Source organism: Argiope bruennichi, chromosome 7 (assembly GCF_947563725.1).
Source record: "Argiope bruennichi chromosome 7, qqArgBrue1.1, whole genome shotgun sequence".
Taxonomy (NCBI): domain Eukaryota; kingdom Metazoa; phylum Arthropoda; class Arachnida; order Araneae; family Araneidae; genus Argiope; species Argiope bruennichi.
The window spans coordinates 101,813,826-101,958,004 of record NC_079157.1 but is presented as its reverse complement, the minus strand read 5'-3'; the positions used below and the strand labels follow the sequence as shown (position 1 = coordinate 101,958,004).

Below are 144,179 nucleotides of genomic sequence, written 5' to 3'. Positions count from 1 at the left end.
TGTTCCATATAATTGAAGTAAGGTCTAGGCGGAACAATAAGCTAAGAAAACTATCATCTGTGCCGTCGATGGAATACTGTATCGAAATAAACAACTTGTGGGCAGAAAGATATCACCAGAAGAATAAAACATAAACTAGATACCAGATAGCGGGCGTAAGATTCGTTGTTTTGATGAATACGAACAGGTGTTTCATATTCGGATGGGAGTTTAACAGAGCTGCAAATGAAAACACAATTTTGCAGATGTCTGACCGAAAAGAAGAAACTTTTGAAATGTTAACTTCGATTTTTTTTTCACCATGGGGGCCATAATTTGTAGAGGAGAGAAGAAATAACAAAATAAAGTCTGCTCACATCACGATTAGGGATTGCAATACCGGTAAATAGTTCAGCAACGGATTGTAAAACCCTCCGCGCTTTTGCGCATGCGTTAGGATGGGTTTAATTCGCCAAAATAGGGGTGAAAGGAAAGATGAAAGGAGGAGATGTTTACATTTAACAATGAAGACTCGCTGTTTTCTGAAACGTAAACATTACTGATAATTATACCGGAAACGCGCTTATCGTTCCGCGTCTCACCCCTTAATGAGATGGGGTCGTCGAAAAGTGCTCGTCTCAGAATCCGTTGACGAACTATACCGGGATACCGAATACCAGTATTTTGAGCCATTTGTACAATTTTGTAATACTGGTATTCACAAGTTTAAATACCGTTTTTTCGGTATTTACTAGAAATTATTTTTACTCTTAACTGTTTACTCTTATTGCTGGAACGTTTTTTGAAACTGAGAAAACCAATCCAAAAAGCAATAATCGACTTAAACCCGAAAATTAATTTTTCAGATAGTGAATTCGACTTAATATCCAAAACTGTATCAGCTCTACTTCCAATAACTAATTATTGGAAATCGAAAATCGAGATTGTCGAGGCAAATGAAGAAAAATGTAATAGTTTTGATTTTATTTTTATTAAAATCTAGTTCTTCCAAAGAATGTTGAGCGACCTCCTACATGTCTGGGACATCACTTAGTTTTGCCACCGACTTGACTCTGGACGGATTTTGTCTCATGAGTTATTATTAATTCTTATATTTTAAGTAAATCCTCATTTTTTTTTGCGCACCCACTTACTAAGGAATCTCAGTGCCATGGCATTACTCTATTCACCTGTTATGTCCAGAGGTTAAGAACCTTGAGTTCAAGCTCTCCGTGACACTTCTCTCAAATCGGCAACTTTTGACAAGTTGCATAGCTTGATATTCATTATTCAAGGAAATATTTTTTAAACATCAAGTTATTATAAACATCAAAGTTGTGTTATTTTTATGAATATTAATAACTGCTCTGTTCATTATGTATATGTACAATTCTAATTAAGTCGCGACATCCAGTGTACGTTATAAAGACATTAAAACACTATTAAAAACGTAATTGTATGGTTCATTTATCTTCTAACTTTCCTACTGTACTTTCTTATTGATAATGTAAGTAACAGTTATTAAGCAGAATCCTTCATCCTTAACTGATTAATAAATATCAGAAAATCGTACGGATACATATTTTATTGAACAATGAAAAAGCTCCAAATTACAAAGCAAAAATCAAATTTATTGTTGGAAATCATGTAAAAAAATATTTTTTAAAAAATACCAAAATTGTGTGGTATTTAAATTGGTATAGTTAAAAAGATCATTTTTAAAATTTTGGTGTTTTAATACTTTCAGGAATTATCGCGGATAAACGCTGAAATATCGCTTTATTTTTAATTAATCAATTTTTTTAAAATCTCACCGAGGTGCATATTCCCATCCTCCAAAATATTTCAACCAAATTTGGTAACTCTAAGTCTAATGGTTTCTTCCACAGAACACACACACATACATACACATACACACACGTTTATACATACACATACACACGCATTTATACATATACATACACATGCACACACATACACATTTATACAAACACATACATATATATATATACACACACACATGTACACACATACATATATATATACACACACACATTTATACATACACATTTATACAAACACATACATATATATATACACACACACACATGTACACACATACATATATATATACACACACACATTTATACATACACATTTATACAAACACATACATATATATATACACACGCATGTACACACATACATATATATATGCACACACACATTTATACATACACATGCACACACATACATATATATATACACACACATTTATGCATACACATGCACATACATACATATATATATATACACACACATTTATACATACACATGCACATACATACATACATATATATATACACACACACATTTATACATACACATACACACACATACATTTATACATACACAAACACACACATTTATACAAACACATACATACATACACACACACATTTATACATACACATACACACACATACATTTATACATACACAAACACACACATACACATTTATACAAACACATACATACATACACACACACATTTATACATACACACACATTTATACACACATACATACACACACTTGCACATTTATACATACACATACACACACATTCATACACACATACATACATACACACATACATACATACACACACTTGCACATTTATACATACACATACACACACACTTATACACACATACATACACACACTTGCACATTTATACATACACATACACACACACATACATACATATACACACGTTTATACACACACATACACATTTATACATACACATACATACATATATACATACATACATATATATATATATATATATATATATATATATATATATATACATACACATACAGGCACGCACATATTTATACATACACATACATTACATGCATACACACACATACATACACACACATTTATACAGACACACACATACATACACACACATTTATGCATATACAGACACACACACATACACACACACACATTTATATATACACATATACACACACACATACATACATACACACAGACACACACACACATTATCATTTAGATGAAGAAATTTTTTAAAAATAAAATATGCTAAATATTTTTAATACAATCTGGGTTTTTTTCAAGTAAAATCTTGAGCAAACAGGGAAAAACATTGAAATACCAAATTGTCCCGGCTTGTTCGTCATTTCTGATAACCTCAACCGAGGTTCACAGTTCAATAAGCTTGACTACACGTCGGTGTCAAGAAGTCTATCTCAAAGAACCCTCAGGTAGAGTGATCTTACAAGAAATGGGGCGATAATCTAACTAACAAACCAATTAACTAGTATTTATAAATACGCCACGCACGGACTAAGAAGTTGTTGATTGACCCTCTTCTTTCTAACCCTTTTATTTTTCTCCGTGTGGAAAATCGTGTTGAATGGCTTTACCAACAACAGCTGAATCCATCGCATGCCATGTTAACCTGAGCGCTCGGTGACCGAAAACACCACGTACACAAATCGTTCATCTAAACTGGCTTGACAAGAACTGACTATAAATAACTGCGCAAATTGATTTTCCAGAAGGATCTACTCTTACTTGATACCAGCTTCAAGTGCCAACGCTGTCTTGTGTAAGAAATAATTCAAAGCTTCTTTGTCAAGTGAGCAATTAGTTGCTGTTGCCAAAAAAAATTATGATTCTCGAAATGTAATATAAGCCGAAACCACTTTAATATTCTGTAAAATTTTTCAGATTGAACTAGATTGCTTCCTGACTCTGTGGCGCCAGTGAGGGAGGGGGGGGGGATGGTGTAACCACCTCTGATTTTGTTTCCATAAATACTGTTTGTTCGGCGACAGTCGGGCGCTCTGCATTGTTCTTGCAGTAACTTCTAGTTCGAATTGGACTAAAATAAACAATGAGCATGTCAATGAACTAGTATGTCAAACGTAAAGGTATCCTTTAAGTACGAATGAGACCACCCTTAAAGCAAATAAACACTTATGGTCAGAATTAAAACAGCCGCTAAACCATCCTTGCTCAAAAAAAGATATCTAAAGAAAAAAATTCGAATCTGTAATCCAAAACAATGTTATTTGATAATATTTTAGGCTTAATTCTTTCAAATTTTTATAAAAATATTTTCAGCCCTTTAATGCATGAATTTTTATTTTTAATAAAACAAAAAAAAAATCAACCGGAAAATGGGTGTGCTAATGTAAAAAATGCAAAAAAAAAAAAAAAAAAAAAAAAAAAACTTTGATGTATTTCTAAAGCATCGTGATATAAAAACACTTTGAGCTCTGTTGAGCCTATTGCATACAATGACATAATATTTCAAACATAAATAATACCTCTCATTACATTGCAAAACATGAAAATTCATGCAACAACTATTTTTAGTATTTAAACATAAAGGATTGCTAAAGGATTGTGTAGTATGTGCATAGTGGACCACAGTACACCCTTACATAGTGGAATTTTGCACCTCAATCTTTTTGAAAATATTGGTCAGTGACCAACGCCGTCTTTTCGTACATCCATCGACAGCAAAGATTGAGATGACTCTCTAGGTATAATGAACTTAAGGGGAACCGATTTTGCATATTGATGTATTTTTACAACACAAAAAAAAGCTATATTTTTCTTCAATAAATTTATAAGTATATGCAAAAAATATGAAAATTCGTTACTCTTACCTTGTTTCAATTTTTCCTGTCTGTTTTTATTACTTTTTATATAAATAATCGTAATTCGTAACACCCGCCGAAATGAAATTGTGCTCAGATAGCGCGCCAGCAATGAAAATTGTCGCAGATCTGTCAGAGATGTTGGTTGCGATCTGAAAAGATAAAATAGTTACGAAAAAATTATAATTAAAAAACACTGTGCAAAAGCTGCTACGTAAAGAGATGTGAGATTTTAACCCTTTCTAGGGCCGTGGGAAGTATGCTTCCCACCCAATTTATCAATCTTTGTATGAAATTATGTAGGTTGGCATAAGTTCTGACAAATTATTTTAGAAAGACACAAACTTAAATGCTTCAGTTCTTTATCTCACACAAAATGATGTGTCTTGATTTGTTACTTCATTATTAATTAACCAAATTAATTAATGAATCAAATAAAATTTATGTAATAAGTTAAATGAATCCCTTTTCTTATTCTAATTTCAAGCCTCAAAATATTTTAACATAATATGACTAGAAAAAAATGGCCCTTTAAAGGGTTAAACATACGAGGCAGATCTACATCGCTATGCATTTAAGGGTTAAAAATTTACTTTTAATTATACAGCAATAATAGTGTGTGTATACACACAAAAAAAAATGTATATAATATAATAGTGCATCCCTCGTAGAAATTTTCCATTTTTTTTTAATTACGGTGTTTACATGGATATGAATTTTTTTTATAAATGGTTTTCAGCTAAAAGTTGTTAAAATATGTATATATGCACATAGTAAATTTCAAGAAAAAAGATTATCATATTTTTCAATTGTCGCATGTATAGATAGATAGACAGACAGACATAATTCCAAAAATAAGTTTTGTCAGATTTATGGAGATATGAAATGTGAAGATTCATCAAAAACTCCGGGCCAAAGTTTTAGAAAATGATTCTTTTTTATATGAAAATGGAAAATTCAACGACCTTATGGATTCTTGGCACATATTTTTCTAGAAATTGCTAGAAGCACGATATGTTTTTTTGCTCTGAGATAATCATGTCAAAATTATCGACCTAAATAATTTAATCAGATACCACATATCTTTAAAGTCGAAACTTCAACTCTTCTTACAACACATGATTGTGTCTCTCAACCAATCAAAACTCACCATTTGGACAACAACCTCTTTCATGGATCTCAAGTTTCAAAGATTAAACTTTTAAAAGAAAACAAGGATTTCGGCAAAACGCGTTCTTTGAACTGCTTTAAAACCGAGTTAAAATAATAGAATTTATGCAAACAAAAATTCTAGAATTGATAGTAAATGAATTGGCTAATTGGCTTTAAACATTGCCATATTTCTAGGAAAACGACATGTAAGATTAACCAACAGAAATGGTCTCTCCAAATCTTTCTAATAAATGTGTTATATCTTTCACCTTGCATAAAATTTAAGGTCGCGAATTCCTTGCATGGCTTTGGCGAACAATAATTGTGAATATTAATCTCTTTGGCTCGAATTTAACATTATTATTGAATTTATCATATGTCCTTGGCGATAAATCTCTGGCGTGCATGAAATTAATAGTACCAGAATACAAAATTTGTGGTTTAGACATGTTTTTTCCAATCGATTGAAGCCAAAATTTTTCACAAAGCTAAAATTGTGATGACAAAATCACACACTAAATTTGATACATGTAGGTTATTGCGATTCTGAGTTATGGCGTTTTTTGACTTATGCTTGTGAAAGTATAGATTCGACACAAAGTCATCCCCTAAAGGGTTCAAGACAAAAATCATAACAACGTTAAGCACTCACTTAGTTAATGCTTTAACCCTTTAAAGAGCCATTTTTTTCTAGTCATATTATGTTAAAATATTTTTAGGCTTGAAGTTAGAATAAGAAAAGGGATTCATTTAGCTTATTAGATAAATTTCATTTGATTAATTAATAATTAAGTAACAAATCAAGACACATCATTTTGTCTGAGATAAAGAGCTGAAGCATCTAAGTTTCTGACTTACTAAAAAAAATTGTCAGATCTTATGCCAACCTACATAATTTCATACAAAGATTGATAAATTTGGTGGGAAGCATACTTCCCACGGCCCTAGAAAGGGTTAAATAAATTGCATCTTGAATCAGATTCATAATATAAATATTAATTTCTAAGAATTTTCTTCCTTTTTCTTTTTTTTCTTTGTTATGGTATTGTTTTTAACACATCATGTTTTTATTTTCTTTTTTGATTTGATTAAAATTTTGATTATTTTACATTATGTACTCTTATAAAATTATGTCTCTTTAAAAGATTTTTCTTTCTGGTCCGCATTTTTGTCTGTTACATATTTTATAATTCATTATTATAAACGTAATTCTAAATTGTAATAAATATTTTTCTCAACTTCGCCAGGAAGTGGAATCTCTCATTTAGAATCAAAATTCAATTCAATTTAATCAAGAATTGATAATTAAATTACAAAATATTGTACTGCCATGCGGAACACAGTATTACACAAAATTCCACAGCACTAGTACAGCAGTAAGTTGGTGAAAAATAGATTACAAAATTCAATCTTTACCTTTTATCTTTTATTCTGTTGACTTTTATCTTTATCATAAATCAAGATAAATAAAAACATTTAAAATTAAAGAACATTCTATTAAACAGAAATCGTTTGTCGGATTATCACTTATCGTATGTGGTCAAAGATGACTGGGCATGTACTTTATGCAGTCAAAAGCCATACGTTATTCTGCTGTATAGGCAAATATGACTCTTGCATCGTTAAACAGCATAAAGAAACAGAAAAGCAGCCAAATGCAGCCAAAAATACTCTAAAAATTCCTAAATTTGATTCTTTCCCTGAAAATTTGCTGGTGTTGTTTAAACTAATTTCATAGTTTTGGCGTTTTCTGGCGCTAAACGGGAAATTTTTACCAGGTAAAGCTATTTCTAGATCTTAAATGGGAATGAAAAACCTAATGATTTACAGCTAAAAAAGTTGTGATAAAACTGAAAAAAAAAACAACAACAAAATCATTAGATTGGTGATGCGCAACAGCGCCACCTACCAATTTCATTATAACTCACAACACTTCAATTTTTGTACAGTAAATAACTTAATTTTATGTAACTTTCCAGTTTTGCAAATTTCATTTTTAAAGTTTTTTTTAAATATGTTCTTTTTTCTGTTTATTAATTTCATTGTTTTCTTAATTCTATCAAATGAGATTATAAACAGACTAATGCAAAAAAATTTGGTGAAATAGGTGGCACAAAATGTCCACCAATATTGTCACGATATTGAATGGCACTCAAAATATAGTGAAGATATCAAATAAAATCCTGTGCTAATGAAGGACGATGAAAACCTGAAAAAACATACTGTGTATGCCCAATCATATACAAGTGAACCAATCTGCATCATATGAAGCCCAGTGGTCATAAGTAGTGCATATTAAAAGACATTCTTTTAGTAAATTGCCCATTTAATTTCTCATTTCAACACATTTTTAACCAGTTGATGAATTATTTTCGGTTAATTTTCATTGTTTTTTCTTTGTGAATATTCATTAATTTTTATTTATCTATTATCACTCTAGACCATTTCGACATCTACTGTTCTACATAATATCATTAAAGCAGACATTCGTTGTTGCTTGTTCGTTAATTTTTATCATTAAATGAACATAATGAAACATTTAGACACTTGATCCATTGTATTAATATTAATTATCCTATTTGTTTCGAAATCATAGAATTTGTAAGTTCTGTAAACTTATTTATTTGATAATTAATAATGTTTTTAATTGAACTGCTAGTAGTCCTCTCTCCGCTGTTGGTGTGGTGTGGAAGTTTGAAGGGGTACCAGCTCAGGTGTCGTCCTCGTCATCTGACCGCGGTGCAAAATGACGAGGTCCGTCCCGAAATTGCTCTAGTGTTGCTTTTAAAACGGGACGTTAATAGAACTAAACTAAACTCATCTTAGCAGCTAGGCAGTTGTCTAGTTGTAAATCAGATAATATTCAGGTCCTATTAATAAATGACCGTTATTTTACTTGACTTTTAACCCCTTAATCGTCATACCGGAACAGCGAATTATCATTTTTCAAACCTATAATCTGATATTAAAAATAATAATTCGATGCAAAAAGTTGCACATATTCTACAAATGTTTTACAGATTCTTAGTTGAGTCAATAGCGCAAACCGAACGGCAGATGGCTTCTAATTTGATAATAATAAATCAAAAAACAGTTAAGGGGTTAAATACAGGAAGGACTATCGAGCGAAAACAAAGAATTGTTCCAGAGAGAGTCACCAAACACTTCCGCAATACAAGAAATATATCAGATAAATCAAGTTTCATTTCAGCCCAGCTGGTCATAAGATTCCAGCTATATCCCCAAGGGCATCTACAATATAAAACTACATGGAATGAAAAGGATAAATATCCTGCACAACGGGCGAATTGAGAGAAGAAAAAAAAACAACAAAAAGGAGAAAAAAGGAAGTACTGGAGATAAGAGAACGCAACAGCAGCAGGCAAAGCATTAGAAGCTGGGAAAGGAGAAAAAAAAAGCTGCCTTTTGTCCTTGACTCGCCACGTGCCGAGGTTGTTTGGTGGTGTCCTTCAAAATATATCTATGCGCGACAGAGGAGTTTCTTTTACAGTAGAGCGGCGGAATATTATATCCTATGATGATGATAAACATTCTCATTTGCTGTTTATGAGGCGGGGGGAGGGGCGGTAAAGAAAAAAATACGAATAAAGAAAGCAATAAAAAAAACTGGGAAGATTATCAATCCCGTTTATCTTGTATTTTTGCGTTGTATTTTTTCCACAAGCCGTCCGCTTTAAGCATTTTTGGACATGTTTGACAATGCTGGAAGTGCTGTTTCAAGTGCTGTTAAGAAATATTTTATTGGGATCTTTAATGGAGATTGAAGGTATCCGTTATCAGCTGGCTTTGATAGTGATGACTTTTTCTTTTTTTTATTGCTTCCAAGCACACGTGGAGATGCGCGTTCCCAATTTATAAATAGATAAGCGATTGTTGCTCGTCATCGTCAGGAAATTGGAATAGTTTTCGTGCTGTCAACAACATACAGTTCCTCAAAAAAAGTATTGGGACACCTGACTTGAATAACTACAAAGCTATTTATAAAACTATTTATCACATTGAAATAGAAAAACAAAATGAATCAAGACATATTTTAACGTTTGGTGTAAAGTTTCTAAGGAAAATTTTATTGATATTTAAGAATTATAATTTGATCTAGCTTTTGAAAGATAATTCAAAGACAAATAGAAGTAAAAAAAGTATTGGGATACTTTTGTAACAATTATTACATAACATACATTTTGTCAAAATATTAAAATATTAATTTAATAAAAATACAATTGTTTAGAACGGAGCCAAAAATGGCTCACATAAGTGATGGGACACCATTAGATATGCAACAAAAATTGTCTGAAATAAGCAATAAAAATATTTTTGGTGGTTTTATTTTTACTCAAAAGCAACTGGCGATAATTTATAAAATCGTCTGCAGTATTTCTCTCCAGTTTGTTTTGGAATTTTTGTGTTTTTTAGCTCCATGAATGCTAAACGAAAAGAAACTTCGCCTGAAATTCGAAAATTAGTTACTAATTTGCATATTGAACGTGGAAAATCTATTAGAAAAACTGCTGAAACAGTTAACTTGAGTCATTCAATAGTTTTCAATATCATTAAACGATATAAAAAGAATCATATTATTCAGGATAAAAGAAGACCTGGCCGACCATCAAAGTTATCCAATGGAATAAAACGAATGATCGTTCGAAATATTAAAAAAAATCCAAGAAAGAATGCTCCTAAAGCTATTTATAAAACTATTTATAGCATTAAAATAAAAAACAAAATGAATTAAGACATATTTTAACGTTTGGTGTAAAGTTTCTAAGGGAAAATTTATTGGTATTTAAGAATTATAATTTGATCTAGCTTTTTAAAGATAATTCAAACACAAATAGGAGTCAAAAAAATATTGGGACACTTTTGAAATGAGAAATTAAACAAATATATAGCGCTTCAGTAGAATTGTACTACAACAATTTTAGTTTATAATTTTAAATAAAATTTTCAATAGATAAGATTAGTTATAGAAAAAATGGCGAGAAACAAAGATATATCGGTTGATGTGCGAAATCTTACAATAAATTATTGGAAAAAGGGAAAATCAGTTCGCTGTATAGGACATACCTTGAAATTCAGTATGTCTACTCTACTGTTTTTAACATTATTCACAGATTCAAGAAAACAAATAGTGTTCAAAACAAGCAAAGATCATCCAAGGACATTTACTGAACATGAAATGAGGTAGATTGTGAAATGCCCACTTTAATCCAAAAACTAGAGCTGTAAAATTGATTTTGCAATGTAAAAGTAAGTCTGGAAAATCTATAAATCCTGAAATTGTCAGAAGTGATTTAAGAAAACATAAATATCAGGGCAGAGTACCTCAAAGAAAGCTTTATATGAGCAAAGCCAATCGACAAGCTAGGCTAGCATTTGATAAATGTTTGTAAAGCAGCCAAAAAAATTTTGGGAAAATGTAATTTTTGTTGATGAAAGCAAATATAACATTTTCGAATCGGATGCCAAGCAAAACGTTTGGCGAAAACCAAATACAGTTATGCATATCAAAAATTTATGACATACTGTGTATGGAGGTGGCAAACAAATAGTCTGGGGTTGTATAGCAAGCATTGGTGGCGGAAACTTAAATTTTATTTGTTGTACAATGAATAAACATGTCTGTCTTTGCATTCTCAAGCAAAATTTAAAGCAAAGTGTGAGCAAGATAGGAATCTCAAGACATTTTAAATTGTACCAAGTTAAGGATCCGAATCATAGAGGACATCTCACTGATATTTGCAAGTAATGGGTCCTCTACCACTGCTCTAGTAGACTCCTGCACAAAGTCCAGACTTTAATCCCATTGAACATGTGTAGGATTATTTGCAGCAAAAACTATAGGAACATCAAATTTCTAACAAGCAGGAGTTAAGAAAACATTTGGTCGATATGAGGGCCAACATCAATGGTTCATTTTGCAAAAAACTGGTCCAGCCCATGCCAAATAGCCTACGAGAGGCCATAAAAAGCAAAGGTGGTCCATCAAGATCTTAACTTTTAAGTTTGCATTGTTTTTCTTAATTTATTGGGAAGAGTCCCAATACTTTTTTGAGCACGTTTTTTCAATTGATATCTTTTATTTTCAATTATAACAAAGATTACATAAATATGATAGTTTTGTTTGAATTATTCTGATTTGCATATATCAAAAAAATTTATTTATTTCTTTGATTTGTTTTCATTTGTATATTTAAGTGAAATATTATGATAAAAATCTGTGAACTTGTGGGGTGACCCAATACTTTTTTGACAGACTGTATAGTTAAAAGACGTGACTAATCATGCAGTAGAATATTCGGAATCAGAGGTTCACAGCGAATATTTCTTACACGGATGAAGCAAATAACCACGACTGCCCAGAATTTTGACTTTTTATCCAGGGTTGAAAGAATATACTGGAATTTGTACAGATTTAGAATTGAAAGTTCCAAATTTTAGGTCTACTCCCGAATTGAAAAATACTTCCGAATTTGCGCTGAATGTATTTGAATTATTCAGAGTAAATTTAAAACTGAATAATTATTCAGTTATTATTAATTTGTTTTATATAACGGTAATTTTTTTGCTGCGATTCCTAGTTCATAAATATTCGCCATCGTCAGAAAACTGAGTTAATTTGCTTGCCATTAATTTATAGTTAAGCAGAAATACTTTTATCTTTGTTATAAAATAACCAATCCTGAGGATTGTAGCAATTTTTTTACGGGTCAAATAATAGCAATGGATATCATTAAATACATGCATTATTATTATTGAGAATCAAAGTGATCTGAAGTCCAGATTGATCGAAATTAGTGAGAAGTTTAACTCTTTATCCTGGGTTAAAAAATGTTCTGCATTTATCCAAATTTAGAATTAAAATGTCTCGGTTTAATCTGAACTATCCCGAATTTTGTCACTGTTCCAGCATTAAAAAAGCTTTTCGGATTTGCTCAGAATTTAAATAAAATGTCCCGGATTATCTAGTTATTTTGTATCTGTTTACTCAGAAGGGCCAATTTTATCATTGATCTTCTTGAATATGAAGGTCTTTTTTTACATCAATGCCAGTGCACAAGGCGCGCTTCCAGTGTATTAAGATAAATGGTTATTATTTATCATCATCGGAAAACTGGAACAATTTTCGCTCCTATTCCACTTCTATAATTTTCGACGTCTCTATTTCAGTTCCATTCAGTAGTTTTCTATATTTAACATTCGAGTAAGTTCCACAGCGATGCTTCCAGTTTCAAAATAAATTATTTATCATCATCGTAAAATTGGAATACTTTTCGCTCCTATTCCACTTCTATAATTGTCGACGTCTCTATTTCAGTTCTATTCTGTAGTTTTCAACTTTTAACATTCTAGTAAATTTCGTAGCGATACTTCCAGTTTCATTTTAAATTATTTATCATCATCGTAAAATTGGAATAGTTTACGCTACTATTCCAGTTCTATAATTTTCGACGTCTCTATTTCAGTTCTATTCTGTAGTTTTCTATATTTAACATTCGAGTAAGTTCCACAGCGATGCTTCCAGTTTCATAATAAATTATTTATCATCATCGGAAAACTGGAATAATTTTCGCTACTATTCCAGTTCTACAATTGTCGACGTCTCTATTTCAGTTCTATTCTGTAGTTTTCGACTTTTAACAATCTAGTAAATTTTGCAGCGATATTCCCAGTTTCATTTTAAATTATTTATCATCATCGGAAAATTGGAATAATTTTAGTTACTATTCCACTTCTATAATTTTCGACGTCTCTATATCAGTTCTATTCTGTAGCTTTCGATGTTTAACATTCGAGTAAGTTCCACAGCGATGCTTCCAGTTTCAAAATAAATTATTTATCATCATCGGAAAACTGGAACAATTTTCGTTCCTATTAGAGTTTATAATTTTAGACGTTTCTGTTTCATTTCCGCAGCTTTCGACGACTTTTTTTCTGTAGTATTCTATGTTTGACATTCGAGTAAGTTTCACAGCGATGCTTCCAGTTTCATAGTAAAGTACTCAGGACATGAGACCCATAGCAAATATTACAAAGCCTCTACTTTACCGAGATTATCTTAAATTTTAACCATCTACCATATTCACAAAACATTCCAATTTGTTCCAAATCTGAATCAAATTTCCCAGATTATCCCAATTTTACTGAACTCTCATCGTTTGCTTTATGAAAGAAAGTGACTCATGGATATCAGTTTGATTTACGAAAAAATGGATTCCAATTCATGGATATCAGAAATTTAGAGATTCATTTAAATTTAGAGATCCAATTTTCATTGACTATAATTATCTTATTCTTATCTCGCAAAAATAACTCCTCTAAAAAATAAATTTCAAAGTTATTCTTCAGATGATGGAATAGTTCAGAAGTGAAACACGCATTCTCCCTCTTGTACAAATATTCTTCTGAAAATTCTTGGAGTCCATAGTCCTTGTCATAAATTCTTGGGACGACTAAATTCCTCCGTGTTTTCTTTACTTTCGCAAAACATCTTCAAGACTAATGTGTTTACTTGTGGAATTAGATCCGACATAGCAAAGGCGGACTTGGGTGAATTATTATCCAATGCAGTAACACATTATGGAGCTATCTTTTAATGATTAATGAAATTAGTTTCACATTTCGAAACATTCTTAATTTACCCAACATATTATTGATTAATTTTATTTAGATGTTTTTTTATTTAAGTACTTATGAAAATATGTGTTTTTGATTCTTTTAATATGTGGCTATTTAAAAAATGACTAAAAGAATAATATTACAGAGAAACTAAACACAATTATTAATTTTTTTTCAAATAAAAGCATTTAATTTTTATAATTGGTTTTATGGAAGGAATTGGTCATTGGTTATATTATCATATCAAAAAATATTAAAAATTATTATTAACATTAAAAATGATCATGTTTTATGACCTGCCAAGCGAAATATAACATATATATGTAAATGAATTCAAAATATACCAAACTATTTAAATAAAACGCTTACGTAATATCTCTTATTATTTATTTTGAATGGCAACAGTGAAATGTAAATAATTCTCTTTAAGAACGTTTCAGACTTTTGCATTGAATGTTTTTACAGCTGCGCGTAATTGAATGTTTCGCTAATTAACAGAGCTGCAAAATGTAATTAGAAATGTTATGGGACCATTAACTCAGAGGAAATAAAATATATATATATATATAAAAAACAGGCGTCAAATTGAAAATCTAAAAAGCACTAAAATAGGCGTAACTGTCATCAGATGAAAAATTGCTATGATTTAATTATTCTATATTATTCGTTTAAAAAGTCAATATTCTGGGCAAATAAACTGGTCGCTAAAGGCGACTAATTTATTATGAACAATTACTTAATTGCATTTTTATTTCATTAGTAGCCATTTAACAAGGTAAATGTAAGCACCTATTGCAGTCTTAATTTTTTAGAATTCATAGAATCTGTATTTTTAATAAATGTATTTATTTGGCAGCTAGGCTAACATCTCTTAATCGAGTGCCTGCGACCGTAGGTAGTTTCCTAGCTTGCTGACTCGGAAATCCACCACAGTAACTTCTGAAATAAAATAAAATCCATAATAGTGTTCATTTCTGGTTCCTGGGTTCTTATGCAAAACTTCCGTTTTTGCAAGGCTTATTTTTTTTAATTATTTTTATTTCTATAAGCCTATCTTATTTTCTCCTGTATGGAATATTGTATAATCGTCAGAAACATTTTGATGGATCTCCATGTTTCGTACTTCTCAGAATACGAACAATACATCATTTTATGAATTGGGCATTTAGAGGTATGGGATGTGCTAGGATAGAACCTGCGACCTTTTGGTTAGCAGTCCAGTAACTAACCGATTTTACCAAAACAGCTGTTCGGGTAGAAGCGCTGTTATTGGCTTATATGCAATTCACCACGGTACTCTCCCTCCAGTGAGTCGAAGGGGAGACGAACGATACGGATGTTGAGTGGTGATGTATTGAGTAATTAGTAGCTGTTGTCTTAATGGGCCGTACCCACTTTGAATAGCGCCAAGCGTTATGGCGAGCATATGTGGGTGCAGATGCGCCAAGTGTGTCTGGCGACTTTGGTTTAGCTGCAAGTGAGTCTGACGACTTTGGTTGAGGGTAGATGGCACCACAACAGCTGTATGAAGGTTGAAGGTTCAGCGTCCGAGGTCACCAATTTAGAGGTATGGGATATGCTAGGATAGAACCTGCGACCTTTTGGTTAGCAGTCCAGTAACTAACCGATTTTACCAAAACAGCTGTTCGGGTAGAAGCGCTGTTACTGGCTTATATGCAATTCACCACAGGCATTATGACTGTCTGCCTGTTTCTGAACACGATAATGCAAAAACGCATAGAGCTAGATGGATGATTGATATGCGATCCTTATACCAAATTTGTATATGTCTATTAAAATCTGGAGAATATTTGTAGAAAAGAAATCTGTCTATCTGTATGCATTTGAACATGATGGTTCAAAAACACAAAGAATTATAATGGATGAGAATTTAGCAAACAGATTTAACATCTAAATTTAAATATATGATAATATATTTAGTACAAATCTGCCGCAGGGGGACCATTTGTGGGTCTGTATATTTGAGCGTATCTAAAAGCAATAGCTAAAAAACACAACGATTGAGATGAATGAAATTATGTATGCAATTCTTGTTGCCAAAATTCTAAACCTTTTACAAAATTTGGAATCAGTCAGTGGAAAGGAAGGCGCCCAAAATATATATTAAACTTTCTTCATAATATTACGAAGCACAAAATGCGTTAGACTGCGTCACTGCGAAGTCGAGAACTTTCTTCATAATATTACGAAGCACAAAATGCGTCATACTGCGCCACTGCGAAGTCGAGAACTTTCTTTATAATATTACGAAGCACAAAATGCGTCATACTGCGTCACTGCGAAGTCGAGAAAGAATACATCCACTAATGGACTGTCGTGACTTTTGAGAGTTTATCTCTTCGCCACATTGTCCTATCTCCGCTATACGTTCAAAAGATACAGAACTGGTGGAGAACAAAAAAGAAGGCGCTTCACTGTCTAAGTATATGCACAAGAAATTCGAAGTGAAAACTCCCCCATTGTTTTCTAACATTAATGCAGAAAAGAATAAATAATTCTTACTGCGTTTTGTTTACAACGAAATTCCGTTTTCTATCTAGTGGTACATATTGAAATTGTTTTAACTTCCCATGCATGAAGTATTGGTGGTAGATTTTGAGAAGGCAGCTGCCTAGAATCGCAAGTCTGAAAGGAAAGAAATAATTCTTTTGAATTATAAATTAAATATTAAAACTACAGTTACTACACACATTGCATTATGGAAATTATTAATTAAAGCATATTTACATTATAATTTTATTACATATTTATAAAGTATATTTACATATTATTTATATTACATTGGAATATTAATTGTTCATTAAATGGTCATGTTATATTCCACTAGGCATATACTTTAAAATAATAACTTTGTACTTGTTTGCAGGCTATTTTGTTGTTATAATTTATTGTAACAAAATTATAAACAGTAAATGTTTTCAACTGCCTATAAGGAAATCATTAATAATAATAATGGTTAATCTTTCTAGAATCTTATTATTTTAATTATTTTTTCCATAATATTTCACGATAAATTCTTTTTTCCATGATATACTGACAAGATATTAAAAGAAGGTCTCATGTATATCTCTAAATCCAACGCCGCGAAGTACATAAAAGTGAAAGTAATATAATCTTTAAAAAATACGAAGTCGAAATTTTGTTAAATCCAACTTTAGATCTCCGAATAAAATTTACAGAATTCTGTCTGTGATAACAATAACTCAATGATGGAATGAACTAGACCAATGGAATTTGGCATATAGTCTTTACACGAAAACTATAGGTTTGCTTTAAATTTAGAATGAAATCGATTAATGTGAAATCTATGGTTCATAAACATGCGTATGATTACAGTAAGTCAAAAGCACATTAGGCTTGCTAAATGAAATTTTGCATATGATATTATTTGCAATATTGTAGATTTAAATCAAATTTTGGATATTACAAGTCAATAGAAAGAAGTCCAGAATATATATTTGATTTCTTTAAGAGAAATTCAAAAATGCAGAGATTCCATATAGTTAATTGAAATTCGCAATTCAAGAGTCCATTGTTTATATATGAAACCCAGTATACATTTGTCTATATGTTATACACCACAAATGACCGCAACAATTTAATTTAAGGAATCCGTAGCGTATATTGCAATAGGAAAAAGAAATGATGCCATTACACTACATAACACTAAGTGCATTTCAATATTTGATAACATTTTCAGTAAATTCATGAAGTGACATAACCTTAAATCAAAAGTTTAAAAATTTTATAATTAATTACATGAAATTTAATTTTATTGATATTAAATTTATATTTCATTTGGATATATTTTGTTTTCCTTTGTATGTAAATGGTTCGGATGAAAAAAAAAAAAAAAGATGAAAGTAGAGAAATGATAAAGTATCTGAAACGCCCAACAGCAAAAAATACTATAAGATATATAATAATAATACTATAAGAATCATTAATATGTCAATGGGTTTTTAAATTCTATTAAAAGTTCGATATTTTAAAAATTCCATAAAAATCTAAGTATAAGACCGAAACCATTTAATTCCGCTTTTTGTTGTAATCTGTTTCAATTACAGCAACAATAAAATATGTCCTAACATTAAAGAAATTTTACTAAAAATATCTCTTTTATTAAAATGGTGGTAGCAAAATAAGATGAATTTTCAAAAACAAATCTTGCGACACATAAAAATTTTGAATTTAATAATTAAAATTAAATTATATACATAATTTTAATTTTAGATTTTGATTCTTTTCGCTTTCAGAAACTTCAGGTAGACTTAAGTTTTTACATTTTTTTTTATAAAGACACAAATTAAAATGGTCTGAATAAAAAGAATTTTGTTTTTGTATTTAAGATTGTATGAAACATAACATTGAAAAAATAAATAAAACAAATGAAATACAAACAAAATTATTGATTATTTATTAATTTTCTTATGATATAAAAATGAATAAATTCCATTAATATATTGCTTAAAAAAAACAGTAAAAATTTAATTGAATTTTGTCATTCCAGTTTCTCATCATTTTAGCAAACTTTAAAAAGAACAGTGAATTCGGATGCGCATTGATTCACCATGAATGCAGCAAAATAACTCGACGATAAATTCCTGCTGCCAAAAAACTTTCGAGAAATATCCAGAACGCGTCGAAACAAAGACATTACTCGGCTCTTGAAGGAGTTAAAAATATGCTTTGACAAACTAATCACGCCGAAAATCTCTTGAAACAAGGAACATTCTGACTTTTATACAAATGGCATGGAACCCTTCGGCATTGTAGGTTTTCTCTCAATTCTTTTACCTTGAATAAAAAAGAGCTTCTGTTTGGCGTTCGTATACGTCACGAACTATTTTGAATACGAAGCCGCTTGCTGATTGGCTATTGCTAAGCGACGGCCTCGAATCAGAGAGGATAACGAAAGGAGGGAAAAAAAAGCGTAGGATCACTGCAAGGTTTCTTCTCCCGTAGAGACCAACTGAGTCATATGAATGACAGGCGGTGATGTCATAATCCCTCGGTGACCTGTTTTACGAGCACGTAGGCCATTGCAGATTGTTGATTACACAGAAAAGAATTGGGAAATGGAAAGTGTGTTTGTGCTTCGGTTTGCTGGTAAAATAATAATAACGCCGTTCGTATTCAGTCTCGTCTGTAAGTTCATAATGGTTTTCCTGGCAATGAGAGATTTAACACCGTCAAAAGTTGGTGAAATAGTGATTCAGACATTGTTTGTAGATATGATGCGATATAAACAGATTAGCAAAAATAATTTTTTTTTTAAAAAAAGCCTTTGACATACTGTGGTTTTTGTAACCTTATCATTTTGTATCAAGTTTTTTTTTAGATATACCCATTTTGCAGATTGAAAATGGTAGTCCCGATTTTTGTTTATTTGTCCTGGATCGAAAAAAAACTTTACACTTTTTCAAATTTCACCATACATAGAATTATGGTTAAATATTATCAATGTGGATTTAAAATTTCGATGAAAAAATAATAATAAAGTATCTTACATCTTCATTTTTTCCTGCACTTTAGCACTTTTTTTTTTTTTTCATTATTTTGGCGGTGCAATGTTTTTAACATATTACTTTTAAGCAGGTGTTCTATCCGTTAATTGTATGAAGTATTATACGCAAAATACAACAAACTGATGCAATCCAATAAGATAGGCGATTCAATAGCTATTGTGTTCGAGATTCAAATCTTTTTTACACATATCCTTCCGTGAATTGTAATCAAATATTTATTATTTTTCTAATAAACTCCATCTATATAATAGTAATCAGATTTTTATGCAATATGAATTATTTAGGAATAATTTACTTCAGATTTAAATGATGGAATAAATTTCTTAAAAGAAAATGTTTTGTTTTCATGTTTAATATTCATTGTCATTTCATTTTGCTTTATGTGAATGGATATTTTATATAAATACAACAAAAAGTATGTCTTAGGTGCAACATTCACCTAAAAATATTAGGATTTTTCAATGTTGCTACGAAATATATTGTTTAGAACAATTATTTTGGAATAGAAATTTTGCAAACAGTGTGCATTTTTATGAAAGCAGTTTATAGCATTTTCTTTTCATGTTTTCATATAATTTTGGATCAAAATGTAAAATTGCTGGACTGGTATAATAATAATAAAGTTTGAGAAGTATAGTTAATAATTACTAAAGTTCGAAACTGCGAAATTGCTAACCTGACTGTAATGCGTTATAGAATTGCAAATAATCGGAATGGTGTCAAGGATATGAAAATGAAGGTTACGGGTGGGGTGCGTTAATCTGAATATTTAAAATAATTAGAAGAAATCAAAGAACCAGTCCCCAAGTCACAACTACTAGTCCAACTTTCTTCTTGTTTTTTATGCTGTGTACCTTCTTCTACAGTATTCTAGAAAAATTTCAAAAATACTATATCACTATATATTCAATTTGGGGGGGGGGAATACACGATAGAGTTCTCCAGCCACAACCATTGTACTGATTTCATCAATTTTTATTTCATTTCAGAATTCAAGATGTTTGGATGTGGCATCAATGGTCTCCTCTCGCCCTTTCATCCTCCAGTTTCGAGAAATACCGCAAAATAAAACTTTGGCAGTGTCTCCAGTCCCAACAACTAGATCGATTTCGCCAATATGCAAACATTTGAAATCAACCAGAATGCTCAACGTTTACTGATCAAATTTAATTTAAAACAATTTTTTTTTTGTGATACGATATAGTTAATCACAGTTGGTCATCATGTTGAAATTAATACTACTAATATTAACTGCTGATTTCTGAAGGCAACTAATTATAATATCATTTTATAACATTTTTCCTAAAGGTTTACAAATGTTAAGGATGCACTGAATATAAAAATTTCGAATCTTAAGTTATTCATATTTTCATAATGTAGTGTTTTCAAATCAAGTCTTGTTTAGGCATCTTAACGTCCCATTTTAAAGCAACACAAGCAGTATTTTGTAAAGCACATCGTCATTTTGGATATAGTCAGACGACGAGTGAGTCATCTAGGCCGGCTCTCACGTCCTTACTAAAGGGAAAACGCTTTGATTTTTGATGGTAGATTTATCAAAGAACCAGGTTTCGAATCTTCATTCTCGGCTTACGTAACCGATATCTCAATACTAGAGCATACCGACCCTATTTCAGTTTAAACTGCAATTTATTCTACATATTTCAGGGACCTGTTGCGAAAATGAAATGCTATCAAATTATATATATTCTTTCCTCTTTCAAATAGTGATAAGTAACTGTAAAAGACATAAAAGAAAAACATTCAGAACTATTTTTTAATAATTGTCAACGTGAGCTACATTATTGCTCTTTATGTTTCATTTTTCTCAAACACTTATCATCAAAATCAATGAAATATCCTTCAAGAAGTGAATAAAATAAGCTTTTCAAATTTGCTCGCAGGGAGAATTTCAATGGCTTTTTTTCACAAATTGACGATAACCTCAGATTTGAGGTTCGGCCGTAGAAAAGGTTATTTGATTAAACTTAACCCGATGATAAAAAGCGCTCACCTCGAGACACTTGGATCATATGTTCAAGGCAAACTCAACTTCAAACAACGATTTCTCGTTACTCTGTAACATAAACCTTGTTAATTTTTTTAATGCTTTCAAAAGTAATATCTTTCTAGATCATGGCTTCGTAAATTTCGATTTTTGTACTTCCGAATACCTTCTGTTCAAGGAAAAATATTCATCTTTTGAAAGTCGGAAGAACAATTTTCAGTGACGTATCGAAGGCGAAAGGCAAATGGATTGAGTGCTTTTTATTCTCTCGTATATGAAGTGTACAAACAGAAAGTATTGCAATCGTTGAAAAAAAGAATTCAAGCTCGAGATGTTTCAGACTTCCGAATAATTCAGACGATAATTCAAAAATGCGTTAAGCCAGATCGATGAAATTTGGCATAAGGTCTGAACGCCAAATTTGAAAAGTTCTGTCAAATTTTGAACAACATCCATACTCCGGAAGCTTATTGGGTTGTCTGTCCGATTTCGAATGAACAAGATAGCTATAAAATAGGAAAACTAGATGGATAAAGCAGTACAGATCTAATATACAATTTATGACTTAAAGTATAAAACTTTGAGCCGAATTTATCGATGTCTCATTTTGCTGAGCGTTTCTGTTCGGTTCTGTTATATTAACATAAAGTTTTTAAAGCAGCACTAGAGCTATTTTAGGACGGACCTCGCAATTCTGATTCTCCAAATTGTGAGATGATGAGGACGACACCTGAGCTGGCATCCCCTTTATAAAATTCCGCATCACATCAGCTGAGGGTGGGAAGTTTGAAGGGAGGGGAGGGGGTTGTGATATTTTCTTTTCGTTATAACTTTCTAAATATTGAATATAGAAAAATAAACCCAATTAGTCAAAATTAGCACCCCATTAAGACGAACAACTTTTGTATTTACAGTTTGTGATTTTCAAACCCTAAAAAAGTGATATTTTGACTGTTTCTAACATCAACATTGCCAGATAATAACTAGGATATAAAGGAATCTATGAAAATAAATTATCGTTGCATTTCTTGATTACACAATAATTTATTTGATAGTAAAGATTGTGGTCTGGGTGAAATGACTTGAAGACAGATATTGTCCTTTATGTGGTTTAATGGTAACATCATCAACAAAAGGCACATGATTACGCTATAGTGTAGTAGGCCTAGAGAACTACACATAAAATTTCTTGGGAGAGAGAGAGAGCTGAGATCACACTCCCCCTAGTACAGGAGTCAAGTTCGCTTCTACTGGAAAAAAAAATATACTGAAAAACAACAGGGAGACCGACCACGTGATACATGATTGGCAGCTAGCTCCGTCCAGGAAGATCACGTGGTTAACTGAATTCTTAACAATCTGCCTTTGCCTTCCAGCTTACCAAGAGGAATTTTTGGTTTTGCAATGGAATGCTCGCTGCTCTGCAATATTAAATTCACTTTTTTACTACTATAATAAGCAAAACTACTTTTCCAGAGACCACGTCATTTTTTTCAGAAACAAGTAACAGCTCTGCTTTTTCTGGGATCATCTAAAGGATAAAATAAAACTTTGAACTTTCTTCTATTCAGTGATGTATTGTTTTTATCTCTATTTATTTTTCTTTAGAATTAAATATTTTGAATCTGCTCCTTCGTTTTGAATAACCCTGTACAGGACTTCATAGCTACAAACGAAAAAGAACCATACCGAAAACGAAGCGAAATCTTCTCTAAAATTAGTGTCCTTTAAATTATTTTAAACAAAGGATTGAAAAAAAAATATCAGGGTCTTAACAACGGTAATATACGTGTGCCCTCTCTTGACCCGCCTGGAAATTGCTGACAAATCCTCCTCCTTTAATTCACATTCGCCTCTGTTTTCCGAGAAGTGTGTCAAGGGAAACGGAGCCCGAAAGTTTGCATAATATTCATTACGACAACCTGACAATTCGAAAGCCTATTTTAAAACACGTTGTCCTTCTTCATTAACCCTAAATAAACGGTTTATTCCGAGATGTGGGTTATTTGCATAATTTTCGGAGGTGTCGCGACAATTCAGTTATAGGCTGAACCGTTCATTTTGTTGTTCTCTGTAATAATTCAGCACATTTAGAACAAAGAGAACCTATATTCCGGGGAAAAAAATAGTGAACATAAAGATGTCAGACGATTTTTTTTTTACTGGTTCATAGAAAGGAGGAGTTGTCAACGCGTAATTAGCAAAATTTAAAAATTATCGGTTTTGATTATCTTTCAGGTCGGAAAAAAGAGGAATTTTTTTAGAGAATCTTTGTTCCAAGCTAATTATTGTCTCTTCATGCATTGTTTGAAACATATATTTGATAAAAAAGAAAGCTCAAATTCTACTTGGCTAAAAAAATTGATTTTATTATTCCTAAATGCTAAATGTTTAAAACCAGCACAGCGGACAGTTTTTTTTTTTTTTTTTTTTTTTTTTTTACGAAGTGCACAAATACATGCGAATTATATACAAAAAGAATGTCGTGTAATTGCAGAAAAAATTTTACATTGGGGTTTTAATTAATCATTACGTTTTAAACCGTCTCATTTATACAAAAAACATTGTTGGAATTATGTCTATTTGTACACATGATAAATCATAAATCTAGACGTATGAAACTTGGTACGTGGCCTGAAGACCATAAGTAAAGATTGTTTATTATAAAAATTGATGCAAAAGTCTCAAGACCGAACTTCTAGGAATGTAACAAATTTAGGAGGAAATCCACTAAAATGTGTGTTCTTTTTTTCAGCGTATGTCTTTCTGATAGAATTCGATATTTCCACCAGTAGCAATGCTTTCCAAAATCTTTTGTTTACTCTTTGATAAACTTTTAATAACTTTTCTTAACTAAGCTTTTAACTCTCCTATTCCTTAATATCCTCCTCATACCTACATAAAATTGTGGATCTTGTGGAAGGACATGAAGTCCAAGAGTCTTCGGATTTTTATTTTCAGAGCTTCACATATCAGAATTTTATATTTCACAGTATAGGAAAGAAAACCAAGACTACATTTTGGAAGTCTTTTTTATCAAAAGACTGAAAATAAAATTTGACACTTTCGTTTATTTAAGTCATTGCTTTTTTTTTTTTTTTGAGTTATTTCATTTTTTATGCATTTAGAAGTATAGATTGATAGGCAACACCCGCCCCTCCCTGACAGATTTGATTCTAAATTTGATAAAAAATCTATACTTTAGACACGAAAGATGCTTTTCCAGATTTTATGATCTAGACTTTTGCTTTTTGAAATTATGTTAACTTGCACTCGACGAAGAAACAAACTCTCGCTTAACCTTTCAGCGGGCACGTATATGTAAAAGATACACTAGAGAATATATTGTTACGAAATTTCCGGGGTTCGTTTGGATAGTGGGGGTTATATGGTGTGGAGAACACTCAATCAGCAGGCGGCAGTAGAAAATGAAACAACGACGTTTATTTACACGAAGACACACAGGACAGCCCAAAGACGACAACTATATACAGCACAGAAGACGATTATCTTCAGCCGAGACGTGCAGCACATATACAGCAGCATACAACAGTATACACAGCAGCTCTACTCCGTCGCTGCTCCGCTAGTCCCTGGAAGACGAGTTCTTCACCGTCGCTTCCGACTACTCTTCGACTCCACTGGTCCACGACTCAATTCACGACGACCCGGCACGACTCAATCACGGCTCCTTTTATAGGTTTCAGGAGGCGGGGCTAGAAGCCTCTCAATCAATCAGGAACGTTCGAGGCGTAACTCGGTTCCTACTGGACGGAACGGGAAAATTCTCGATGTTTCGGGTATAATCTATTTTGGCGCCAAAGTCGCCAAATTAGTCGCCAAATGGTCGCCAAGCTCTGGGACCTCCTATGGAACTCACTATGCTGGAAAGCCGCATCACAGATTCGTAACAATATCATTTTACAAATGGATGCTATGAAGGCATGACTTTGGCCATACGAATTGGACGTATAACCAAAGTCTCTGAATGACAGTATATAATTCGTTTGTAGATAGTATTTAGTTCGTTAGTAGTAAATTTTATATGAAACATAGTTGACTCCTTTTGACGAACGGTTTGTCAGCTGTTGGAATTTTAGGTGTTTATATTTCTCTGAGAATTTACCATTTGTATTTTAAAGATACGTGCGAGATTGGAGTTAATTTTTGCTGTATCTTTGTTGTTTTAAAGAATCCTTTTAAATGCAATACGAATATTGCTGCAGTTAACAACTACATTATTCACTGTACAATAACAATTAAAAATAAGCGACATATAAGGAAATATCTTCAACACTTTCACTTTTATGAAAGAATACACTGCGCAAACAGTACCCTCTTCTTTAGAAAGCGAGCTAAAACAAAATGTATTGGGAAACAAAGTAAAAGATGTTGAAGTGAACGAAGAATCATCAAATAAAGATGTAAAATGGAAAACACTAGAACCACAAGGTTTAGCTGTGCCAGAAATTTTTATGTTTGGAGCATTCTGAGGATGTTTTCGTGGATTGCAGGGTTACAATGAAATGAATATAAAACTGAATTCTTGCTTTTTATGTTTAATTTTGATTGTTATTACTTTCTAGTGTACGTAGTATAGAGAAAGTATAGAAATCGTCAAAAAATTCGAACTCGAGTTCTGACGAATCTGCACGTTTTAGAGCACCCTGAGTTCGAAAAACACATTTTCGAAGAATGTCCGTGTGTCTGTGACAAAGATAACTATAAAAACAAAGAACACTAACAAAGATAACTTTAAGCAAGATGGGTGAAATTTGGTATATGCTCTTGACATCAAATTTTCAGATTTCTGTCAAATTTAGGATAAAATATGTTCAGAGTAAGTGCAATTTTCTGGCTTTTCACATATCAGAACAAGATAATTACAAAACGAAAGGAGCTAGATAGATAAAATTCGGTATACATATTTAACAACTATAATACAAACACTAGAGAAATTTTGGGCCAAATCCATTAGTGGAGAGACTGTCTGTCGGTTTGTACTTTCTGAAACATGTAAACGGTTAATTCAAATTTGATAAAATATATCAAATTTGTATGGCAATCTGTGACTACAAGTGCAGTTTGGGGTCAAATTTTTGTTTCAATCGATCGTGAAAAACTTACCTAAATCACAAATTTGAATTTTGGATACTATTGATGCGTGTCAAGAATTAATCGCCAAATAACTCGCCAAGGATGACACTATAGATTTAACAAAAGTGCTATATTCACGCCAAAATTAAATAGTTCGTAACTATTGCACGTCAATGCCATGCAAGGCATTCTTTAGAATAACATCTTTATTAGACAGCGTGCGAGAAAGTTTTGCGGAAACCACACCCCCAATTTTTTTTCTTATTTCCATATTGCTTCCACGATTTTGTACTACAAATGTGAACTATTTCAGACGCAATATTATCATCTTCATCTATTTTATTTTTAGTTAATTCTTTAACTATTTTATATTGCTCTTGTGTTTTATGATTACATTGTTTCCCCTCCTATTAAATAAAATTACTTAAAATAACTGTACTGACAACTTTATTCCAATTACAACCTATTTTTAATAATTACCCCTCTTAAAATGTCTATTTTATGTTAAGTATCTAGGACGAACCTGTTAGAAGATTAAGGAATTTCATCCAAATTTGAAAGAAGTCTACAAATTTGGTATGGAAATCGCACATAGCCCGAGTTAGAATTTTTTGACTACAACACTTTCTTTTTGTATACCTTATATACGAAAAAAAAAATTAAAAAAGATTTATAAGAATAAAATTTTGCATACAGTACTGAAAAAAAAAATTAATCTTACTTTTCGCATAGCTCTCCCAGTTATCTTTTTCTTTCTGATGATGTAAATATTACGTAACCTCCTTTTCACCTTCTTCGTATTTCATTTTGAAAAAAAATAAATAAATAACATCATTCCGTCAGGGAAAAGGCGAAAGATACGGAGAGTCAATCTAAATTTATCAGGAGTAATAAATAATAAGAATTATCACCTTTATGTTCAAAGAATATTCGCGAAGCTTCACTTCAATGAATATATTGTCTGTTTCTCGCGAGAATCACGAAGAAGTCCTTCCCATGTCTCAGATGCAAATTATTATTTCCTTTCCTTGTCGATTCTTTAGTATGCATGAAAAATATTTACATTACTTTGCTATTTTTATATCGGCAGCAGAACTTGCTTTCAGCAATGTTCGTAAGTGAAGAAACAAAAATATAAATCAAAATTCTTGTTCGAAATAATATAAATGGAAATTCTACTAGAAATTATTGTAAGCGCCAAACGATTCTTCTTTATTTTTATTTATTTATTCTATATTTTTTTTTCAAACTGATTTTTTTTGCAAATGTTACTAAGTTATTAAAAAACAAAGCAGATTAAAAATATTTATTTCTAATAAATGATAGAGAGATATACTACATTACTGAATAAAAGAAAATTCAATTTTATTTTATATTTAGAATTTAATTTTATATTTCAGCAATGTTTGTCAGTGTAAATCAAAATTCTTGTTCGAAATAATATAAATAGAAATTCTACTACAAATTATTGCAAGCGCCAAACAATTCTTCTTCTTCTTCTTTGTTTTTATTTATTTATTCTATATATTTTTTTCAAATTGATTTTTTTCTTTTCTTTTCTTTTTTTTTATTTTTTGCAAATGTTACTAATTTATTAAAAAACAAAGCAGATTAAAAATATTTATTTTTAATAAATGATAGAGAGATATACTACATTACTGATAGCAATCTCAATGTAAAACTCTCTATTCGACTATAAATTGAATAGTTAAATGCCATTTATGTAAATAAAAATTAGAAAAAAACATTTAAGAGTCAATCTTTTTTTGAAATAACATACATTTAATATTCTTCTTTCAATCAGACCAAAAATTACCATTTAAATATCTTGAGTTTAGTGACAAACAACATTTCTATTTGCTGTTATTTTTTCGCCATATCTGATCTCAAAAATCAATAAATTGAGAGATGAGAACACTATCAGACAGTTATCCGGGCTCTTTTGATTTGGGGTAAACAGGTCAAAATGGGCGTGTAGACCCCATGACCCGGTTAGAACAAAAACACATCCCTCATCATAGGATTCGAACGGGCTGCGTTTCCTTACAAAGAGCGGGAAAAAAATGGCATGTGTTACTTACTACATTTGAAATGGGTGCTTCTTCATTTTTTTTATTTGTTTATTTTTTTTTTAAAAAGGAGTTGATGAACTAAAATTTTGGCAAGCTGTGTCGGGCACAAGCCAGAAAGTCGACAAATAACAAGGATTAAGTAGCGAAAGGTGGCAAAAAAATGAGAGCTTATAAATAAATATTGTTTCAAAATGTTTATCTGAAAATGTCGTTATTCTATTCGCAAGGTGTTTTTGTATGACTTATTAAAAATTTTAACAGAGCCTTCCTTGATGAACATGTAATCAAGAACTCAGAATTTTCTGGATTTCATGATTTTATTATTTTAAAAGATTTTTAAATATTTTCTTATAAAAGTATTTTTAATTTTTATCTATAATTAGCTTAAATATCCAACTTTGTTGAGATGAAATACTAAATACTATAATAATAAATTTTATACTAATGAAACATTTATGGTTTAATTAATTGTCACAAAAATTCATACTTCCTTTCTGTTCTATATTTCAGTATTTAGAAAACATTTTATCAGAGAAAAGAATCTTTAATAACAGCATTCGACGGAATTCTTATGCGTCTGTAAACAAATATTTCTTAAATAATTTATTTTTAATCCAAAAGTTTATTTTTATATAAAATAAACTAACATGTAAGATCTTTCTATCATTTGGAATTAAATTAAGAATTTCTTTTAAACCCTATAAAAAGCACTGCAAAAAAAAAAAATTAATTAAAAGAAAACAAAAATATCCAAAAATAAAAGCAGAGTAGTTTCAAATCTCACAGTTTCACCGTTGCCTAGCAACGAAGTATCTAATATAAATTTCCTTATCAAAATCGTCTGCATCTATTCAATTATTTATTAAGTTTTGAAAAATCAATTAAATTTGATAGAAATATTGCACGAAAATGAAATAAACATCATTGTAAAGGTAAAATTTTGATTTTAGGTTATTTTAAATATTTTGGATGATTTTAAAATATTTCTGACTTTAAATATGATGATTTTAAAATAATTTTTGCGCAAGATTTGCACAGAAGTTACTGTGGCACAAAGGCATTTTTTCGGTAAATTTCTAATTAATTGAATGTTTATTTAAATTTTGCACTTTTAAAAGTTAATATTTATTCTTTTGTGTTAAATAACAAATATGCAAAATTCTGATTGAATTGGAGCGTGCTGATTTGGAGAAGATATACAACATATATACACAGCCACAATGTTTCTTTTTTAATTTTATTTAAGCTAGAGTTTAATGTGTTAATATTCGCATTTTTTTTCTTTGTTTACGCAAATTAAAAAGGGAAAAGAATACAGATTTTACATCGGAAACTAGACGAAGTATTAAAACTTATACATAAACGTCGTATTTACGTTAAGTAGAAAGAAAAGGACAGTACAAACACAAGTGACCTCAATTGACCCCGGCTGAGATGGATGACGGTGGAACCCATTCCCTATTACCCCCCCCCCCCCAACAACAACAATCCTTTCGAAAACAAGCACTTTTTTTGTATATGAAATATTGCCAGAAATCTCGACCTCGCGATTTTAACGAAACTTCACATTGCAGAGCTAATCCATCAGCCCGAGAACACATTTTTTGGAATTATATCCGTAGGATACTCTGAATGCGATAACCCAAAAAGTCTTTGAGCTAGGTGGGTGACATTTCGTATATATTTTTGCACCACTTGGAGATTTCGATCGAATTTTGAAAGAAATCCATTCAGAGAAAGCTTGTCTGTTTATTACAAATTTTGAATAAAATTCTTCAAAGGGTTGACTGTCTGTACATGCATGTAAACGCGATTGTTCAAAAATTCAAGCACTTAGATGAATGGAAGTTGTTATGTGATCTTATTGATAAAACTATTCTGTGCCAAATTTTGATTGTAATCAGTAGATAAAATGGCGCCCAAAGTACATATTTGTTTGCCTTCACTATGCTACGAAGCACAAAACGCTCATGTGGGTCTTTTAAATAAAAAATCTAAGCAGTCATGGTATGTATAACTTTGCGCAAATCTATAATTTTTAAGCGGGAAGATATAATAATTCCTTTTTAGGCAATATAAGAGAAAATTTTTAAAAATAATTCTCGAAGGGGTTTTTTAAAACTTTTTTTTGTTGGATGGTATATTGGGATCATATATCCTTGTATTCACCATTTTCTGAACACAAAGTTATATATTTTCTTTTCGGTTAACAGTCAAGTCTATGATCTTTATACAAATATTCCGTTATCTTATCTCTTATAAGTCCAGCAAGAATCAGCACGTTTATAGCTTTGAAAATGCAAAAATTTGAGTCATTTTCATCAGCACTCTTTTCTTCAAATGATAGGTATATTTACAAACTTGATAAGCAGACAAGGGTGGGGAAAAAAAAAAAAAAAAAAAAATGGGGACTCGCCGCTCCATGTTTGTCTCTTACTTGTTGAAAGCCTTGTTGAGATTGCAAGTTATTCAACTCTTTTTCTATTACCAAATAAAGGCAGTTTTCGCTACAGCAGAAAAAAAAAGGACCGACTTATGCATCTTGCGATAATTTTTGATTATCGAGTTTGTTTTGTGTCAAAGGATATCAGTGATCTAACGACGCAGTAATTCATAAACCAGCATACGTCGCTAAGTGCTTAAAAATGATCTTATCATTAGAAATATCAAGATTTAACCTGTTTTATCAAAATAAAATGTCTTCAAAAAAAATTGAAAGCACGTTTTCAGAAAGCATGGCAACAATTGAAGTTGTGAATTGAAGGATCTAATCGTTTGCCTTGAATTGAAAACGAGACAGCGCAAATGTCGTTTGATGTTTTTGCATGAGCACGTTTTTTGGAAACGTTTATTTCAATAATATTTAGAGGTGTGTGTGTGGGGGGGGGGGGAAGATGCTAAGATTGTGTATGATGCCACTTCAAAAATCACAATTATGACATTGAGATAAGATTTTTCATTTGATGCACCAGATAAATCTAGTGAAGCATCATTTTGCCACTAGATTTATCTGATTTTATCTTAACTTCTTAACAATGTGTGTGTGTGTGTGTGTTTTCCTTTTTTTGATAGAAATAATTAAATAAAAAATCATGATGAATTTATTAAGATTTTTACGCAGGAAGAATAGATAGTATCAATAAATACCAATTAAAAAGAAGTAATTTTAAAAACTTAATTAAAAACCCAATTTTATATTTTTACTTTCTCATATATGATATATATAAAAAAAAAAAAATTTGATTTCAAGATTCTGAAGAATCAGACCTTTTTATTTTCCCGTATACGAGGAATTCTTGTAAGAGAAAACATTCTAAATGTCAAAAAAAAATTCGGTCTCTAGACTTTTTATGAATTTCCACGTTTTAGACCTACTTGAATCCGAAAAAACATATTTTTGAAGTTATCTATTTGTTTGTCGTTTTAAAACTGAACACTGATGAGCCAGATGGATGAAATTTGGCATATGGTCTTATCTTAATGTCAAATTTGAAGATTTTTGTCAAATTCTGTACGAAATCTTTTTGTAGAAAGTTAGTATATCAGATTTCCAGAGTAAAAGTGAACACGATAGCTACAAAACGTAAAGAGCTAGATGAATGAAATTTGGTACATACTTTTATCATCCAAAAACACAATAATTTAAATAAATATATGAAATTTCATATGTGATTTCGCGATTACAATTGCAGTTCTATGTTGAATTTTTGTTTCAATCGATCACAAAAAAAAGTGTCCAAAATATATAATCGGTTTTCGAACACATGTGCTTTAATCACCACCCCCTCCAAAAAAAATCATCTAATAGGCTCCTTCATTTTTGTTCGTCAATGGCATGCGATTAGTAATGTAAAAGTACATATATAAGATAGCATGTGAGAATATTTCAGACCACTCTCTTTGGTTAATCTTAGATTTCATGGTCCCCCCCCCTCAACTTTATGTTTCATGATTTTTTACATTATTGCCACAGTTATACAAATCTTCATAAAACAAGCTCAAGAAAAGTAGGAAAAAAAAAACACAGAAATATTTATTTTGAAGATTTTGTTAATTAAAGTTCTGTAAAAATTATTATTTACTTAGTAACAATTTCTTTGTTAAAATTTACCTACATCAGATCAAAATTCAAATTATCGTTTTGATTGAGTAATAATTAAATTTTTCAGAATTAATTCGGAAACAAAGGCCTACCGCCACCGGGTTGAAGGGAGTTGCCGGTTAGTCGATTAAAAATGCAATTGCCTAGTTGTCAAAATCATCCATTTTTCGGTATAATTGGATCCTATTTGTTTCATTATATTCACCTAAATATTAAAAAATTTATCAATGCCACGTATCCACTTAAATATTGTTGCGTACAAATATTATTATTGCGTTATTGTTATTATTAATATTATTTTGCCACGATCATGAAATATAAATATAATAAATATTTAAATAAAAATATCGTTTTCATCAAATTATTAAAGTAAAAAATTTAATTTAAAGTAAACCTTTAACATCTTGATTAATTAAAAATATGCTGAAATACAAAATGCAATGGACCACTTTTTGTTTTCTCCTACCCCCAATACATAAAGGTAAAGTATTGTAATTATTAAAAAATGTGAACTCAAGATTTTGACGAACTTCCTCGTTTCAAGCCCCCCTTGAGTCCCAAAAAACATGTTTTGGGAAAGTCTATTTATAAACACGATAAATAATAATAGTTAAAAAAAAAAGCTTTGAGCTTGAAATTTGGTGCGCGGTTTTTTACACCAGATTTGTAAATTTCTATCAAATTTTGAATGTAATCTATCAACTAAAAGTTTGCTTGCCCAATTAAAAGTCAATACGATAGTTACACAAAACATTAAGAGCTAAATATATGAAATTTGTTACATAATTATAACATCTAAAGAATAGATCAAGTCTTGAACGAAATCCATTCATGGATTGTCTTCTATCAGCCTGTACGTTTGCATACGTGCAAACACGATAACTCAAAAACGCACCGACTAAGTGAATGAAATTTAGTATGTGATCTTGTTACTAAAATTGCAGTTTTGAGTCAACTTTTGATTTTAATCGGAGGAAGAAAAAAAAGGGACCTCCAAAATGCATACTCGAATTCTTTCTTTACACTAAGAAGCAAGAAACGCTCATGTGCAGAATTCTGAAAATTAAAATCTGAGTATTCGTGATTTTCATGGTCTTGCTGGATGTCCACAATTTTTATACCAGAAGAACTTACCTTTACCACTGCCTGAGCCTTTCAAAGTATGCATAGAAAAAGTACTGTTAAAAGTGGACAGTATCTGGTGAGTATAAAAAAAAAAGAAAAAAAAAAAAGTACTCTTTATCAAGCCTTTTGTTCCTGATCATGGACTCCACCAATATATATATATATATATATATATATATATAGTTTAATTATTTATAATTATTTATTCGCTCCATTTATTTACTCATTTTTTTCATTTATTTATTTATATTTTCCTCTTTGATTTTATTTTTATTTTTGTATTTTTCTGTTTTTAAAGTTGAAACTGCCTATTTTTTTGGTAAATTTTATTATTTACTAATTAAGTTTCAATGATACTGCTGCTATGGAATATTATTCTGATGTATTCTGCTGATGATTAGGTGTGTGCCAAAAGTGGCGTTACAACGGTAAAAGCTCATAATTAAATTTTTTTTAAATAGAATTTAAATAGCTATCAAAGGACTAGCTATTCAATATTTTTTTCTTTTCATAATCTTGTGTACTAGAAGCTAAAAAATATTATGTATGGAATATTATGTAGGCTCTTCTGCTAGAGCCATTTAGACCTTCTCCACTTTTTCTTTTTATGTCTGCTCCTTTATTTTTTGATCTGGTTTTTTTTTTTTTCTTTCGCTGCCTTTAACTTTTTTTTGAATCCAGTATACACTCATATGAAAGATTTTTTTGACTAGCCAGTCCCTTGATAGCTATTTAAATTCTATTTTTTTAAATTTTAATTATGAGCTTTTTACCGGTGTAACGCCACTTTCGGCTCCTGCCTAATCGTCATCAGAATACCAGGAGAAGGTAAACATTTTTATTAGGAAATAAGTTTCATTGGGATCATTGCCGCAGATTTAAAAGAGGTACTTCATGATATGGTCGAAAATTACTTATATCCACCACTGTTTGTAAATTAACGTAAAAAGTTGAGGGTTGAAAAACTCCGGATGTTTTCTTGGGCGATTTCACTTAGTCGAAAAAGTAAATAGTAAAATTTACTCAAATTAGAACCAGTCATGTTTTGCACAACTTTGAAAACTCAGTGCCTACGCATTTCAGCATAATCACAGTATACATCTATGACAAAGAACTACTTAAATTTCGTGATAAATAATCTTAAAGAATCTGCTCATCACATCAGTCTTATTCTTTGAAGAACTATTGGCTAATCCTAGAAATAAAAAAATAAAAAATGGCGCAGGGTTTGTCCTTGCCCGCGTGTTGTTACAGAAAAACTCTCTCCGCTCCGCCAACGGCGCGGTTACGAAATCTCGGAATTTCCAGAACTCTATTCATTTTCTTGATTTTCGAATCTTATCACGGACCGAGAGTCTTGTGATAATAGGCATTTAAGGTCAATTGTGTTTTTTATGGCTGAAATCTGAGGCTGAAACGGCTGTCGAAAGAATCCGACTGAAAAACGATCGCTGTCTCTCTCAAGTTGCCCGTTTGTCTTCCACCAGAGAATGAAAAATGTGGAAGCAATCGAAGATTTAAGAAGAATGGGGGTTTCCGCAGAGTCTATTACAGAAATAAATAGGAAGAAAGAACGAAAAGATGAAAATAGAGACATGGGGAAAAATAGGAACGGAAATGTCTGGATGATAGATTTTAGTGTATAATTCTTCAATAAGACGCATTTGGGCCTTCTTTTATCCGATTTTATCCAAAATTTGTTGTAAATTTACAATTTTAATGTCTAGCCCATATACCAAATTTCATTTATCTAGCTTCACTCATTTTTGAGTTTTCGCATTTATATATACACAATAAATAGACAAATTTGGTCCAAAATTTTAAATAGAAATTAAATAAATAAAATTTTAATAGATCTATAATAAGTAATAAAATTTTAAATAGATCTATACATATGTCGAATAAGCTATATTTTAAATTTCAACTACCTAATTCGATGTGTTTTTAACATTTACATGCAGGCAGATAGATTAAACTCCAAATTTAGCAGATTTTTCATCCAAAGCTTAATAAGAATTTACAATTTTGGTGTTAAGACCTCATGCCAAATTTCAAAAATTTAGCTCGTAGCATTTTGAATTATGCTGTTTACAGACAGACAGACGTAATTCCATTCCCCGCCCCCTCCCCTTCGATGAGATTCAAGTCGTTTAGATACTTAGTTTAGTTTAGTTATATTAACGTCCCGGTTTAAAAGCAACATTAGGGCTATTTCGGGACGGACCTCGTGATTTTGAGCAGCGCTCAGATGACGAAGACGACACCTCAGCTGGCACACCCATCTCCAGACTTCCACACCAAGTCAGCGAGATGAATGTTTAGATACATTAAATTAATGTGAGTCAAATCTTTCGATTGTTAAAATACATTTTCGTTTTTAGATGTCTTGTATTTTTTTTTTATGAAAGTAAGAACTAAAGATATTAATAAGAGATATAATAACTAGAGAAAATAAAAATATGATTGAGAACAAAAGAAGAACTGTACTCCGTTAATACAAAAATTATACTTTACTTTTTAAATTTTAGAAATATTAGTAATTTATAACGCATTTTAATATTATTCTATCACTGAATACGGTGTTTTGTGTTTACATGAAAACGACTTTAGGACATACTTGGGTCACACAACACCTAAGTCGACACTTCCTTATCGAAGATTTCATGCCATGCCAAAATGATGACATTTCACCCGCGATATATATGGCAAATACTTGTCTTAAGTGTGTCGATTCATCAATTTCGAAACTTCGATATGATTATGAATCGATAAGAATTTAATATGGCCTTTAAACTGAAACTAATTTTTATTCGAAAAAAAACCACAAATTTTATATCTGTTTTATTTTTGTAGTTTTAATTTTTAAATAATGTAGAATGCTATCGTTTAATTAAGAAATTGTATTTGCAGGTCCTTTCTGGAGGGATAAAAAATAAACCCGAATCTAACTTAGCACAAGAAAATTTTATCGAGACCTCAGACGAGAATATGAAGAAAGAGAAACCACTTTAGAAAATATAATGAATTCGATTTAACCCTCTACAGCTCAAATTATTCTTTTTTAGTTTAAAAAGAAAAATGAAATATTTACTATAAAAGTGTATTTATCTAGTAATATGTGAGCATAGCGATATAGTTTGTGCATTATTTATTTGTATCAAGTTAATGTTGCCATCTAGAAGCACATAATTGCTTAAGATGGTTTGATAAGATAAAATATTAAAAGCAGATTACTTTGGGCATGGCATTAAAATCGTTATGTAATAAATTTTCTAAACTGCTTTAATATGTCAAGATGATTTTTTTAGGCATATTCATTTACAAACATTTAATAAAAACGACAAAATAATTCTAATTAAAGGCATCTCTAATGAAAAGACAGAAAAGGCTTTGCTATATAATGAAAATACGTAAGTCAACTAACACGTTATGTGGCATTACAACGTTACGCTCTTTTTATTTTCTACAAATTGCAGTATGGATTCTAAAATAGTTTTGGTGAGCATTTAATTTGAGTAAATAATCAAAAATGTTTCGTTATATTCAGGTAAATGCAATATTTTCGCATCTTTTTATGGTATTCACTTGAATCACAATATTAAATATCAAAAACAGAATCAATAGAGGTTAAAAAATAGTTGCAAGATCATAAAAAGTGATTGATATCTCAAACTTGAAATCTGTTCGATTGCAAAAATTGGGCTATGTATTGATTAATGACTGATTTCATTAAAATCAATTAAGTTAATGTCAACATGTATACCATACTTCAGTTCATTTATGAAACTGTCAAATGAAAAGCAAAACCCCATAATCAAAATAATTGCACAAAAAGATTGCGGTTCAAATAATTCCACTTTGAGAAAGCAGAGTTTTAAAAAGTTGCGTTAAATACAGAATGTTTGTTTTTTAAAATTCAAGAGAATGAATCACATTTTCCTAAAATTTACTACAATCAATAATTTGAATAAGTATTCTGTGATTAATAAATACATAAATCTTTAATACATTGGAAGTAATTTTATTTCATAAACAAACGATATTTCATTCAAATTCTTTTATGGAAGAAGTTAGAAATATCAAAACACAAAACGATTTTTTACTTTTTGCCCCAGATGAAGTTTTGACCTCGTATTAGCTATTTTAACTAATTTAGATTAAATTTTTCGTTTAAAAGAATTATAAGTTTCCTTTCAATTTTTAAAAGAATATTGAATTATATAAAGAAAACCAAACAATTTTCATCTTCTAATCAGCATTTTCGCCATTTGTATTAAAATAAGTAACTGGAATTACTAAGAAAAATAAGTTAATTCTGATCGTTTATCTAATATTATTAAATAAAAGTTGATGATTTAAATGTAGTATTATTAGTAAATAAATCGAACTGAATTTTATCCTTGGATGAATAATATTTCTTTCAAATTTTTGGAAATAATGCATCAAATGATTTCCATCTTCTTCCAACTAGCTTTTTTAACTTTTTTAAAAATAGATAAATAAATCGAATCAATTCAGTCCGAAAGGTTAAGAGATATGGCCGACTTTCTAACAATAGACCTATCTGTAAAGGTAAAAAGCAGATTTCACATCCAATTTGTCGGGCATCTATTTTTGCGTTAGAAAAGAAAATTATTTTAAAGTTTCCTGCATCCGCAACTTCACAACTCCACTCGAACGGACAGCAACAAAGAAATGTAGTCACTCAGCACGTCATCTATGTTTTTTTTCTTTTTCTTTTAATAGTTCAGTAACTAACCGACCAATCAAAAAAGGGGTTTATAGTGACGTCATTTGTACTTGACTTTTTTTTTTCACTTACGTCCCAATTTATAACAGGATGAAAAGCAGTAAACGCTGCACAATAACTATCGCATGGAGCTGGGGTTTGATGACTATATATCTGGTTTTAAGAAGTAATAAAAATAAAAATATTTATTTCAGATAGAGGAAATAAGAATTTTTATCTTAAATAAATATGGAAGGAAGATCCGTAAAAGTCCGTCATAAATTCAAAGTATGATAAAATGCATGTAGTCTTAAAAACATTGAAAATGAAAAGTTCTCTTTATTTTCAAGTGTTACTTTTTAAATAATTTTACTACGATTTTTTTTAAAAGAAAGGTTTTAGATATGAAAGAAATATCTAAAATTACTGTCATCTGACAGTTTTGCATAAATTTCAGAATAATATTGTTTATTTTCAATACTATTAATAATAAAATATCCCATAAAACAATGTAATTTCGCTTATGAAATCAAATTATTCTTTTTCTCTTACAGTGCAATATAAAACTATTTTTTCTCTTTGTTTGGCTTAGCATTAGAATTTGTTCTTAGAATAAAAATGTTTCGTATGTTTTAGACTATTACATTTCCATAAACACAGTTTATATTTCCGAAAACTCAAAAAGTTATTCTTAACAAAAAAATAAAAGCATTCAGAACTATTTGCGAAATAACTAAAAATAATTTTTCAATGATAGCAATAACTTTTTAAGAACATTTCATTCAGTTTATTCCTTTGGATTTGTTTTTTTGTTTGTTTGTTTGAAAGTTTAAAACCAAACGATTTTCTGAGTATTAAACGTTTGGAAATAAAAGTTTTTAATATCGTTTTGTAGGAAAATATTTGAGTTTTCAAACTAAACACTACAGTTTAATTATTTAGTCTTTCATTATAATCTGTTATGAAATAAATTTGCTGTTTAATTTGCCGTTGTAAAAACAATCAACATACTACATTCGGACACAAATTTCTACAAACCATGCTCTCGTTTTATTTATTTATTTATCTTTTTAATGAGAAACATATCATTTAAAAAGTCAGTGTTTTGGGTTATTACGATCTTATCAATCAATATTTAAGAATAAAATCTCAAAAAAAAAAAAAAATCTGAAAAAAAAAAATCTTGGGTGGATTTTCCCCCTATTTACTTATGTTAAAGTAAATAATGAATTTTAAATACTATATTTCCAATTTTTTTTGAAAAATCTTATGTAATATTTTCTGAGGACGATATCGGAATTATGATTCTGTAAAATGTGTGCTTTAGTACATAATGAAGCGATTCATCGACGAAGGAAGGAAAAAATTTTATATATTCTTTTAGAAAATTCCTCAGAATTTTATTTGTAAAAGCAGATAAGAAATGATAGTGATTTTAAAAATTTCTTTTAAGTTTTCGGAAAACCATTTTAAATTGATTTTCTTCCCTTTTCCTTAAAAAGAAAGATTTAGATTAGAAAGATTTAGCGCCATAAATAAGCCCCCCCCTTCCCCCCAAAAAAACAGTCGTGAGAAAATGGCAGCACTAATGAAAAAAGTTTAAAATGCACTAAGCAAATCTAAAATTTATAATTAATTCAGTTTAAATTTAATTGTCTTTTCATGTTTCTTAAAATAAATAAGTAATAAGTAGAACTTTGTAAATTCAAATTTTTTCCAATCAAATTCAGTATTTAAAATTTGCTTTTCTCAGTAACAATGAATTTCTTATTAATAAAAGTTAAAATGTCATCTGTAACTCGAAATTATTTTGGTTAATCTGAAATCAAGTCTTGAAAAGTAAGAAAAGAAAGCAAAATTTTGAAAAAAAATTATTCTTATTCCTAAATTGTGCTCTTATTTTTTCTATCGCAAGAAGATACTTTTTAAAGCCAATAAATTAAGGTCATTTTTTTAAGTCCATAAATAATGCATTCAGTCAAAAAATAATTAAAAAATAATTTTTATAAAAAACATTTAATTTTTTCAAAAATTTTGGATCATATTGTTTATTTTGAAATTTTACAGTGCAACTGAAGTATTCAAATTTGCTGCTTGTTTGCAAGCATTGTAATGTTCAAAATTACATTGCTTGTTTATCAAACTATTTAGTTATTTATTGAAATTATTATTTTCATTTTTATCATATCATTAATGATTTATTATAATTACTGACTATTTATTTATCAGCTAACTATCTTGGGCTACCAGCATGTCCTGAAAGGCAACGTTCTGACTGAGTATGACCGAAATATGGGTTATATATGATTTTAATTAGATCTGTTAAACCATAACTTGCTGTTCATGACTTCTCTTGTAAAATAATTTTAATCGTCATCGATATGAAAGCCGGATTATTTCAATAACCTTATATCTATTCTGTTTATCATGTAAACGAATCTTCGTAATAGAGTGAAAAATGACGTCATAGTGCTGCTAAAAGCATAACTGTCTGCGGCATCTATTTTCTGATTGTTCGTCATCTTTCATGGTATTGTAATTTCTTGTTCTTAATGTAAATTGATGCGTGAGAGCCGCAGATAGTAAAAAGAATCTTTCTTCTTTAACTTTAGGAAGGAAGAAAATAATGCAATAAAATATTTTATAAAACAATGAAAACAGTTTAAATTTTCATGGAAACAATAAAATGCATTGCTGAAAATTATGCCAAAAAATTGCCTAAAATTATTTAAAAAAAAATTACTCTATAATTTAATTGGTGTAGTTAGAAAAGATACTTTTTTAAATTTTAAAATAGTGTAATATATAGTTTTGTATAACGTTATTATTATTATTATTTTTTTAATATCATGGTGAGAAAAGATCAAATTCTTCCTTCATTTTTAATTAATCAAAATTTGAAGAAAAAAATCGCCCTGCAGTCGTCCAAAGTTTATTTATACTAATTTGGTGGATCTAAGTCAAAAAGTCAGCCAACAATTGTATTCGAACAATTGTAGACAAATTGCCAACAATTTGTAAAGAGCCAACATAATGACATTAAGATACATCTTTCCTTTCATTCTTTTTATAAAAATTGCGCACTATTCATTAAAACATTAAAGTTGTTCAGTATTAAGGATAAAATTACACCACCATTTTTAATTCAAAATACGTCACTTGTTCTTGTTGTTTTCATTTTAACGCCCATCTTTTTAATTAGAATTTTTATTTTGATTCTATCAGTTTAGAATTAGCCAAACTCCATTTAACTCCTCTGTATTAAATTCAAATTATCCGAATTATTTCTTCAACAAATAATTAGAAGAATAATTGGAAATTATTTCATAATTTTTTTCAGACTGAAATTTTATAAAGCATTTCAAACTCATATCAGCCAATAACTTTTTCATACGTGTTATCCATTTATTTATAAGCATGCGCAGTTTTTACTGCCTAAAACCACGGGCAGTTGCCACAGATTGGACCAGAAATTGTTTTGTTCCTTCTGTGAAAACAGCTGAAGAAAGAAAGAGGAAATGATGGATCTGGATTTGAACTATTGCTCTGGCTTGACCTCATTTAAGTGGTGATAATAGCATTATGCTTCTATTTATTCTTTTATATTTATTCTAAATAAAAAAATGGTAGGCTGCCCAGAATAGTATTGCTAATCAATTATCGTGGTCACGGTTTAACAAATGAACAATAAGATAAGAGATCTTTCGAAATCGTTTGGTTTATTTATGTAAAAGCAGTTTTTGTTTTTTCGGTTCAAATCGTATCAGGAATAAGGGGAAAAAAACTAAAAAAAATTTCAAATTCTAGAGGAAAACATGTTTTTTTTTTTTTTTTAAAGATTAATGTTGTTCGAAATTGTATAATGGCTATTGAAATGGAAATAAAAGTGCGAACAAGAAGTGGCACTCCAATGAACTTTAAAAAAATGTTATAAATAACTCTGTATAATAAGAGCTAATACGTGCAATAGGAAATATTAATAACGGAACAGTAGATACAATTCTTAAAAACAATAAAGTTTTATGAGAGGGAAAAAAAAAGTGCCGAAGAAAATATTTAAAATATGCTAATATTACTTAGGAGACGATAACAAAGGTAAAAAAAAAAAAGCGAGTTTAATAACATTTTTTAAAAAAAATCTAAATTTAATCAAGCATTTGAGGAATATTTTTAAATAAAGAATGATTTTTTTTAACTGGAAGAAAACCAAATGCAGAGTTTCTCAAGTGCTTAATTTTGTATGACGATGTTTATTAAGAACCCTCAACCAAAAGTAGAAAATAAAAGATAACAAACTGCAATCTTACAAGAAAAATAGAATGGAAACAGAGAAATAATGTCGGAAAAGTTCGAAGAATGCAAACACTTGTAAAAAGAAGCCGCTCTTGATTAATGAACTTGGCAGCAAAAAATATTATTTTGTTATATTAATACAGTAAAACTGCGACTATCTATATGTTTTTGAGTGGAAAAAAAGAAGAGGAATCTACAAAATAATAATAATTTTTCCGAGTTAAAAACAGTAAAGGCAGCGAAACAACTGACTTTGACTTATGTACTGAAACATTAACATTTTACCATAATATGTAAAAATTCAAAATGTAAAAAATATCATTTTCATAATTATTAAATTCGTTAAAAACAAGTATCATTTTGTTCGCCGATTACCTAGTTAGTTAGATAATTAATCAGAATAATTCGAATTTCTATTGTATGTTATAATGCTATATTTTCTTGAAAATTGTTTTAATGTAATCTTTTTTTTAATTATAACAATTTTTAATGTAAACAGTTTTATTAATAATAATTATAAGAGCTGTTTTTTTATTTTTCAGAATTTCTTCTTATGTTTTTGTTCTTTATTCGCATAGAATTTATTTATTAGAAACATAGCAACTTTTATTCTGCAATTAAATTTAATAATAATAATGATAATAACACTGATTAGCATGGCAAACAAACAAAAATTGAATTCTAAGAATATTAATAAATTCCATTTGTATTATCAGAGGCAAAAGTAACTTTAAAATTCATAATACTAAGAATATTGCCACAAATAATATGTAAATTACGTAAATTTAACCAATTAAAAACAAATATTTGAGAATGAGCTCCATTTTAATTAATCTTAAATAAGTCGGAAATAACACTCCAGCAAAAAATTAAACAAAATATAGTGAAATTATTTCAAAATTTGAGAAATATTTTCCAAATACATTCTCTGAATGTAATATTATCAGATCTCTTTTATTCAGCAAAATATTTTTAATAATTCACATTATATATCTGGAAGAAGATAGTTCGGTTTTAATAAATAAAAAAATGATATTATCTAATTATTCAAATTTATATCATATGGATTCATAAATTTTGAATTTTACGAATTTTATTTTAAGTTCGAATTCTTAAATAATGTTCTTGATATGCAAATATTTCTAAAAATTACAGAAACCACATAAGTATTCATGTTAAGTAAAAATATGCTTTGACTTCTTTACCCAATATGCTTTAAGTAATAATGACGAATTCTTCGTTTAATTTTTCTATTTCTAAATAATGACATTATTCACCCCTCCCCCTTCCCTTCCAACATGCTATTCTTCCATTGTAGAATAAAATAGGTTACATTCTGTTATTATTTTTTCCGAGAAATTTCAGAATTCCCCTTTATTTTCAAACAGAACACAAGCTGCTTCCATATATATAAAATGTATTCAAACACCTGCCGATGACGTAGTATATGTTTCAATAGTTTAATGCCATCTGTGTTCCTTATTTATATAGCATCCATGAATCCTTTAATCTGTGTGACGATTGCACTCCATTTTTATTGTATTCGAATTGCGTATGCTACAGAAAATGGCTTTGTTATTTTTAAGCCTTCGTTTGTTATATGGAAGAACGTTGAAATTCTGAAAATTTTACGAAGAATTGTTTTGAAATGATGGCAACTGTCTACTAAACAACAAGAACAAAATCGTCTGCGTCTATTCGAAATGACGCCTATGATTGTCTATTCGAAAAATCAGTGTTGCAAATTTGCTTTGTTCGGATAGTTTGCGAAAACGTTATGGTTAATTATCAGATTTAGTGTAATTAAATTCTTTTATTTATTCTTTAAAAAGTGAACTCAGCTTTTGGAATTAAATATTTGTTTTCATATGCATTCGTAAATCAATATTTAAAATCCTTTGTTGGCATCACTTTTAATATTGAATTTTTTTTAAATAGATGATTCATCTGAAGAACTAAAACATTATTTAAAAGCGATGTACGAATTCCGTAATGAAAATATACATCTGACAAAATTTAAAATATGCTGTAAAATGAAATCCATTATTGAGGAGTAAAGGTCGAATTTAAATTTCACTCTACTAGTTATTCTCTATCGTCCACAATGTAAATTAATAATAATAAAAATCCCTTTTTCCAGTTTCGTATTTTATATCTGGGAAGGAAGGATAGGTAAGTGAACAAATCTTATTAAGAGATTTGCAAAAATAGCAAGTGCATCTGAGTTATATTATATTTCACTAATTTATTGCAATATTATATCTATACTGAACATTTAAATGTCATATTAATACTGTATGTCGTAATAATAATAAAATAAAATGAATATGTATGTGTGTTGGCGCTTTAGAGACCCAGATTGTTTGACCTGCATTTTCCAAATTTGGTACAGTAATGGATAAACATCTTGGAGAAATTTAATTTAGAAAATTTAATTAATTGAAAATTAAATGAAATTTTTCCGTTTCCTCTCGTTAACTTCCGAAAATATTATTGCAGAAAACTAAAACTCATCATTTTAAAGTTTAAATAATTGTCTTTTTTTATGACAGTCATGTAAATTGTTCCTCAATTTTGCTGATGTTTTTGTATAATTTTCAACAATAGATTTCATTGTTGCAATGAAAATTAAATTATTTTCATTGTTCCATCAAGAATTTAATCGCATGTTTATATTCCATAGTTAAAAGCAAAAGAAGAAAAATTCGTAATAATATCTGTGTAATTTACATGATGAATAAGAAAGCAAAGCTATAAATCGCGAAAGTTGGAAGTTGGACGAATCCAACAGTTTCGTTTTTAATAGTACTATAATGACATGAGATTTTGCTCATATATGGCGATTCTTATTACAGTTATTTGCGATTTAAATTTATTATTAGAAGCCATAGAGATTATAATTAGAGGTTAGCATCTCTTCAAAGAAAATCTTGAAAAGGAATTAGAAAAGTAAGTTTATTGAGAACTGACATATGAAACAGCGTTCAAAAAAGAACAAAAAAAATGTCTTAGCAAACATCAGTAAACTTTTTATTAAGTTGTATTTTACGACCTCTAATTGCAACAACCTGACCCGATTTGTAAATGCTTGACACAGACTCCGAATCTGAACGAGTTCATCTCCTGAACTTAGAACAAACTTAGATTCCGAAACATTTTTAGTAATTTCTTTTGTTCTTGCAAAATTCCGCTTGAAAGTGTTCTTCCAAAAATCCAGCATGTCACAACTTGCGAAAATTTCGACACATGCTACAGCGATGGTCGTAATGTCTGATGAAACCGTTTTCTGAAAGTCATTTGAATGTTCTTCACGAGTTTAATGGCAGTAAAAAGGACTTATTTAAAATTGTAAAGTGAAAAGGCACTGAATTATGATCTGAGAAGCAAAATTAATAAGCTGTTACCGGTTTATTACCAAAGACGAGACTTAAGATTTTTATAATCGTGTTCTTTTTCGGGCGAAAAAAATTTTCGTCTTCTCATTCTTGATACAAATATTTCGTAATGTCAAGAAATGTTACTTGCTGATGAAAAATTCAATTTAAAATATATGTTTAACAAATTTTAATGGTATATTTTGAGTTAAAATGATTTACTAGTGGTTTAAACATTTTATGTTCTCGTTGTTAGAAAGGTTTGGAAAAACTTTAAAGTTTTAACAATTTCAACGTTATTTTAAAAGTCATTCTATTTTTTCCAAAAAAATAGAGAGAGAGAGAGAGAGAAACGTTTATGAAGACATTCTTCCCTTCCCAAAAAAAGTCTTTAAAGGAGATATTTTTCAAAATAATAATTATAAATAATCTATACTTATAATAAAGCTCAATGTGTGTGTGTGTGTGTGTGTGTGTGTGTGTTGGCGCTCTACAGGCCAGGTCATTTGACGTACAGCTACCACATTTGGTACATGTATACCTTAGAGGTTGGGAATGTGCACCTGGGGTCCCTTTTTTTGAAATTTTAATTAGAATTTTAATTATTAATTAAAAACTAACTTTCCCGCCAAAAAAATCTTCCATTTTCCCCACCGCCAACTTTTCCGCCAAAATAATCTTCCATTTTCCCCAACGCCAAATGATTAGGCTTTAGTTCTTTTTTTCTCCCAACAGTAATGAGGCTAGGGTTACGATTTTACGGCGGATTATTTCAAACGATTCTGTTTATTTTCTTAATGTTTTATGCATTTAAAATTAAACATTGTTAATTAATCCATGTTTCAGATTCATTCTGAAGTACTTTTGAATTAAAATAACACAGAATAAAGGAAATTAAAAATGTATAATCTGCATAGCGTTACCCCAACTGGCGTAGAAAAATTCACGCATTTGTGTTACCGTAAAAGGCGAAGAAAATTCACGCATGCGCATTGTGTTCTGATTGTTGGCATGGCAACCATTAACAACGGACGATTTAAATTACTTTTAGGTTCGTTGTATGCTTTTGTAAGTAAATTGTATTTATGTTAGTTATATATTTTTTTTTGTATATGCTTATAGTTTTAAGTACATCGTTTTTTAAGTAGTTTTTTTTAACCTGTTTTCAATGATTTAAATTATTTTTAGGCTAATTGCATGCTTTTGTAATTAAATTGTATTTATGTTAGTTATATATTTTTTGATATATGCTTATAGTTTTAAGTACATCGTTTTTTAAGTAGTTTTTTTAAACCTGTTTTCGACCGATTATTTTAAACGATTCATTTTATTTTCTTAGTGTTTGATGCATTTAAAATGAAACATTTTTCATTAATCGATCTGTTCATGATGAATCTGAGAAAATTTTGTTGACAAATTCTTCAGATATTACATAAATTAAGAAAGATATTCTTTAGTGCCCATAAAGTTTAAACGCTCAGTGAATCTATTATCAGTAATCATATTATTAAAAAAATTGCTTTGTTTCAGTAAAAAATATTATTATATTAATTGCAGATTAATCATTTACACTTTAATTTAAATCATAAATTCTACGAGGGGTAACAGAAAATGAGAGAGATACATATCACGTTATGACTGAAGGCCTTTATAATATTATGAGTGAATTATATGACTATCAAAATTTGAAGCTTTAAAATATTTTGCTGAAGAATCTATTAAAGTTGGAATTGCATAAAATATTTAATTATTAAAATTTTAACGAACATTAAGATTGGTGAACCGGCTGGTCGCCAAAGGCGGCTAGTAAATAAATAAAAATAAAAACGTTGTTGTTCTAATGATATAAACAACACGAATAACATACGCAGAAAATTTTTAAAAAGCACAATTTTACAATTAAAGTCATTATATCAAAATTTATTTCAAAATCGCAAACAATGATTAAATCTTACTTAAAGAAACTAATGAAACGTAAGTGCAAACGATATTGAAAATTTCCACGGACCAATTAAAATACAACACAAACCAACAATCAATGAAAAATAAAAATTCAATAAAAATAATTTGTTTTAAGAAACTAATTCCATGTTTGCATTTACATATTATTAAATATTTTGACATTAATAAATTCAAGAAATAAATGTTCCTTAAAATACTGCTAAAATAAATGTTTTATTGAAAAGTTGTCATTTTAATTGGAAAAAAGAAGAATAGGACTGCAAAATAATATTTTATCTTAAAAATATTCCAATAAAAAAAATCTACTTTGTTTTTTCCCTGAAATTAGGAAATAAATATTAATCGAAAATTTAATAAATTGTAATTTCTATTAATGTTAAAGGAGAAAGTGTGTGTGGGTTTTTATCACCGCTCTTTGCAGAAAAAAACCAGTTGACTAATGGCTACCATACACATATACTTTGAAAGAAGGAAACGCGTACCACAGAAATTTTTTTTGAAATTAAAAAAATTAAGTGAAGTTTTAGCATTTTTCAAGGTAAAACACAAAAATGTTGTGCAAAAGTGATTTTTATACCATTTCAAAATTTAACAAACTGTCTTTTTAATGGTACCAATTTAATAGGTCGCGCAAATTTTTTTCTAAACTTTTCGCAATTTTTAGAAATTATTTATTGAATATTTTTAGTTTGAAAAGATTTTTCAACAACATTGCTATTCTAAAATTCAAATATTTTCCCCGGTTTTATTTAACATTTAACCGCATAATTTTCTTCCATTGTTAAAAGTTAAAGAAAGAATGATTCTGTTTAATATATGTGTAGGCGAAAAAAAAATCTGTCGCAATACCATGTAAGTTAGGAAGAAAAAAAATTAGATATATATTTAGAAAAATTCTTCTACAAAATGAATAGTGCATGTACATGTTTGTTAAAATAACATGATATAACCTTCAGGGTTTAAATATCTATGAGAATATGATTCTTAAAAAAATAATTTATAGACGATATTATGTTTAAGAATTTTTTTTTTTTTTTTTCATTTTAGATTTAAATGACATTAAATATAACCAATATTTCTATTGAACCAGTTGGTTAACAAATGAGCCTAATGTTTAATAAGATTATCATTATACTTCAGTATGAATGAATAATTTTAGATATTATAAATTAGAATAAACTAATAATTATTGCGAAATAAAAGAATAATTTACCAGTTATTCGTCAAATCTGTACTTTACCTATTCATGTATTAGAATTTCATATTTCTTTCAAAAATAAAATGATCATTCAAACTGAAAGTTTTTATATGATTAATTAAAAACTAATAAAATCCAATTAAAAATTATCTTTTGCTTTTTTGTATTTAAGAGAAAAAAATAATCAAAAATTCAAGGATTCATAAATGCAAACGATATTTATTGAAATATTTTTACAGGCGAATTAAAATGAAGAACAGAGGAAAAAGAGTTTTTTTAAGAGTTTGAATTTCGTACAGGTCATTTATTCTATTTGTATAAAACTGAATTAAGCCGAAAAAAAATTCCGCTAACCTGGTCATTTAAACGGTCGCGTTCCGAACTGTCGTAAATTCAAGGTTCATTATCCGGTCAAGGAGATACGTCATAATTGAACTGAAACTGCTAAAAAAAGATTACTTTATTTCTGGAATTTATTTTCAATTTCAAAATGAATTAGCTAATGCGCGAAAGCCTTGGGAAATCTTTTATTTGATTATGTTATTTAAAGTTTAGACAAAGACATTAATTTTTTTTCCTAAAAAAGTATTATTGCATTGTTCTTAAAGATTTTCTAATCGATTGCTGAATTTAGCAAGCAGTTACCATTAGTTCAACTACTCAAGCATTAAGATTATTAAATAAATTTGTACGAAATAACGAATGCAGCTGACCGAAGTATTTCTTTCAGCAAACAATAAAACAATTATTTTAAATGATTTTTTCAACATATTCATAAATTTTAAATTAATAAAAAATTATATTTGTTCAAGTAGTATTAGTGCTTTTTCTTATTTAGTTCTTATATATTAAATATGTATTTATTTTATATTTTTATAACCATTTCGATTTTAATAAAAGTCAAACAGCAATTTCTAAAATATCTCAAGAAACTAAATAATTTGATACTTTCGATACAAAAGCTCCAGTATAAAATTTCGATTTAAAAATGCTGATTAATAAGTTCATTAGTTTTAAATTGTGTTTGTTTTATTTATTATATTTTTGTTGATGAATATTTGTTGATCTGTCTTTTTTGTTTAAATCTACAATTTCTATCTTATTTTGATGAAATTTGGCACACGTGTTTTTTCATAATAAGTGGAAGATAGCTGCCATTTTTTCAAAGTTTAAAAGTTAATTATAATACAAATCAATTATAAGTCAAACAAGTTTTTGTTATTTCCGAGCTCTATTTTCCAAAATCATTATTTTCCAAAACTATTTACGTTATCTTAAAACATAGAAAATTATCTTTTTAATTCATCTTATTTTCGTACAATCTTTTCTCTAATTTTAATTATTTTCAATTGATACAATGTTTTTATGGTTATGTTGAATTTCAAACTGATTTTATTTCTCTGTGAAATTATTTAATTGCGGGCTTTTACCAATGGGGGCTTTTAGCATAATTAAGCTAAAAAATTGTTCTCATGAGATACTAATACTTAAGATTTTCACCTTCGCTTTTATTTCGTTTCATATGAACACTTTTCAAGTATACATCTACGTCGCAAGTGAGTCGCCACAAGAGGCTAGTATTTAAATAAAAGTAATTTTAATTATAAACCAACCATGTCTATTGTAATAAGAAACATACATGTTTCAGTTTTGTCAAGGCTTTTTTGTCGTTAATTTTTTTTTTCCTTCACTTCGGTTTATTTATTACAAAATGATCACATCATACCCTCGGCGGGACTCGAACCCGCAATCCCCGGTTTAGGAGACCGATGCCTTATCCATTAGGCCACGAGGGCTCCGGAAAAAGGGTTGCTTCATCCTTTGATGTGTGGAAAACAGTCAAGTTATCGATCGAACTTTTTCTCCCGATTGCGAAATAATATTTATCGCTAGAGAGCGAGCGAGCGTATTCGGGAGCAGAGTCAAGCTACTGTTCAGTCTAGCTATTGTTTCATTTGGATAAAGATTAAAAATAGAATAGATTTAAAGGACAAGGACAATATTTGGAATCATTTTCTCGAATTGCAACTTGCAAAAGTAAGCAATTTAATTTCGATAGAAGTAGTTTTTAAGAGACAAAAATTAAAACAATTGAGATAATAAAACATTATACAGCAGATCATTTTCTACTCTTCTCCAAATCAAATAGAACCATACTAATTTGCAATTAAATTTGAAAAATTTTCATACACTATATATTTTAAAATAATTCTCCTGAACTTTACGACATTTAACAATATCCTTAGGATTTTTTTTTTTTTTCAATTTGAGTAAATTCGAATGCACAAATGCAAATTAAATGAAAGTACAAAATCAAATTTTCTTGAAAAAACTGTTTAAAAAGAAATTAAGAGGGGGAATAAAGATTCTCGAGGCCCCCTAGGCAGTTGATAATGGTGTAGCGGTCGGAGAGCAAGGGTTTATACATGCCCCTCATTCCAGTCTTAGGGGGAGTTATAGAAATAAAGTAGTTGTCCTATTTATTTTTTAAGGTTAAATACAATGGAGGGGCGGCATAAAATATTACCAAATCACCATCAATGATTTACTCTTATTAAATAAATGATTATAATTTGATAAGGGCGCGAAAAAAATATTAGCATGCTCCCCCCCCCGGGCGCCATTCACCGCTATTTAATCAGTGATGAAGACAGCGGGCAAAATATTACTGCCACACCCTAGGCGCAATTTACCTTTAGTAAATCAATGATAATAACAGGGGGCGAAGAAATACTGTCATGCCTTGGCGCTACTTACTAGGCTACCACAGAACAAGCCTAGTGATAGTGTGTGAGTGCATAAGAAAGCCGAAGGGAGAGTATGTTCATTGGTTTCATCTGTCATAGAGAGGGGAAATATTTCTTCCAGTCGAAAGCTAAATGGCAATAGAAAACGTTTTTTAAAATCCAGTAGATGAAGGGGGGGCAGTAAGAATGTTGTCCAAAAACTTTCTTACATACTCCGCAATAAATATCTTATCTCTTTTCCTGCACATAAAATTGTGGACCTAGGAAATGCCCTGAATACGTTGAATGGCACTGGGAAATGATAGTTACGAAATATAAGATATCTTTGATGTGAATCTAGTATTTTAACAAAATCTATCACGAGAATATATATTTTGGACGTATTGTTACGAAATTTCCCGGGGTTCGTTTGGATAGTGGGAGTTATAGGGTGTGAAGAACGCTCAATCACCAGGCGGCAGTAGAAAATAAAACAACGACGTTTATTTACACGAAGACACACAGGACAGTACAAAGACGATAACTATATACAGCACAGAAGACGATTATCTTCAGCCGAGACGTGCAGCATACAACAGCATACAACAGATTCTACAGCAGACAGTAGCACACAGCTTAGTTCAGCACGAGCTTCACTCTATCACTGCTCCGCTTAGCTCTGGAAGGCCAGTTCTTTATCGTCGGTTCTGCCTACTCTTCGACTTTCGCAACTACTCGGCAGCGGCAGGACTGCTTCCTTTTATAGGCATCCGGAGGCAGGGCTAGAAGCCTCTCAACCAATCAGGAACGTTCGAGGCGTATCTAGGTTCCTACAGGACGGGTCGGGAAAATTCTCGATGTTTCGGGTATAATCTATTTTGTCGCCAAAGTCGTCGCCAAGCTCTAGGACCTGCTATGGAACCAGCTATGCTGGGAAGCAGCATCACAGATTCGTAACAGTATTTTATGCCGACCTACTGACATCAAAATTTGACAGAACGTCACAATTAGGGATTGCAATACCGGACCAAAATTTCAATACCGGTATTCGGTATTTTTCAAATCTTAATACCGGGATACCGGTTTTAATACCGGTATTAGAAATTTTAGAAAAAGAAAGAAAACACAGGCGTTTCTTTGTTTTATTTGCCAGTTTTGTTAGAGTGTAAAAAACACAAAAAATAATTTGTAAATTATAACAGTATATAATCACAAAAATATAAAGAATCATCTTATTTATTTAAATCACAAAATAAGTGTAAATATCACTATTCAGTCAGCGGTACTATTACAAATATTTGAAACGTGATCTTAAAAAACATAATGCATCCATTGTACTGTCATTAAGCCTGAAAATTAATTTTGTGTAAAAATGACCAGCTGTCGAAAACGCTCTTTCGACATCTACGCTAATTGGTGGTACTGTTAGCAATGCGCGATATACTTTTTCCAAGTATTTACCTCTAAATCCCTCATCTTCAAATAAATCGATTTCTCGTCGGATGGTTTTGGATATAGCTGATTTCTGTATTGTATTTTGGTTCGTTGAATTTTTCTTTATTTATCGCTAATTCTAATTTTTGTTCAAGAGACAATTCCTTGTCACTATCGACAGTAGTGACATCATAATCTTCGATAACTGAATCGAATTCTGAATGTGGATAGGTTTGTGTGTAAAAAAATTTTAAGAAAATTTACTCTAAACTTAACCAGATTTGAATTGGTTATTTTCTTTTCTTCTTTTTCATTTTTAAAATCATTGTAATTATGTAAATACCATAAGACATTTTCTATTTCGGTATGCCTTTCTTCTGTGAGATTTTTCAATGTAATATATAATTCTTCAGATATTAATGTGTGCTGTTCTTTCAGTGACTGCAGCATGAAATTTATTGTTGCATTAGCTGTTAATAAATTAGAATCTCACAGACATAATGCCTCAATAGTCAGTTTTATTGGAAGTAGAGTTGATATAGTTCTAGATATTAAGTCGAATTCACTATCTGAAAAATTAATTTACAGGTTTAAGTCGATTATTGTTTTTGGATTGGATTTCTCAGTTTCAAAAATCGTTCCATCATTAGGAGTAAACTGTTCCAACGTGTTTTAGAATCTAATATTAACATATATTCTGTTTTATTTTCAGTTAGTATATATTTTAGTAATTTATCCGTTTTATAGGGGAACCTTTAAATATCTTAACAATTTTTTGAACTTTATAAATTATAGGAAGCAATTCTTGATAGGTTATCGATTATCTTCATCGTCAATATCACTCTTACTCTTTTCAAAGTTGAAATCCAAAATTTCTATATCCACAGTATTTGGATTCTTCTGTTCTTTATTTTTTTGGTATAATATATCTATTACTCCTAATTGAATTCCATGTGCATAGCACAACTGCTGATTTGCACCCATCAACTTTCCAACTCTTTTCATAACTGTTGCTCCATCAGTCGTTATTGATAAAATATCTTCTTTCAGGGATAATCCACATTTGGCTAATTTAGATTTAAGCAACAAATTAAGCCATTCATTAGCTAATTAATGTCGCCCGTTAGGGTGACATAAAAACAAAAACTTATACTATTTTGTTGTGTTGGCTATCCCTGATCATATAGTGGAGACAATTTTAAAAATGTCTAGTAAATACCGAAATACCGGTATTTAAACTTAATACCGGTATTAAACCGGTGAATACCGGTATTACAAAATTGTACAAATGGCTCAAAATACCGGTATTCGGTATTGCAATCCCTAGTCACAATGGTTGTCGCAAAGTAACATATCTAATTTCATTGATTTAAGTCATTAAGATTTTGAATTTTTGCGTTTTCATGCACCCAAAAATATAGACTGACAGACAGTCAACCGTTTGACAAAATTTGGTTCAGAATTTTAAAAGTAACTATACTTTAGATGCCACACCTGTGTGCAAAATTTTACTTACTTAGATCTTTGCATTTTGTAGTTATCGAGTAGTATTTTATAAACAGGCAGAAGACAAATTTCCCGTGAATAGATTTTATTCCAAATTTGAGATAAATCGACAAATTTGATCATAATTTCATATACTGAATTTCAGCCGTATAGCTCAAAGCATCTTTGAGTATCATGTTCAGAGACAGATATAATGGCAAAAATGTGTTTCGGATTCAGCGACGTCTTGAATCAAGGAGATTTTTCAGAATCTCGGGTTCTCATTTTTTTGACGATTAAAATACTTCCTCTATACTTCGTAAACGAGAAAATAAAAACCCTGCATAGACCTTTTTTGATTAGTTCATCGCGCTACCAAAAGGAAAGAGGAAAAAAAAAGAAGGGGGGGGGATCGTTCTTCTAAGTTTTTCCTTGAAGTTCTCCATTCTGGCAGAAGAGGCGCTTACTAATTCGTTTCAGATGTGCAGTGAGGGCTATATCCTTAATAGCGCTCACAGCACATATGAATAATACTTAAGAATACATTTCTTTTTTACCTTTCGATTGGGAAATATTGCTGGTAACTTCTGAGAATGCTATAATTGGTTTTTCTATTATTTCAACGTAATTTTTTTTAATAATTTTTATGGAAAAAGCAATGGAAGTGTTTAAAAAAATTCGAGCTAGAGATTTTGATGAAATTAAATGTTTCAAACCTCTCTTCGCCTAAAATAAACAACAACATCACATTTTTGGAATCACGTCTGACTGTCTGTGGTCATGATAAGTTAAAAACGCACTGAGCTAAACAGATGAAATTTAGGACATAGTCTTTCCACACAATTCGTAGATATTGTTACGAATCTGTGATGCGACTTCCCAGCATAGTTGGTTCCATAGGAGGTCCCAGAGCTTGGCGACAAACTTCGCGATCATTTGGCGACTTTGACGCCAAAATAGATTATACCCGAAACATCGAGAATTTTCCCGTTCCGTCCAGTAGAAACCTAAATACGCCTCGAACGTTCCTGATTGGTTGAGAGGCTTCTAGCCCCGCCTCCTGAGACCTATAAAAGGAGCAGCAAGCAGCTGCCGGAGGAGTGCAATGGTCGTAGTCGAAGAGTTGTAGTCAGAAGCGACAGAGAAGAGTAGTCGGGATCGACGGTGGAGAGTAGTCGGAATCGGCGGTAAAGAACTGGCCTTCCAGAGATAAGCGGAGCAGCGACGGAGTCAAGCTGGTGCTGAACTAAGCTGCGCGCTACTGTCTGCAGTAGAGTCTTGTTGTATGCTGCACATCTCGGCTGAAGATAATCGTCTTCTGTTCTGTATATAGTTGTCTTTGTGCTGTCCTGTGTGTCTTCGTGTAAATAAACGTCGTTGTTTTATTTTCTACTGCCGCCTGCTGATTGAGCGTTCTTCACACCCTATAACTCCCACTATCCAAACGAACCCCGGGAAATTTCGTAACAATATCTTTCAAATCTTGAAAGAAATTCGTTCAGAGGAAGTTTGTCTATTTAAGGGCAAATGAATATGATAACTACAAAATATAAAGAGCTAGATGTATGAATTGTAATAAATACCTAGTTTAAACATCCACAATGCAGATTCATTACACATTTTGAGCCAAATCCGTAGACGGAATGACCGTCTGTACGTCTGTACATTCACATGCGGATAGACACGATAAATCGCAAATTCGATCTCGATATTTCAATGAATCTCCACATTTTAGACCTCCTGTTCAGTTCGAAAAACACATTTTTGGAAAATATTTGTCTATAACAAAGATCACTCAAAAACGCTTCGAGCTAGACTGTTGAAATTTGGTATACGCTCTTTTCATCAAATTTGCAGATTTCTATCAAATTGTGAGCAAAATATATAATTCAGAGGGTGTTCCGGCTGCTCAAATATAAGCTAACACTTGACAATACAGCGAAAATATCTAGATAAATAAAATTAGGTGCGCAGATTTAGCGTTTACAGCGTAAACACGTATCAAAGTTTGAACAAGAGGTTGACAATCTATTGGCTTGTATTTTCAGAAATATGTAAACGCGATAGTTTAAAAATGGAATGCCTTAAATCTATTGAATTTGGCTTGGCATTTTGTGATTACAAGTACAGTTTTGTATCAAATCTCTGTTTTAATCGGTTGAGAAAAACGTATCTAAAGCACAAATTCGATTTTCAGTTACCATGCCAGGTATTAGTCGCCAAAAAACTAGCCAAGGATGACATGATAAAGTCAATAAAACTGATACATTCATGCCAAAAGTTAACATTTCGTAACTAATGTACGCCAGTGTCATACAAGGCTTTCTCTGGCATGACAAGTTTATTAGAGAGTATGCGAGACAGTTTTTAGGAGACCACTTCCGCTGATTTTTAAAATTGCAGTTGGGTGCTAGCTTTTAGTTTCAGTCACTCGACGAAAATGTATCCAAAACGCTTACCCATTTTTCTTTGCTATAAAGCGAAGCACAAAAAGCTCATGCGCGGTACTCTGGGAACTCGTGACGTTCAAAAGTTCAAAACCTTTCCCAAAATCCTTTTTTTTTTTTTGCGGGTAAGAAGAAGGGTAACATCTAAGAAGTATGCGAGAGAGTTTCAAGGAGACCATTCTCACTGGTGTTAAACTAGGGCAAAGAAAAGAGATAACAATTTTATGAAAGAACATGCAAGAAAATTTCCATGAGAGCATTCTCATTTCTTTTAAGTCGGGACACGCACTGTATTGGCCATGTTAATTTAATGCGCTTATCATTTTATACAACTGCATTCATTTCTGCGTCATTTCGTTCTATAGAAACCTAGTTTATAATGAAACGATAAATTTTCTTATCACGATTTATCGTCCTCTTAATTTAACTTTATAAAACAATAACTCTCAGAAGTGATTATTTAAAAAAAATAAGATATTGCACCATTAAATTATATTGTAATCCTATTGTAACGAGTACTGATTGCTTCTTCGTGTTAAATTCATTACAGAAAACAACTAAACTCGAGATAACGATAGATAAAAAATAAACACTCCTATAATGGATTATTTTCGAATTTTACCTGTTCTTTCTAGTCAGGAAACTATCGTTTGCGAAATTAATTCAGTAAAAAAAGGGTACCTAGTTACGAAATTCATATAAACAACTGCCTGAATGAGAAAATCGTTTTCTGTTTTGAAATAGGTCAAAAGTGTTCAAATGTGATTTTCGTCTCATGTAAACCCGCCGAACAGAATTACGGACTGTAATTGCTGCTTTTTGGCCAATCACGGCTCATTCGAATTAGTGCGTGATACTTTTCATTGTCATTTCAAGGTCAGTCGAAACGCGCTTCGAATAGAAAATTAAAAACTGACCAGTTCTTCAGCATAAACAAATGGACTAAGTGTAAGCAGTGTTTTTGAAAAGTATTTTTCCCACCTTGCAAGATTCCCTGAAGCCTTATTGAAAACGATTAATGGATTGTAGCTTTCATAGGCAGATAAGGCTCTTTAGAACTTTATATTTAATTTTTGAATCGATGATACAGAATGCTAATTTGGGTTATGTAGACAAAAAATAACTCGGAGACATAAATAATAATAAAATAATTTTAAAAAAGTTCTAAAATCCTAATTATTACTTGCCAATACCATGCAAAACATCCGCAACATTCAAAAGTCAATAATTTTTTGCGAGGGGGAGGGGTAATATTGCAGAATATGCGAGAAAGTTTCAGAGAGACAATTCCCGCTGGTTTATTTTAGTAAATTTGTGAATACACACACATGTAATGATATCTTAAAATCTAATTTAAATCTTAATTGATTTCAAATTTTTATCCTAAATTAGGTATTTCCTGATCCAATTCCACTTTTTTTGTTTAATTAATTCTACACGCACTCTAGAAAGCTAACGATCTCAGCATTTTCTCTCACTCCGAGTGGATTAAAAAAAAATGTTGTAGGCATTAGAGATCATAGGGATCTAGGAATATTAAGGAAATTTAGAGATCTTTAAAAAATATATACCTAAATTTCCCTTTCCTAAGACTACACGAGTCAAAGAAATCTCTATCAAAATCTCATAGTAAAATCACTGAAGGGAAAAATTTTAGTCTCTTTTGCACTTGTTTCGCTATGCAAACGGACATCAGTTTTATTGTCACTTCTTGTACCTAATATGACTACCGTGATGAAACAAATCGAAGTTTTAAAATTCCAAAAGTTTCTTCTATTCAGTTACGCAACTGCTAAAATATGTTTAACACACACACACACACACACACACACACACACACACACACGCACATATATATATATATTAAAGTATATGAGTGAAAATTAATATCCTGAAAGTTAATCATAACTGTTAATTTCCCATACTTTACCTCTCAAATAAAAGAGCAGAATTATTATGCTATTTATAACAAAATAATAGATTTCAAAGAAATATAATGTTAAAATTTATAATCTTTAGGGATCTGTCATAATGATTTTTCTGATTAAATTCGAAGACACACTGTGGTTCTAATATTTTATATTTCCATAGAACTTGCATTTTGTTTGGCAACTAATTTAATACTCCATTAAATTCTATGTACTGCTATCCAAACCTGAATGAGTCTACCTAGTCAATTTTAGTTTAGTTTAGTTATATTAACATCCCGTTGTAAAGCAACACTAGGGCTATTTTGGGACGGACCTTGTAATTTTGAACCGTGGTCAGATGAAAAGGACGACACCTGAGCTGGCAACCCCCTCTCCACGCCACACCACACCACACCAGCGGGAGGACGTTTGGCACGACGGATTTAACGTGCAACAGACCCTCTTATACGGCGGTTCTTCGGCGGAATCGGGTCTCGAATCTGAAACCCTACGTCTCACAAGCCGAGACCTTACCACCAGGCCACCGCGGCCCGTCTACCTAGTCAAATAACCCCCACTGGGTATATTAGAACAAACACAGAGGCGAATTTAGGCGTTTTGCAGACCTAGGCCTTCTCTTTTTTAGTTATTTAAGTTTTATGTTAACTAGTTAATTTAGTTTTATATTTCAATATAAATATTTTTGACTTAACCAACATATTAATGGTTTATTTTAAATTAATTTTTTTTAGTAATTTCTGAAAATTATATGACTTCGAAATGATTCTTTTTTATTCATTTATTTATTACTTGCGATTACACATGCCTCATTTTTATACAAAATATTATTTCTGCAGATACTTAGCATTTATAAAAACTGTAAATAGTATTCGAAATGGAATATTATGCTTAACGAAGCGCTTATATTAAGCTAATATTTTATATTTAATAGAATTTGCAATTTTTTACTAATTTATTTATTGGACAATTAGACTAATTGCATCTTTTAATCCGTTTGTGGCATTCTCTTCTAGGCAATCTTAGGCCTTTTCCTAGCCGGAAATCTGCCACTGAACAAACACCTTCGCATTTGCCCACGAAAACTCATAAATCTTCACAAAACCATCAACAATCCCAGCATAACTGCATTGCTAACTGAAATTCTCAACATTAACAATCATTGTTGCCTCCAAATTGGAACTAATTTCGAGGTCCAAAACCTCACTAGGGAAATTACACTAAAAAGTTTTCGACTGACTCATAAAAAAAAAAAATGGAGTGGAAACAGATGACCATGAAGCCCACATGATGGTCAAAACTGATCTTAGTTCCTCAAAACGCCCGTCATCTGCAGATGCTGTATGATTAAGCATTTGGAAGGCCATGCTGGTGAAAGCAGCCGTTTTGCTCAGCTTTGAAAGTAGGCGTTTCAATTAGGGAAACGACCTTAGGATTTAAATGAGTTCCGCTGACAGTTAGTTATGAATCATTTAGAACCCGCATTTCCTGAAAATTGTTCGCTGTTGTTTGTTTATATATAAATGGTGCTGATAAGAATGGGGTTCAAAATGTTTAGCATTCGTTTTAAAAAACATATTGCATTCTCAAGTAAAAGTGATAGAATTTATATAGATTAACCATTGATTTTGAGTAGAGAAAAAAAGCAAAAAGAGAGGAATGTCTCAAAATTAACACAAGATTTGACTTTGCCAACATTCGTGCAGTAAAATGTTAGCAACCCTTTTAAAATAACCATTTGACAGCTGACAGTTTACGGTTAATAAAAATGGAGCGATAGAACAACGTGTCAGCGCAAGATTTGAATTAAATAAAAAAAACACTTTATTTCTTTAAATTGTTATATTTTTATTGAATCTTAAAGCACACAGGATAGGGTTACGTATGGAATAACACATAGGGCAAATGGCTTCCACGACTTTCCTGGCACATATGCACTCTTTTGTCGAAACTTTCCATGACCAATTTGCATAAATATGACTGAATTTCATTGATTCAGCATGGAATTTCCTCCTTCAATGCACTCGCGCTTGTGGGCTTGTTAGCATACCCCTTTGACTTCTTTTTAACCCTAAAAAAGAAATCCATTGGTGTTAAATCACACGATCTCGGAGGCCAATTCTCAAATTTTTGAACTGCGGTCACCAGACTTTCATTATTTTTGAAATATTGTTCAATAATGAAAACACGTTGTTCTATCGTGTAACGCTCCATTTTTACTAACCCTAAACTATCAGCTATCAGATGGTTATTTCAAAAGTGTTGCTAACACTTTACTGCACGAATGTTGGCAAAGTCAAATTTGTGTTAATTTCGGGACACCCTTAAATGATGATGATGATGTCGTGTCCGCGTTACCACGGAAAGGGGGTGCAGTCGCTTCTGAGGGTAAAAGCTCTGAACACCCGAGGGCAGAAGTCTGACTTCTAGCTCATATGAAGATGAAACTCACACATTCGCTTGCACAACCCTTTTTACAGGGGGGCACATTCACACACCTCACAGATAGGACACAGATGAAGAACAGCCATGCCCGAACCGGGATTCCTATGCCAGGATGCTATGGATTCCGAACCTATGCCAGGACGCCGGCCACCCTTTAAATAACGCTAAGAAAAATGAATTTGATTATCATGGGTGGCATTCAAATTGCAGTTTTATTTAACTTTTTAATTTAAAAAAAATGTAGTGACATGGTTCAATTTCATTGGATTTGCCCAAATTTTTACTTGATTACAAAAGAAAAAGAAATTTAGAAAAGCAATCAAAACCGATAATTGAAAAGTCAATCAAATTCACAAAAATAAATAAATAAATTTTGGATACCCTCGCCTTAGCAGGTTTCGACTTCTAAACGAATCTTTTAAATCAACAAATGTGGCAAAGTACCCCCAAAATTATTCATGAAATCAGTTTGGAGCTATGCCAATCAATAGCCAATATCGCCAAGAATAAAAGTGAAAGTAGTACAGAGTGATATGTGTTTAAAATCTACTATAAATTATGAAGGAAATTATAGAAGAACCCGAATCAGTTGTTACCAGGAACAACAACAATCACTCTCTAAAAAGTGTCCATTTCGATAGGTAAATCCTTCACTATCCGACGGACCCCTCTAATGGTTTGCCCTTCCGAGTTACCACTCCTTCTCTAAGTATCCACTTCATACCAACGGAAAGACATTTGGCCCTCAATGCTTAGGCTTAAGTGCACCAGGCCCATTTGTGGTCAGTATATTTTGTAGGAATGGACCTCTGTGGCTTGGATGCAAGATCACGAATTCGAAGTTCAGAGAGTTCCAAGTTCGAGACCCGATACGCAAAAGAATCGCCTGTACGATTATGAGCTGTGCGTCAGATTCGGTGGACCAAATACTGGTTGGTTTCGTGTGGAAATTTGTAGAAGGGGGTACCAGGCATCGTTCGCGTCATCTGATCAATGCTCAATATTACGGAGAGAATGTTAAAATAGTTTTGTTTCTACAAGTTAATTAGATTTAGTTGTATTAATGATACATTTGAAAGCAACGCTTAAGCCATTTTGAGATGGATTTCATAATTTCGAGATCCGATCAGATTACAACACCTGAAATGATATCCTCTTCTCCAAACTTCTGCACCACACCAATGAGAAAATATTTGGCCCACGAATCAGATTTAACGTGCATTAAATTAGTGGAATCGAATTTCAACCTTGGAACCGAAGTCGAGATCTTACCATTTGAATATCATAGTATTTCTTGTTGCTTCAAAACATGATGTTAATCTAACTAAACTAAAGTACCACATCATTTAATTCTAGAATCCACTATATATATTGTCAGGGCCAGAAAGGAAAATGGCACTCGTGTCAAAATATATTTGTTCGCCCCCTTCTTCATATATTTGCTAATTTAAACATAGAAATATTATGATTTCATAATGCCCAGAATTCATAATTCCCCCCCCCTTCCACTCATGACGTCACTGCGTTTATTCTTTAGCCTCCCAGTTTCGAATTTATAGATTTTTTCCCCCCTCATGCGATGAAAAAACACACACACACACACACACACAAAACTAGACACGCACATAAATAAATAAATAAAAATTTAAAAAAAACATTTAAAAATAGTTCTCAAGATGGTGAAGAACTTTGAGATCTATAATCAATGAAGACTTTTACAGTATTAGATTTCCATTTTATTTAGTCAAAAATCTGTTAAAGCAACAAATTCGTCTAATTATAAAAATAACATGCTAATTAAATTGAATCGTCTTACTTGAAGTTTAGAATTCTCTTCCAATCATTTCAAAAATAAGAACTACAAAATATCGTTTGCTAGATTTTATGACTTTCCCCAACATCTCAGGCTGAATCCTGAGCAATACATTAAGCGCCTCATTTTCAGCTCCTCGCCCAAATCAACTCGAGTGAACGTAATGCAAACGCATCATTAGGTGAGCAATTCCATTCGCCTAGAAGAGGAAGTCGAAGTGATTTCACCGCTTCCAAAATCGTTCCAACGCTTTTTAGCTTTCTTGAGGGAAAAAAAAGAACGATAACTACTTTTTTTTATTATTATTATCCATTCCGAAAATGAGTCTTTGGCAAGTAGATGATAGGTTGAGATTCTCGTTTGCTCAAAAATCAAGACTGGATTTCTCAAGAAATATTGCTTTTCCAAGATGGCGTAACCATAGCATTTACTGCCTGAAGCTTCGCGGGTGCGTGATTTTCTGTTATCACAGCCGAGCTATATAACTTTTATTATCCTCCCGGCAGGGTTTTCTGTGCATAAGCTGCTTCTCATGAGATTAGAATGTTAAATGAAGTCTAAAATCGATTATTCTGTTTGGAAAATCGCATGCGAGGTATACTTTAAATCTACTTTTGAAAAGATTCGAATGACATTGAAAAGTGCTTCGCTGTGAAAGAACGAAAGAAAGCAAACAAACAAACGAAAAATAAAACAATAATCAGAATAATCCTGTTCTTAAGAACAGTTTTGAATTCATTCCTGCTTTGGAGTTCACGCTTTGGCAACAGATTTCGTTCAGACGATATTCGGATTGTTTGGTATCAAATTGTGGCAGGAAGCTCTTATAAACATCTGTTCGAGTCTTCAGTGAAGCGCATTAAAGCGTTTCACATATAACAAGAATTTTTCTCATAATGCCTTTATTTCACTTTCGTGTTAAATCGCATTAATTTTTTTAAAAAAAAGAAAATAGAACAAACAAGAATTATATAATCAAAGAAAAGAAGAAAAAAAATGTAGAAAAAGTTTTACTAGAAAATTTATTTATTTTTCTCCATTTCTGGTTTTAAAAACGACTTTTTAACGATATTTTACACAAATGATTCTAAACAAATAAAATAATAAATTAATGAATAATATAGAAAATATTTCTGATCTCTATTCTTATTCTTCCTTCCATTTTATTTTTTATTATTATCAGTATTCTTACATTAAGTCTTCCCGCCCTTTTTGATTAAAAGAACAATTCGTTCAGATATACTACACAACAGATACCAAATGCTGGCTGTCAAATCTTCAACTTATTCCTTTATAATATATTGGTTTTTCGAATAAAACATTCATAAACTCGACATTTAGTATTTCACAATATAAAAGCAACTTGCACCTTTTCTAATGCAAATATTAAGCTTCAAATATAATACTTAAACGAGTTAATTTAATATAGCGAATTGGCTTGAATTTAAATGACTTTGCAGAATTATATATTTTAATATTTCAATGAAAGGCTTATCTTCTACTGAATAAACAACAATAGTCCAAACAATAGTGATTCAACAGAAACTGGGTTCATGTTTATTCCGCTGACAAAAGATCTGTTGCTTAAATCGAATACTAAAAGACTACCTCTTCCAAAAAGTGCGGTAAGATGAAAAGCGATAAACCTGTTCTTACATTTGGCATTGTTGCAAAATGAAATAAAATCTTTGAATCTATTCTAAAAGTGGCAGAAAACTGAAAAAGAATCGAATATTATTAGGATTTTCGTTGTGCTGATTAATATGTCACGGCCATTTTGTAAGGCGGACAACTTTTCTGCATTGTTTTACTTGGTAACAAATCGGCTTTGGAACAATTGCTTTTCATTCGAATCCGAACTACACCTTAATATTTCAAAGAATTCCCATAACCCTTCACTCTCAGAAATCTGTGCAAGGCTTAACTGCTCCTTGAACTGAACACCTCCACTCGTAATCAATTCTGTAACCGTCTGAACAATTATAAATGAATCTTTAATGGAGCAACTTCTGCGATTTCCCATAACCGTAACCTGACCCTAAGTTCAAACAAAGAACAAGCTTGAGAAAATATTCTTATTAATAGTTAAATTTCAAATGAAAAATTATGTTCAGTAAGAATAATGCATGAAAGTATGTCATCCACGTGTGTCATCTGCTTGGAGTTGAAGCACCACCTGGTACAAAAACCGACGAACTTTGAATAAATAAATAAATAACCTTGCACGAACGGATAGAAGTTTTTGGTAAATTATGCTATGTTCGTGACTCGTTCTTGTTGCCAGGAGAGGTTCTTGAATTGTCTCCAACAATTTCCAAACGATTTCTTCGTGCAGTGAAGCTTTGAATAATGGTTTTGCTGGATTCATTATTTTGTTCTTAGACCAATATAGAGTCAAATTAGAAGCAAAAAGCGAGAGATGTTCTAAAAAAAAAACTCATTATGAAAAACTAGATTCTATTAATCTTGCTTTCAATAAAAAAAATTCTTATGTTATGCAGTAAAATAACATAAAATAGAATTTAATAAGAAAATGCGATTGAAAATACTCATTTTAGTAATAGTAACCTATAATAATATTAATTATAATAATATATAGTATTAGTATTAACCTATTAATAATAATTAGGACAAGTAACAGATGTAAAAAAAAAAACTAATTTTGTAATGAATATTAGAAGAATAAATTAGAATGAACTGTAAGAAAAAAAAAATCAATGAATTATCTGAAACAACAGTTAATACTTCATTTTCAATAGTGTATTCTTCGCTTTTGTTAATAGAAGAAAATTTTAAATTTCTTTTTAATTTTTTGGTTAATTTTAGACTATGATACTACTATAATTTTTGAATAAAAAAAAGTGATTAGGTAAGTAATTATTTATTATCTTGGTTGTCGTTTTTTAAAATAATTGTTACACTTTTTCAGATAATTTTTTTAAAAAAGATAATCAAATAAACTATAAGCATGAATTATCAGACAAATTTTTACAAATTCAAACTTATAAATTATAACTGCGCATTTGCAGGTGTTGTCACTTTTTTTTTTAAGTGTCATCTTTACTGCTCATGTATCAATAACAGTTAAGAGCATACATGTACTATTTCAAGCAGAAAAGAAATTGTAAAAAAATAAGTAAAATTGTTAAATGTCTGCTAATAATAAGAATGAGATTCTGTGTATGTGTTGTGTTTTATAGAAAAAAACTTAATTTGGAAAGTGGAAACATTCCTTTCGGAAAGATGGTTTTAATAAAATTTTAATTAATTAAAATTAATATTTTTTTTACCATAATTTTTGAAAATATTACAGAACAAAACTATTTTTTCCATCAACATAAAAAAAAAGTATCTTTACAATGATAGCAATTTAATTACTATCGATTTTTGTCCATTTTTAATTAATTTATTAAACTTGTTTTGAAACAAAATACTTCAGTGTTGTAATGAAACACAAATCGCCTTGACGATTGTTATAAATATTTCGTCTTAGATTTTCATTGCTGATGATGATACGGATTATTTTTTCTATATTGAGTAAGTTTCAGTTTAAGATATGCTTTTAATAAGACTTAAAATTTCGATTGCTTGTAGTTAATATTTAACTTAAGAAAAAGTTAAAGTTTCTTTCTAAGCTAAAGTGAAAATTTTAGATGAGATAGCAGAAAAATGGGAAGAACGAACGATATAAAGCTTCTAAAACAGTACGAGCTCCATGTGGATCAAAATTTGAAGTTTAAAAATACTTTGTTTGGAATTTCATTGAAATAAAGATATTTAAAATATTTAATTGAAGTTCTTAACAAGCATTAACCCTGGAGAAAAAATTAATCGCCAAAAGTGACTACTTTTACGAAATATAATACTTTTGTACTTTCTCGTATACGTGGTATAGAGAAAAATATAGAAATCACCAAAAAATTTAGACTCGAGATATTGACTAATCTCCACGTTTTAGACCTCTTTGAGTTCGAATAACACATTTTTGGAAAATGTCCATTTGTTCGTCTGTGAAAAATATAACTCAAAAAAGCTTTGATCTAAGCGAATGAAATTTGGTACAAGTCTTTTTACCGAATTTATAGATTTCTATCAAATTTTGAGCAAAATCCGTCCGGAGGAAATCTGTCTGTCCGAGTGTTCGAACATAATGTAATACTATAACAACAAAACGAAGAGAGCTAGATAGATAAAATTCGGTACACAGATTTAATATTTATAGTTCATCTCACTTATCAAATTGTGGGCCAAATCCAATATAGGATTAACCACCTGTCGGTCAGTACTTTTAAAAATATGTAAAGACGAAATGAATGAAATGTACCAAACTTGATATGGGATTTTTTGATAAATTTTTAAAAGTTCTGTGTCTCATTTTTGTTTCAATTGTTTGTGCAAAACGCGTTTAAACACAAATTCGAATTTCAGATATTATTAACCGCATGTAAGGGATTAGTCGCCAAATAACTCGCCAAGATAGATTCAGTAAATAAGCTAAATTCATGTCGAAGGTTAATATTTCATAATTATTATATGCCTCTGCCATATAAGGCCTTCAGTGGGTATTAGAATGTGCGAGAAAGTTTTGTGGAGACGACTCCCGCTGGTTAATGCACTGAATAACTAGACGGAATTTTTTTGCTGCATTCACACACTTCAAGTGCACATATACAAACAAAAATCTCTATTTTTTCCTGCAATGTTCGTTAGATTCCATTTCAATGCCATCCCGCAATTGCAGCAATGCTTTACAGCAGCTTTTAATGCGACAGCATTTTATTGAATATCAACTTGTGAATGCCAAATGAATGACCTCAAACGAGGTATCGGCGGTGCAGGACACAATTGCGCAGTGTGTGTTAGGATATTTGAAATTCACAAGGGCAAATTGTTTACGCATGGGAGAACAGAAACGCCGTTACAAGTACAGGGCGAACGGATGTGCCATTCAATGAAATACCTTGTCATTCAGAGACCGATGCATATGGATTTTATTTTTAAGCGTATTCTGCGGAAACGGATTCTAGCTCGAAGCCAAACGATAATTGAGCATTTTATTAATACGGAACAAACACAGCGATAGAACAAAAAAAAAAAAAAAAAAAAAAAAAGGAAACATAATATCGTTTGCTGTAATATTCTGAATTGACACTGTTTAATACTTTTGTTCGAGATATGAATATTTCTGCGCAAAGAAATAAAAAAAAATATGTTATGGGAAAAAAAAAGTAAAAAATGCGTCATATTTTTTATTTTCAAGATAATATTTTAATGGCTGTTAAAAAATAATAATCTTGAATGAAAATTTTTATTATTTTTTTTTAAATTTAAAGATGCTTTTTTTACTTTCGTGCGTACGATGTATAGAAATATTGTAATCTTCAAACAAAAAAACAAAAAAATGAAATCCAGATTTTGACGAATCTTCGTGTTTCAGACTCTCTCCCTCGGTGTGAAAATTTATAGTTCAGAAGTATTTTTCTTGAATTTTATTTATGAGTTTACAACTTTTGATATTGTTACAACTAAATAATTATAATTGTGTGACTATTATGAATATTTATTAAAACATGATTATTTTTTTTTCTATTTCTTTGCGAATAATTCCTACTAACTTTTTTTAAATAATCGTTTGCGTTTCAAAAAATTCTATTTTCTTTATCACAGATTTATTTTCATATCCATATGATTTTCCCCCCTTAAATGGCAAACACATTATGACTCTCAATCAACAATTTATTACCAAACCACAAAAACGCCATTTTTACAAGTAAACAGCCATGAAGGCTTGTTTAGTAATCTTACATATCCTTGTTGCGGCAGTGTGATAATACAGATCCGCTGCGAAGAGGATAAAAAACTTGTTTTTCAACACCGTCTTATCCACTTATAGGTCAGCTACTTATCGATAAGAATTCCTAAGATAAAGTTACGAAATCTGCATCAAAAATTGATTCTAGATCTGCAGGACTGGAGTCCTCAGATAAATTTCCAAGGACGAGACGAGCAAAATACTGCCTTATATGCTGATGCACCAAAGGGGGGGGGGGATGCGACAAAGAAGTATATCCCTAGATCAGTTAAGGATTGTCAAATTTAAAATTACAGCGCACATTTAAAGCTGTGATTGGCTGATTTCTAGATGCAAGCTTAAGTTTAGTCTCCGTGATGATGAACAACTACCGTAAACAATTCCCAGCAAAAATTCGAAAATCGAATCTTTTTGCCGAGATTAATAAGGGAAAGAGAATGTCACTCTTCTTCGCAGTGTTTTTCTCTCATTTAACGAGTGCTAAAATGAAGAAATTAGAAGATAATTCCAAGAATGAAAGTTTTCCAGCAAGTTGTCACAAACACATGTTAAAAGCAGTAATCTAATATCATTTTTCAACCCTTAACTTCTAAGTAATTGCGACAATGAAAAAATAAAAGTTGTTCGTTATCATGAAATAAAATTTGTATTATTTGAATTAATTTTCTATATTCAGTAGTAAGAGAGTTGTGAGGAAATAGAAATTTCATCCTTCACCTGTATATCCACCGATTTAAAGTTAGAGGTACGAACTCGGCCGAGATTTTCAGTCTCCCTGTAACACTTCAATCCTAAATTCAAACTCAGTAAGAATTGCTCTAGTTTTTGTGTTCATAAAATAATATGTGACATGGTATTGTCTCAAGGGCTACGATTGAAGAATCTGTGCAGCAATCTTTCCGAAGTCACGTTATTTAGAGGTGGATTTAAGAGTTTTATTCTTAGGCAGTGCGTATTACGAAGTTCCTTTTTTAATAAAGTTATCAATTTAGTTTTACATTTATTAACTAAATATTTCAACTAACATTTTTAACTAAACCAAAATTTTAATGACTTATTATTTTAGATTAATTTTTTTAATATCTTGGACAAATTTATCTTGACTTATGGCTGCGCGACGTTCACACTTGTTGCACACATCATCATTTAAACAGACGATCGTTATTTTAAAATATATTATGCTTAAATGAATGCAATGTAGCAGATATGATTCTCACTAATTATATTTCAAAAAGTGTTAAGTCAACCATCTAACTCTCCGACCCGCCACGAAGGCACACGAATTTAAACCATAAAACTGAATGACCGGACCGCCGCAACAGCAACATTGGCGGGAACTGTGGTTGAGTCCTAAGGGCCGTCACCGGCCACAATACAACCCTCTCCGAAGGAAGTACGTACCGTCATCGATGGGAGGAATTAGATCCCCGACCTATTAGTATACCCTCCAGGTTGGCGAGATCCAACCACCATACCGGAAGCATCTCATCCTCATTTCGAGGTGACCCGCGGGTTTTTTTTCAAAAAGTGTTATTATTACTTTAATATTTTATAATTCAAACCCCACATTTGTATTTTATTTTTAACAAATTAAAAATTAAATGGAAAATAATATGCTGCAATATTTTCTTTTTTTTTAATAAATAAAACAATATTTTCCTATACATGTATTTACTTTAACTCCACACTATATATTTTGTAACAATTCAACCCCATATTTATAAAACTTTATAAATGCTTAATAGAATGCAATAATATATCGGGATTTATTGACACAACAATCAAACATGTAATAAAAATTCAGAAATAAAAATGCAGAAAAAAAATTATTTTAAATATTATTTTAGAGTTAGATTTTTAATTAAATATTAATAAATTGATTACAATATCGTTACTAAAAATGTACCTGCATCAAGCAAAAAGTATAATTAACACTTTTATTAACTACTTATTAAATTATTCAAATGTAATTAAAAAAGGCAAAAGTTAAGTTGTGGGATTAATACGCAAACTAGTGCTGTAAGTTATAGAGATCAAACCACCACTGTTAACAAATGGCCTAGGTTTGGTTATATTCACGTCCCGTTTGAAGCAACACTAGGGCCATTTTGGGACGGACCTCGTCATTTTGAACCACGGTCAGATGACGAGGACGGCACCTGAGCTGGCACCCCCCACTCCACACCAGCTGGAGGACGTTTGATCATGACGGATTTAACGTACAACAGACCCCCTTACACGACGGTTCTTCGGTGGAATCGGGTCGCGAACCTGAAACCCTCCGGTTCCGAAGCCGAGACCTTACCACCAGGCCACCGCGGCCCAACAAATGGCCTAAATGAAATAAATAATTATATTTTATATAATTTGAGTCAATAAATGCTGATGAATTACGAATTTTAAATTTTTTCTTTTATCTGTGTTCTGTGAGTCATATTTAACAAAATATTCTTAAGACGCTAATATTTTAAATCCTAAAGAGTTGCACTCCAATCAACCAAATCAATCACTAAAGATGATCGACTTATGAACATTTCAACAGCACTATTCTATAAAAACGGGTGATTATAAATCACTTCATCGATCATCTCAAAGAAGCCAATCCTCTCCCAGAGTTTCTCAAGAGTGATGGCCTTAGATTATGAAAATGTCGATTGTTCTAATATTGTAATATTCAAAACTTAATAAATCGCTCAGATTTGAAAGCAGGAAATATAAACTTTTATTTATTTATTAAAAAGTTGTAGAGTCAAAAATATTTTGCAGAATATGATTTTTTAGGACCGAAAGATTGTTTAAAATTTAAACTTCATAATTTTTTGAAATATATTTATAAACCGAAAAAAAAAAATATTATTATTGGCAACGTTTATATTCTATTAAAAATAAAAATAAAAACTGAATTTTTTCATTGAATTCGCGAAATTTTTGTTGAATAATTCTTTGAGATATTATGAAAATTATTCTGTAGTGCACATCAGACTTCAATGCATAACGACTCTGCTTTTAGTTCTCATATATATTTTTAAAGACATGCTGGGATTCGCTAAAATACGTCTTTATATTAATTGTAATTTCATTATTTTTACTTTAACCCTTTCTATGGCCGAGGGAAGTATGCTCCCCACCAAATTTATCAATCTTTGTATGAAATTATGCAGGTTGGCATCAGTTCTGACACATTTTTTTAGTAAGTCAGAAACTTAGATGCTTCAGTTCTTTATCTCAGTCAAAATGATGTGTCTTGATTTGTTACTTAATTATTAATTAACTAAATTAATTCATTAATAAAATTAAATTTATCTAATAAGTTAAATGAATCCTATTTCTTATTCTAATTTCAAACCTAAAAATATTTTAACATAATATGACTAGAAAAAAATGGCTTTTTAAAGGGTTAATTTAAAATTGAATTTTACGGGTATTATATAAAATTAGTAAGAGAAGCGTAATACAATGAACAGAATGGCTTAAGACCTACATAATAAGTGAATAAATAATATTACTATCAAAATTTGAAGCTTAAAATTATTTTTCTGAAAAACCTATTAGGTGAACAAGCTACATAAAATATTAATTGAACATTTTAGCGAGTATTAAGGATGGCAAACCGGCTGGTGGCTAAAGGCGGCTTTGTGTACATAATAAAGCCACCAAATATATTGAATTAAATGGGATAGTTCGTCTTTTACTCTTATTTTTAGTTCACCCCTTCTTCCTCCGATATAGAAAGCATCTTGGATTGAAATACATAAAATCTGGTTACTTAATCCGAACGACCTTGCAACCACTATTAACATCCCTCCAATAAGAAGCATTTTAACGGATTTCAAAATACAACATCCGATAGAAAGCAAGCAGCATGTGTTAGCGTTTTATTTTCTCAACGTGCCTTCGAAACAGCGACGTTCTTCATCAAAAGCTATTCGAAATGTTTGTCAACGATTAAAAATATTCCCTGAAACAAGTGCTTGCAGATGCAGCTGTCAGCTGGAAGAACAAGCAACAGGTTGTTCGGAATCACCGCAAGATAAAACAGCGATAGGTTTTCAGCTGCTTACACAGATAAACCAGGAATTTTTCTATTTTGATTGGATGTTTTAACTTCTATTGATTGCAGAACTCACGTACAGTAAACTTTTTGTGTTTATACAATGCAGACGATTTCTTTGCGTGGTATTATTATTCTTCGCAATGTTGATGGCAACAGCTGCTTAGATAAAGAAAAACCTGCGTAGGGTCTAATTAAAGAAACTCGTTTTGATTATGAATTACGAGCTCTGATAATTAAATGACAAAAAGAATTATGCCTTCTTTATCAATTCAATTTATGAAATTAAAGTAATTGTGTTTTTTTAATTATGAGTTAAAAATATATTATGGTAATGGTGGTATAGTGGCAATTGATTTTCTTATTATAACATGCAAATAGTTTTTTTTTTAATATCATTAAGAAGTTTACAGGTTTTTAAGTCTAATTTACCTAGCAAAATGGAAAAAAAAAAAAACAGCGTGAGTAATTTTTGTAAAATTTTCTCGCATATTCTCAAATAAGATAATTAACCCTCCCCCAATTCAAAAAAATTTTGAAAGTTAGATTAGAAAAGGCAGAGAATGTCTTGCATAGCATTAGCGCACAATAGTTACGAAATATTGACCTTTGGCATGAATCAAGTATTGTTACTGAATTTATTGTATGATCTTTTGGCGATGCATTCCTGGCATGCAGTTAATAGTATCCGAAAACCGGATTTGTGTTTTAGATACGTTTTTCCCAACCGATTGAAACAAAAATTTGGTACAAAACTATTCTAGTAATTAACAAAATCACATAACGAATTTGAAATATTTAAATCATTGCAGTTTTGAGTGATCGCGTTTATATATTTCCGAAAGTACAGACCGACAGACGGTAGACCCCTCACAGGAATCGGCTCAAAATATCTACATGCAAATATTAAATCTGAGTCCCAAATTTTATCCATCTAGTCCTTTTCATTTTGCAGCAATCATTTTAATTTATATTCAGACAGCCAGACACGCAGATCTTATCTGAATGGATTTTGCTCAAAATTTGATAGGAATCTACAAATTTGGTATAAAGATCATATACCAAATTTCATCCATCTAGCTCAAAGCGTTTTTGAATGACAGACACAATGGGAAGTTGCCGATCGACGTCCACTGGCGAGAGTGGTCCAACAATGGGTCAGATGGTAGATTTACGATCATACCCGTAAAGGCATCGGGCCATGGGAATGGGGTTTTACAGTGGATTATATGGGCCCGCTGTAACATTCCCCGTTTCCCAGTACTGATAAGACATTTACAGCCAGCTGTGTCGTCGCTGTTACTTACTAAACTCCTCGAGATAGCCAGATGATGGATCTTTTCACCTGGGTGGTCTCGCATCTGTTCATTAGCGACTATAATGAAAGACCACATTTGGAATTCCTCGTCCAAGAGGTATTGATAGTACCTTCAAAGAGAAAGGGGTGTCCAAACATCTGGATGCTAGATGTTTCTCTTTGTGAAAGGACCTTCCCACGACCCACTGGCGCCGCTGAGAGAGCCTATTGCTGAACCCCGATTGGCCGAAAGAGAGCTCAAGTGACCAATGTCAATTAATAGGCGGAGATTGTCGCCGAAATTAAGTGCGGAGATTTTTTTTTTAAGAGAGAGAAGAAACGAATTGCAAGCGGAATGTTCGACTACGTCCACGAGTTCGGAGTCCGAGAACCAACTGAAATTCAAGAAAGCCTTCGACTTTGACTGTTGTATCTCCTACTACAGATGTAAATAACTATTTATTTAACGAAGGTTAGAACAAGTTGTTCTTTGTATATATAGGGCTGTAAAATAAAGAATTGTCTGGAAATTCTGCTTCGTTATTTGATCAGTCTAGATGAAGACATTACACCACCTATCACCAGTGACTCCTACGATAATCAACATGTTAATACTACACAAACTCATTTCTAGAGATTATGCGAGAAAGTTTCGGAGAGATTATTCACTTTCGTGTTTAGTTATCATAAAAACAAATTCTACCAGAAAATCTAGTTTAACGGTTAAAACAACACGGTAAATTAATTAAATTTTATTTGAAATGCTTGATTTACATGAAAATAACTAACATAAGTTTAGTTACTTTCATGATAATAGTTTTGATAATTAGATTTCACACAAATTCACTGTTTTTGGAATCATACACAATCAACCAAAGCTATTCCTCATGTGACGAAGAGGTCGAGGAACTGTCGGGGCTTGAAATGTCACTATCTTCATCGCTATCACGTTGCTCTTGCCCTGCTTTGAAAACAATGTCCAGAATATTTCTCAAGGAACTAGCACATTTGTCCCAATTCATCTCCCTCAGTTTTTGGGCAATGAAATCTGCGAACACATCGAACAGGTCTCTATGCTTTTCGCCACCAGATCTGGAACCAAGTGATGGAATGTTTCCAAAATCATTTAACGAAGATTGGAGCTTCTCTCTAGTTCCATCTTCAGCGTTTTTCGTTGATGAAATGGAACATCCAGTGGATTTCTTTGATGTCCCGGCAGTAGGATGCGACCTGTTTCTCATTGATGGCGAGGATGTTTTGGTACGTCGATGCAATTTGGCTCGTGTAGCCTTTGAAGTACTGCCATCGGCATCTGGTACTACAGAGTTTATTTTTCTTTTTCTCTGTAGTCTGTTTAAAATATTTGTTTCTTGTGATTCATCCACGTTTGTTGAATCGGGATTGGTAACGGGGTGCGAGCTTCCAAGATCAGGAGGTAAATTGCTGGAAGAAAATGAACTGTTTGAGGATGATGCCAAATCTTCTGCACAGAGGATATTTTTGATAACTAGTGATGGAGGTTCGTTCACAGATTCGACAACTTCTTGCTTGATGGCAATGGATGGTTCAGAAACAGGTTGGGATTCAGCATCAGGAAGAGTCTGCAAACAAAAATAAATGAGGTTTAAGCTTGAGATTCAGATAACCTAACTCTTTTATGTTACCTCTTAGTTGTAGCAGAGAAGGAATCATCTAATTAGATAACAGTGAGAATAAATAGATAGCAGGTGTGAATCACAGGAGAGTCACGGAGTAGAAAATATGTAAAAAATGGATGTAACTCTACATCTAACCAGGACTAGGGGATGGCGATTGTAAAACCCATAATTAAAGGTCAGAATCAAATCCGACAAGAAAGAATAGATCTACTTTGTCCATCATGTAAGGAAATTTTTGTAAATTTACCATATGGATTACTCAAGTTGTATACATAGTATTTATTAGTAATATAATTATAAGCATGTTGTTGTTGTTTCTTATGCCACTTGCCACGGACAAGCCCGCTGTTCAAAGACAGCCGGTTTAAGCCTAAGGGGGAGCGCCTCTTGTTTTTTATTGTAGAGCCAACTTGGGCCAAAAGTACGACATAACTACTCACGCATCACTCATTCGCTTGCACCACCCCTTTTTATAGGAGGGCACATTCACACATCTCACAGATAGAACAACCATGCCCAAGCCGGGACTCGAACCCGGGACGCCCAGATCACGGGGAAGATGCGCTACCCCTATGCCAGGACGCCGGCAATTATAAGCATTAAGAAAGTATTATTGAATTTCATCTGGATTATATATTTCATCTGGGATCCGAATAGAAAATTTGGTGTAGCCCGTTGAGGAACTCTAGAATCAGAGGAACTGAAAGGTGATTCCACCACCATTTGAGGCAAAATAGATGGACTGCCCCTGCCTCTATTTTTTTTTTTTTTTTTTTTTTTTTTGAAAAATGGAATGGGAAAGATTAACATTTTGTTGGTGGGCAGTTGAGCTTTATATTATAGAGGGGTGAGTCGGAAAGAACAGTCGAAATCGCCGGGATTAGATATGTTTAACGACGCCGAGACTGGATGTACTGGAGAGGGTTTAGCTAACATCTCCCATGAAGAAATGGCCAGAATGAATGTCACCGCCTCTTCTTTCTCTGACATCTGAGACTGCAGAGATTTCGTTGGTGGTCAGTGGAACATTGCACTGGAGTGGGGTGAGTAGGAAAGCAGAACAGTGGAAATCGCCGGGACTAGATATGTGGTGAATCGCATATAAGCCAGTAACAGCGCTTCTGCCCGAACAGCTGTTTTGGCAAAAACCTCGGACGCTGAACCTTCAACCTTCGTACAGCTGTTGTGGTGCCATCTACCCGCAACTAAAGTCGCCAGACTCACTTGGCGCAGCAACCCTAAGTCGCCAGACACACTTGGCGCATCAGCACCCACAAACGCTCGCCATAACGCTTGGCGCTATTCAAAATAGGGTACGGCCCATTAAGACAACAGCTACTAATATCTTAATATATATCATCACTCAACGCCAAATCGTTCGTCTCCCCTTCGACTCACTGGAGGGAGAGTACTGTGGTGAATCGCATATAAGCCAGTAACAGCGCTTCTGCCCGAACAGCTGTTTTGGCAAAATCGGAATGTTACTGAACTGCTAACCCAAAGGTCCCAGGTTCTATCCTTAGCGCGTCCCATACCGCTTCAGATACGTTGAGCGACGCCGAGGTCAGATGTACAAAAGGGAATTAGGCCAACATTTCCTAAGTACAAATGACCAAAATAAATGTTACCTCTTCTTTTTTCTCTGAAATCTGGAACAAAAAGGCATAATATTTGTTGGATGAAACGGAATAATATTTCAGCATTGGTGGTAAGTTGAACTTCGTATTGGTGACGGGTGAGTCGAAAAACAGAACAGTGAATATTGCTGGACTAATTACGTTGAACAACGAGATCGGGGAGGGTCAGTTTAGTTTAGTTATATTAACGTCCCGTTGTAAAGCAACACTAGGGCTATTTTGGGACGGACCTCGTTCATTTTGAACCGCGGTCAGATGACGAGGACGACACCTGAGCTGGCACCCCCCTCTCCACACCACATCACACCAGCGGGAGGACGTTTGGCATGACGGATTTAACGTGCAACAGACCCCCTTACACGAAAATTCTTCGGTGAAATCGGGTCTCGAACCTGAAACCCTACGGCTCACAAGCCGAGACCTTACCACCAGCCACCGCGGCCTCGGGGAGGGCCAGGCTTATACTTCTAAATAAAGAACGAAACTGTACTGATTTTCGACACCATTTAGAAGCTTATGATCGTGATAGATATAGACTTAGTTTTACAATAACACCCATCATTCATCAGCACCAGTCTTGTATTTGAAAGAAAAAAAAAATCTGCATCCATATTTTAATTACTTGAATAACTAAAAATAAAGTTATTTAAGATAAACTATTGGAAACTTTAATTCCCGGGAAGTTTGATGAAAAGAACCTACTTTTCTTATTGACAAAATGCCACATCTAGATACTGCTTGTCTTTAATTATCCCGTATTGCTTTACCAACAAAGTACCGCTTCAAATGTTAGACGTTGACACGTATTTAAACGCAAGAGTTTTTGTCCAGTTATGTTTGTCATGTGATTAAAATAAATTTTATTTACCTGCAACAATTTTGCTAGTTCACTTCCATCAGTTGCTTTAGATTCTCCTTTCTGTGCTTTCACTTTCTGTTCAGGCTTTCTTTTTCTGTTCGCCAGTTTGTACTGGTATAAACCAGTTCTGCCGACAGGCCCAGAAGAAGGCAAAAAAAGGGAAGGAACGGCGCCCTTCCTCAGACGGGGTACTGTCAAAGGTGCAGTCAAGGTGCGGCCTGTCCTAGGATCGAACGCAGAGGCTTCTCGAATTATTTGGTCGGGTTCGAAGTGCAGCTCGCAAACCTATAAGGCGGGAAATAAATTGTAATAACTTTCTTTCATTTTTATTTAAGGAGAATAGCAATAACTAAAAAATTCGATTTCGAGATTTGATCATTTTTACCTTAGTTCCAGTTAGTTATATTAACGACTCGTTTTAAAGCGACACTAGGGCTATTTTGGGAAGGAACTCGTCATTTTGAACCGCGGTCGGATGACAAGGACTTTACCAGAGCTGGTACCCCCTCCCCCTTCTCCAAACTTCCACATCACACCAGTGGGAGGACATTTGACCAGGGGGGAATTACCTTGCACCAGACCCGCATACACAACGGTTCTTCGGTGGAATCGGGTTTCGAACTTGAAACTCTCGGGTCCCGAAAGTTCTCCCTTCGTTTGACAACTTTCCGATTAAAGAAAAAAAAAAATTTTAGAATTTTGTCTGCGATTACATGAATAAAATCGAAACAGACAAGACGGATGAAATTAAGTAAGCAGTTCATTACATCAAAATTCTAAATTCATATCAAAACTTAAAACGGTTCCTTCAATAAGTTGTCTGTCTGTCCGTCTAATGTAAAAACGATATATAACTCAAAACGCAATGGGCAAGGTGGACACGTTTTAAAATGGAGAGATTCCTATCAGTTTCACCAATAAATAAGAAGCAAGATCATCTCCATCAGGAGGGCTTGCTTTTCTGTCCGTCCGTAAGAACATGATAACTTCAAGACCTAGTTCGGGGGTGTTTTTCCATAAATAAATAATTCTCTTACCACCCCCTACAAAATTGTTGACCTTGGGAAATGATGTGAAATGATCAGATTTCTATAATCACAATCAAGTTCATGGACACTTTTGCTTCAAAGCATAATAAAGAAAACCGAATTTGTCTTTCATCTTCTTTTTGCCGAAAGATTGAAACCCAAATTTGATTCATACTTACAATTTTAGCAAAAACATATTAAATTTCATTTATCCAAGACATTCCATTCTTCAGTTATATATTTGAGAAAGTACAGACAGTCATATGGTCATCTCGTGAACATGCTTCGTTTGAAATTTGACTGGAATCTAGACTGCATATGGTAAATCTGTATACCAAATTTTATTCTTCTAGCTCATTACGTTTTAAATTTATAATTGTGTTCATTAGCAATCGGACAGGCAGACAGACTTCATTCAAAAATTTGACAGAAACCCATAAATCTGGTGTGAAATCCACATACCAAATTTCATCCATCAAGTTTAAAGAGTTTTTGAATTATCATATTCATAAGCAGTCATAATTCTAAAAATGTGTTTTTTGGCCTTAGGGAGGTTTGAAACGTAAAGATTAGTCAAAATCCCTAGTTCGAATTTTTGACATAAACTTCCTATAAAAGAAAGTAAAACAGCAAAGGAGTTTTTAATAAATGCTTTTTACTCAAAGATCTTTTCCTGCATTTAATTTTCTACTTAATCTTCCAAAAAAGAGCGTTTAGCTTAATTATGCTAATTTCTCGTTTTAAAGCAACTTAAGGACCTCGTGATTTTGAATAGCAGTCAGATGATGAGGAAAACACCTGAGGTAGTACCATCACTTTTTTATTTTATAATTTTTACCGTTTAAAAATATTTTACCACTTTGTTTAAAATTATTTTTAATTTTTTTTCAACGCGGAATTCTGATACCAACTCTCTAGCAGATGACACGCCATGAAATATTTTGATGATTCAGTTTGTCATCTCTGTTTTTAAAGAAACTGCTTACGTCAGTTAACATGTTAATGTCAGTTACCATGTCAGTCAACCCATGTTAAAATTAATAAAAAATATCAACATTTTGAGAAATGGAGAATTAAAATGGCGGGAAAGGGCTCAACTTGGCAAATCTAAGAACCCTTACAGGATTTAACTCATCTCTGGCAGCAAAATGAGTTTACTGTGGGAACAAGTTAAAACACTTATATTTCGGTCCTGACCCGAGTCTTTCTTTACATTATCGCACAGGCAAGTTTAGTTTAGTTATATTAACGTACTGGTTTTTAAAGCAACAATAGCGCTATTATGAGACGGACCTCGTCATTTTAAACCGCGGTCAGATGCCGAGGACGGCACCTGACTGGCAGCCCCCTCTCCAAATTTCCACACTACAACAGTGGGAGGACATTTGACACGACGGTTCATCGGTGGAATCGGGTCTCGTACCTGAAACCCTCCGGTTCCGAAGCCGAGACCTTACAACCAGGCCTGGTGATAAAGTCGTTTTCAAAATAAAACACAATTAAAAAATTCTGTTCCCATGGCCCGTATGCACCCAGTGTCAGGCGCATTTTGCCCTCTTTCCCATCTTCTACGATTCTCCGAAATCTGATTAGCGGTGCCGTTCCCATGGCGCTTAGTCTGTTAGGAACCGCTTCTCGTCATTTACCACTCTCAGACGTTCTCTATCGCATTAATACTCTCCGTTTATCACATATTTTGAAAATAATTTTCAGAAAAAAGAAGATAAAATGCATGATTCGGATACTTACAAGGAAACAGCTCATGTTGCAACCATTCTTGTGCTATTAAGTGGCTGTATCTTGAAAACAGACAAGCGCAACTCTTACTATTTCCAAAAAGATAGGAAATTATCTTAATAGGAAAGTATTGTTATCGAAAATATATATTATACTTCGAAAAGAAAAATCAACCAACGGGGGTAGTCTCCCAAAAACTTTCTCGCATACTCTCTCATAAAGGTGTCATCCCTGGGGACACTTTTACACGCCACTGACGTACAATAGTTACGAAATATTAACTTTTGGCGTAAATTCAGTGTTCTGAATGAACCTATCGTGTCATCCTTGGCGAGTTATTTTGTTATTAATCATATCCAAAAACAGAATTTGTGTTTTGGACGTGTTTTCCTCAACCGACTGAAACAAAAATATTTGACACAAAAATGCACATGTAGTCACAAAATCCCATAAGAAATTTGACATATTTGAGTCATCGCGTTTACATGTTTCTGGAAGTACAGACCGAACGACAGTCAATTCCTTGTTGGATTTAGCTCAAAATTTGATGAGTGTTTACACAATAGAAGTTAAATCTGTGCAACGAAATTTATCTATCTAGCTCTCTTCGTTTTTGCATTCATCATGTTAACTTATATTCGAACAACCAGAACGAATTTCTCCTGAACGGATTTCAATCAAAATCTGACAGATATCTGCAAATTTGGTACAAAGACCGTAAACCAAATTTCATCCGTCTAGCTCAAAGCGTTTTTGTGTCATCTTTGTCATAGATAGACAAACAGTGTTTTCCCCAAATGTGTTTTTCTAAATAAGAAAGGTCCAAAACATGGATATTTGTCAAAAACCCGAGTTTGAATTTTTTAAGGATTACTATACTCTATATTATGTAGACGAGAAAGTAAAAATGAATGTGTATTTGTGACTATGTGTTGACGCTCTATAAGCTAGACCTGGATCAAATATATACCTTAGTGCAGATATACTTTGAGAGCGAAAGAATATGCATCTTTCGCTCTCAAAGTATATCTGCACTAGGAAGTATATCTGCACCTTGGAACGATGTTTTGAAATTTTAATTAAAGAACTAAGCGAAATGTTATTTTTCGGCGATAACTTCCGAAAATATTTCACCACAAAAATTATTCTTATAACATTTTAAAACTAAAAAATTATCCTTACAGCGATGCTAAGTGTTTTACAGCATAATTTTTTTCTATTTCTAATCAATTTTTTAAAAAAACATATTAAGCGTATCTTCTAATTAGAACACAAATTCTGGTAGAATATTAAAAGTATCATAAGAACGATAATACAAAAAAGATTTCTAGAAGAAGTTATTGATAAAAGTCACTCTCAACATTGAAACCTTTTTTTTTTACAATCCGAATTAATATCGATATTGATACAACTAAATACTAAAACATATAAAATAGAGAAATTAAACTTTTATTCTTAACACAAATTATTATTGACAAAATGTATGAAATTATGGATGACAGTGACGCAAAAAATATATTTAATTCCGAGAAGAATCTGTAAAAAACTTTAAATTTATCTATACTTATATATAAAGCTCAATGTGTGTGCGTGTTGGCGCTCTACAGAAAAGACCATTTGACCTACAGCTATCAAATTTGGTACGTGTATACCTTGGAGGTCGGGAATGTGCACCTGGGGTACCGTTTTTTGAATTTTTAATTAGAATTTTATTTATTAATTAAAAACTAACTTTCCAGCCAAAAAAATCCTTTCATTTTCCCCACCGCCAAATGAGTAAGGCTTCAGTTTTTTTTCTCCCAACAGCAATGAGGCTAGGGCTAACATTTTTCGGCCGATTATTTCAAACGATTCTGTTTATTTTCTTAATGTTTGATGCATTTAAAATTAAACATTGTTAATGAATCGATCTTTCAGATTCATTCTGAAGTACTTTTGAATTGGAATAAAACAGATTAAAGGAAATAAAAAATGTCTAATCTACATAGCGTTACCCCAACTGGCGCAGAAAAATTCACGCATTTGCGTTACCGTAACTGGCGTTGAAAATTCCCGCATGCACATTGTATTCTGATTGTTTACATTTGAACGGAAGCGGACTTCATTTAAATTATTTGTAGGTTAGTTGTATGCTTTTGTAATTAAATTGTATTTATGTTAGTTTAAGTTCATCGTTTTTTTTTTTTTTTTTTTTTTTTTACCTGTTTCCGACCGATTATTTTAAACGATTCTGTTTATTTTCTTAGTGTTTATGCATTTAAAATGAAACATTGTTAATTAATATACCTGCTCAAGATGAATCTGAAAAAATTTTGTTGACAAATAAATTAAGAAAGATATTCTTTAGTACCCATAAGGTTTAAATGCTCAGTAACTCTGTTTTCAGTAATCATATTACAAAAAAAATGCTTTGTTTCAGTAAAAATTATTATTATATTAATTGCAGATTAATCATTTCCACTTTAATTTAAAACATAAAATCTACGGGAGCTAACAGAAAATTGGAGAGATACAGATTAAGTTATGACTGAAGGCCTTTATAATATTATGAGTGAATTGAAATGTGAAGTTTTAAAATATTTTAATGAAGAAGCTATTAAAGTAGGAATTACATAAAATAGTTAATTATTAAAATTTTAACGAGCATTAAGGAAAGAAAGATTCTGAATTCGCCAAAGGAAAGAAAGAAACTGATAAATTTTGTATTGTTTTAAGTTAGAAATTAAATCACATTCTTAACAGGTTAGAAATAGCAGATTATATCCATTTTTTTCGAATCTTAGTTCAGATTCTGAATTCGCCAAAGGAAAGAAAGAAACTGATAAATTTTGTATTGTTTTAAGTTAGAAATTAAATCACATTCTTAACAGGTTAGAAATAGCAGATTATATCCATTTTTTTCGAATCTTAGTTCAGTTTGGTTTAGTTTAGTTATATTATCCCATTTTAAAGCGATACTAGGGCTATGTTAGGACGGACCTTATAATTTTGAACAGCGGTCAGATGATGAGGAGGTCACCTGACCTGCTGCCCCCTCTCCAAACTTCCGCACCACACCAGCGGGAGGACATTTGGCCCCCGACGGATTTAATGTGTACCAGACCCGATTACACGACAGTTCTTCGGTGGAATCGGATCTCGAATCTGTAACCTTTCGGCCCCGAAGCTCAGACATTACCACCAAGCCAACACGGCCCCCTTTTTCCCCCCCCCCTTTTTTTTTTCTTTTTTTTTTTTTCTGTGTGAATATCGAAATTCAAAAATATTTTGCTGAAGAAACTAAATTACTAAATTGAATAAAATATTTCAATTAAAAATTTTATCGACTATTAATCCCAAAAATCCAACTGATCGTGAAAGGTGGTTAGTAAATAAATAAAAAAAATACAAATACGTTTACACAAAGTTAATTAAATAAAAAAAATATTAGCATAAAGTAGATCATTAACATATTAAAAATATTTCGAAATTTGAAATAAATCAACCAGCTTATTAAAAGAAGGGCCTCAGATGGTGCACTGTGTAAGGCCGCAAAATATCTAAATCTGCCACTGATTATATTGGGATTATAGCTCGGTGCAATGACTATGCAATCTCTAATAATACACGAGTTTAATAATGGGAGAGGCAGTGATGCAATTTCAGCGGTATCCAGTGGCGTAGCGACTGGGTGGTGACAAGAAAAATATTAATGCTCCTTGCGCCACTGATTATATTGGCATCATAGCTGGGTGCAATGACTATGCAATCTCTAATAATACATGAATTTATTAATGGGAGTGACAGTGATGAAATTTCAGTGTTACCCAGTGGCGTAGTGACTTTAAACATATTGGGGGAATAGCTGTGTGCAGTGACGTCATAGTCCAATCCTCCAATAATATGAGTTTATTAGTGGGGCAGACAGTGATGCAATTCCAATGGTATCCAGTGGCGTAGCGACTGGTGGGAGAGCAAGAATGATATTAACGCCCCTTGCGCCATTTTTCGGGGGTGCATACATTAACACTTTGATGCCATTTTTTTAACCGGAATATTATGAAAGGGCAAAATATAATACTTCATCCGTGGCGCCATTTGCATGTAGTAATCCACTGAAGACGAAAAGGGTAGGGGAGAGAATCATACAATGCCCAATGGGATCCAATTAACCTCTCTACGGCATTGATGGCATCTCATTGTACCTAATGTTTATTCTAATGTAAAAACTGTCTTTCTGTTTGAGAAATTTTTGTTTTACACATTGCAAGAAATAAAAAAAACTTACCCGACTAAACTTCGACTGAGGAAAATCTTTACGTTTAATAGCTTCCACCCATTTTGCAATAAGTTCTTTTTCCTTCGGGAAGCCGAATACACTAACTTTTAGGCCATTTCTATAGTTCCCACGGCATCCGGGCACACAACAAATCAACGGCATTTTTGATTTAACACTCAAATTTGGCTTCACAAGAAGAAACGATTATCTCCAAGTTCGTTACAAGTCAAGGTCAACTCCCACTCCGCGAAGCCGTACAACCGCTCGATTTAACTGTAACTTTCTTCAGTGACGTGTGAGCCCGTCGGAGCAGCTTCGATCAGTCAGTGGTTGCCGTCGGCGCATGACTTCCCTGTAACGCGTCGTGTGACGTCATGACCCCTCTCATCGAGCGCCTATCAGTGCTGTAAGTTATAACTTAGATAAAATTGTAACCGTCACTAAAGGTGATTGCTGAAGGTCATTCTGCGTTCTGGCTGGAATGTTAACTAGAAGCTGAAAATATCGTAGCGAAATATCTCGTTTAGAAGATATAGATTATCGAACCTTCGTATGTCGCAAAGGTATCATTGTAGCAAAAAGTAGTAAGGGGGGAGGGGGTGTCGTAGTATAGATTTTCTGAGCTCCAGCTGTGTGTTTTTTTTAGATCAGCGTTCCCAATTTTTTGCAGGGTAAAAAAGTTTTTGATGGCCTCTAATTAAAACGCAAGTTAAAATATATAAACTTATAAATGTCGTCTAATATATTTTCTACGCAAGTATATGGCAGTAATCAATAAAGCCTTGCTATAACAGAATTAAATGTATATTATTTGTAAAGTAATAATTTTTATTTTTATTTCTTAGCTATCGCAAGGTTAAAAAATAATTTTTTAAGCAGTGGGAATGGTTTCCTTGAAACTTTCTCGCATACTTTTCAATAAAAGTTTTGTACCTTTTCCCTTCAGCATTTACCATTTGATTGGCGCAGTTTAGCCAAACATGACTCTTGCGCCATTAAACCACAATCAACCAACCCCTCCACATAAAATTGTGTGTTTTAGGTAACTCCACGAATAATAGCGAACAATAGTTACGAAATATAGATTTCTGGAGTGATTTTCGAATATTTCTGGATCTGTCGAGCGAATATGTAATTTTGACACCTTTTTTTCTGACAGATTAAATCCAAAATTTCACATGGAACTATGACTGCAGTCATACCAAATTTCATTGATTTAAGTCACTGCATTTATGAATTATGAGAGAAATTTCATGCTGACAGATGGTCAATCCTTTGACCGACATGGTTCAAAATTTGATAGAAATCTACAATTTAGATGCTACACCTGTGTACCAAATTTTATCCATGTAGTTATTTACGTTTTGTAGCTTTCCACTTGACTTGAACAGATAGGCTTCCTCAGAATGGATTTCGTTCAAAATTTGATAGAAATCTACAATTTAGATGCTACACCTGTGTACCAAATTTTATCCATGTAGTTATTTACGTTTTGTAGCTTTCCACTTGACTTGAACAGATAGGCTTCCTCCGAGTGGATTTCGTTCAAAATTTGATAGAAATCTACAATTTAGATGCTACACCTGTGTACCAAATTTTATCCATGTAGCTATTTACGTTTGTAGCTTTTCACTTGACTTGAACAGATAGGCTTCCTCAGAATGGATTTCGTTCAAAATTTGATAGAAATCTACAATTTAGATGCTACACCTGTGTACCAAATTTTATCCATGTAGCTATTTACGTTTGTAGCTTTTCACTTGACTTGAACAGATAGGCTTCCTCAGAATGGATTTCGTTCAAAATTTGATAGAAATCTACAATTTAGATGCTACACCTGTGTACCAAATTTTATCCATGTAGCTATTTACGTTTGTAGCTTTTCACTTGACTTGAACAGATAGGCTTCCTCCGAGTGGATTTCGTTCAAAATTTGATAGAAATCTACAATTTAGATGCTACACCTGTGTACCAAATTTTATCCATGTAGCTATTTACGTTTTGTAGCTTTTCACTTGACTTGAACAGATAGGCTTCCTCAGAATGGATTTCGTTCAAAATTTGATAGAAATCTACAATTTAGATGCTACACCTGTGTACCAAATTTTATCCATGTAGCTATTTACGTTTGTAGCTTTTCACTTGACTTGAACAGATAGGCTTCCTCAGAATGGATTTCGTTCAAAATTTGATAGAGATCTGCAAATTTGGTCTACAGTCTATTAATCTTTGGTTTTGATGCATTTGGGGGGGGGGTGGATGTATTAGGCATTTTTTTTTCTTCTGTTAGCGGATCATTATTCGTTTTAATCCGATGTCGGTGATTAGTTTTGATTTGAGGGTTAATAAATAGTATAACCAGTGCGCTTGGCGACCAGTTGGTTCGCCAAGGATATTGGTTGTATTTAATTTCAACCAAATCAAATAATTGTTTCTTATATTCTCTACTTATTGTACGCATGAACCTTTCACTGGACACTAGTTCTATGATATCATAGCACTATTAAAAATGTACATGTACGTGTTATTCATATTCTAAATTTCGTAGAATATTCGTAGAATTTTGACTTCATCTTTAGCTTTGAACAATGGAAGAAAATCACATGATAAATTAGTTAATGAAATAATGAAAATGACTTGAGTTTCAGGACAACACTGTAATTCGATTGTTGGAAATGAGGCAAAAATAAGATTTAATAATAATAATAAAATAAAAGTGCAAGAATTTAGGAAAAAATTACAAGACAATTAAATTGGTGTCATTAGAAAGAAAATTTTTTAAATTTTACAGCGGTGTAAATTTAGTTTTGGTATTGTAATGCTTTCGGATGCTGTCGTGTAAAAACGTCCAAATTCAGCTTAATTTTTAATTAATTAAAATTTCAAAAAAAAATCGCTTTGAGATGTAAATTTCCATTTTCCAACGTATACGTGTACCAAATTCGGTAGCTGTAAATCGAGCGATCGGGCTGAAGTGCGCGAACACACACACTTTTCCGTCTTTATTACTGGTAGATATATTTACACCTAAATTTCATTGCAAATAATAATTTCTTTTTCTTAAGCACTTAATATGCGTGAGATTTTATACAGCAAATTTACTAAGTTGATCTGTAAAAATCAGATTCAAAATATTGTAAACAGGTTAATAAACCCTCGAGATTGGTCCACTTCTAGTACTAAACAAAGGGTAAGTTCATCCAAGAATTTCCATTTTTGGTTGCTTTTGGTATATTTTGATTCATTTATTACTTTAGTCGACCGCATTTCTGTTAAAGCAATTCCATTTAACATGAAAATGTCTGATGGAATTATCATATATTGAGCTACAAGTCATAAGACAAATATGATACAAAAATAAATTAAATTCTTTAGGAAGTTGACAGATGAACTTAAAGCTATTATATTTTTCACGCAATTATTACCAATAAAAGATTTTTTAATTTCAATTCATTGAAAATTAAGTTGCGACGTTTTCCCTCATTATTTTTGAAGCCTCTTATCATACAAAAACTGTCTTTAAGAAGCCATTTCGAAATTGAAAAGAAAAAGCGTTATAGCTATAAAAATTTCTGCTAAATTTCTTAAACTATGGTTCATTTTTTAAACTTTATTGCAAACATAATTTATGATAATTCTTTTTATGGTTGTACTGAAATTTAAAATAACTGTATTGCTTTATCAAATCCTTCACTCGCATGCTTTTTTTAACGTTATTCAGACAAAATAAATAAAAATGTTTTCTTTGGTGATTAATTCCAAATTCTCACTTTCAGATAATATTTGTAGACTCACAATCTTTCTAACTATGTGATGCAAAAATTGTTACGCACATAATGAAACGGCTGATGCTATCAAGCCAACCGGGAAAATGCAAGATGTATAATGAATTCCAAAGTTTAACTGAAGCGTATTTACATTCATTCCAATGTTTGTGACTTGTCTTTTCTACGATGTCAGGCCTCCTGCCAAAGAAAATGCACAAATTTTCAACATTCAGATGCTAGAGTGCGAATTATCACCCTACTTCCCTTTTGCACAGGGTTCAGTTTCGACCTCCCCCCTCGCCTCCATAGGTGAAGGTCAATCAAGTCTCTTTCGAGGTCAAAAAGACCAGTTGCTAGTTCCATGAATGGGGGGATTCTTAGAACTTTCTATTTTTAGAGTTTTCTCCCTCTACGGAATGTGCGCGTGTGTGTGGAGGAGGGGGAGGGGGGGGGGGTCTCTGTCCTTTTCAACTTGTTTCTAAGCGCCTGTCCTTAAAAACTAAAAAAGGGAAACAAATTTAAGTACCACATACAAAATTACATGAATTTCGAATTACATTTACACTATGCAAAATGTTTGGGATGTCCTAAATACGAAGTACTATGCATGTATCGCCCCCCCCCTCGAACCGAAGAATACAGACCCATAATGTCTTGGAAAACGATGCCTAAATGGATACATAATAGTTCTTTTTATAGCCTTCTCAAGAAAATGAAATAAACAGATAGTTCACATTTATAGTTTATTATATAAAGTGAATGTTAATTGAAGTCTAGAGCAGGCAGTGCTCTTATATGTCTTGCTATAATGATTCATGAGCTATTGACTCGAATTAATTTTTCTGAAAATCTTTATTGATCCAATCCTATTTTGTATGCTTTTAATGAACTTCTACAAACAATCTACCATATGCTTGGCGCAGTATTGCCAAATTTGGCTTTTGCGCCAAAAAACCTCAACTACCTACCTACAAACAATCAAGTCTTGTATAGAAACATTTCCGTTTTTGATAGTTAACTAATTAAATATGGGTAGATAAACATTGATATCGCAAACCGTAATCGGATGACAAAAAAAAAAAAAAAAAAAAAAAAAATCATTTGACATAGCATAGCAACAAATAGGCAAAGAAAGGTATAAAAGAAATTCTTTAACCTTCCGTCAGGCGCAATGCAAATCCTAACACGATCGGGCGCAATTCATCTAAGAGATTAATGTACTCAATTAATGCAATTTTTGAATGTATGTTAAAAAACATATTAAACAGAACTTTTCACTTACATTTGAGTATATTTAGTATGAGTACTTGAGTATATATGAGTACTCAATTAATGTGACTCCATCTCACAGATTAGTTGCGCCCAATGGAAGATTAACCCGGATACAACGCTACTGGCATTAGAAGAACAGGGACAAAAAAACACTGGCCTGGGCGTAGATTATCCTTGCTACCAGAATGCGGATATTTCATTTTTCTCTTTTTAAACAAAATCAATGACGAAATGGCAACCAGTGCACGACATCGCCTTTATTTGGCTTTAAAAATGAGAAACGAAACAGAAAAGGAAATATTTTGTTTTCATGACTCCCCCGACCTGCATGCTTGATTGTTAATATATCCCCCTTAATCCTACCCCAATTTTAATATATACACGAAAATCAATGGGATAGATAATATTATGGTTATATCGGTTAAAACTCAAAGTTTTCGATTATGAATGCTGAATGCTTTAGCATTTATAATCGAAAACTTTCAGCAATTCCGATTTTAGGTACAAATAGTTACTAAAACATACTACATACATTTGTAATACAAACATGCTACATAATTCAACTATTTTGACTTTTTTTATAAATGAATAAATGTAAAAAATAAAATATGAAGTTAAAAAAATTGTAAATGCAAAACAATTTTGTTAAATGCATCTTGTAAATTCGTTCCTAGATCGTTCAATTTCATGAGAACAAATTATATATTAAATAATATTATTTTTTTCAAGATGCCTAAAATAATACAATTCCAAGGTTAGAAAAAAACGCATCGCTATATCTCAAATATGATACACAATTAATCACTAGAAATTCAGCTATTTGCTTATTATTTCTATTGCAGATTAATTAATAATTCATATATAATTAAAAGAATTGCACTTCGCAGAATTATTACATTTAGATAATTTATACCGTTGATAAATAATAAAACGATTTAGAAAATGTTTATGTACAATATTAGTTTCAAAAATACCATAATATGTTTTAATATAAACTCCAGGAGAAATAAAAGAATAACAAATAAATAAAATAAATACTGCTCCCAAATTGGGAATAGCGAAATATGCATTAATAAAAATGTTTACTTCATTTTTCAAGAATAATTTATGACAATTCTAAAAACGTATACAAAATCGTCTGCCTTTTATCCTATTTTATTTCTTTTCAAATAATATATTCCGATAAATAAATAAATAGAATCGTTTGCCTTTTTCTTCCATCAACTGACAGAAAAACTAATTAATTAAAATTATAAACATCATTTAAAAAAATCGTTTTCTTTTTCCCAAATGAAACAAGATTTTATTAATTAACATTCGTACTAAAAAGAAATTATTTAGAATGTCGTTTTATTTATACAGATAAACTGAATATCAACAACAACAACAAAATCATACCCTAGAATGCTTATAAGTCTTGAAGTTTTCATTCGGAATGGCTTTAATCCACATTTGATGAAGAGTTTCATTTCGAGGGAAACTAAACACAGAGAATTTCAAATTATCTTTATAGTTCGAACGACATCCAGGAACCGAACATTTGAACGTCATTATGGCTATTCAAGCAAAAGAAAACATGTTATGAGTACATTATAAGCCTGTTAATCTTAACATCTTTAATCTAAATATTAATATCTAGGTACATTATATACAGTTGTTCGCATTAAAGTATTTTGTTTTCATTCGATTTGAAGTCGCTCGCATATTTTAATATGATAAAAATGCGAATACTCAAACTTCGGCGATTTTTTTTTTTTATTTTTAATTATGGGTAAATGATCTGAAGACACAGCTTTGAACAATATTGGATATAAAATATCCTCAAAGATAAAGTGGAGTGGAAATTTAGAGAAATAGTCCAGATGTTTTACACCGTTTAAAATTATGAGGTTCATGCCAAAATAATCTTCATTTAACTTCAAAAGAAAATGTTAGTCTTAGTAAGCGACATGGTTAATTTTTATTTAATGATTCATTTTCTAATTTAGGAGTCACGTTAAAATTGTTCTGATGAAAAAAAATATATAATTGTGTCGATTCTTTGCAACCGAAAATGTATTTAAAAAAGAAACTTTTAATATACAGTGGCTCAAAAAATTGAGAGTACACTTTACGTTTGCTTGATAAATGAAACTTTCAATATAAATAACACATTAGGGGGAAGTGCAAACATGTTTTTATTTTTACACATAACAAATGGTTTAATTTAGAGTAAAAATAAGGAAAAATCAACGGAAAACTTCTAAATTGAAAATTTTCAGAAGAATTTTAAATAAACATACGCAGAATTTTGCCTCAAAAAATTGAGAATACACCAATGAAAGTTTTGCAATATCACGCATAGAAATAAAGTGTCACTATTAAATTGCATGTCTTTTGGCTCTTATAATGGTCTCTGAACGTCATGGTACCGATTCGACCCATTTTCGGTGGTATTTGAAGATATTTTACCCTATTCTTCTTGCACCACTTGTTTTAAATGGGTTTTGTTTCTAATTTTGTGTTGTTGAACCACTTTTTTGGGTATGGCCCACGAATATTCAGTGGCATTGATGTCGGGGTACTGTGGTGGTGTGTGTAACTGCTATTTACAATGAAAAAGACACCATATTTTGAAGTTACGTGTATTCTGTTTGGGGTCGTTGTCTTAATGAAATTTCCATCTAAACCTAAATTTTTAGCACTTTCCTTTAGATTGCTGCGAAGTATATTCAAGTAAACCGTATCATTTATAATGCCATCTAGAAAAATTAAATTTCCTACCCCGGATGAAGCCATGTAACCTCAAATCATCACAGAGTCACCATCATGTTTAACTGTAGGACGTAAATCTTTTGGATACAAAGCAGTATTAGGCTTTCTTCATGCAGTAAGATGGTTGTCACTGCCAAAAATGTTGAGGTTTCTTTCACTACTAAATATAGATTTCTTCCAAAGGTTATTGGTCTTCAATTGATGAGTTTTTGCAAACTTCAAATGCTTTTTCTGAATTTGCAAGCTGATGAACGGTTTCTTTCTAACAATGCGACTTTTATATCCAGCTTGTCTAATGGCATTTCGCACAGTTTCAGCACTTACACTTCTGCCTATGATTTGAAAAGTTTCTGCAACAAGTTGGATGAACCATATGGTCGCAGCAATCTAAAGGAAAGTGTTAAAAATTTGGGTTTAGATGGAAATTTCATTTTCCAGCAGGACAACGACCCCAAACAGAATGCACGTAACGTCAAAATATGATGTCTTTTTCATTGTAAACAACAGTTACACACACCACCACAATACCCTGACATCAATGCCATTGAATATTCGTGGGCCATACTCGAAAAAGTGGTCTAAAAACACAAAATTAGAAACAAAACCCATTTAAAACAAGTGGTGCAAGAAGAATGGGGTAAAATATCTTCAGATACCACCAAAAATGGGTCGAATCGGTACCATGACGTTTAGAGACCATTATAAGAGCCAAAAGACATGCAACTTAATAGTGACACTTTGTTTCTATGCGTGATATTGCAAAAATTGCATTGGTGTATTCTCAATTTTTTGAGGAAAAATTCTGCGTATGTTTATTTAAAATGCTTCTGAAAATTTTCAATTTAGAAATTTTTCATTGATTTTTCTTAATTTTTACTCTGAATTAAACCATTTGTTATGTGTAAAAATAAAAACATGTTTGCTCTTCCCGTTACTGTGTTATTTATATTGAAAGTTTCATTTATCAAGTAAACGTAAGGTGTACTCTCAATTTTTTGAGCCACTGTATATTAATCCATTGTATTCCGAAAAGTAATGAGATGTATTATTATACATATGTGAGTATAAGCATTCCTTTTAATGTTAGAAAATCTCAGAAATAATGTAGTTTTGTAACAATTTCTAAAAAATAACGAGAAATTAGATGGGTTTTGTTATAATCATTATCCTATAAGAATGTAAAAATGATGCATTTTGCATAATGACAATCAGACTAGATTCAGAAGTGATGAGAATTTAAAAAAAAAAAAAGTTCTCAGATCGTTTTACTGAATGTGTTATTTTAAAAGATGATAAATAACCCGACTGCATCTAATAACAGATTATGATGCCAACTTACAGTTTTTTTACAGTGAAATTGTTAAACACTTTGTAAACATCTGTGCATTATACTCTAATTGAAATTACAGAGGACACCGTTTAATGTGATTGCAGTTAAATGTTATCGTTCGCTTTATATTATTGAAATTTTTGAATAAGTTAATTTTATCAAAAGCCCCTAAATGGTTATATTAAATTCTATTATAGAATAGCGACCAAAATTAATCAGTGACGCTTTAGAATCCTGTTGTGCAACCTGGGATGCCAGTAAAAGGAACAAAGAGAGGTAGCATGTGGAAATGGACACCACAAAAATGAAGTTAATAATAAAACATTAAAAAAAAATTTAAAAACAATAAAATAATAATCATAAAAAAATTTAACCATGTGAGGTTGTTCATCCATATTAGTTATATAATCATATTTCTACATGCAGAAAAAAAAAGCGAAAGAAAAAGTCCTCAAATTTTCTTTTTTTAAAAATCTTTTGATTTTCTAAATTTATTTTTTATTTTATTCGAATGGAAATAACCCGAAACGGGTGGTGGTGGGGGGATCTGAAATTGAGACGTTGTTTTTATATTTCATAGGTTCCTTAATCAGCGAAGTCAAATATTTCTTGAATTAAGAAGTGATTCCAAAAAAGTTAATATTACCAATAAAAAAGTATCTCTAAAACACATCACCCTTTCTTTTCCTTAGTAACCTTATCCAGTTTTGAAAAAACTCGAAACAATTTTGAGTCACACTCGAACTGAAAATGGCGCATTACTTTTTCTGTAATCAGAAACGAATTTAAGGTGAATTATAAACTCCGATAATCCCATTTTTTATAATCAATCGCTTACCTTTTTTCACAACCACGATGTCTTTTCCTCAGCTTTTCCTAATTTTAAAAACATGTACTATCAGCGTTTCCTTCATGAAGGACACTCGGTCACACTGGTAGGCCGAACAAGGAAACTAGTAAAGACTGCCTGGCAGCGATGACGTCACTAGATGCGCAGGTGCAAAGTGCAGTTTTGCTTCGAGATAATTCTTCCGCGCGGAAAATAAAATGGCTGCTGCATTCATCCAGAATTCTGAATGGTGTGAAAGTAGCTGATCTCACCTGTTCGTACAAATAATAAATTCGTTTCGCGTTCCTAGTATTCTTCTGTTTAGAAAAAAAATTGTAAAATAATTGATAAATTATTCGAAATGAAACAAAGATATTACGTTTCAGAAACAAATTTCGAATAATATGAAATTCCTGTGTTTTGTTTTGTTAGGTTTATTATTTTTAATTTTGTTCCAAACAAGGATAAAATAATAAAAAAAATGTGATATTGCTAATATATTAATAATAATTTGTTGAGTGTTGAAATTGTTTATATTTATCGTAATAAACTTAAAATTGTTTCACTCCACTGGTACCTCTACATGAGGTCGTATGCATACTAAAAACTTAATATGCATTTTTTTTTTTATTCAAACAATATATACAAAATTTTAAAGAGATAGCAACTATTAATTTTGATTGTTAATTAAAATATTTGTGTTGTCTTTTTATGAATTTAATCGACGAAAGCCATTGGCAAAATAGTACAACTATCTAATTATTTTTTAGATGCCAAAAGAGTGCCAAATGTTAATAATTTCACTGATAGAATAACTGCCAAATGCTAAAGCTGCTACAATAAATTATGGCCAAAATTAGCCTCTTCATTTTCAAAAATTGAAGTAGATAGATACTGGATGGAAAAGTAAATAACAGATAAAGCAGATTCAAATCAATGATTGATTTAGCAACTATATACGAAGACTACGTTGGGACAGACATCAAAATATTGAACCATGTTCAGTTAACGCGAAAAATACCTGAGTTAGCAACTCTTTCCTAAATTTCCATATCACACTAGTATTCTACGACTAAAAGTTATTTCCTTCTATCATAAATTTTTTATCATAGAAAAAAAATTACAATTTATGTATTTAAATGATTCAAATTAAAAGATTTGTAATTTGAATGTATCTTTATCATACTGTCTTGTGGTATTGCTTTTATGTTTGCCTAATGTATTAATGAATTGTAAACATTTGTGTTATTTCATATTAACCCCTTTTGGCGACGAACTGGTTGGATGGGAATATTTTCTGCGTTGAATTTGATTCTTAAACCTCTTATGCATAGCTTAATGTTCATGATTCCCTCCACTTAATAGCTTAACACTTGTTCTGTTTATTATGTACATGAACCTTTCTAATGGAGTCGAATCCCATGACGACCTAATGTCATTAAAAATCCATGTGTCTACATCTAATTGCACGTTATTTTATTGTGGTAATTCCATTTTTTGATACCTAATCTAAACACTCAGATAATTAGAAGCCAGTGGGAAAAAAAATCGCTCGATTACATCAATGTTGAAACAATGAAAACAGTTTGAATTTGATTACAACAATGCAAGTATTATAGAAAATTAGGCAAAAAATTTAAAACACAGTCAAAATTCCTTAAAAATGCTGTAAAGAAGATAAAATCGGTATCACTAAAAAGACAATGGCTTCAGTTTTAAATTATGTAAAAATAAGTTTTATCTAATAATATTTTCGAGAATTTTCGTAGAAAAAACGCGAAAATTTCATTTAATTTTTAATTAAATAAAATTCTAGTAGAAATTTTTTAAAAAATCGATCGGAGGCTCACTTTTCAATCTCTCAAATGATATCTATGCCAAATTTGGTAGATCAAACGTGTCTGCCTTTCAGAGCATTAACATATACAGACTATTTGCTTTGATTCTTTTTTTTTTTTTGTTTTGCCTGTGTATTGTACCTTGTTTACTCTGTCTATTGTGTGGATGCGTGCTATCGTTAATGCAGGTGTAATGTTAGAAATTGTGTGACATTGTCCAGCACCTAAAAACAATTTTATTTTGATGTAAGTATGGTGATGCTGTTAGAAGGTAAAGTCCGTAACTCTATTCTTAATAAACAAATTGAATGCCACGGGGGTTAATGGTGACCTCAGTAAAATAAATACATTGTGAATAATTACACAAATTAACTTATCTCTTGTAGTTAATCTCTTACTAAAATATTCACCGCATAATAAGAAATCATGCTGGAAGTTCCGTTGAGAGCTACACGACCATCTCCTTATAATCCTGTTATGGCTCTCAGTGACTTCCACCTTTTCTTGTATTTGAAGAAATTCTTTCCGAACATTAGTGACTTCCACCTTTTCTTGTATTTGAAGAAATTCTTTCCGAACATTAGTGACTTCCACCTTTTCTTGTATTTGAAGAAATTCTTTCCGAACATCTCTTTCCCATAAACGAAGACCTGCAGCCAATTTGGACACGTTGGGCTTATTCCCTGGCGAAAGACTTCTATGACACCGGACTACAAAACTTAGCTCACAGATGAAAAGTACTACAATTCTGGGGTTACAATGTTGAGACGTAGTTGAAATACTGCCACAAATCTATTAGATACTAAATTTAAAAGGTGTATAGCTTTTGCAATATATCATTCCAGGTAATTTTGTTTATTTTTACGAACAGTGAAAGACTTACTCTCTGGGTGCCTCTTGTATAAGAAAAGAATGAAGAGACCACTCTACTTAAGTCTAAATTCAAACTACTTTATATTTAAAAAAAAAAAAAGTTATTCATAGACATACATATATTTTAACATAAACTTGTGCAATTCAGCTTCCTATATGGAAGCTGATTATGAGCACCAATATTGTAATGAAGTATAACAAATAAATAATAAAAAAGGAACTTTGGTATAGTTCAAAACATTATAAGTATAACTTGTACTTCAGATAGAAAAATTTTCATGAAAATGCATAGAACGTCGTAAAACGTTTTATCTAAAAGAAATTTAATTTATTAAAAATAAGTAAAAATTTTTTCCACATCTATTGATAAAAAAAAATTAAAGATTATTTTCAAAATTACTAAGACTACTACATAGAACTAATACGTTGCTTTAACCCTTTATTCACCGAATTACTTTGCCGCCAATTTTTTAACTTTATTTTTGCACCAATAGTTAAGTTTTTTTCCAGAATAATCTCAGGGAATCCAAGAAAAAAGTTTTAATTCATCGAAAACTATCTTAATTTAATTATCTGGCTATCTGGGTTACGTTCTCCGTGTCTTTTTGAATACCATGAGAAAAAGTAGTCATGTTATGAAGATATAACCCAGATTTAAAAGGTACTTTTAACATAAATATCGTCTATAAATAAAGGGTTAATATATATAATATATATATAATAATATATAGTTATATAATAAAGGTTTTTCAATTTCTTGATCAAGTAGCATATATACAAGGTGGAAACATTAAAAATTTAACTTTCGGTATTCGAATAACTGAATAATAAATAAACAAAACGTTGAAAAATAATACTTTTGGTAATTTTACAGACAACAAACCAACTTTCTTTCGTCAGACATAGCGAAAGAGTAATTAAACACTTTTGTGAACTAATGCTTCAAGAAATTCGAATATATTGTTTTTACACCAAATGCAGTGATGTCAGCACACTATAGGCAAGTAACACAAAATACATGTTCAGTTTTCTTTCTGGACGATGAAACAGAATCCATATCATTATAGCGAATGGCAACTCAAGAAGACAGAAAGTGACAGTTTATGATGTTACATCAAGCGAAATAGTCCTTAATATGATAGAAACATATTCAAAAGAAACAGATGTACAAGTTGAGTAATCCGAATCACCTTCAGCTACGTATCAGAAAAAGAATACTTTTTTTTTCTGGGTTTTAAGAAACGTTTTTGTTTCTTATGTTCTATGATCCTATCAGAAATGTTATTTAATGACATGAAAAAAATGCGACACCGTATGTAGCAGTTGGAACATCAATATTGAACCCAACATCTAGAGCAGCAATATGGAGCACAATATCTTGAGCAACAATTTGGAGCACAATATCTTGAGCAACAATTTGGAGCACAATATCTTGAGCAACAATTTGGAGCACAATATCTTGAGCAACTATTTGGAGCACAATATCTTGAGCAATTATTTGGAGCACAATATCTTGAGCAACAATTTGGAGCACAATATCTTGAGCAACAACTTGGAGCACAATATCTTGAGCAGCAATTTGGAGCACAATATCTTGAGCAACAATTTGGAGCACAATATCTTGAGTAGCAATTTGGAGCACAATATCTTGAGCAACAACTTGGAGCACAACATCTTGAGTAGCAATTTGGAGCACAATATTTTGAGCAGCAATACGGAACACGACATCTTAGGCAGCAATACGGAACACGACATCTTAAGCAGCAATAAGCCATCAATCTGATCATCATCTTATCCTCAGAAACGCATAATTCCGTCGGTTGGAGAACCATTTAAAGTTAATTTATGTTCATCTATCTTACCAATAAATTCTAATTTCCAAATAAATTCTTTTAGTTTCATTTTCACTTTTTCTGTAGTATAAAATAGCATCATTTTAAGCTCGTTGATTTGTAATTTGTTTATCTTACCGATTCAAAAATTATTCTACATTTTATCAGAATTCACTTTAAATAACATTTATGGATATTTTGTTTAAAGATATTTACATTGAACTTGAAAGAAGTAAGATATTGAGATTAATAGTATCAATAACTGTTATCCCCTGATTCCAGATGTAGGGACAAAAAAAAAAAAAAAAAAAAAAAAATTTTTTTTTCAATAAACACAAGTGAGCGAACACACACAAAACAAATTGAAGCTTCAGTCAGTTAACAGGTACAAAGTAGTTTCGTTGATGCGATTTAGTCCATATTCGGGAGTTCCAGTGAAAAAAAGAGGTACAATAAGACGGAGCATTCCCGCAACACGGAATGATGATAAAGAAAAGAGACTCAAAAAGGTCTCAACTGAATGTGGTCAGTATAATTAGAACATACTGAAGTGCTTCATCGCTTGAAGAGAAACTTGCAGATTGGATATTTACATTGAAAACTATTTTATTTCATTGAATTCTTTCTAACATTCTAACCAAGCTCATTAATTTTCCACTTGCTGCAAAATTTGGCACTCGCTGATTAAGTGGAAATGTAAATAATAAAAGCTCGTTAAATAGTCCTAAACATAATCAAATGTATTCAAAAGAAAAACAAATATTATGGGCAATTCAGAAATTCGGAGAAATATTAAGCCGTATTTTTGTTCATGGTGGTATTCCTCGAGACCAGAATGATACTTAATTTAGTTTAACTTGGTATTATCGATAGTTTAAAAAATGAAACTATATTTAAAGTGAAAGCTCTTTAATTTCACGGTACTCTTTCTAAAATCCTAACCAAATTTCTGGACTTCCCATTTATTGTAATCTTTGGCAATCACTGACTAGAGACACTTAGCCTATCTGCTAAATGATACAGCGCTTCAAGCCTCTGCAATCTGCGGCTGATTGTGTCCTTCCTTCAAATATTTGCCCATATCCGCTTCGAATATAATATCAGCAATGGCCTTCTGGGCAAAGGCGCATGATTTCCGATCGAAACTTCTCAACTTGGCAGCAATGAACTCGCCAAAAACATCGAACTGGTCCTTGTGGGGTTCTTTCAAAAGGCTTTGAGTCATGGACTCTTCAAAGTTGTATACAGGACTCTTTGGTACCAGTTTGAGATCATTTATTACTGGAAGCACACAAGTAGTTTTCTCGGTTGAATTGGTTTTTGAATTCTTCTTCGGTTGTTCATGATCAAAGGTTTTCGGGGCATTTGAAGATGCCAGACTGGCAAAGGTTAAATTGAAATGTGGCTCCTCAACAGAGTTAGCTGTTATATAAGAGTTCTTTTCCTGGGGTAAGCTGAACTCTTGATTGGCAACATCGTTGGAGGCGCACGGGTTTGCCATGTAATCCATCGGTTCTTCTTTGATTTTTACAGGGATGCCCATATGAGACTCATTCGAAGAGACTGACGTCGAAGATTCGTTAAAATTGTGAACAGAACTGTCTGGTGTCAGTTCGGGATTATTTGTTACAGGTGGTACAAAAGTTGTTTTCTTGGTTTTTCGCTTCTTCTTCAATTCTTCACTATCAGAAGTTTCTGGAGCATACGGAGATACCAGATTGGCAATGGGTAAGATGCATTGTGGCTCCTCAATAGAGTTAACTGTTGCACAAGAGTTCTTTTCCTGGGGTAAGTTGAACTCTTGATCGGCAACATCGTTGGACACGAACGGGTTTGAGATGTAATCCATAGGTTCTTCTTTGATCTTCACAGTGATGTCCATATGAGACTCATTCGTAGGGCCTGGGGTTGATGACTTGTCGAAATTGTGTACAGGATTCCGTGGTACAAGTTCGGAATTATTTGTTTTTTGTGGCACAAAAGTAGTTTTCTCGGTTGAATTGATCACTTGTTCATTATTATTAGATCTGTCTGGAGCATCTGAAGATGCCAGACTGGCAACAGATAACATGAACTGTGGCTCTGTAACCAAGTTAGCTGTTATATAAGAGTTCTCTTCCTGGGATAAGATGAACTTTTGACTGGCAACATCGTTGGAGGCACATGGGTTTGAGATGCAATCCATAGATTGTTTTCCGTGTTTGATTTTCACGGGGATGTCATTATGAGACTCATTTGAAGAGTCCGAAGTCGTAGATTCATCAAATTTGTCTACAGAACTCTTTTGTGTCAGTTCGGAATCATTTATTAATGGCGGCACAAAAGTAGTTTTCTCTGTTGAATTGATCTTTCGCTTCTTCACTTGTTCATTATTAGATGTTTCCGGAGCGTTTGAAGATGCCAAACTGGTAGTCGTTAAAGTGAAGTGTGGCTCCTCAACAGAGTTAACGGTTGCACAAGAGTTCTTTTCCTGCGGTAAGCTGAACTCTTCATTGGCAACATCGTTGGACGCGCACGGGTTTGAAATGTAATCCATAGGTTCTTCTTTGATCTTCACAGTGATGTCCATATGAGACTCATTCGAAGGGCCTGGGGTTGATGACTTGTCAAAATTGTGTACAGGATTCCGTGGTACAAGTTCGGAATTTTTTGTTTTTAGTGGCACAAAAGTAGTTTTCTCGGTTGAATTGATCACTTGTTCATTATTATTAGATCTGTCTGGAGCATCTGAAGATGCCAGACTGGCAACAGATAACATGAACTGTGGCTCTGTAACCAAGTTGGGTGTTGTCCAAGAGCTCTTTTCCTGGGATAAGACGAACTTTTTACTGACAACATCGTTGGAGGCGCATGGGTTTGAGATGTAATCCATAGGTTCTTCTTTGATCTTCACGGCGATGTTCATATGAGACTCAATTGAAGAAGAGTCCGGAGTCGTAGATTCATCAAATTTGTCTACAGAACTCTTTGGTGTCAGTTCGGGATCATTTTTTGCTGGTGGCACAAAAGTAGTTTTCTCTGTTGAAATGATCTTTTGCTTCTTCACTTGTTCATTATTGGATGTTTCTGGAGCGTTTGAATTTGCCAGAGTGGCAACGGAGAAGGTAAACTGTGGCTCTGTAACCAAGTTAGGTGCTGTCCAAGAACTCTTTTCTTTGGATAAGACGAACTCTTGACTGGCAATATCGTTGGAGGCACACGGATTTGAGATGTAATCCACATGTTCCTCATTCCTGACAGGAACGTCTATATGAGATTTTTTCGAAGGGTTTGGAGTTGAAGATTCTTCAGAGTTGCAAACAGGACCTTGTGATCTCGCTTTAGAACAGTTTCTTGGTCGCTGAAGTCCTTCACCAATAATGGGGTTGAGACCCTCACTCGAATTGGATGGGTTGCTTTTCTGTTTTTTTCTTAGTTGATCACAATCAGAAGTTTCTGGTTCGTAAGAAGATGCCGCATTGGCGACGGATGAGGCGAACTGCGATTCCACCACAAAATTAGATGTTGTTCTAGAATTTCTTTCCTGGGGAAAGTCGAAATCTTGATTGGCGGCATCGTTGAAAATGGACAGGATCGAGTTGTAATCCATAGGTTCTTTGATCTTAATGGAAGCATCCTTCGAAAGGCCTTGTGTCGAGTTCTCGCCAAAGCTGTATAGAGGATTTTGGGGTACCAGTTCAGGATCATTTGTTGTTGGTGATACTAAAGTAATTTCCTTCTTTAAAATAACTTTTCTTTTCTTCTTCGGTGGTCCACTATTAGAGGTTTCTGGAGCATTTGAAGATGCCACACTGGCCACGGGTAACATGAACTGTGACTCCGCAACCGAGTTAGACGTAGTCCAAGAATGTTTCTCCTGATGTAAGATGAACTCTTGATTGGCAACATAGGTGGAGGTGCAAGGGTTTGCAATGTAATCCACAGGTTTTTCTTTGATGGGAATATCCTTGTGAGACTCTTTCGAAGAGCCTGTAGTTGAAAACATAGCAGGACTCTTCGGTAGCATTTCAGAATAGTTTGTTGACGCCAAAACAGCATCGCCAAGAATAGGTTGGCGACACTCATTAGAACTGGTTGGGTTGAGTTCATCACGATCATAAGTTCCTGATTCGTAGGGAGATGCCAGACAGGCGAAGGATAAGGAGGACTGTGGTTCCTTAACCGAGTTTGCTATTATCCAAGAACTATCTTCCTGGGTTAGGATGAACGCTTGATTGCCAACATCGTTGGAAATAGATGGGATCGGGGTACTATCCACAAGTTCTTCGATCTTGACGGGGATTTCAAGTAAAGTGTGATCTTTCTTCTCCTCTACTTTGGCGAAAGTGCCTGAATTCTGCAAAAAGAAATAATCTCATATATCTTTTCTCTCAAATAATGGTAACACAAGAAATTGGATCATTGGCAAAGAGTCTGAAATATTTACTTATTTTCATAATGAAGAATGTCCTTTTTTTCGAATTAATCTGCATGCTATAGTTATAACTCTCTCATCATCGAAAAATCAATTGAATTCACGTACCTCAGAATACTAGAATGGTCCAGCCTTTCCTTTAAAGATAAAGAAAATTCCCAATTTTCTCAAAATACGCAATGACAACTTGTGTTCTTAAAGGGTTGATATACAAGAGGAACTCGCTTAGATGATGGCTATTAAGCATATGTGGACTTGGACATCATTTACGAGTTGTTAAGAAGAGAACATCCCCTGCCCTCCAATCGGGGAGCGTAAAAAGCACTTACCTGATCGCGAGTATTCACTCAATCACACAACGAAAGGGAGAAAAAATTTCATAGTGATATTTTAGAGGTATGAGACGCGTGAGGATAGAACCTGGAACCTTTTGGTTAGCAGTCCAGTAACGATCCGATTTTACCAAAACAGCTGTTCGCGTAGAAGCGCTGTTACTGGCTTATATGCAATTCACCACAATATCTAGACGTCTTGAGCGTCCACAGCAGTTCCATTGAACGGACGTTTGGGGATTTTCAATATTACAGAAATTTATTTCATTTCTTGCGGTTTTGCTGAACTTTTAAAATGGCGTTCATACATACTTCAACAGTCGCTTCCACTTCGCAGATGAGAGACCAGCACCAAGATTACGTACCAGTGATTTTATTTGTACAGAAACAGGAATATCGATAAATCAGCATTCCATCTACTTTTTTATTTCCGAATCTACTTTTCCACTGATCCAATCTCAATCAGATCAGATGATTTTTAATAGTATACATCAATCAATGTCGTACGAGGATAAATAGACACCGGAGAATGTGGCATTTTTTGGTCCCCTCAAGATTATTCTGTTTAAAAACAGACATAAAATCAATGCTTTATCCTACACAGTTCTCGCTAAAACAGGCGCCCCGGGCAACTATACCAGCATTGCCCCCGGACGCTACACTATTGACATCCATTGTCACAATGCAATCGTACGAAAGATGAGATCGATTTATGGCTATTTTGAATTCTTTTTTTTCCCATTATTTTTTAAATTTCATACACAAAAATGTATGTAAACATATAGAAAGAAACACAGACACCTAAAATAATAATATTTTTTATTTCTGGATTTAGAAAGTTGACTTACATGATTTTCTAAAGACAGTCTTCTTCAAATTTGTATTCAGATAAAAATAAGATGGAAACCAGATTTGTCATTTTTTTATTTTTACGTATTGTGTTCCATATGACAGGTTAACAGTGTAGACCTTATATTTCAATAAGATGAAACACCGTTATTCTCGAATTTATTGGACAAAGTTTCTTAATTGCAACTGACCAGTCCAGTCATGTCCGTCTCTTCCTAAGACTTAACAGAACTATGGATAAGATGAAACTATTTTCGCATCATTTAATTTACAAACAATTGACAACGTAAGTATATCATAGCATTAAAATTATTTTCATTTTTAACTTCATACCAAGAAATGTTAAAAGAATTTTTATGAATTATTTTTTCAGTAACATTGAAGATCTTACACTCTTTCGGACAGGTGAGTCGTCGTGGGGCCGACCACCTTAAATCAACAGCAGAATTTATATTCACAGTTTACTCAGGAATTGGCGAAATTTGCTGGCTATGTTACATATAAATTCACCCATAACTCAATACGAAGATATAAATAATTCAGGACTATCTTACCGTAATCAGGAATCCATAAATTTACCATTGCGATGGGTCGGTAAATATTCCACTTATTTCATTCTACTGTCTTCCAGTTTTGTTTGGCTTAAAGAAAACTGTCAATCTTAGAGATTGACTGTACCATTTATATCAATTAAAAATAATAATACAAAAATTAAAATTAAATCTAAAATCACAAATTTCACGTTATCATGTGAGAACAGTATTATTTTAAGTCATTATTTGTCTTAATTAATTTAAGTCATTAACCGGTTTGAAACAATCCCGAGACTTCTCTATCCCTCTCTCTCTCTGTGTGTATATATATGTAATATTATTTGTTGTGAAGCATGATGCAGTTTGAAGACAATGAAGATACTTTTAATTTCGTAACATCGTTTTATTTCATTTTGAAGAAGCAAGCATATGTACAAGCGATGAGCACACAGAACGACACAGAAAGGAATGAGGGAAAAGCTCTTGGACATTTTATCCCTGGTCTTATATAACCTATGATTTTGATAGGGAAAATACTTCTTTACAGTGCTAATGTATTATGAGATTTCGATATGGATTTTCGTTATACGGGCGGACAAGGTAGGGGAAACACAGGGAGATTTTAAAAAAGAATTTGCTTGATCAGCGGTATGTTATCTCTTCACGCGTAGTGTGGGAAAGTTAGATTTTAGCTGATTCAACAATTTAACAAAGCTTCTCTTGAATGAATTAAGTAGAGACAGTGGAATTGGATCACGAAATAAGAGAATATTTTAGAATGAAGTTACTATGGGCTAAATTAAGATAAAATCTTGAAAATTAATTAAATTGAAATTAGAGTTAAAATATCATTACATATTATATATATATATATAATTTTTTTAACTTTCATTTTTATTTTTTCTACCTGGCAAACAGAGTTTTGGAGCTCGACCGATTTTGAAATGAAATAACAGCTATGATGTCATAGTAATACGTCAACCTTTTAAAAACGCATCTGCTGTCAAAGAAGCATACGTAATAATAATGCAATACTGATAAAAGCAGGTAAAAAAATATATGTGATTAAAAGATGATGATGAAAATTGCCATTTATGCTTTTAATTGCCAATGCGATTTCGAGTTTCGATATTCACTGCCTACGCGATTTTGAGCTTCAAAACTCCCTAACCAAAACAACATCATGTTCTCACATGACAAAAATAATAATTTTAAAACTCGCTTTTATTAATAACTATAAATTTCCTCGCTTATTCTCTAATAAAGGTGTTATCCTAGAGAACGCCTTGCATAACAATGGCGCACAATAATTACGAAATATTAACCTTTGGCGTAAATTCAGCATTTTTACTGAATCTATCGTGTATCCTTGGCGAGTTATTTGGCGATTCATCCCTTGCATGCTGTCATTAGCATCCAAAAATCGAATTAATTCTGTGCATCGAATTTTATGTATTAAGCTCTCTTCGTTTTGTAGTTATTGTGTTAACTTATATTCGAACAGCCGGACAGACAGACTTCCTCTGAGCGGAGTTCGCTCAAAATTTGATAAAAATCTACAAATTTGATATAAATATCGTATATCATATTTCATCCGGATGGATCAAAATGTGTTTGAGTTATCTTTGTCACAGACAGATGGACATTTTTCAAAAATGTGTTTTTCGAACTCAGGGTGGTCTAAAGCGTGGAGATTCGTCAAAATCTCGAGTTCGAATTTTTTGACTATTACTATACTTTCTACATACTACATATACGAGAAAGTAAAAATAAAAATGTATTTATTATAAGAAGTATGAACATCAAAAGAAAATTGTAACTGCTTGAGTCTTAAAAAGAAATAAGACGAAGTAGGAATTAAATCCTTCCATTGTCTTTCTTTCTAAGTGTTATTTTTCTCATTGATACATCATTATCATATGGCTTTCGTTCTAAAAGAGCTTTCAATTTTTTTTTTAAAAAATTTATCTAATACAACTACTTTAAATTAATTTATTTAGTTTATAAAGTTATTAGTTTGAACTATATTATAGTTATATATTAGTTTATGCATTAGTAACATATATTAATGTAAACTATATATTAGAAACTTATATATTAGTTTAAACTATATTGGCTATTATTATATCAGAATATACCACTCTTATATTAGCAATATAATTATTATTCAATAAATTAACAAAAACGAGGTACATTGGCGGAAAAGACTGCAAAACTTTTTTTTTTTTTAACTGAAAAACTTTTTTTTCTAGTTGTCAATTTTATAAAAAAAAAACATGTATTCTATGAATAATAAAATATTATGTTAGAACTTTATCAAATATAATTGAAAAGAATCCTTTATGTCTATTTAGTAATTAAAGTATTTGTAAACAACATCTTGGGGATGCAAATGCTTAAAGCTACCCCCAGGACATATATACATCGTTTATTTGTAATATCTTGATTAAAATAGTATTCTCTGTATACAGTCATATATAGCAAGAACATTAAATGACAAGGTGGGTTTACACTCAGCCAGTTATAAGATTCCAGTAAATCACGCAGGCGCTGAATAGCAAGTTCTCATATCGACAGGACAAGTATTTACTGCTGTACAGTTTTTGCACATGTGTGGTCTTACTGTACGGATTATAGCTAGCTGAGTGTAAACCCACCTTTATAGTTCTCGGCACCCTGCTTCCTTGGTAGCATATAGGGGGTCTGTCGTCCTCCTTTACCCCATTTCCTTTCATCTACTCCCCCACAGTCCCCCACCACTTTTTTTCCACAAAGTCTTAAGGTGGGTTCAGACGAGGCTTATTATTGCGCGCAATAGAAGGTCACGCCTACTTCAAGAAAATAACGGGACAATGGCAAATGGTTGTCCCGTCGGGACAACTATTAGCCATTGTCCCATCAACGTTGTCTCAACTGTTCACACGGGGACAATAGAGGGACAACAGTAGAGAGACAACGATTGCGCGCAATAAAAAGCCTCGTGTGAACCCAACTTTACACTGAGGGGAGGGGGGAGTTCTTTGAACTCAGTTGCAGTCAGGGTACTGTCACAATCCCCGATCTATCCAGGGTTGTGGTACTGTTCCTTTCAGTTTCCAGAGATGACGATTCTATCTCCCCAAGGGGTGACGACACGCGGAAGGATGAGCACATTTCCAGAATTTAATTTATTGATAAATGTAAACGTCTCCTCCTTTTCTCTTTCTTCTCAGCACTATTTTGCTAAACTAAACCCATCCTAACACATGCGCGGAGGGTTTCAGAATCCGTTGGCAAACAATATATCACAGCATCTGCTCATAAACCAATATAGATGTATACTGTGCATACTCACGCGTCAGAAATCAATTAATTTGCATACTTTCCCAAAATTACTGAAATGAATATTAAGCATTAACATGCCGATAAAGTTAAAACAATATTAACCTAGTATATTAAAAGAAATGTCCTATAATTATAGCCCATAGTCATCATTGTCAGCATATTCACTTCTATTATCTGCATATTACCCGATTTCCGCACTTAAGTTAAAAAGATTTTCTTTTATTTTATTAAATACTAGCCGCCTTTGGCGACCAGCCGGCTCGCCAATCTTCATGTTCGTAAAAATTTTAACAATTTAATATATTATGCAATTCCTACTTTAATAGCTTCTTCATTCAAAACTTCAAATTTTGATAATCATATAATTCACTCATAATATTATAAAGACTTTCAGTCATAACATAATATGTATCTCTCTCATTTTCTGTTAGCTCCCGTAGAATTTATGCTTTAAATTCTACGGGAGCTAACAGAAAATTAGATACATATTATATTATAACTGACGGGAAATGATTAATCTGCAATTAATATAATAAAATTTTCACAGATTCATCAAGAGCAGATCGATTCATTAACAATGTTTAGTTTTAAATGCATCGAACACTAAGAAAATAAACAGAATCGTTTAAAATAATCGGTCAAAAACAGGTTAAAAAAAATAAACTTAAAAAATGATGTACTTAAAAATATAAGCATATGCAAAAAAATATATAACTAGCATAAATAAAATTTAATTACAAAAGTATAAAACTAACCTAAAAATAATTTTAATGAAATCCGCATCCGTTGATAATAGTTGTCAACAATCAGAACACAATGCGCATGCGTGAATTTTCAACGCCAGTTATGGTAACGCAAATGAGTGAACTTTTCAACGCCAGTAGGGGTAACGCTATGCAGATTAGAAATTTTTAATTTCCTTTATTCTGTTATATTTAAATTCAAAAGTACTTCAGAATGAATCTGAAAGATCGATTCATTAACAATGTTTAATTTTCAACGCATGAAACATTCAGAAAATAAACAGAATCGTTTGAAATAATCGGTCAAAAAATGTTAAGCCTATCCTTATTAGCGTGGAAAAAAAACAAACTGAAACCTTACTCAATTGGCGGTGGGAAAATGAAAAGGTTTTTTTTGGCGGGAAAGTTAGTTTTTAATTAATAATCAAAATTCTAATTCGAAATTCAATAAAAAGGGACCCCAGGTGCACATTCCCGACCTCCAAGGTATACATGTACCAAATTTGGTAGCTGTAGGTCAAACGGTCTGGCCTGTAGAGCGCCAACACACACACACACATTGAGCTTTATATAAGTACTAGCCGCCTTTGGCGACCAGCCGGTTCGCCAATCTTAATGTTCGTTAAAATTTTAATAATTAAATATTTTATGCAATTCCAACTTTAATAGATTCTTCAGCAAAATATTTTAAAACTTCAAATTTTGATAGTCATATAATTCACTCATAATATTATAAAGGCCTTCAGTCATAACGTGATATGTATCTCTCTAATTTTCTGTTACCCCTCGTAGAATTTATGCTTTAAATTAAAGTGTAAATGATTCATCTGCAATTAATATAATAATATTTTTTAATGAAACAAAGCATTTTTTTTAATAATATGATTACTGATAATAGAGTCACTGAGCGTTTAAACTTTATGGGCACTAAAGAATATCTTTCTTAATTTATGTAATATCTCAAGAATTTGTCAACAAAATTTTCTCAGATTCATCATGAACAGATCGATTAATGAACAATGTTTCATTTTAAATGCATTAAACACTAAGAAAATAAAATGAATCGTTTAAAATAATCGGTCTAAAAAAGGTTTAAAAAAACTACTTAAAAAACGATGTACTTAAAACTATAAGCATATACAAAAAAATATATAACTAACATAAATAGAATTTAATTACAAATGCATGTAACTAACCTAAAAATAATTTAAATCATCTGTTGAAAGTGGTTGTCATGACAACAATCAGAACAATGCGCATGCGTGAATTTTCTTCGGAAACTTCTTTTCCCTTTCCAGCTGTGTTGCCATAGAAACCGGCGCACAGCTGTTTACACGTTTATGTTTATCTATTCAGATTTTATAACATCTAATCAGAGTAACGGTGAATATCAGTGTGTTCGTGTTCGTCAATAAATGCTAATTTTTTTAATAGCATGATTAACGAAAACAGAGTCACTGAGCATTTAAACCTTATGGGAACTAAAAAATATCTTTCTTAATTTATGTAATATGTCAAGAATTTTTCGACCAGCCGGTTCGCCAATCTTAATGTTCGTTAAAATTTTTATATTTAAATATTTTATGCAATTGCTACTTTAATTGCTTCTTCATCAAAATATTTTAAAACTTCAAATTATAGTCATATAATTCATTCATAATATTATAAAGGCCTTCAGTCATAACGTAATATGTATCTCTCTCATTTTCTGTTAGCACCCGTAGAATTTATGCTTTAAATTAAAGTGGAAAGAATTTATCTGCAATTAATATAATAATATTTTTTACCGAAACAAAGCATTTTTTTTATAATCTGAATACTGAAAATAGAGTCACTCAGCGTTTAAACTTTATGGGCACTAAAGAATATCTTTTTTAATTTATGTAATATCTCAAGAGTTGGTCAACAAAATTTTCTTAGATTCATTATGAGCAGATCGATTCATTAACAATGTTTAAATTTAAATGCATCAAACACTAAGAAAATAAAACGAATCGTTTAAAATAAACGGTTGAAAACAGGTTTTAAAAAAACTACTTAAAAAACGATGTACTTAAAACTATAAGCATATACAAAAAATATATAACTAACATAAATACAATTTACTTACAAAAGCATGCAACTAACCCAAAAATAATTTAAATCATCCATTGATAACGTTGTCATGGCAACAATCAGAACAGAATGCGCATGCGTGAATTTTCTTCGCCAGTTACGTAACGCAAATACGTGATTTTTTCTACGCCAGTTGGGGTAACGCTATGCGGATTAGAAATTTTTAATTTCCTTTATTCTGTTTTATTTTAATTCAAAAGTACTTCAGAATGAATCTGAAAGATTGATTCATTAACAATGTTTAATTTTAAATGTATCAAACATTAAGAAAATAAACAGAACCGATTGAAATAATCCGCCGAAAAATTTTAACCCTAGCCTCATTACTGTTGGGAGAAAAAAACAACGGAAGCCTTTCTCGTTTGGCGCTGGGGATAATGGAAGATTTTTTTGGCGGAAAAGTTGGCGGTGGGGAAAATGGAAGATTCTTTTGGCGGGAAAGTTAGTTTTTAATTAATAATTAAAATTCTAATTAAAATTTCAAAAAAAGGGACCCCAGGTGCACATTCCTGACCTCTAAGGTATACATGTACCAAATTTGATAGCTGTATGTCAAATGACCTGGCCTGTAGAGCGCCAACACACACACACACACACACACACACACATTGAGCTTTATTATAAGTATAGATATAGATATAGATATAGATAGATAGATAGATTTAGGGAAGCGAAATATTTATTAATAAAAGGAGTTAAAACATTTATTCAGTCAATTTTTATGAAACCTTTAAAGACAGCATGATTTTTCTCAGTTGTTTTTGCATAGAACCGTTGCAGGAATTTACGGTTTCCTTGAAATTACTACCTTTGAATAAACCCAGGTTCATACGATTAAAATGATCGATTTCACTCCTATTTATCATCGTTTTCTTCTAAGTACTACACTATCGCGCAAGCGCACTACTGTTGAAACTGTGCATCGTCTGATTTTAACGTTCGATTGTGGTATGTCATTTTCCCCATCGATCACCTTTGGGGTTGTAATTTCCTGGAATTGATCACTTCGGAGAAAGGAAATAATGGCGCCTATCCCCCCCCTTCGCAAAATTTATGTTTTTTCGTCTGATAGAATACTTTCTGTTGGGTTTTCTTAAAATGGCGATTATATTTTTGAAATCTTTTTTACATTTATTTATTCTTGTATTTCTAAAACTTTGCTTTGCGGTTTTTTTTTTTTTGTGTGTGTGTGTGTGTATTGTTCTGTTTATTTTTATCGCAAATTGTTAGCTTGCGTTTTTGAGAAGTTTCTTGAAACCGTTTCCCGCACGTAATTGCAAAGCACGCAATACGTTATTTATATGTTTAGAACATTCGTATTTTTACTGATTTATATGGCTTAATGGCTGTATTGTATGCAAGTAAAATGAACAAATTTGATTTTTTAAAAATCTTTTTTAATTCGCATCATGTAGATATAAAATTCGCAGAAATGATTCTTTCAGAATTTTAAATTTGAGGCGGTTCTTTTAGTCATCTTTCAATTAGTACTTAAGTATTAACTGCAAGCCATTATTTAGAAGATTTAGTCAAATTTCTAAAGAAAAAATCTATCAGCCAGAGATTTTTGACGATTTTTAACAGCAGATTTTTATAAACAAATACCAAAAATAGATATTAAAAACGTATTTCAAAGCGCAAATTTCTTTTAAATTTTTTTATTCCTTTAAATTTTGAGATTTATTATTCTCAAAATCGCTATCAAAAGGTGCCACGGAATAGAATCAAAATTTAATTTTATTCATGATCAGCCAATATTTAAGTTCCAAAAAATATTAAAATATTGTATTGTTATTGACAATACACAAATGTACCAAATTTAAAATCTTTATCATAACAAGAAATGACCGAAAAATTTATTAAAAATTTACATTTTTGAAAACATAAAATTCCACCGACAGTGTGGAAGATAGGGAAGTACGTCAAATAATGTGAAGAGAAGTTTCAATTTTAATAAAAGTTGGCTTCCGCTTCCCAGGTACGTGCATTGAAGCTGTGGGTACGAGTTACCTCCATTTCCATGGCAGGACGTGATTCCTACGAAAGAAATTGTACGGTATGGTAATGGCCATTAGGCCTCCGTGCTTTCGCGATGTCGGTCATTCAACAATCTCGGACAGCTGAGAGATAGAAAAACTCCGTATGGTATTTTAAATACGAAGTAAACCAAGTTAAATGAAAGCGTTTTAAAAATGACTTACCTTAGACTCCTGATTTGCATCTACAGGTAATAAAATTATCGCACTTTTGTTTGATATAACCTTTAAGTAATCTGGTTTTTGTGACTTTAATATTTTGTACGGTTCCTGTACAGTTGGAATTTTTTCCAATCTTTCCTTTTCCACCTGCTCTTGTAAGCTGACAGTTACATCTTTTAAGCCAAAAGGTACAGTTATTTCTGCTTTATCTTCAAGATTTTCTCGAGAATTCGAAGGTTCCGATGAATTTGGGAAAAGGGACGGAATAGCTCCTGGTATCAGCCTGAAAATAAATAAAAATTATATCATATATGTTAACAATTTTTCAGAACACTTTTCTTAAGCATCTTAGATCCCGCAGGGGAGCACATCGAAATGAGGATGGGATGCTTCCGGCATGGTGGTTGGTTCTCACCACCCTGGAAGGTACACGAAAAGGTGAAGGTCAGGCTCCTCTCATATGTGACGGGATGTACTTCCTTCGGGAAGGGTTGTACCGTGGCCGGTAATGGTCCTTAGGACTCAACCACAGTTCCCGCCAGTATTGCTGTTGCGGCAGTCCGGGCATTCAGTATATTGATTATCCGTGTGCCTTCGGGAGGGATCGGAGAGTCCGTGATATGACTTAAGCATCTTAGAAAGTTCTTTTTAAATTATTTTATATTTTTTTGTGTTTTGTTTTTATCTGAGAATTAAGTATCATAAGTATTACGAAATAGTGAAATCTACCTTTCACAATTCTACTACCAGCTGGCGATAGGATGGAAATTGCAATTAAGTTTATTGAATTTAATGATAAAAAAATTTTGTAAAACGTTAAAACAGTTATTGATCCAGATTATGTGATATGTAAAATTTCTAGAATTAAGCAAATCAGGAAGAGAGTTGAAATTTCATTTTTAAAAACCTCACAGAAATTAAGTAAAAATGCTCCCATAAAGTATTTAATAAAGGTGTTAGACTCACTCATCCGCAATCAGAATTTCTACTTTAATATGCATGTAAAAGGAATGGCTCAAAATTAGAACCTAGATTAATGAAATTTGGTACATTCTACGGTTTGGTAATTCTACGGTTTGTACTTTTGCATGCATATAAACTTTCTTACTCAAAAACATGACTTAAATAAAATTTGGATGCGATCTGGTTACAAAAATAAAAGTTCTGTGGCAAATATTCGTTTTGATAGACAAAATTAATTTAGTTTAGTTATACTACCCATTTTAAAGCAACACTAGGACCATTTGGGGACGGAACTCGTCATTTTAAACCGCGGTCAGATGACGAGGACAACATCTAAATTGGCACCACCACCCCCTCTCCAAACTTCCGCACCATGCCAGTGGAAGGATTTTTAGCCCCGACGTATTTAACGTCCATCAAACTCGCTTATAAGACGGTTCTTCGGTGGAATCGGGTCTTGAACCTGGAATCCTCCGGTCCCAAAGATGAGATCTTACAGTGGCCCTTTTAATCGATGGTGAAAAAACCCGCTTAAAATGCATATTCGATTTTCTTTACAATACTGCATATAAAACAAAATTTCTAAAGTGCAGGTTTTGTAAAATAAAAATCTGAGTACTTTTGATGTTCATGGCCTTCACAATTTTATGCTGGGGATTAGGATAATAACACTTTATTTGATGGTGAGAGTGAAATTCTAAGGAAAGATGATTCCCGCTCATTTAACGTGATAATTAAATTGAACATGATAATTTAAGACAAGATACTAAAGCAGCGTTCTCACGAGGCCAATTATTACGCGCCATAGAACGCCACGCCTGTCTGAGGAAGATCAGGTGTGCACAATGGGACAATGGCAGATTGTTGTCCAGATTAGACAACCATTGTCCCATTGCAATCACGTGATCTTCCTCAGACAGGCGTGGCGTTCTATTTGGCGTAATAGCTTAGTTTAATTTAGTTATATTAACGTCCCGTTTGAAGCAACACTAGGGCTATTTTGGAACGGACCTCGTAATTTTGAACCCTGGTCAGATGACGAGGACGACACCTGAGCTGGCACCCCCCTCTCCACACCACACCACACCAGCGGGAGAATTGGCGTAATAGCTGACCTCGCATGAATGCAGCTTAGTAGTAAATTGTGCGATGCGCCCTTCATAATGCAGAAATGATTCAAAACGCTCCGCTAAGTAGACTGTTGATAAACAAGATCTACCAAATTTGGCTGACAGTTAATTTTGGGTAGCAGGATATTTACTAAAGAAAGGGTTTTAAAATTCAAATTCGATTTTTAATTAAAAAGTAATCGAAAATTTAAAATTCTTCCTGAATCACATCGTAGCATATTATTGCACAAAAACTATTATTAGATAACTTCAAATTACTAGCACTCTCTAATTTTAATAACTTTTTATAAAATATTTTTAACCATATTTTACAATAATACTTTTTATTGTTTTGATTATTGTGTTTATACGAAAGAATCTCGAAAGTGACGGTCGGGATCAGGGAGAAAATTGTGCTCCGATATCTGAAAAGAAGTTGGCCGAAGTAAATTGCCCTTCTGAGACTTTTTCAGGGAAAGTGGTCCAAATGTGTGGAAATTGAAGAAAATCCTTAAAACGTTTCGTAGCTATGGCGAGAAATTCATAGATAAAACGCGTCCAAAACGATCAAGAACATTGCTTGAGGATTAAACTCATAACATTTCTATTGCCTCAATTTATGTCCCTCACCCAAGTTATAATTTAACAGTAACTAAGAGCTGATAATATTTTTAAAGCACTAGAGGTAAGCTTAACTTCAGAGTTCGTTTTCAGTGACTTACTATAGTATTTAATTACTTCGTTTTTAATGTGAGAAAAAGTGATCGTACTTTCAGTTGTACTGAATATTTTTCGTTTAAAAACCACACTGAAACTACAGTAAATGTTTTGATAAATTTGGTACAGTTCGGTTTTACGCCGACCAAAAAGGGCCAAGAAAAAAATTTCGCCAATTTGGCGATTTCAATCGTCAAATTATACAGCCTGTGATTCGTATGTTCAAAATTTTTTATAATCTATACTTAAATAAAGCTCAATGTCTGTGTGTGTGTTGGCGCTCTACAGGTCAGATCGTTCGACATACAGTTACCAAATTTGGCATATGCATACCTTGGAGGTCGGGATGTGCACCTGGGGTACCTTTTTTGAATTTTTAATTAGAATTTTAATTATTAATTAAAAACTAACTTCCCCGCCAAAAATATCTTTTCATTTTTCCACCTCCAAATGAGTAAGGATTCAGTTTTTTCCCCCACACTAAAGAGGATAGGCTTAACACATTTTCGGTCGATTATTTCAAACGATTCTTTTTATTTTCTTAGAATTTGATGCATTTAAAATTAAACATTGTTGATGAATCGATCTTTCAGATTCATTCTTAAGTACTTTTGAATTAAAATAAAACAGAATAAAGGAAATTAAAAATTTCTAATCTGCATAGCGTTACTGATGTAGAAAATGCACGCATTTGCGTTACCATAACTAGCGTTGAAAGTTCACGCATGCGCATTGTGTTCTGATTGTTGACAATTATTTTCAACGGATGCGGACTTGATTTAAATTATTTTTAGGTTAGTTTTATGCTTTTGTGATTAAATTGTATTTATGTTAGTCATATTTTTTATATATGATTATAGTTTTAAGTACATCATTTTTTAAGTAGTTTTTTAACCTGTTTTCGACCGATTATTTCGAAACGATTCTGTTTATTTTCTGAGTGTTTGATGCATTTAAAATCAAACATTGTTAATGAATCGATCTGTTCCTGATGAATTTCAGAAAATTTTGTTGACAAAGTTTTGAGATATTACATAAATTAAAAAAGATATTCTTTAGTGCCCATAAGGTTTAAATGCTCAGTGACTCTGTTTTCATTAATCATATTATTAAAAAAAAATGCTTTGCTTCAGTAAAAAATATAATTATATTAATTGCAGAATAATAATTTCCACTTTAATTTAAAGCATAAATTCTACAGGAGCTAACAGAAAATTAGAGACATACATATTACGTTTTAACTGAGGACCTTAATAATAATATGAGTGTACTATATGACTATCAAAATTTGAAGTTTTAAAATATTTCGATGAAGAAGTTATTAAAGTAGGAATTGCATAAAATATTTAATTATTAAAATTTTAACCAGCATTTAGATTGGCGAACCGACTGGTCGCCAAAGGCGGTTAGAAAATAATTAAATAAATAATAATGCAACTGAGTATAGTTTTATAATTTGGTGAAATTTTTTTCTTGGTTTTTCATAGCCGTTAAAACCGAATTGTACCATAAACTAAATATATATATATATATGCAAAAGATTTTATTTAAAATGTCTACAGCCAAGATAGATGCTATTAAAATTCATTGAATTATATATATATACATATATTTCTTAAGTTTAATTTTTCTATTGAATAATAATTCCACATTTAAATTTTATATAAGAGTACACTAACAATAAATTACTTAAGCATTGTATCAAATTTACGAAACTGATTTTATATTATATATATATAAAATTTACCTCCTATGCTCCAGTTGTACTTGAATAAGTTCACCCGTACGATCATTAAAGGCCTCTCTAAAAGTTGCAAACTGATCATCTGAGAAATGTTTGGCGCAGACCTACATATGCGAAATAAAGATTAGACATATTTTACATTTTTCAAAAATAAATACGCAGTACACTCCCGAGTATCCGGTCTAATGTAGCGAAAGGATAGATTGAATAACGAAGATGCCGGATAGGCCGGAGTTCTATGAAATCATTTATACCAGAAGACAGAATTGTTATACCAAAACTCACTTTTATAGAACGTATTTTCTCGCTTCTTATTGAGAACTAACCCTACCGTTTATCTCAAGTCACGCAGAATGTGAACGCGGCCACAGTCCGGTGAACAATAGAAGCAGTTGCCGGTAACGTGTCGAGTTAAAATAGAAGGCTCTGCACTTGTAGTTCATACATGTTTATATACTGCACTGCACGTTTCGAGAATTTATTAGAGGAAAAAGTAAGTTAAAGGATACAAACTGTTCCTATTTTATCATAAATTCTGAGATCTTCACTGAGGTACACTTAAAAAAAAAATTTAAAGCATATTCCAAGAACAATTTATGAATATTGTACGTACTGTGTAGTTATAATCAGGAACAGCGGTAACAATTAAGATCCGTTACACACTGACGAAACAATAAACAACGAGCAGAACGCTGCTCTTTTCCTGTCACAACTTGTATTTTGGAGACGACACGTAGGAGAATCGTAGCAGACTCCCCTTCTAATATTTTGGCAATGTTGCCGATTGTGTGGTACTTGCGCTCAATAAATTTTCCCCTACCTCATTAAAAGGTGTCTTTTCCGCTCAAGCCTTAAAAAAGGCTACCACATTATAAATTTTATCTTTGCATGCAAGATTTGGCGATTTTACAATGTACGCCAAATGGTAATCAAATCATTATGAGAGCGAGAATGATACTCCTTGTCTCTAGGGATTGCAATACCGGACCAAAATTTCAATACCGGTATTCGGTATTTTTTAGATCTTAATACCGGGATACCGGTTTTAATACCGGTATTAGAAAGTTTAGAAAAAGAAAGAAAACAAGGTGTTTCTTTGTTTTATTTGCCAGTTTTATAAGAGAGTGTAATATCACAAAAAATAATATGGAACTTATAAATTATAACAGTATATAAAGAATCACAAAAAAGTAAAGGAACAAACAGTATACAAAGAACAAAAAAAAGTGTCAATATCACTATTCAGTCAGTGGTACTATTACAAATTTTTGAAATGTGATCTTAAAAAACATAATGCATCCATTGTACTGTCATTAAGCCTGAAAAGTAATTTTGTGTAAAAATGACCAGCTGTCGAAAACGCTCTTTCGGCATCTACGTCTACGTTCTTCAGATAGTGATTTGTGCTGTTCTTTCATGATTGCAACATGAAATTTATTGTTGCATTAGCTGTTAATAAATTAGAATCTCTCCGACATAATGCCTCAATAGTCAGTTTTATTGGAAGTAGAGCTGATATAGTTCTGGATATTAAGACGAATTCACTGTCTGAAAAAATTAATTTGAAGGTATAAGTCGATTATTGCTTTTTGGATTGGATTTCTAAATTTCAAAAACCGTTCCATCATTAGGAGTAAAGTGTTCCAACGTGTCCTAGAATATATTATTAACATATATTCTGTTTTATTTTCAGTTAGTATATATTTTTTAATATGGAATTTTTTGTAGGGGAATGTTTAAATATCTTAACAATTTTTCGAACTTTATAAATTATAGGAAGCAATTCTTGATGGGTTAATATTTCATCCTCATTAGCAATATCTTCTTCCACAATTACATTGTCATTATCTTCATTGTCAATATCACTCTCACTCTCTTCAATGTCGGAATCCGAAGTTTCTATATCCACAATATTTGGATTCTTCTGCTCTTTATTTTTTGGTATAATACATCTATTACTCCTAATTGAAATCCATGAGCATAGCACAATTGCTGATTTGCACCCATCAACTTTCCAACTTTTTTCATAACTGTTGCTCCATCAGTCGTTATAGATACAATATCTTCTTTCAGGAATAATCCATGTTTCGCTAATTTAGATTTAAGCAATTCATTAAGCCATTAATTAGCTAATTAATTTCGCCAGGAGGGGAGACATAAAAACAAAAACGTATACTATTTTGCTATGGTAGCGATCCCTGAACATATAGTGGAGACAATTTAAAAAATTTCTAGTAAATACCGAAAAACCGGTATTTAAACTTGTGAATACCGGTATTACGAAATTGTAAAATGGCTCAAAATACCGGTATTCGGTATACCGGTATTGCAATCCCTACTTGTCTCTGATAACGAAGCGAAATGAACGTGAGAAAAATGCTGATGACCTTTACCACGTTTCAGACGAGTGTTGAAAATAATAAATATAAAGTGTGAGAAATTTGCTTTAAAAATGTATTTATTAAAAAGGAACACGTTTATAATTTCCCCACAAGGAAGACATTTATAAAAATTATAATTCTGTTGTGCATAATACTAATTTTGTCTAATAAAATGAATTATAATTTTTAGCTTTATGAGGATTTAATCTTTATATCTCTTACGGTTTAACTTTATTTCACAAAATTTTTAAAAAACACACATAGAAAGGGCTTTAATTTCAAATTTAAATGGATATCAATATTGTTTAGTTCTTTCTATATGTATGCTTTTATGTATATACATTCCACAAGCTGATACTTGAAATAAGCTAATACATTTTTTACGTTAAAACTGTTCAAATAAGGTTTTTTTTTTTTTTTTTTTTTTTTTTTTTTGCAAAATAATAAGCGTTTTGGCTAAAATAACTGATAGGAATCATATTAATAACTGCTGGTTAATTCTCAGGAGAAAAAAAAAACAAATTTTCAATAAGGAAATGTTGATAATTGCTGAAATTCCTTGAAATCTGAAATATATTACTTCATTTTCTAGCTTATTTACTGTCAGATTTAACTATACATAATCCAATGTACCACAAACGACATTTAAATGCAACATCTAAACGTGCTACATTAAAACGCTTCATTCTCAAATACAGTATCAAGAGCTTAAATTTTATTCGCAAGTAATGTAGTAGCAAATTTCTGCCTATTTTCTTAAAAGCGTTGCCAATGATTTATTACCAATTTTCAATTTGTCTTAAATCTATGCACGAAAGAAAGCTAAAAAATAAAATATATTACTTTATATTATATTCGTTCTTTTTCTTTTTTCACCCCTGAATTTCTTGCCAAAAGTATAGATTTACATAGATTGGACCTTTATCGTAATCAAAATTGAAATTACAATGGTAAATATTTAAATATTAGGCCTTAAGATAAAAACTAATTTCACAACTATGTAAACATGGTTTCTGAAGTCACTATATATATATTTTTTTCCTTCTAAAAAGAATTAAGGAGTTGCATTTAGAAACAAAGGTTTTTTTTTTTTTTTTTTTTTTTTTTTTAAATATTGCATCTAAATATACTTTGAATTACAAAATTTCATTAAATAAGATAGGCAACTGTGCAAAAATTAAATTTTTATATATCCATCATAATTTCAAGTGTGAATTAGTATATATTTATTCTTATTTTCTTCTATACAAAATTTCACATTTCTATCTAGAAAATTTGCAGAGATATACTTAGTTTTAAATTTCGTAGGACTGGCCACAAATGTGGAAGAAAGCGTTTATTTCGGAATGCAAATAGTACATTATCCAATCATCACGGCTTCAAAAAAAATTGATAATAATAACTTTGTTCATTTTTACTGTTCGATAGTTGCGCTATCGTCTTTATAAATAAGGGAAGAGAAACTTGGGGAACTTTCGCACAAAATAAAAATAAAATTTAATCTGCAGAAGCACGTCAATGGGAAAAAATTAGCTTTTATCAACCTATTGCCATCATATTGACAGAAGTTCAAATTTAAAAAAATAAATCAACTATTATTGTAAATTAAGTATATAAAAGTGTAAATTTCAGCAAGTGTCTGTATGAAGCGAAAAAATGCGAAATATATTTTCTAAAAAGTAAATGGAGGAAAAGATTTCTATGACCTTTTACAATATCTATAGTATTAATTAAATCAAACAATTAAATTTAAGGCAAACATGGTTTAATATATCTATAGGATAATCACTGTAATCGGCGCCCATCAGTTAATTTTAATAAGGGGCAGCACGCATCTACTAACAAAATGGTCTAAATGAACTAAACAATTATATTTTATGCAACTTGAATCAATAAATGCTCCGATGAATCAAGAATTTTAAATTTTTACATAGGTCCTTTACATTACCCTTTGTAATCCTTTTACATGTTTACCCTTTTAAATTAACCTTTGAATCATATTTAACAAATTTTTTTGAGACATCAATATTTTAACCCTTAGCACTCCGATCTCTCCTCTCGGTCACCATTCAAGGCAGTGCATCGTTTGGGTGTTTTATTTAATTATTTTCTTAAATTTTGACTGGTAAAAATACTTAAGAGTGGTAAAAATATGTAGATTAATTTTCCGAAAAAATTCAACTTAAAAAAAATTTATATATATTAATTTTTCGGAGCAATGAACAAGTCCTCTTATTCGGCAAATATTTATGCATCTAATCACTTTTCGGATCCCTAAGGGTTAAATAAAAATCTTTGAACTTCAATCAACTAAATCATTCACTAAAACTAAATAATTTATGAAATTTAAATATCGTTCTTCTATAAAAATTGGCGATTTTAGAAAACTTCATAGACCGTTTCAAAGAAGATGCGCCAATCTTTTACCAGGGTTTTTCAACAGTGATTGGCCAATGATTATGAAAATATTGATTGTTCTAATATTGATATGTAAAAACTGACAGATTTGATTGCAGAAGATAGAAAGTTTATTTATTGAACTTCTTTATTGAAAGTTTATTTATGATTCCTTAGTACAAAAGGACTGTGTAAAATCTAAACGTCATAATTTTTTCGTAAGAACATTTATTGGCTGAAGTCAAATAAAATATTTTCGTTTGCATCATTTAACTGTTTTGTAAGTAAAACTAAAAACTGAATTTTAAGATGAATTAGAGAAATTTTTGTTGAATACTTCTTTAAGATATTATATAAATTACGAAAATTATTCGCATTGCGTATGCAACTTCAATGCTGAGCGACTCTGCATTCCATTCTCATATTCAAAAAAAGATGTGCTTGGTTTCAGTAAAAAGTGCTTTTATATTAATTGCAGTTTAACATCTCCACTCTAATTTAACGTGCAAATTTTATGAGCTCTGACAGAAATTAGTAAGTAATACAATGAACAGAACTGTTTGAGGCCTACATAGTAGTATGACTGAATTATATAACTATCAAAATCTGAAACTTTGATAGCTAAATATTTTGCAGAAAAAGCTATTAAGAGATCAAGTTACATAAAATATATAATTGAAAATTTTAGAGATCTTTAATATTGGCGAACTGCTGGTTACCAAAGGTGGCTAGTTTCTTAATAAAGATATTGTACTATTGTAATATATATACACACACACATACATTTTTTTCCTTAGTATAGATAATAGCGATTTTCAAGAAAATTCATTCAGAAATATGAGATTGTTCAAATGTTAGTAAATAAAACAGCTGTAGATTCTCTTGCATCTTACTTCTTTTTAAATGAATTTAATTCCGCTTATTTTCTCTGATAAAAATAATATTAATTTTCCATTAAGAGTAGAATTAATTATCATTTATGGCAAGATATATAAATAAGATAAATGTATGTACAAGATCTCATAAATGGAAGATCAAATAAAATTTTTCGCAAAAAAAAAAAAAAAAAAAAAAAAAAAACAGACAAAACAGCATTGATTTCTGAATTATATATATATTTAAAAAATACAGTTATAAAAATATACAGAGGGGAAAAAGCTACGAAAACATTCTTATTGTTTTTTTTTATATTTTTTTTTTGGTCCTGTACTTGGAAAATAATATTTGTGATTTTTATTTATTTTTGTATTTCCACGTTTATTTAGTTTCAAAATGGAAATTTTTTAACTTTGATCCCTTTGGAGTAGTATTTTCACAGGATGCTGTGCATTTTATTCTGCAATTCCATTATCACCAATTAGCCCGACCAGAAATGCAGCTAAATATGCAAAACTGGGTTTACGAATAAACCGTCACCCCTCTAAATGCGCGCCAAGTTTTCTTGCCAAAGGTCCAAATCCCAGAAAATCTACAATGCAACAGAAGTAGGGGGTAATTTATTGAGCGCAAGTTCCCCAATTCCATGTTGCCAATGCAAAGCCTTGTTTCTACATTTAATTACGATAAAGGAAAACCAGGCCGGATAGTCACGAACCGGACACTCGAGTGTGTTCTGTATAAGTAAAAACAACCGATACAGAATAAAAAAAAATATTATAATATTAAGAAGAAATAAAAGATTATGAGAAATAACGATAAAACAAAGAAAAGTGTTATACCGCTAAAGAAAACAGCTATATATTGGGAAATACAAATTATTTTGTATACTTTGTGCATAAGCAAGCAACTGTCATTCAAAAAATAAATAAACAAATAAAATTAAAAAAAAAAAAGCAAACAGATAAATGCAAGCGACAGATCATCCCAAATTAAAAATTGCATAAAAGAAACCACACTTACCTTGCTATATTTCGTTGGAACGAAATCTTCTCTGTTAATAGCAGAAAGCCACGCTCTTTTGGCGTTTTCATCTCTTGGAAATTGATATACAGATACTTTCGGGCTCTTTTTAGTGTAATTACTTCTACAGTTCGGTACGCAGCACGAACTAGGCATCTTTGTTGATATTATTTCAAATCAATATGAAAAAGAGTCAAAACATCTTTTACACAAACGAAACAAGAAAAAAAATATTGCGCGTGTTTCAGCAAATGACAATGGCGACTATCTTGATTCACTTTCCTTCAGATTAGAAACTTCTCCATCCACATCGCTGACGTCACTGGTTGAGCGCCAAGTAGATGGATGTATGACCTTGTTTTACAAAGATCACGGTTTAAACTGCTGACACACTGCAGAAATCACGAAGGGCATAAGGGTCTAAAGGAAGATTTGCCCTTGGAAAACCCGTTTTTAACCCCCGAAATGGTTGAAAACCATTTTCACCCAAGTCAGAAAATGCCCGCCGAAATATCCGCTCCTAGTAAACGAACCAATCATTTTCAACTCAGTCGACGTCATTCTTGGCGAGGAAAAAGGGGAAACCAGATCTACAATGGACGCCAAACGCTGCGTATGGTTATAGGAGAAAGACAAAAATTCATCGAAACTTAAATGTACTAAATAAAAAAAAACTTACATTTCATTTGAAATGCGTTTTTAAGCCCTAAATATTATCATGTTTATTTGTTTTTATTTTACCAAAAGCATTTATACTGAGAAAAAAGTTTTAAAATATTTCATACAAAACTATGACTGGAAGTCTATTGTTATAACTCATTTTAGTTTTTGTCTTTTATTTATTTAAATCTTAATTGTTGAATTCGCTTTAAAAGTTTTAAAATCTCATATTAAATGGTGAAGTTTTAATTATTTGGTGTCTTAAATAGAAAACTTTATGGTGTCAAATATGTATGCATATGTGTATGCATGGTGTCAAATATTAAAGATTTATTTTGAGTGTCAAAATATTGTTCCATCGAATATGACAAAATTTTATATTTGTATGCAACAAAATTATTTTTACATAAATTTCGCCTGAAAGAGTTAACAAAGAAATGTTTAAGAACATTTTTTGAACAAATGTTTGTACAAATTCTTAAAAATTTATCACCTTCAGATATAATTTTCATGGTTAAAATTGTTTAATTATAAATTATTCAACCAACAAAAAGAAACATATTACTATAAGTATAAAGTTTTCCAATAGTTTATATATATTTTTTCAAACTACAATGTTAAGTATTAAATCGAAAACACTAAAGATAAAAATCAATTTCTTCTAAAGTAAAATGTAGCAATCATACAGCTGTGCAAAAACAAATATTGACATAATATGAAATATATTATTAAAAGATAAAATAAGAGAAAATAATATAAAAGAGAGAAGTCAGTGAGTTATATTGTTTATTGTAACAGTCAGTAACTATTAATTTCGTTACAGGTGATAACTACACACACAAAAAAAAATGAAAATTTATTCTCAACTAAGTACTGATTTTACAAATACATATCATAATTAGTGAAATAGATTCTTATTTTCTTGCCATGGACCAAAACCATTGAAAAGATACAGAATATATTTTGCTAAATGAGGTAGCCAGATTTTAAACACGACAGCAAAATTGGAAATGAAATGAAAGACTTTTGAAACTGCAAACGCAAAAGAAGAAAAAAAATCGCCAAAGAGGTAATAAAAAATTATTATAGCGACCTTTTCGTCGGGTTATCGGAATGAACACTGGTATCCTAAAGCGCTAGTACAAACACCATGACGAAGTTGCTGCCGCGTGGCCTTGAAATAAATTCTTTAACCCGTCTTTTTTGAACCCATCCTTTCTATTTCGTTGAGAAATTCTAGGAATTATAAAAGTTACTTCCTACATCTACATGCAGGAGTTAAAAAGAAGATTAGAACACCAGAAATCAATGAAAGAATGAATCTCATTTTTCACAAGAGGTTTGGAGTCAAATTGACCCCAATGTATGCTAGAGTTTCAGATTCTTTTAATGTTATGAGTATGTCAGTTAGCAATATAAATTCAGAGATCTTATGCATTCTTTTATAATATGAATAAATTATCTTGAAATTTATGTTAACATTTCGTATTATTCTGAATGAGAAATAATAAAATTATTTTTTAAATATGCATTTAAAAATGAAAGACAAAAGATATGAAGTTTCAAAGTGGTATGTTTAATTTTTTTTTTTTTCTTAAAAAAATCTCAAATGTAAACTATATGTAAAATGTAGATTTTCGTATTTTTCCGATATTTTTATGCAGGGAAAAAACTATTTATATTAAAAATAATAAATTTTATATTAATGGAAATGAATACGGAAAAGGTATAGCAAAAAGGGGCTAAGTTCGATTTTGGTTTTTCTTGTTAAAAATCGCATTTGCATCTTAAAAAAGAATATATTGTCACGTAGTTTCTTTTGTGTGCAACTCAATGACACACACAAGAAGTAGAGCCAAATCAATTTATTAACTCAACTCTGAACTCAGAACACAGTAACTGACAGATCTGCTTTTATACTAACAGGGAAAGTTCCAGAATATTTTTCTGGAGACAGTAAGAAAAGTCCAGAACACTTGTCTGGTAAACTAAAGAAAGGTCCAGAATCTTCTGGAACATGAAATAAAGGAAAACATAAAATCAAGGAATTCAATATTGACACAGACTGTGAATCGCCTTGTCTCTACCGGGATTCGAACTTACGATCTCTTGATTAAGAGACCAGTGCTATGACCATTCTGCCATGGAGAATCGACTGCATCTTTTCAATGCGGCAATATTTCCATGGAAAAACATTTATATATTCTGACCATATTTTATTTTTATACAGATATCCAATATGATAAAGGGTAAGTGCTGATAATTTAGGGCCAAAATGACCCTGCGCGTGTGCTGATGTTCAAAAGAAAGGGTGCTTGTGCTGAAGGGTTAATATGAAAATTTAAAAAAGTGACCATTTACCAGCTATAGTGACATGTGCATTTATACTTTTTCTATTAAAACAATACAAATTATACAAAATATGTTGTTTTTTTCTTCCTCAGTGACACGACAGCCCCGGTTGGACCCTGGTCCTCTCAAGAATTTTCTTCCACGCCTCTCTTTTCTTGGCCATGATCTTCCAATTAATCACTGGGCCGCGGTGGCCGGGTGGTAAGGTCTCCGCTTTGGAACCGGAGGGCTTCAGGTTCGTGACTCGATTCCACCGAAGAACCGTCGTGTAAGGGGGTCTGTTGCACGTTAAATCCGTCATGACCAAACACCCTCCCGTTGATGTGGTATGGAGAGGGGGTGCCAGCTCAGGTGTCGTCCTCGTCATCTGGCCGCGGTTCAAAATTACGAGGTCCGTCCCAAAATAGCCCTAGTATTGTCCTTCCAGGGAATCAATCCATCTGAAATCGGGTCGGCCCCTAGTTCTTGTTCCAGTGGTCTTGGCCAGAAATATTTATTGCATTGTACGCTCCTTGTTCATTCTAATAATGTGGCCAGCCGATTTAAGGGGAGAGTGGACTTTGAAATAAGCCAAAGTGGACGAAAACGTCAAATTTTATTTTTATCCTTTCATCACCAAATATGTGTTTATAATCAATTAAAATCGTGTTATAAAATGTATTCTTCAATAAAATGAATATTTGAAGGGTTAAGAGGGAAAAAAAAAGCACATCTTAATGACTTTCCACAAAATATTATAATTAGATTTGAATATCGTTGAAATGTTCCAGGTGTCTTAATTTTTGAAGAAATTAAATGAAATTGATAATAAAGATTTTGGTCAAACATTAAAAGAAAATGGGGTATTCATTTTATGTTTCGAGTTTTTTTTAGATAGTTAAAAATCAATTTCAGTTCAGTTCCTATGAAAATTCAGTAAGAGTGCATAAAAATATCTCTAAAAAATGCATTTAATTGGAATTACAAAATCATGCGCAGTTTTGTTCCAAATAAATCTACATTGAGTAATAAGAAAAAAAAAAAATAATAATAGAAAAATTCAAAATTATATTGCCTGGTATGTTTTGAAATTTTTAAAAATGATATATATTTTAATTTTTTTAAAAATAATATATTTTGTTTCAAAATGTTTTTTTAAAGAAATTTGGCGTATTTATATTTTAATATATATGCATAAAAAATTTCATAAAATTGACTGAATAATTCCCAAAAGTGTCTAATAGGAATTTGAATGATCGGGTTTACAAGTCTGAAATTACAAACCGACAGACAATCAACCCGTGGTTAGATCTGGCTCAAAATGTGACAGGTGTCTGTACTATAGATGTCAAATCTGCTTACCGAATCTTATCTATCTAGCTCTCTTCGTTTTGTAGTTATCGTGTTGGCATATATACGAACAGCCGGATAGACAAATGTACTCAAAATTTGACAGAAATCTGCAACTTCGGTGTAAAGACGGAATACCAAATTTCATTCGTCAAGCTCAAATCTTTTTTGAGTTATCTTTGTCACAAAATGGCAGACAGATCAAAAAATACATTTTTAGAAAATGTTTGTCTAACTCGGGGGTGGGGGGTGTCTAAAACGTAGAGATTCATCAAAATCTCGAATTCGGATTTTTTGACGATTACTATATTTTGTCTATACTAAGCAATCGAGAAAGTAAAAATGGCACAAAAACATGTCAGACATTGCATAACACACAATTCTTTACAATAATTGTATAACTCTAATCTGTTATAATGGAAAAGAGAAAGACGTTTGTGGAATTGATATGTTTTACATAATGTCACTAAAAACCAGCCGAGGTGATCTCCCTGAAATTTTCTCGCATACTCCTCCTAAAAAAATGTTCTCCCATTTCTCTTAACATAATCAAATGTGCATTCATTTTTAAAATAAACGTTTGTACCATCATTACATCAGTGGATATGTTATGTAAGAGCAATCAATCATTTTGCTAGCCATGACAAATTAATTTAAAAACAAATGCATTCACTTTCAATTTTTTATAAAAAATAACGTTACTCAAATTTTATGTTCATTTATTATTAATTTCATTGTTGTAGTCCTAATTTCTTTCTGTCTAGCAAATCTAACTAATATTGAGTATTAAAATAGGATAATGCAGAGTCTACATGAATCTAATGTAAGAGTAGGGCCAGAGTCTATAAAAGTATAAGAGTCTATGTCTTCCCCTTGTTGAGGTGACGAAGTTTGTCCAAGGAGTTACCGATTCATCCTTATCATCTGATCACGATTCAAAATTACAAGGCCTGATTTAATATACCTTATAATATATCTTCAAAATAAGAATCTAACGAATAATTTTTAATTCGCTATGCACTTTTTGGGGTTGTGAAACGTTTAGTTTAGTTTAGTTATATTAACGTCCCGTTTGAAGCAACACTAGGGCTATTTTGGGATGGACCTCGTCATTTTGAACCGCGGTCAGATGACGATGACGACACCTGAGATGGCACCCCCTCTCCACACCACACCACACCACACCAGCGGGAGAATTGGCGTAATATCTGACCTCGCATGAATGCAGCTTAGTAGTAAATTGTGCGATGCACCCTTCATAATGCAGAAATGATTCAAAACGCTCCGCTAAGTAGACTGTTGATAAACTAGATCTACCAAATTTGGCTGACAGTTAATTTTGGGTAGCAGGATATTTACTAAAGAAAGGGTTTTCAAAATTCAAATTCGATTTTTAATTAAAAAGTGATCGAAAATTTGAAATTCTTCCTGAATTGCATCGGAGCATATTATTGTACAAAAACTATTATTAGATAACTTCAAATTACAAGCACTCTCTAATTTTAATAACTTTTTATAAAATATTTTTAACCATATTTTACAATAATACTTTTTATTGTTTTGATTATTGTGTTTATACGAAAGAATCTCGAAAGTCACGGTCAGGATCAGGGAGAAAATTGTGCTTCGATATCTGAAAAGAAGTTGGCCGAAGTAAATTGCCTTTCTGAGACTTTTTCAGGGAAAGTGGTCCAAATGTGTGGAAATTGAAGAAAATCCTTAAAACGTTTCGTAGCTAACTTGAACTATGGCGAGAAATTCATAGATAAAACGCGTCCAAAACGATCAAGAACATTGCTTGAGGATTAAACCCATAACATTTCTATTCCCCCAATTTATGTCCCTCACCCAAGTTATAATTTAACAGTAACTAAGAGTTGATAATGTTTTTAGAGCACTAGAGGTAAGCTTAACTTTAGAGTTCCTTTTCAGTGACTTTTTATAGTATGATTTGGTCATGACGGATTTAACGCGCAACAGACCCCCTTACACGACGGTTCTTCGGTAGAATCGGGTCACGAACCTGAAACCCTTCGGTTCCGAAGCCGAGACCTTACCACCAGGCCATCGCGGCCTTAGGGTTGTGAAACGATACAACACAAAAAAATGTGATCGCAAATTGAAAAAAACTTAAGATATTTCTAATTTGGCTTTTCGTAAGGATCCCCAAATATAAAGAAGCTTACTTCAGAGATTTTAAACAATGAAAATTTCATTCTAAAATATAGCATAAAAAATAAATAAATAATTTAAAAAAAAGACACGATGACGGTTTGGATAACAGCGTGACACATTTGACCCTAATCTATTTACCGCTTGCCCCCATTCATCAAGAGGTCCGTTTCTCTTGAACAAATAATTCAATTAATGAAGATATGAACGCAATGACACGTTTTTTTTTTCTGTTTTGCTTTTTGTTTAATTACATTAAAAGTTGTAACAGAAACAAAGTTCAAGAAATTATTTCCAGTTAAAACATTTGCGATCTTCTTTCTTGGTAAATCTTCCATATATATCAGGCATTTTTTTTTCTTTTTTGTTTTCTCATGTATTAACTCTACGCAATAATTTAACTTTTTTTTTTAACTTTCTTTTTGTATTAACTGCATATATTATTCATTTTTTTCGTCCCTTTGTGCTAACTATAAATAGAATTTTTTATATATATTTAGTTTCGCGTATATTAACTATATGTAGTAATTTTTTTTCGTTTTTTTTTTTTTTCGTGTATTAAATATATATACTGTACTATACTATTATTATTATTATTTTTACTTTCTGAATATAGAAATGTAAAGCGTTCGAATTTTTTGGTGATAACAGTTATTTCTTTTTGCATATTTCGTATTCCTGGAAATCATATTAAGAATAATGGAAATTTATTATTGCAAATTCGAGAGCCATGTATTATTATCTTCGGTATCCGCTAACACATTTCAACCAAACATTTTCTTAATCACATATTTAATTCCTTCAATTAAATTACATTAATTTGCATTAATCATTACGTTAATTAGACTAATTTACATTAAATACGTTACATAAATTACATTAATCCATTAAAATATTTAACAAAAAATCGAGAAATTTTTCATACGCTAAAATTTATTTCAAAATCCTTAATACCCTTTAGGTTAGCAGCGAATTCTAAAGACCATCATCAAACCACTCAACAGATATAACCAAAAGGAATTCGACAAGACTGCGGAAACAAAGACAGAACATATGATGTATCGACCTTGTAAAATTTTATTTCACTTACGCCACACACTTCAACACGAATTTAATAAGTTTCATCATTTATAGCAATCTATTTACTTGCGGTTAAAGAAATTTGCATTCCAAACATGACTGTCTCTAGTGCATTCATTTTAATAATGGTTTACATTTCATTTCCAAACAACGGCAGGCATTTAGCAGCTAAGTCAGCCTTCAAACATTCGTGAGCTTAGAAGAATATAGATTTTTCTGTAAGAAGAATATAGATTTTTTTCTGTTTTCCTGTACGATATACGAAGTATGCAAAGAGTCAGTAATGTAATCGGCAATAAAAATTCAAATTCGAAATTTCAATGAATCTTTTCGTTTCAGATCTCCTTAAATCCGAAAGACATTTTAGAAAAAATGCCTGTCTATCTGTAAACTCGATAGCTGAAATATGCTTTGAGCTAATGGTCGGTCGTCATAGTAAATTTTTAGATTTATCTTTGTTAAATTTTGAAGGAAATCCATTCATATAAAAATTATAAAATCGTGATTCAAATCTAGAATTCTCGAAACCGAGATTTTAGAATTAGCCACTAAATCCCAGTATAATATTATAGAATTCCATTTATCCAAAGTACTGGGAATAATCTTGATTTGGATAATCGAATCCCAGGATAATTGATAAAATTCAGATTATATATTAACTCTTTCTAGGGCCGTGGGAAGTATGCTTTCCACCAAATTTATCAATCTTTGTATGAAATTATGTAGGTTGGCATCAGTACTGACACAATTTTTTAGTAAGTCAGAAACTTAGATGCTTCAGTTCTTTATCTCAGACAAAATGATGTGTCTTGATTTGTTACTTAAATATTAATTAACCAAATTAATTAATGAATCAAATTAAATTTATCTAATAAGCTAAATGAATCCCTTTTCTTATTCTAATTTCAAGCCTAAAAATATTTTAACATAATATGACTAGAAAAAAATGGCCCTTTAAAGGGTTAAAGGAAGAATATATAACCTGGAATAAGCTTACAGGAATATTATTGCTGCTATTTTATATATTTAAATAATGTATTTAATACGCTCCTTATCATGATTCCTTCTGACTGATATTTCTCATTAATATGAGATTCAGTCCATCTGTAGCTTTTTTACTTGTAGTAGGCTAGAGTCACAGGTGATTCACACTACAGTCAACATGTTAAATGTCTCTTCTTAAACACATCATTCAAATTCGGTTGTCTTGATGCCGAGTTCGAATTATTCAAGAATAATTTGTTTGCTTGTGATTCCTCCCCCCCCCACCATTATAGAAAGCAGATTACTAACGTTCGAATGACTAGAATACCAGTTTACGAAAAAAAAGAAGGGGGTGGGGTGGAACTCTTCGCTCTTTACTTACCATTTTTATATCAGTTTTAGACGTTTCCATTGGGATTGTTTCATTGTTAAATCCAGATTCAAAGTCATTTATTATTTGGCGAACAGTGAGACTCATTTTCAACAGATTTCTGGAACTTCTTCACCGCGTTCTTTTTTGATGATAATCTTTTGCTCCCCCTCATGTGGTGATGGATCCCATATACTTTGATCTATACAGCCACCTAGTACTGGCTGTAAAGTTCTTACCCCCCTCGTCCAACTCTTTCTGGAACTGCAGGGCTCTTCTTTGCAAAATAAGCCCCGATATGGGAAGTCCTTTTGCTTTTTGATCTGTAAACCAAGCATACAATGCTTCGCTAACTTTCTCGTATTTGTAATTTCTCATAGTTTTTCTCTCCTTTAAAGCAGCGACTGTCAGTCTTTCCGTACACCAGGCTTTAATCCGTTCTTTATCCTTTATCCAGTTGCCGACAGTTACTCGGCTGATACCATAATATTTGGCAATTCTCTAAAGAGTTCCACCACCTTCTAACCATCTGATTGCGGTTAATTTGTCCACCACTGTAACGACGACCCTCATCCTTAAGGAACTCATAACAAAAAAAAAAAAAAAAAAAAAAAAAACGGTACAGAAAAACAAAAACTGAACTTTGATTGATTTTAATACAAAAAATGTATGCAATACATGTTCGGTGAATCCAATAATGCTGATTTGTGCGGTCGGCTAGAATGTCACTTGTTCGACTCTCTGTCCTGGACGTTCAACGAATAGCAAAACGCAGCAAGCACTCTGTCCATTTAACAATCGTGAAAATGCAGAATACAATATTCCAACTACAACTTCCACATTCGATGTCAGTTAAAGCGGAAGGTTGGTTCTTGCCGATCGATAAATATGACGTCATGAATAAAAACACGCCCACAGCTTTCGGACAGCGGATTTGGATTTGTCGGCATAAATGCGTAATTTACGTCAGGATTTTGTAAGTTTGCTATTTGTTATCTTTATGTCAAAGGGATCCAATAATCGGACAGAAGAATATGAAAATTATGAAGCTCATATTTCCATGATTTTAATTCATTGAAAACCGATATCGATGAAAAGAGAGTCGCATTATCATAATCTTTTGAAATTACATAAGTCGTTATCAGGGAAAAGAATTTATATATAGAACAGAAATCTTTATAATCGATTTTAATAATTATTTTGTACAATTGGTTTAGCATTTTAATCGTTATTCCAAGTGTTTGGTCAGTTTAATTTAAATCATACAATTACACTCTGGGTGGATTTTTTTTTAAGTTCGGAAATGCTTATATTTTTGAATTTTTACTTAAAATCGGTTGAGAAAAAAAATAAACCTGTCAATTATATTTTATCAATTGCTACAAGTTTTTAGAAATTGAAAAATGCGAGTTTTCTTTCTCTTTCTTAACTTTTTTTTTTCATAAAAAGATGCATAAAAGGTTTAAAAAAACATTTTAGTTTTGAAATTTATCAAATAGTTTGTTGAAAATTTTGCAAATTACGTACATATATATATATATATATATATAATTACTTCGTACCTGAAGAAGAAAAAGTAACTTCTATATATCCATATCAACTTCTATAAAAAGTATTCCATATAAAAAAAAATGGATATATATCCTATCTATATCCAATATATATTATATCTTTCCATTATATCTATATCCAATCTTCATATACTACAGTTCGATTTATAAATAACATAAAATTTTCAATTTTGTTTTCCCTCAATGTAAAGCAAAAAAAACAACTGTAAAACTGTAAAATCTTTAAATGAACAAATTGCTTATTCTATTTTACAGGAACTGAAGAATAAATTGAGAAATTTTATGCTTAATTTCAACAAAAAAAAAACATGTAATACATTTTTTTACCAAAATTTGGAGTCATATAAATTAGTATTTCAAGATATTATAATTATTTAAATAATTTTTTTTAATATGCCACTTTTTTAAAACTAACTAAAACGTAATAAAGAAATAATTTCACTATCACAAATTTTCAGAACAATCTGTAGGGGAGAGGGTTATAAAACTGCATGGAGTAGGAAAAACTATTTTACACTTACTCTATGACAAAGAAAAGTGTTGAAAAACATCTGCGCATGCGCACTTTGAAATATCACATACAAATGTTTAGATCTTATATCACTTTCCGTTATCATGTAACAAAGGACCTGATATTAGACCAGATGAAGAGGACGACATCTGTGATGGTACCTCTCTCTGCAAACTTCCCTATCACATCAGCGGAACACTAGGCCCTTTACACTCAGCAGTTTTTCATTGGAATTGAGTTTCGAACCATGAGTTTAATCCTCTTAACTCACGTCATCCTAGCAATGATTTTTTTTTTCTTTCTTTCTTCGTTATACATGGCTTTATTCACATTCTTTTTACACAGAACTGAAATCAAATCTCACGGGAACAATGGAAGTAGATTAGAAAACAACTAAGCTTTGTTATTCATGAATGAAACATTTTAGGGAAAGACAGAAAATTTCCTAATTTTGGAAAATTTGGGACAGAAAATTTTCCAATCCTAATATCATTACCATTAGGAGAAACATAGGCTTGCTGTTGAACTCCCGCCCTTCAACAATTATTTTTTTTTTTAAATCTGTTACAAAACACTTTGAAACTTATTTTAATTAATGAAGATGCGTAACATATTTTTTAACAAAAAGGTTAGACAACAATTAGTCAATAGTCTTAGCAGTTTCAGACACAATAATATATTGTAACTATTTACCCTATGAGAGGTATATCCTTACAATACATGCAATATTTTGTTACATTTAACCAATTAAAAATAAAATCAAATATAATATCTATATTTTCACTACTTTGTAGGTTCTATGCGTTAAGAACAAATATAATATCCTTATATTTTCATTACCATGTAGGTTCTATGCAACAAAAACAAATGTAATATCTTTATATTTTCATTACTTTATAGGCTCTGGGCATTAAAAACAAAATTAATATCTTCGTATTTTCATTACCTTTTAAGTTCTATGCAATAAAAGCAAATATAATATTTTCATATTTTCATTACCTTGTAGGTTCCTATACAATAAAAAAAAATATAATATTTTCATATTTTCATTACCTTGTAGGTTCTATGCATTAAAAACAAATATAATATCCTTATATTTTCATTACCTTTTAGGTTCTATGCAATAAAAACAAATATAATATTTTCATATTTTCATTACCTTGTAGGTTCCTATACAATAAAAAAAAATATAATATTTTCATATTTTCATTACCTTGTAGGTTCTATGCATTAAAAACAAATATAATATCCTTATATTTTCATTACCTTGTAGGTTCTATGCAATAAAAGCAAATATAATATTTTCACATTTTCATTACCTTGTAGGTTCTATGCATTAAAAACAAATATAATATCTTTATATTCCCATTACCTTGTAGGCTCTATACAATAAAAATAAATATAATATTTTCATATTATATTTTGGACAGAATTTTCAATGTAAAATCACTTACCTGAAATCCAGGCTTTCTCGTGATACAAACCATCCAGATTCGTCAAAATTTCGAGTTCGATTTTTTTTTTTTTTTTGACGATTATCATATTTCTCTATACTTTATAAATATTAAATTACATTTCCAGTAATAATGAAATACATTGGGTGATTCAATTGTATCCCTTTTGCCTTAATTAAATTTTGGGGGTTAAGCCAAACCAAAATTTTACCAGCCCGTAAGAATTTAAGAATTATTAGAGAAGCATAACAGCCTTTTTTTTAAAAAACAATTTTTAAAAGGGACTCAGGTATTCTACATAACAAAAACTGCCAATGTTGAATAGTTTTGCATATTTTGGGGTTGTAATCATATCAACATTCCATTCTGAAGCAATAAGTAGCCCATTTTAAAATGGGTTTCATTATTTTGAATCGTGATCAGAAGACGAGCATGACACCACGTCTCCAAATTCCACACTATACTAGCAGGAGGATTTTTGACTTTACATAATATAATTGACATGCACGATGCAAAATTTGATAGTTTCGGGTTTCAGATTGGGAATCTTCCACTCTTGAAGCCCAGATTTTAACATTAGCTACTAACACTCCAGTACAATATTATAAAATTTCATTTGGATATTCACGGATAATTGATGAAAAACAAGTTATTTATTAGGAAGAGAAAAAAAGAAATTTGAAAAAATATTAATTTCAAATCTACAAAATTGTTAATGAGGACATACTTAAATACTATTATTTAACGCGTTCTCTGTCACGATTCAAACCTATGATTCGAGGCATCTATCTAAATAGATGGGCCATTTTTTTTCCATAGTTTCATTGTAGAAGAAAAGAGTTATTTAGCTTTGCCTATAAGGATAGGCCACAAATGCCCGTTTAATGAAACTACGGAGCTCGCCTGAGTCACTTGGATATTATAACAAAATCCCTTACTCTTTCGCTAAGTGTAATTGAGTGAATACCCGTGGTGCATGCTTTGTTCGTTAGAGGCGCTCACCCAGATAGCTTTTGGGGAGAGGGAGATTTTCTAAGAACACCCAAAGGAAGTTCAAGTATACCTTTGCTTAATAGCTATCAGCTAAGTGGAGACACTTTTTACACAGCAAATCCTTAGGAACAAGGATATGGGGAAATTTTCTCGAACTCGAGCGTTCCAGTATTCTGAGGTACTTGAACTAAAATGATTCTAGGAATGAGAGCCCTAATCATAAAGTAGGTGTATAGCACAAATGATTCATGTGACAATCAATATGCTAAATATCACCCTTTAAACACGTTTGTGGTGCCACCCACCAACAAACACCCGTAAACTGTTCTATGAAAAGGAAGGGGAAAAAAAAACATTTTTCTTTCTTTACTTACCATTTCTGCCTCAGAAGAAAATGTTTCCATTTGGGGCATTTCAATATTGAGTCCAGAGTTAATTCCAATTATTATCTGATGACCTTCAAACTTCTGCAATTGTTTCAGCGCATTTTCATCCGATGATAATTTTTTCTCACCTTTCTCCCACAAATGGTGGCGGATCCCATATCGTTTTTTCCACTTGTCCAGCCAGCTAGCGCTGGCCGTGAATGACTCATTCCCTTCGTTCAATTCTTTCCGGAACTGCAGGGCTTTCGTTTGCAATATAGACCCCGATGTGGCAAACCCCTTTGCTTTCTGATCTATAAACCAAGCGTACAATGCATCGCCAACCTTCTCGTATTCGGAATTTCTCATAGTTTTTCTCTTCTTTAAAGCAGTGACTGTCAGATTTTCCGTACACCAGGCCTTAATCCGTTCTTTATCCTTTCTCCATCGATCGACAGTTGCCCGTCCGACACCATAACATTCAGCAACTGCCTCGACATCTGCACCGTTTTCTAACCACCTGATGGCGTTTAATTTGTCCTCCATTGTAGTGCCTGTCTTCTTTCTCCGACCCATATCCAAAAAAAAAAAAAAAAAAAGCGTACAGTAAAAACACTGACTTTCTACTGGTTAAACGCAAAAATGTTCGAAATACAGCTAATGGAAGATTTAAATGATACTATCGACGATCTTCTAGCAGGTACGGTCCACTAAAATGTCATTTGTTCGTCTGTCGCAGGAGTAATAGTAAATATGAAACATTCGAGCCATTTAGTGACGAATCATCAAATTGCCGAATACGATTTTCAATCAACGAATTTTTATGTCGTTCAGATCCAAGGCTTGTTAAACGAATGTCGGATCATTTCAAAAATAGAACATCACCGATCAATAAATTTGACATCAAGAGATACAAGCATGCGCAGAGCTGTGAAATAATGGACTTTCTTCATCTTTTTCTACACTTGGACGAGTCCGTTTAGTCAAGTGATGATTTGTTGACGTGTTGTTTGGTTTCTGCGTTGCAGGGATCTAACATCTACGGAATTTCTAGGTTTGGTGCTCTCTGTATTTTTTTTAGTTGGGACGCGTCCATTCAAGTCAAAAGTCTGAGGCTTTACTCGTCTATTTATTGCTCTTTGTCAAAAGGATCCAACAGTCGGCGCAGTTCAGGACGCCGAAAATGATAAGGTATGTATTTTCATGATTTTTAATAAATTAAAAACGGATATCAGTGAAAAGATTTAGAATTTTCTGCAATAATATATCAAGGAATAATAATTATGTCTTTGTTAGGTGAAGAAATATGCATACATATAGCACAAGAAATTGCTGTAAGTAATTTTAATCTTTATTCTGTCTATTTAGTGGTGATTAGCGCTTTTAATTTAAAGTATGTGAATATTCTGAGTGAATTTTTTTTTTTTCTTTTTTGAAAAATGTTATGAGATATTTATATTTTTGAAACAAAAATGTTAAATGCCAAAAAGTATTTGAAAATTATATCTATATGTTACCGTTAAAGTATGAAATCCGTTATTTTATAGATTACCCAGTTATTCCATGAAATAACTGATCGTGTCCGTTAAAGTGTAAAACTCTCTTGTATTTCATGGTTTAACTAGTTATTTGATAGAATAACGATCTGCAGCCCGTTAAAGTGTAAAATAATCTATATCATATATCTCGCACGACAAATACATTTACCTTCCACCCCTACTGCATTTATGTTTTTGTTTGTTTGTTTTAGAAATAGAAAATGTTTTTGTTTTAGAAATAATGTTCTTTGTAATTCCAAGCGTCATTTTAGTAATCCTTGTTGTAACAAATGATTTTATGGTACGTTTCCATAAATACCATTTATACGCTGCATAAATGAGATAAATTGCTTCTTTTTCATTTTAATTGTCTATCATTAGTTTAATTTCATTTTAGATAAATTGTTTATTTTACACTTTAATTGTCTCTCATTAGTTAATTTATAGAATACCTAGTTATTTCATAGAATAACTAGTTAAAGTGTCAAATTAATAACATATTACACACTTTAACGGACACGATCAGTTATTTCATGGAATAACTAGGTATTCTATGAAATAACTGCATTATATACTTTAACGGTAACATATATATGATTTTTCTGGCTAAAAAAGATGTGAGAAGGGAAAAAAACCCCATTAAAGTTTAGAAGTTTATCAAACTATTTGTTAAAAATTTTATGTATAATCAAAGAAATAAATTATTTTGTTCCTGAACAAGGAAATAAATTGTTTTTAATGCAATCTATAACTCTATCAATACTGAAAGGCCCCAAACGCTCTTTCAATAAAATTACGGAAGGCGTCCGAGATATTGAATATTACCGTGAAATTTCGTCTCCCTTTCAAGTATAATTGATTGCCTTTTTTTTGCTAGAAATGCTAGCCTGGCTTGGTTCCAGCGACAATGAGGAGGGGGACTGGGAACTCTCAAAATGTTGCCTAGGCATGTATTTGTTTAGTATCAATGAGCTAATCAGGATCCTCTTTTGCATATCAATCCCTTACGAACATTGACTATCCCAGCGAGGCTTTTTTTCGGGGGGGGGGATGTGAAAAATTGTTTGCGGAAAGTGTACAAACAAAATTGAGTATTTTTGTAAAAGATGAGTGGAATGAATGTAGAATATTGAAATAATGTACTAAAATATTTTTGAATAACTTTCTTTAAATATATATTTAATATTTTCATTCCCTTGTGTATATATATATTTTGTATATTTATATTGTTTTATAAGTGGTTTTTCTTTAAATATATGTATTCGTTGTATATGTATAAATATATGTATATTAATATATTAATATATGTATATATAGTGGCTCCCAAAATTGAGTATAAACTATACTCTTTCTTCTTTAATTTTATACTTTTTGATCTTAACATTCCTATTTATGGCTAATATTTATAAAATTACTGTAATATTTTTATTACAGTAATTTTTATGTTAAAGTTACAAATTCCAAAGTCACAAAATTGAGTATACATCTAGCAAAATCTGTCAACAAAAAAAGAAAAAGATAAATTAATATTTTGTTGCATATCCGTTTGCACTTAGAACAACTTGTAAACGGTGTGGCATAAAGGTGACAAGATTTTGAGTTGTTTCGCCGGATATTTTCGACCATTCTTCTTGTAATACTCTTTTTAAGTGTTCCTTGCCCCTAATATCGTGTTTTTGAACTGTTTTTCCTAATTGTGCCCACACATTTTTGATCACATTGAGATCTGGAGATTGAGGAGGTGTGTGCAATTGCATTTTATAATTATACAACTACCATAATTTAACTATTTTAGCTGTATGTTTCGGGTTATTATCTTGTTGAAACAGAAAACTTGACCCTAAACCCAAATTCTGGGCACTTTGTTTTAAATTGTTCTTTAGTATATCCAAATATTTAATTTTGTCTATGATTCCATCAATGAAAACTAAATTTCCCACTCCTTTTGCAGACATACAGCCCCATACACGAAGTGAACCACCTGTA

General features: G+C 31.8%; 2 protein-coding genes and 1 non-coding gene across 6 annotated transcripts; all 3 read right to left on the bottom strand.

The window, feature by feature from the left end:
* Positions 1-51,709: 51,709 nt before the first annotated feature.
* On the bottom strand, positions 51,710-51,782 carry Trnar-ccu (transfer RNA arginine (anticodon CCU)). Its single transcript has one exon. It is a non-coding gene; the product is annotated as a tRNA-Arg (tRNA).
* A 24,379-nt stretch (positions 51,783-76,161) lies between these two features.
* Positions 76,162-96,665, bottom strand: LOC129975643 (uncharacterized). Of its 4 annotated transcripts, none has more exons than XM_056088734.1 (4): positions 96,563-96,665; positions 93,039-93,196; positions 79,588-79,863; positions 76,162-77,025 (listed from the first exon to the last, which is right to left on the bottom strand). In XM_056088734.1, the coding sequence occupies exons 2-4, from the start codon at positions 93,189-93,191 to the stop codon at positions 76,303-76,305; spliced, it is 1,152 nt and encodes a 383-aa protein (XP_055944709.1). In that variant the 5' UTR covers positions 93,192-93,196; positions 96,563-96,665; the 3' UTR covers positions 76,162-76,302. The 4 variants fall into 4 exon arrangements, with proteins under 4 accessions (XP_055944709.1, XP_055944712.1, XP_055944713.1 ...); XM_056088737.1 differs by having other exon boundaries at positions 93,039-93,120; positions 96,563-96,632; XM_056088738.1 differs by lacking the exon at positions 96,563-96,665 and adding an exon at positions 82,356-82,432 and having other exon boundaries at positions 93,039-93,125.
* A 5,203-nt stretch (positions 96,666-101,868) lies between these two features.
* Positions 101,869-127,303, bottom strand: LOC129975640 (uncharacterized). The gene is made up of 4 exons (XM_056088731.1): positions 126,815-127,303; positions 120,141-120,241; positions 115,608-115,887; positions 101,869-105,432 (listed from the first exon to the last, which is right to left on the bottom strand). The coding sequence occupies exons 1-4, from the start codon at positions 126,968-126,970 to the stop codon at positions 102,124-102,126; spliced, it is 3,846 nt and encodes a 1,281-aa protein (XP_055944706.1). The 5' UTR covers positions 126,971-127,303; the 3' UTR covers positions 101,869-102,123.
* Between the last annotated feature and the right edge of the window lie 16,876 nt (positions 127,304-144,179).

Bases quoted from the DNA above. Each gene is read 5' to 3' on its own strand.
- LOC129975643 (XM_056088734.1), bottom strand. From the start codon at position 93,191: ATGACGTTCAAATGTTCGGTTCCTGGATGTCGTTCGAACTATAAAGAT. The intron at 79,864-93,038 runs GTATGATTTTGT...CCCGCCTTATAG, and splicing joins AGACTTATAAGCATTCTAGG to GTTTGCGAGCTGCACTTCGA. The intron at 77,026-79,587 runs GTAAATAAAATT...TTTTGTTTGCAG, and splicing joins AACTAGCAAAATTGTTGCAG to ACTCTTCCTGATGCTGAATC.
- LOC129975640 (XM_056088731.1), bottom strand. From the start codon at position 126,970: ATGCCTAGTTCGTGCTGCGTACCGAACTGTAGAAGTAATTACACTAAA. The intron at 115,888-120,140 runs GTAAATTTTATA...ATTTATTTTCAG, and splicing joins GTACAACTGGAGCATAGGAG to GCTGATACCAGGAGCTATTC. The intron at 105,433-115,607 runs GTAAGTCATTTT...TTCTTTTTGCAG, and splicing joins ATGCAAATCAGGAGTCTAAG to AATTCAGGCACTTTCGCCAA.